This window comes from Helicoverpa zea, chromosome 22 (genome assembly GCF_022581195.2).
Source record: "Helicoverpa zea isolate HzStark_Cry1AcR chromosome 22, ilHelZeax1.1, whole genome shotgun sequence".
Taxonomy (NCBI): Eukaryota; Metazoa; Arthropoda; class Insecta; order Lepidoptera; family Noctuidae; genus Helicoverpa; species Helicoverpa zea.
The window spans coordinates 7,122,269-7,264,397 of NC_061473.1; the positions used below are offsets into that span (position 1 = coordinate 7,122,269).

At 37.2% G+C, this 142,129-nt stretch overlaps 11 protein-coding genes, 1 long non-coding RNA gene and 3 pseudogenes across 16 annotated transcripts; 6 read left to right on the forward strand and 9 right to left on the reverse strand.

The window, feature by feature from the left end:
- The first annotated feature begins 4,427 nt into the window (after window positions 1–4,427).
- Window positions 4,428–8,662, forward strand: LOC124641451 (annotated as a pseudogene).
- A 6,416-nt stretch (window positions 8,663–15,078) lies between these two features.
- LOC124641290 lies at window positions 15,079–18,684 on the forward strand. Its single transcript, XR_006985659.1, has 2 exons — window positions 15,079–15,564; window positions 18,059–18,684. It is a non-coding gene; the product is annotated as an uncharacterized LOC124641290 (long non-coding RNA).
- LOC124641247 lies at window positions 18,022–24,987 on the reverse strand. 2 transcript variants are annotated; one of them, XM_047179289.1, is made up of 3 exons: window positions 24,426–24,987; window positions 18,435–18,986; window positions 18,022–18,351 (listed from the first exon to the last, which is right to left on the reverse strand). In XM_047179289.1, exons 1-3 carry the CDS (start codon window positions 24,858–24,860, stop codon window positions 18,343–18,345), a joined length of 996 nt encoding a protein of 331 aa, XP_047035245.1. In that variant the 5' UTR covers window positions 24,861–24,987; the 3' UTR covers window positions 18,022–18,342. The 2 variants fall into 2 exon arrangements, with proteins under 2 accessions (XP_047035245.1, XP_047035243.1); XM_047179287.1 differs by having other exon boundaries at window positions 18,022–18,986.
- Window positions 19,693–22,626, forward strand: LOC124641256. Its single transcript, XM_047179297.1, has 2 exons — window positions 19,693–20,076; window positions 21,553–22,626. Exons 1-2 carry the CDS (start codon window positions 19,935–19,937, stop codon window positions 22,542–22,544), a joined length of 1,134 nt encoding a protein of 377 aa, XP_047035253.1. The 5' UTR covers window positions 19,693–19,934; the 3' UTR covers window positions 22,545–22,626.
- Window positions 20,577–23,028, reverse strand: LOC124641261 (protein ALP1-like). The gene is made up of 2 exons (XM_047179304.1): window positions 22,617–23,028; window positions 20,577–21,466 (listed from the first exon to the last, which is right to left on the reverse strand). Exons 1-2 carry the CDS (start codon window positions 22,919–22,921, stop codon window positions 20,605–20,607), a joined length of 1,167 nt encoding a protein of 388 aa, XP_047035260.1. The 5' UTR covers window positions 22,922–23,028; the 3' UTR covers window positions 20,577–20,604.
- A 22,019-nt stretch (window positions 24,988–47,006) lies between the features above and the next one.
- Window positions 47,007–48,712, reverse strand: LOC124641244. Its single transcript, XM_047179285.1, has one exon. It carries the CDS (start codon window positions 48,492–48,494, stop codon window positions 47,058–47,060), a length of 1,437 nt encoding a protein of 478 aa, XP_047035241.1. The 5' UTR covers window positions 48,495–48,712; the 3' UTR covers window positions 47,007–47,057.
- A 9,477-nt stretch (window positions 48,713–58,189) lies between these two features.
- Window positions 58,190–61,665, reverse strand: LOC124641277. The gene is made up of 2 exons (XM_047179325.1): window positions 61,585–61,665; window positions 58,190–59,054 (listed from the first exon to the last, which is right to left on the reverse strand). Exon 2 carries the CDS (start codon window positions 58,987–58,989, stop codon window positions 58,396–58,398), a length of 594 nt encoding a protein of 197 aa, XP_047035281.1. The 5' UTR covers window positions 58,990–59,054; window positions 61,585–61,665; the 3' UTR covers window positions 58,190–58,395.
- Window positions 61,666–70,262: 8,597 nt separating this feature from the next.
- On the reverse strand, window positions 70,263–73,255 carry LOC124641281. The gene is made up of 3 exons (XM_047179334.1): window positions 73,141–73,255; window positions 72,395–72,605; window positions 70,263–70,713 (listed from the first exon to the last, which is right to left on the reverse strand). The coding sequence occupies exons 1-3, from the start codon at window positions 73,253–73,255 to the stop codon at window positions 70,263–70,265; spliced, it is 777 nt and encodes a 258-aa protein (XP_047035290.1).
- Window positions 73,256–74,767: 1,512 nt separating this feature from the next.
- LOC124641283 lies at window positions 74,768–76,634 on the reverse strand (annotated as a pseudogene).
- Window positions 76,635–79,384: 2,750 nt separating this feature from the next.
- On the reverse strand, window positions 79,385–81,633 carry LOC124641452. The gene is made up of 2 exons (XM_047179518.1): window positions 80,890–81,633; window positions 79,385–79,767 (listed from the first exon to the last, which is right to left on the reverse strand). The coding sequence occupies exons 1-2, from the start codon at window positions 81,020–81,022 to the stop codon at window positions 79,385–79,387; spliced, it is 516 nt and encodes a 171-aa protein (XP_047035474.1). The 5' UTR covers window positions 81,023–81,633.
- LOC124641265 lies at window positions 79,717–80,897 on the forward strand. Its single transcript, XM_047179308.1, has 2 exons — window positions 79,717–79,852; window positions 79,921–80,897. The coding sequence occupies exons 1-2, from the start codon at window positions 79,818–79,820 to the stop codon at window positions 80,825–80,827; spliced, it is 942 nt and encodes a 313-aa protein (XP_047035264.1). The 5' UTR covers window positions 79,717–79,817; the 3' UTR covers window positions 80,828–80,897.
- Window positions 81,634–83,616: 1,983 nt separating the features above from the next.
- Window positions 83,617–91,694, forward strand: LOC124641276. Its single transcript, XM_047179324.1, has 4 exons — window positions 83,617–83,767; window positions 89,305–89,523; window positions 89,692–89,947; window positions 90,293–91,694. The coding sequence occupies exons 2-4, from the start codon at window positions 89,332–89,334 to the stop codon at window positions 90,472–90,474; spliced, it is 630 nt and encodes a 209-aa protein (XP_047035280.1). The 5' UTR covers window positions 83,617–83,767; window positions 89,305–89,331; the 3' UTR covers window positions 90,475–91,694.
- LOC124641246 lies at window positions 91,690–93,513 on the reverse strand (annotated as a pseudogene).
- Window positions 93,514–118,250: 24,737 nt separating this feature from the next.
- Window positions 118,251–119,381, forward strand: LOC124641280. Of its 3 annotated transcripts, none has more exons than XM_047179333.1 (5): window positions 118,251–118,520; window positions 118,609–118,703; window positions 118,814–118,909; window positions 119,132–119,198; window positions 119,274–119,381. In XM_047179333.1, exons 1-5 carry the CDS (start codon window positions 118,471–118,473, stop codon window positions 119,290–119,292), a joined length of 327 nt encoding a protein of 108 aa, XP_047035289.1. In that variant the 5' UTR covers window positions 118,251–118,470; the 3' UTR covers window positions 119,293–119,381. The 3 variants fall into 3 exon arrangements, with proteins under 3 accessions (XP_047035289.1, XP_047035285.1, XP_047035288.1); XM_047179329.1 differs by having other exon boundaries at window positions 118,257–118,520; window positions 118,609–118,684; XM_047179332.1 differs by lacking the exon at window positions 119,132–119,198 and having other exon boundaries at window positions 118,257–118,520; window positions 118,609–118,684.
- Window positions 119,382–128,903: 9,522 nt separating this feature from the next.
- LOC124641242 (piggyBac transposable element-derived protein 3-like) lies at window positions 128,904–135,617 on the reverse strand. 2 transcript variants are annotated; one of them, XM_047179283.1, is made up of 3 exons: window positions 135,140–135,617; window positions 132,992–134,925; window positions 128,904–129,032 (listed from the first exon to the last, which is right to left on the reverse strand). In XM_047179283.1, exon 2 carries the CDS (start codon window positions 134,915–134,917, stop codon window positions 133,058–133,060), a length of 1,860 nt encoding a protein of 619 aa, XP_047035239.1. In that variant the 5' UTR covers window positions 134,918–134,925; window positions 135,140–135,617; the 3' UTR covers window positions 128,904–129,032; window positions 132,992–133,057. The 2 variants fall into 2 exon arrangements, with proteins under 2 accessions (XP_047035239.1, XP_047035238.1); XM_047179282.1 differs by lacking the exon at window positions 135,140–135,617 and having other exon boundaries at window positions 132,992–135,117.
- Between the last annotated feature and the right edge of the window lie 6,512 nt (window positions 135,618–142,129).

A 142,129-nucleotide genomic window follows, 5' to 3' on the forward strand; every position in this document is an offset into this window, starting at 1 on the left:
TCAGCAGGCGCATAGGGTAGGATAGTTTCACTTACTCATGGTAAGGCTGACCCCACATTAGGCGTGCGCGATCCTCGGGCGTGTGAGTAGCGCGGGCGTCGCGAGCGCGCTGCGTGAACGTCGCGTTTTGCTGCCCTGCGGCATGTGTGAAGAGTGCAAGCGACGCGCTCGCGGCGAGCACGCGGCGCTCGAGTTGCGTTCTTACCCCTTCGCCTGCTATCCCCGCCGCCCGCTAAACGCCTTAGCAGTTAAACGTCAAGGAGAGTGGCGCGTGCGCGCCGCGAGCGCGCTGCAAATGCCGCAGGGCAGCAAAACGCGACGCTCACGCAACGCGCTTGCGACGCACGCGCGGCGCCCGCGCTACTCACACGCCCGAGGATCGCGCACGCCTAATGTGGGGGAGGCCTAAGCCGGGACTCCACCGAAATGTTTGCATTAGTTCACGAATAGGCAAAATGTACGTATCTGTGAGAGTCCACTTCATGTGTTCGTACTTGAAACCTGTAGTTTTGCCAAGATTTTCAGAATGTACGCTCGCAATTTGTCATTTCTTGGTGGAGCCAGCAAATCAAAAGAAATATAAGTGTTGTATACTGTGCGTCACTACCGCACACCGGGAAAATTTCGCTCTTGCGGAGGACGTTTATATACCATATTTTGTGTCACACGTAAACAGGACGACAGTAAGTATCCACCGAAACACTTTCAAAGATCTGATGAACGAACAAATCAGACCTGACTTGGTCACCTGGGGCCAATCAGAGCTCTATGAAGCGATAATAGGTACGCTTTGGCTCCTACTGTTATTGTGGTTTCTTAAAATTTATTCACCTCATTCAACGATGAATGTAATTCTGACGGTACTATTAAGAACACTTGCTTAGCGCAGAAGCTGACGTTGGCAGGTCAACTCTTTTGACTTCTCGAATAGGATACCATTGGTTTTTGTGCAATGCACACCTGCAATGCATTCTGGATTAGGATAGGATATAGGTGGATAGGATTTGCAACAGAGAACAATTCTGTCTTTGTGATTAAATGACATCAAACGTAGTTTTATATAAAAGGTGTTTTTTAGGGTTTTTAGACTTGGCTCGGGTCTTACTGAGACTGTTCGTAATCGTGAACAGTGTATTTGCGATCAGAAGTTGAAAGTAAGCATGTCTCTGGTATGCGGCGCGTAATTTGTACGTTTTCAGACGCATAAAGCATTTTACGTGTGTATGGTATTAAATAGAGAGAGCTCCCATTTCTTATCTGCACTTTGTATCTGGGCTTGTTTTTAAAGCTACAGAATCCTACATTACCTTCCTCACGCTTCGCAGCGCTTGCGAGAGATAGATCCTCATTTCTTCTAGTATTAAGTTTACATATTTTGCATCAGAAAAAATAATTAAGGTCTACTTAATACTACTCACTCAAAGTAATTTGTTTTAAGGCCACCACATTAGTGGAAGATAAGCTAAACTATGTTTATGAAAAAATCCTGATATGAACTCCATCTGTAACTTTAAATGATAATTAATTGTTCCACTAAAGTCATCATTTTTGACATAATGTTCAAAAAATAATTTAGATGGCACCGTTTTAAATTTGGCTGAGAACTATTAATTTTCTTTTCATCAAGGTAATAATTATAGTTGGATTTTGATGTGGCACGGCAAAGTGACAAACACTATTGAAATGTCTATCGAAAAATTACACTACGTGTTAAAATATGGTGAATTACGGAAAATACACAACTCCATCTGTTGAAATAATAATCCTCTATAAAGAATGTATGGTAATATTGTCATTTACCACCTCGCGCCTTTGACAAATTTGATTTATTTTATTTACCACAGATGGAGCTACTTTAACCTTGGCTAAACAAAATTTTCATATTTTTTTTTTCTTCCGAAGTTACTTATAAAGGTGTGATTTTCTGTGTAAAGATTAATAATAGGCCGATCAACTAATATAAGTACAACATTCAAATGTACAGTTTTGACAAATAGATTGCGTGTCGTAATATTTTACATCTTGAATTCACAAAATTAATCATATCTTTTGATAGAGTGAATCGATTTCGATGAAACAAAAACTAAGTAATACCCCAAGTTACGTAGAATTTTTGTATATAAGCATTGTCTGCATTTAATTCGTAGATTTTACGTGAATCCCGAACAAACAAACAGATAAACAGACAAACAGACAAAAATGACAAAAATGATGGAAATGGGTTCTGTTAGTTATCCTTCAACATGCTGGCTATTTTTTTTGTCAGTTTCTTCAATGTACAAAAATTACTTTTCTACAGATTTATTATATGTATAGATATACATCATAGATATTTATCGAGACGATGCACCACCCCCGCAGGATTGGAGCGATATAATATTACAGAGCCAAACATAACACTGTTACGAGGGCGGATACAGTCACGCCACGTCAGGTCAAGAACCTATTACACATACATAATGTATGGAGAAGAAGCTGCAGGATTGGATTCCATACGGCATTATTATTGTAGCTGTGTAACCCTTTCACCTGCTTCGACCAGATATTGTCGTCCCATCAAGTTCGTGTTTGCCAAGGAAACCGTGAATGTTATAACAACGGAGGTGAATAAAATTAAGGAACAAGTAACTTCACTCTCACCTACTAAAATTATTGTAAACGACATTGAGGTCTTGGTTAAGCCAACATTGATATTTTGCATGATTGATGGCAAAATATGTAATGCCGTAGCATCATGTGCTTCTACACAGACTTGCTATTTATGTGGTGCAAAGCCAAAGGACATGAATAATGTAAGCCGCATCTTAGAAAAGCCGGTAAATAGCAATCATCTTTCTTTGGGCCGATCACCTCTACATTCATGGATTCGATTTTTTGAATGCATATTGCACATTTCGTATCGACTTGATATAAAATCGTGGCAGGCTCGAGGAGCTGAGAATAAAAAAAAAGTTGCCGAGAAAAAGAAACAAATACAAGAAAAGTTCAGGGGTGAGTTGGGCTTATTAGTAGATATGCCTAAACAACAAACTGGAAATACCAATGATGGTAACACAGCGCGTAAGTTCTTCAGAAATTCTGAAAAGTCAGCTGTAATAACAGGTGTTAATGTTGAGCAATAGTTGAGTTAATATTAAGCGCTTCCATGTCATCTTAGAATGCATAAATAGCGGATTTCACATTTATATTTTATATAATTTGTTAAGCAAACGAGAGACATATATAAAAGACTACTCATGGTACCCGATGCCCGTTAGCGTCCACAAAATACTCTTTCACGGAAAAGACATAATTACTTCTTGTGTCCTTCCAATCGGCCAACTTTCGGAAGAAGCACAAGAGGCTAGAAATAAGGACAACAGAAAATTTAGGGAACTTTTTACGCAAAAAACTTCAAGAGTGGACACGAACACAGACTTAATAAATCGATAATTAATAACATCAGACCCCTACATTGCAAGCTTACGTGCTGCTCCCAAAACTAGACGTAGCCAAATGAATCCTGAAGTCTGTGATTTTTTTTTTATTTATATTGTCAGGTGCAAGTGTTGAAAGATATAACCAACTGTTATTCTGAGCCAAAACCAACCTCTAAAAAATCAATACTTGAACCTCTACCTGGGACTTCACATGTGTTGCTTGAAGAAAATAAAGTGCTGAGTGAAATTAACACTCCTCAGATACCAACAAATGTAAGGCAAAATAAAACTCCAAAAAAATATCTGTTGTCAAAATGCAGAAAACATTTAAAACATATTTGCCAATTAAGAAATAGAATAAAAAAAATGAAAAATAAGGTTATCCTGAAAGAAATAAGTAAAATCGAGTCAGTTGATAAACTAATGAAAAAATTGACTCTTACATTTTCCTTGTTGCTGCAAGGCACAGATAAAACCTTAAAAAAAAACAAAGGAAGAAAAAATAACAGCGCTGAGACTATACAAAAGATCACCAACTTGTTATAGACTGATGAGAAGATTGTTTTGTCTACCAGCTCAATCTACTTTAAATTGTCTTTTGAGCAAACTCTCCTTCGAAGTAGGAGTCAATAAATGTATTTTCACTGTATTAAAAAAAACAGTAGAACTTCAAAGTGCATTTGACAATGAATACATTCTCATGTTTGATGAAATGTCAATTAAAAAAAATATAATGTATAACCGAAGGACAGACACATTAGAAGGATTCCAAGACCATGGCTTTCAAGGCAGATCGCCACAATTAGCAACACGTGCTCTAGTGTTCGTGATAGCTGGCATTAGAAGAAAGATTAAGCAGCCTGTGGCTTACTACTTATCCAGCGAGTATGTAACAGCAGACCGTCTAGCAGTATTGATAGAAGAGGTAATGTTATTGTTGTATATGTGAGTGTACAACACCTGTGTGTGTTGGCGCGCGTGCGACAGAGACGTTCGTTCAATAAATCAGTATGTCACTGACTCGCCGTTTGAATACACGTACGTGTCTCCCTGCTCCGTCATACCTAACAGTGGCGACGAGGACAAAATAAACATATTAAAAAATGTTTGCTAACGGAGGGTTTGGTTCAATAACCAACTTTGACCACCTGACTAACGACTGGGACACCTACAAGGCACGGCTCACTCAATGGTTTATTGTTAACGATATAAATGATACGTCTGACAAAGCGAAGGTAAAACGCAAGGCAATATTATTAAGTGTTTTGAGTGAGTCCAGCTACAAACTAGCGAGTGACCTGGCGTTGCCGCAGAAGATCGAGGCGGTGGAATATGATAGTATCATCACTTTGCTGGACCGCCATTTCACCCCTAAACGGCTTGGTTTCGCGGAGCGATACCACTTTTATTCAGCCACGCAGCGCCCAGGTGAGAGTCATACTCAGTGGGCAGCGAGGATAAGAGGATTGGCGGCACATTGCGGTTTCAAGAATTTGGAAGAGGCCCTTCTCGACAAATTTGTGATGGGAATGGCAGCGGGTCACGAACGTGAAAAGTTGTTCGCGAAGGATCTGCAGGAACTGACGCTGGGGAAGGCCGTAGAGTTGGCTGAAAACGTGTGCGCAGCGCGCAAAGCAGCAACTACCACGCAATTGTTGAGCGGAAGCGCCGGGGCGAGCCACGCGGTCGCCGCCGCGGCCACCGGCAGCGCGGGGCCTGAAGGCGTGTTCAGTATCTCCAAGAATGAAAAGTGCAGTGTGTGCGGGTATACCAATCATAAGGTCAATCAGTGCCGTTTTAAAAGTTACAAGTGCAAAAAGTGTAACCGCAAAGGTCATTTAAGTAGAATGTGTGCGTCTAACTCAAAAGTAAATTACGTCACGGAAGATAATGTGGATGTCGGAGACGATGGTAAGTTGGCGGTACTTAACATTAAATGCGTAAAAGGTAGACCAATGTCAGAATTCGTGAACGTAAATGGTGTATTTTTGGAGTTTGAGATAGATAGTGGTTCAGCCGTTAACGTAATATCAGACAATACCTACCGATCGTATTTCAAGGAATTGCCATTGACCGACACTGATAACAATTTATTTAGTTACACGGGAAGTAAAATGAAAACTTTAGGATTTATTCATTTAAACGTGTCGTATACAGATAGCATACATGATCTAAAGTTCTACGTAGTGTGTGGCGGCGGCCCGCCGCTCCTAGGTCGGGAATTTCTACATACATTTAACATAGAATTTGCCCCGGCGACGCCCGTTAATTACATGAATAAATCACAGAATCAGACAATTACTGATATTATTTCGCAGTTCCCAAAATTATTTTCAAATAGATTAGGTTGTTTCAATAAAAATAAAGTATCTTTAAAATTAAAACCAGACGCGAAGCCGATATTTTTTAAAGCAAGACCTGTCGCTTTCGCCATAAGGGAAAAGATCGATGCGGAGCTCAATCGTCTTGTAGATCTTGGTATATTAGAACCTGTAGAATATTCGGAATGTGCCTCTCCCATAGTGCCAGTATTAAAGAAAGATGGCGGTGTTAGGATCTGTGCAGATTACTCTGTAACTATTAATAAGCAATTAATTATCGAAAAATACCCGTTACCATCTATCGATGAATTATTTTCTAGACTACACGGTGGTGAGCAGTTCACCAAACTTGACCTTTCACGAGCTTACAACCAATTTCTACTGACAGAGGACTCACAGGCCCTAACATGTATCAACACGCATCGCGGTCTTTTCAAATACACTAGGTTAGTGTTTGGTCTGGCGAGTGCTCCAGCAATTTTTCAACGGGCAATGGAATGTGTACTTGCCGGACTTGATGGGGTAATAATATTTTTAGATGATATCTTAATAACAGGGAGTAATGTTAACGAGCACATAAACAGGTTAACTTTAGTGTTGAAACGCTTGGAGGATGCAGGGTTAACTGTTCAGCAGGATAAATGCGAATATTTCAAAAACGAAATTTGCTACCTCGGTCATATTATTGATAAAAATGGTATTCGCAAATCACCAGATAAAGTTCAGGCTATTTTAAAAGCTCAAACGCCGACGAATAGTACGCAGTTACAATCATTTTTAGGTCTAGTTAATTACTATAGGAGTTTCGTACCAAACGCGTCGTCGGTTCTGAGCTCATTGTATGAATTATTACATAAAAATAAAAAATGGGAGTGGACTCCAGTTCACGACGAGGCGTTCAAACAAATCAAGGAACTACTGGGTTCCGATCAGCTGTTAGCGCATTTTGATCCGAACGCTAAATTGTTGCTCACTGTAGATGCATCGCCGCAAGGGTTAGGTGCCATTTTATCTCAGCGATCACGTGCTGACGACCGCGAGAGGCCTATCGCATTTGCTTCAAGGACGCTCACAGCAGCGGAAAAAAATTATTCACAGTTGCAGAAAGAGGCAACGGCAATAATTTATGGTGTAAGAAAGTTTCACCAGTACCTATATGGTCGTACTACACCATTCATACTACGTACGGACCATAAACCATTGATAACAATTTTTGGCCCGCATCGTGGCATCCCTGAGGTATCAGCTAATAGGTTACAACGCTACGCGTTATTTTCGGTGATAACAGTGCAGATTTTTTATCACGAGCGTCGTTAATGAATGAGAATCGGTCGCGGGACGAAGCGCGGGGGGAGGATCGAGACTGTGACGAGCGCGCTGCCTACGTTAATTTTGTCATTGAAGGAAGTTTACCCATCACCTTATGTGAATTACAACGTGAGACTGCCCGCGACGAGATTTTAAAAAAAGTTAAGAATTATGTGTTGAAAGGATGGCCACGCAAAATTCATGACCCCGAATTGCGACCATATTTTGATGTTAGGTTTCAATTGGCGTTAGAAAATGAATGCTTAATGCGTGGTCAAAAGGTAGTCATTCCTCATTCACAGAGAGAAAATATACGGAGAATTACACGGTTCACACTTCGGGGTAGTAAAAATGAAGGCAATCGCGCGCGAAAGATTGTGGTTTCCGGGAATCGACGCGGCGCTCGAGCGGTTGGCAGCCGCGTGTAGCGTGTGCGCGCAACTGCGACCCGCGCCTCCCCGCGCGCCTCCCTCGCCGTGGCCGTATACGCCGCATGCATTCTATAGAATTCATTTGGATTTTCTTGGACCGTTTCATAACCAGATGTTTTTAGTTATAGTTGATGCATTTTCCAAGTGGGTCGAATGTTACACTGTTAGTACAACATCATATGGATCAAAAACCGTCATAAGTAAATTATGTGATTTTATGTCTAGAACAGGGGTGCCGCACACGTTGGTGACGGACAATGACACTTCCTTCACGTCTAGGGAGTTTGTAAATTTTTGCAATATAAACGGTATTCAACATGTATTATCGCCGGCATATCATCCGTCAAGTAACGGCCAAGCCGAAAGTTCCGTAAAAATAATAAAGAAAGGTTTAAAAACCATAATTTTGCAAGGTAACACTAAAATACCTCTTCAAGAAAAAATTGCTAAGTTTTTATTTGATTATAGAAACTCCAAAAATAGTACCACAGGTAAATCTCCGGCGGAAGTGTTGTATGGTCGACCTTTGCGTTCACGTTTGGACTTGATTAATCCCTTGCAAGTCGCTTCGACATCCACTGATCTTTCGTTGACCATAAGGAAAAATCAGTCCTTACAGAGTAATCATAAGGGAGGAAGGAAAAGACCAAAATTTAAGATAAATGGGGTTGTTTGGATTAAGCGATTTTTAGGAAACGACAAATATTGTTGGGTTCAAGGCATAATTAAGGAAGAGATTGGGAATGTCATGTATTCGGTGTATATATCGGAACTAAACTGCAGGGTTATTCGACACATCGACCAGATCAGACGGTTTCGAGCTGAAGGCGATGATGAGGTACCAAACAAAACAAATGATTGGCACTCGGACATAGAAACAGACGACAGCAGCTTATTGCCGCAGCCGGAACCAACAGGCGCATCGGGAGAGACTATAGTTCCCGTAGGCCCACAATCACCAACATCTGCGGAAGAGGCTCATATTGGAGAAAGGGAAGGTACTAGTGTTGTGCCATTAGCCTCACAGTCGCAGTCTACACCAGATCATCCTAGATTAATGAATCTCGACCCACCAGCACCACCTGACACAGTGGAAAGTAGTGAGAATGTTTTAGAACCTGACCAGCAAAAGCAAAGATCCAAACGCCGCGTTAGGCCTGTTAATTATAAGCCATTTTTTTGATTAAGGGATTTTGTGGGAAAGGGATTGTTGTATATGTGAGTGTACAACACCTGTGTGTGTTGGCGCGCGTGCGACAGAGATGTTCGTTCAATAAATCAGTATGTCACTGACTCGCCGTTTGAATACACGTACGTGTCTCCCTGCTCCGTCATACCTAACAGTTATCAAAGCAATCCAAAATATATAATTTTACAGCTACATATATAAAACACAGAACTCTATTCTACTGTTATCTTTCTCAAGTACTGTGCACACTGAAATATTATAATTAATATTTAGAAAAAGTAATTTGTAATATATAACGTTAAAGAATTCTTTTAGATACTGAATTTTATTTTATTTTTTCAGATAGTACGTGAATGTCGTGAGGCGGGTCTTAGCATAGCGGCAACGGCTTGCGACATGGATGGGGTAAATCGACGAGCTTTATCCATCTTAGGTGCCACTTGTGAAAAGCCCTCCATTACTATTGATGATATAGACATTATCACTATGTATGACCCGCCTCATCTGCTAAAGTGTTTCAGAAAGAAGATGGATCAAAATTGCCCCACGTCCTATAACAATGTGACGTATCTCAAAAAAAAGATAAAAATGTTTAAAAAAATATGGCATACTCTCCAATTCATTTTTTTTACACCTTCATACGAAAAAAATGCTTTAAAAATTGTTCAGGCGCTGTTATGAAAACGTCGTTCATAGAACTATTAATGGACTATTTTATTAAATTAATTTTTTGTTTGATAGAGTATACCTCACAGGTGGTCCCATAATCATCAGGTCAGGATCTGATGATGGAAACCCTGAGAAATTCAGGGCAACTTTTGAAAGTTGTAGGCATGCGAAGAATAAAAACTTGACTATAAGGTGTATGTCTTATAACAATATGCAACAGTGAAGATTTGGAGCTGACCTGATGATGGAAACGAAAGAAGGTCGAGGGAACTCGACAACTGAATATGTGAACTACCTCGTGTTTGGGCTTGTATTATTTGTATTGAATAGACCTTTGCAACAGTGAAGATTTGGATCTGATCTGATGATGGAGACCAGAGAAGAGCGAGGGAACTCGACAACTGAATATGTGAACTACCTCGTGTTTGGGCTTATATTATTCGTATTGATGAGAACTTTCCATTTATGCGGATAGTGACAACTGTGCTTGTCACTGAAAAGCCAAAAATAGGAAGAAGTCGGTGGGGATATAAACTTAGGTACATCCATTAGACACCGACTTCTGAGGTAGTTTACATATTTTGTTGTCGAGTCCCCCCGACCTTCTCTGGTCTTCATCATCGGATCAGCTCCAAACCTTCACTGTTGCAAAGGTCTATTCAATACAAATAATATAAGCCCAAACACGAGGTAGTTCACATATTCAGTTGTCGAGTTCCCTCGACCTTCTTTCGTTTCCATCATCAGGTCAGCTCCAAATCTTCACTGTTGCATATTGTTATAAGACATACACCTTATAGTCAAGTTTTTATTCTTCGCATGCCTACAACTTTCAAAAGTTGCCCTGAATTTCTCAGGGTTTCCATCATCAGATCCTGACCTGATGATTATGGGACCACCTGTGAGGTATACTCTATCAAACAAAAAAACAATTTAATAAAATAGTCCAATAATAGTTCTATGAACGACGTTTTCATAACAGCGCCTGAACAATTTTTAAAGCATTTTTTTCGTATGAAGGTGTAAAAAAAATGAATTGGAGAGTATGCCATATTTTTTTTAACATTTTTATCTTTTTTTTGAGATACGTCACATTGTTATAGGACGTGGGGCAATTTTGTATGGATTGTGATCCGTCTTCTTTATTTCTGAAATACAATATCCAGTGCACTACAGAAATAACATCAAAGAACAAAAGTGGAATAGGTAAGAACTAAGAATATTATAAGAAGTGTTCACATTATAATGATAAATATCTACACATTTCATTTCCTTATAAAATGAACTAGTTTATTTTAGGTGTTGCAAAATGGAGCCATATAAAAACTTTTTATGGTCTGGACAATCAGAACCCCAATTTTGTATTTGCTCCAGGTTTAAAATTAGAACACCTCAATCCAAACAGCAAGAAAAATATGAAGGTGAAATTGGCGGCACAAACCTTGAGCCATACAGTTGCTGCTGGGATGATGGCAAAAATTTCAGAAGGTATAGAAATAATGTTTTAATAATTTTATTTCAATCTATCAACAAAACGCTGTTTTTTTTAATTTTAATATTCATTAATCAATAAAGACATTGTTTGAATACATTTTTACTTCCATTTTCAGGCGTACTGACTTCAGAAGCAGCTGTAACTGCAGGTCTAATAGCTAAAATGGACATGCTATTTGAATCTGTCAACAGCGACTCCTCAGATTTGCGCCGCGCCGTGGGAAAATACATGCGACAAATTTTAAACAAACCACACCTCATCTCCAGTTATTTAAAGAAATGAAATTATTTTTTTAATTCATTAAAATTCATAGGCTGCACACGCACACCACTTTCAAAAGAAGGATGGGTGTGGACTCTGAACGCAGTCGAACTTTTGTGGAATAAACTCCGTGATAAACATGCAAATATTCAAAGTCTTGCCACCCGCAGACTACAGCGGAGTAATTGCGGTGTAAATTACAACCCTACAGCTGGACAATTTGTTGCAGCCTTAAAAACTTCTGTCTTGAGCAACCTAGCTTACCTAAGCACTGGAAACTGCGAAAGCGATTACTGTGAAAGTATAATTGATATTTATAAAGATTTATTGACCAAATCCACAAATATATGCACAAATGATGCAATATCGACAACATTACAGAATATTTCATACTCCTCAAATTTTTCTGAAGAAATTGAAAATATATGTAATGCTGAATCAACAAATGGTAAAGCTCAGGCATGTGCATAATGTTTGTGGATTTTTAATAAAAAGACTTGATAGTACCTGCACATAAGCTGTCTTAACATTTTATTAACTAGCGAAAATTGGTCAGTAGAACTTTTATTTATTCAATTTAAAGAATACAATTCAGAAAAGCAGAGCTTAAATTATCCTCACATTAATATAATTAATTATGTGAAATCCCGTGCATCGGTGGCAAACCGAATGTTTAAGGATATGGGACACCAAAAGCATGGGCTTAAAATAGTAAAAGAAAATTTTGGAAACAGTCAACCATGAGTTTTTAAAAGCTTGTCCAGCACAGTGTTTTGTATTTTGTTAAAGTTTGTAGTCATTGTACAATTATAATTGATGTTCAGTCAATCACAGTTTGTGCTGCGAAGTGCAACCACGATGTTTCTTAAAATTATCATGTTTCATCACGCGAGCATATGGGCTACCGCCGATTTATATATAGGGATACCTATATTATGAACATAATAATATTTCTTCTTCGGATCAGCTAAGAGTTGGATACAATGTGATTATTATTTTTAATTTAATCTAATACATAAACAGTCGGCTGCTAGAACGATATTTAAAGTTAATGCTTCATTAAAGTTATCGCCGTCTTGTTTTACTTCTAGAATACTGAATACAGTTAATAGAGCATGAACTTTAAAGATCGTTCCTGAAAACTGACCGTAAGGAAAAATATCTTCGTTTAGTCTTGACAAGAATACCTACCTATTGTACGTCTTTTCGGTGCTAATAGAGATTGCGATTCTTCCTCATTTAATGTTGCATGTCATTTGATTTCTAAAAAATAAATGATGTTTAAAATTGTTTCTCTTTTTATAGTTGCACATGACTACTATATATAGCGCCGTGCTAACGTCACGGTCAGCACTTAAACGCTTAGTTTTGTTTTTGGATGGTCACACATCTCACATATCACATGTGCTGCAGGACTGTTGTGCATGAATTCAGAATTCAAAATAGTTCTTTACAAAATCAGTGCGTTTAAGCTTGGCATAACTGTGCATCAAAAACAAACTATTGTAAACTGTTGGCAAATTTAAAGCATACAGAAGACAATCATATATCCACATCACATGTAGAAAAATTTAAACATGATTTCGAGGCTAGATTGTCACCAACGTTAAAAAGTTTTAAAGATTCGGGAGGCCAATGGATGGGAGATCCAACTTATAAAAAGTTATTCGAATTTTGGAAAAAAATTAGCCCCGAAAACGCCATAAATCAAGAAGTTTTCTGCAATTATCAACACAATAATAATTTTGTGAAGGAAACGCCAGATATATCTGAAGCTATCCTAAATTTTGATATAATTGCTGAGAGTAATGAGCAAGGTTCGGAAGTGTTGGGGGAAGAAGCATCCAACTTATCCTTATTTATTGTAAAACCTCTACCCTCGTCGCCTACTGTATACTTATTGACAGTGGCGTGCCTAGGGTTTCAAAACAACGCATGTCCAATAAAATACACTACGGTTGTTAAATTTCCTCAGATAACTGGCGTGATATAGATGTCTCAATTCGTTGTTTACCAAAATTACTGAAAGAAACCATTGCACACAGGTGTTTATGGGAATTTGCGTGCCTTTTAATGGCGCTAGATACGTTATTTAAATCATTATAACCAGATTTATCCCAAACGGAATTTTTCATTGGAAAAAAATATGCAGCACCAACAATACAACTTATTACTGTGCAAGCATCCAACAATCCAACTAGTTTTATACACTGATCTATAAAATTTTCGTTTATATAACTAGTCTGAGAAATACACAGATCTGGCGTCGGTTTTAATGAAGAAATTAACTGTTTTTTCTGAGCAATGTTTAAAATTTTTAACTTATCTTCGCCAATCAAAACTTGGGCGCATTTTAAATCTTCACAAGGTACAATTGCCTCCATTGTAAGACCAAAACAATGATTTCACTGAGAAAACCTAAGAATATACACAAAAAATTGTAAACAGAAACAACTTTTCCACTCAAACAAATGAAACTAACTAAAGTGAAGTGAATTGCGCTCGGCTGTCAAAAACTTAACCAGATTGCAGTGTTGTCATTTACGAATTTTAAAAATCTAGCCAGAATGATATCGCGTTTTTGTTAATTTTTACGATATTTAATGGACTTAAATATTTAATAGACTATTTGACTAAAAAAAATCTAATGAATCTGTCACATCTCACACAAATAAATATAAAATAGCTAAAACGACAATACTGCAGCATTGACAAGCTCACGACTCACGCCAACGTCATACGCATGCACGGCTTTAATTTGCCATACTGAGCGATTTGTAGACTCGCGCAGCCGCGAACTCGTATACGGCACATCGCTATAGGTGCGAAAGTGATGGAGATAGTATTTGAAAGCCCGGTTAAAGCCGGCGCGAGTAAGCTATATTTAGATGATATAATTGATACAAATGCGCGTGTGTGTGTGTTGTGTCACTGTGTGGGTGGCGTAGAATAGGTAGATTCTTTTGTGTTGTCTCGATGAAACATGTCAATTCGTCATTAAATGTACCGGCGTGTTGGCAATCCAATGAAGAACGAGGGGTGCTGTCGCATATTGGCAAAGGGCCACGTTTAATTATTGTACATGCTGGTGGACAAGCCGGATTTATCGATGGAGCTCTTTTAATTTTTAATCAAAAAGCAAAACCGGAGATTATCATAGCGATATGAATTTTGTAAACTTCAGCAAATGGACTAAAGAAAAGCTATTGCCAAATCTGCCAAGGTCAGTTATAGTTATGGATAATGCCGCATACCACTCGGTACAAGACGAGAAAAAGCCTACAATGACATCCACAAAAGCCATCATGCAGACCTGGCTGCAAAGACACAATGTTGAATTTGATACGTCTTTAAGAAAATGTGATTTATTGAATTTAATTAAACAACACGCGACAGAAAATATTTACAAAAAGAGTTAAGTTACTGAATGCGAAAGAAAAAAAAATGAACAAACGGAGAAATGTGATGATTATTATTTTTTTATGAGTCTCGTGCCACAAACCCTCAAGTCCTAGCATGTTTGCATGCCAATGAGTGGGGTGAAACAGCACCGCACAAGTGGTCACAAGATTTCGAGGGGGTTGCATTACTGAAGAACTTTGAATTCAATAATCGTATAGATACAATATAATTTCAGATAAAGCCATTATCCCGAGCCGGTCAGAATGGATACATGAATACGACGCCAAAGCCTTCAGGACTCTACATGGTCATATGCGGTCAGTGGGTCGTCTTAGGGGCGCTTATCAACAATTTATTACAAATTAAATTTTGTGTAGAAATACTTTAAAAATACTTCAATTTTCAAATGATACATTGGGAAAAAATATACCCTCAACAACTTTTTTTTTTTGTTTCTCTACCTAATAGGTACATAATTTACCTAAATCTTGATCAAATAATACAGAATACTCTTTTCCTAATAATTAGCTTTAGAATCTTCAACTCTGTATTAATGTTAATAGCCGCGTACCCACCTAGCGCACAGGCTCGCGCGGCAGCCTCGCGAGCCAAATGCCTCGGCTGGTGTGGACGTGCCTCGGCCTGCCTCGGGCGCGCGTTTGCTCGACCGAGCACGGCTCGGCCCCGAGCCATCTGTTGTCGGTAAACTTAACGCGCTCAAAGGTGCCTCAGTGAGCGCTGTGCGTTAGGTGGGGACGGATGTGTTTTGGCTCGCGCGCGAAGCTGCTTCAAGTTTTGTCTCTTGCCGTGTTTGTCTTCTGTTATTTTGATATCATGGGCAGTCAGGAGGAGTCCATTCGCTTAATACAACTGTACAGCACGTACAATGCGCTTTGGGACCCCAAAGATCCAAAATATTTAAACAAAAATCAGCGGGAAGACAGTTGGCGGCAAATATCTGCTCAAATTAATATGCCTGTCAAGGAAGTGAAAAACAAAATGGTGTCCTTGTGTGGTTCTTATCGTCGAGAGAAAAGCAGGGAGAAAAAAAGTCGTATAGCAGGTTCAGGTATGCATTTTTATACTTAAAAATATGAACTTACAAATTATTTGATAAAATAATTACTTGTTATATATTACTAGCTTTTGCCCGCGACTTCGTTCGCGTCGAATAGTGACTGAATTGATTGAAATAAAATTTATTCCGGACATACAGCGCCATCTATTGGTCAAGAATCGGCACTCTTGACCAATAGATGGCGCTGTATGTCCGGAATAAATTTTATTTTATTTTTGTAATAAAAACTATCCTATGTCCTTTCTCAAGTTCCAAACTATGTCTGTACCAAATTTCACACAAATCGGTTCAGTAGTTTAGGCGTGAAGCAAAGACAGACAGACAGAGTTACTTTCGCATTTATAATATTAGTTTGGAAGTTTGGATTTAAAGGACAATGCCAGGGTCTGGGCTCATAGTTTGCCCAGCAGTGGGAGTAGTTCCAGAGGGTTCCTTAGTGCACTCTGAACACGTAATGCAAATATTTTTGAAATCGCTCCCTGGGGTCCCGAGGAAAACCAGTTCAAATATTCTCCATGAAGAGTCACTTGACAAGGCCTGAGCCATTTGCCTAGTAGTAGGAGTGTTTGGAATTGGTTCTTTACTTCACTCTTAACACGAAATTAAAATATTTTTGAAATCGGTCCCAGGGGTCCCGAGAAAAACCGGTTCAAATGTTCTCCTTAGATATTCACTTAACAAAGTCTTTGGCATTTGCCCAGTAGTGGGAGTGGTCAAAATAGGTTCTTTACTACACTCTTAACATGAAATCCAAATATTTTTGAAATCGGTCCCTGGGGTCCGGAGAAAAACCGGTTCTAATATTCCACATGAACTGTCGCTTTACAACGCCTATGTCATTTGCCCAGTAGTGGGAGTGATTGAAATAGGTTCCTTACTTCACTCTTAACATGAAATTAAAATATTTTTAAAATCGGTCCCAGGGGTCCTGAGAAAAACCGGTTCAAATGTTCTCCTTAGATAGTCACTTAACAAAGTCTTTGGCATTTGCCCAGTAGTGGGAGTGATTGAAATAGGTTCCTTACTTCACTCTTAACATGAAATTAAAATATTTTTATAATCGGTCCCAGGGGTCCCGAGAAAAACCGGTTCAAATGTTCTCCTTAGATAGTCACTTAACAAAGTCTTTGGCATTTGCCCAGTAGTGGGAGTGATTGAAATAGGTTCCTTACTTCACTCTTAACATGAAATTAAAATATTTTTATAATCGGTCCCAGGGGTCCCGAGAAAAACCGGTTCAAATGTTCTCCTTAGATAGTCACTTAACAAAGTCTTTGGCATTTGCCCAGTAGTGGGAGTGGTTAAAGTAAATTCTTTACTTCACTTTTAACATGAAATTAAAATATTTTTGAAATCGGTCCCTGGGGTCCGGGTGAAAAACCGGTTCTTATATTCCACATGAACAATCGCTTCACAAAGCCTGTGCCATTTGCCCAGTAGTGGGAGTGATTGAAATAGATTCTTTACTTCACTCTAAACATGAAATCAAAATATTTTTGAAATCGGTCCCAGGGGTCCCGAGAGATTAATCTGATAAGACTTTTCTGCCAAATAAGTCTTAGGATCTCGCTGTCAGGATCCAGTGCTGGAAAATGTTGGAATGGGTTTTTTTTACTGTGATTTTCAAATAAATTCTAAAAGCGTTGGATTCTAATAAGAACTGACAATGATTTTCTGAAAAAAAAAGGCAATTACCGCAATATTTTTGAATTTACGGTTTAAATCTACAAGGTGCCTGCGCAATAAGCTATCTTCTAGAAAAATCTTATCAAGAGGAATAAAATAAGCTCGAACATGAGGTAGTTAGTAGATACCGTTGAGGAGTTCCCTCGTCTCTCTGTCGTCTCCATTGTCAGGTCAGATCTTAACCTTTACAGTTTTGTGGTGTCTGACACATATACCCGAATGACAAGGTTTTACTCGATATGTGTCTACAATTTTTCGAGAGTCGCTCCCGATTTTTTTAGAGGTTCCATCACCAGACCCTGGGCCGGATGACAAATGAACCATTGAGGAAGTAAGCCCTTACAAACAATAAAATAATTGTTGAAATCGATTGGTAAACGACGGAGTTATGCACGTACAAACGTAAAAAGAATACAAATGAATTAAGAACCTCCTCCATTTTTGGAAGTCGGTTAACAAAAAGTAGTCGTGTACAATACCTCGTATTTGTCAATGAATATAATTCATTTCAATTAAGGTAACAAAAGTGGAATAGTTAAGAGTTCGTAAGCTTATTTTTATGTAATATTGAATAAGAGTCAAACCAGTTTTTCTCAGGACTCCCGGGATAGATTTCGAAATGCTTTGGTCTGGGACCTAATATAAGCCTATGGAACATAATACACTATGCAGTTACTGTGGGCAACACTTGAGCCCAACTTCCATACAAAGATTAGCATTGTCCTTTAAGGAAATGTATTTATACAATTAAAATATTTTAAATTTTGGAAATATAAATTTTATTTTTGTTCTGTTTCAGGCGCTGCAGATGTTTATAATTCAAAGTGGTTTGGATATCCTTATTTCCATTTTCTTAAGGATAAAAATGAAACTGGTGACACTCGGGAAACGATGCCGACTGTAAGAATTTTTAACTATGCATAATGATTTTGAAATGGTATAGAACCATTAGTTATAAAATGTTCTGCCAAGTGCAACCGTATTTCTTTTGCGTTATTAGAACTACGCCTTGGACACGCTGCAATTGGTGCGAATGTAACTTCATTTATTTCATTTCTCCATTGGCCAGGAATCATTGCGCCATCAAGTTCTCTGTCAAACAATTCCGGTGAAATAAGATTAGTTGAAGTATTTTTTCGGATGTAGTTGTACAAATATACAGCTGCTAAGACTACCTTTGTTGCTTTATTTGGCTCTAGTAAGATAGGTTTTCTAAAAACGCGAAATATGGCACTTAATATTCCAAATGCATTCTCAACGACACGCCGAGCTCGGCTAAGGCGATAATTAAATATTCTTTCTTTAGAACCATTTTCTGGGTTGCCCTCAAATGGTTTCATGGTATATTCGTTGAGTGCAAAGGCTTTATCAGATAAAATAAAATAAGGAACTTTTGTTACATATGGTATTTCCAATATCTTCTCTTTAGGCACGTTCAATTCTTTCTTTTCTAGCTTTTTATACAACGTTGTGTTTTTAAAAACACCACCATCAGAGATTCGCCCTTTGCTACCAACATTTACATACAAAAAATTGTAGCTAGCATCAACTAATCCAAAAAGCACGATGCTTGGAAATTGTTTGTAATTATCATAATCAGTGCCACTGTTAATCGGTGCCTGCAACATAACATGTTTTCCATCCATCGCTCCAATAGCGTGGGGAAAATTCCATTTATTTTCAAATTCATTTGATATAGCAAGCCACTCTTCTTCTGTAGATGGGATCTGTAAAAAAATTATAGAGTACTCAGCATGACAGGACCCTCCGCTGTTTGAAAGTATTCAGACTAAACGTATTTGGCCCCTATGAGTGGTTGTATTGGGTACTATACACCACTCCATATTTGGCCTCTTTTAGTGGTAGTCCGAAGACGTTCAAGCAATGGAGAATCCTTCTAGAAAAATATTTAAGATATCGCTACTAAGGTACTTGAAAGTATTAAATACTACGGACGTTTAACTTTAGCTTCCAATCGGATTAAACGTAGGGTCCTGCCAAATTATATACACATTCACACTGCACCACAAATTGATCTATTAATTAAAATTATGTTTTCAGGAGGCAATACCGGAATCTTCACAAACTTCTGACGTAGAGAGACACACAGAGACTGAAAACGCTCCGACCAAGTCGCAATTGCCGGAGGCTAGCATCGAGGAAGCGCCACCACCACAACTACAAGACCTAGCCTCGGAAGCTAGCATGCCTTCACCATCAGAACCTGCTCGTAAAAAAAAACGACATAATCCAAAGAAAACGCAGCCACAGGAAGATTCGGCAGATATCATGCTCGCAGAAGCCCTTGAATGCTTGCAAAAGTCTTCGATCGACATCACCGATCCATACTCTTCATTTGGAAGACACATAGCCAACGAGCTAAGAAAATATGATCCGCACACATTAGCGTATGTTATGCCTTTAGCACACTGACGCCGCGAACCGCGATAGCGAAACTGCGGTAAGTCTGTCCCACACTTCGAAACGTATCGCGTTATGTTACATCTCGCTCTATCGCCTATGACTTCCTATAATTGCATCTTAGTTTGTGTGGTATCGTTGTACCTCGCGATACTTGTTTCACACGGACGCCGCTGTACCGCCATTTTAGTTTCGCCGCTGGGAGAGAAACGACGCGATTTGTCTTTTTCGACAGAATATCGCGACGATACAAGATGACGGAGGTAGAAACTGAAAGAATTATTAATGAAATTCGAGGTTATCCCGAATTATACCTTATGGGACATCCTGATTACAAGAATTCGTATAAAAAAGAAGTGGCGTGGCGAAAAATCGAGGGAAGTACCGGCTTGGATGGTGAGTTGAATTTAACCTAAAGTGCCCGGTAAACGATCAAACGTGTTTGTCAAATTTTACGTGTTTATCAATTTTTTTGAGAGTGTGCGGCTGTGTTTGAAGTGTTTGTCAAACAATCTACGTTGATCTACGTGTTTGAAGCGTTTAATGAAAATCATTTTGTTCCTTGGTTTGATCGTGTACGCGGTTGTTTGAAGAAAACGTAAAGTTTGACAAACAAGTTTGAACGTTTACCTGGCCCTTAACTGCGGTTTAATACAAATTAATGCAAAGTTACGCGTTCAAGAAAGAAAAAAAATTAAATAAATGGTTATTAAGATGTAGGGGCAGATAGGATGTTTTCATCCCTACCGACCCCATACAACTTTCGGTAGGGTGGATGAGCATGAAATTAGGTATTTTGAATTCTGACGGACTCCTCATAAGGACTCCTTACTGGGTCAGAGCCATGGGGTCCGTTTGGAATAATCTTAAAGGATGTTTTAAAAAATGTAGATGTGTACAATGCATTCCATTTAATTACAGAAACTAGCTTTTAAAATAATTCACAAAATTTTGTCTAACATCAAACGCTTCATTATTTGCCCTATGTCTGTTTGGTTGTATGGATACAAATGCTCCCAAAGGATTAGTAGAATTTTGGTTTTCATACACATAGGCACTTTCCATATCTTGTAAATAATTGTGTAGACATGCTGCTGCTTTGACGACTTTTACGGTATTGTTTATATCAGTTTCAAAGGGTCTCAAAAATATACGAAACTTCTGGGCCAATATTCCGAATGCACATTCCACGACAACTCTAGCTCTACTTAATGCACGATTAAATTTTTTTTTATCAGGATCATTTATTATTGATTCTCTAGTAAACGGTCTCATTAGAAAAGTTTCCAATCTAAAACCTCCATCGCCGATGAACACGTGTGGTGTAGGGTTTTCACAACCTGGTAAAGGTTTAGATGCAGGCAATTCCATTTTCCTTCCTTTTACAAGTTTGTAGAGTGTTGAATTTTCAAAAATTGTACTATCTGAATCCTTGCCATATGATCCAACATCTATATAAATGAACTTATAATGTGCATCAACTAGCGCCAGAAGAACGATAGAAAATTTATTTTTGTAGCAATAAAACATCGATCCACTGTTAGGTGGAGACTTGATAGTTATATGTTTTCCATCAATACTCCCAAGGCAGTTTGGAAAGCCCCATATTGTATAAAATCCTTCTGATATTTGCTCCCATGTCTGTAGAGTTGGTACTGGAATGTATATTGGCTGCAATACTTTCCAAATAGCTTCACAAACTTCAGAAACTATACTTGAAACGGTGCTTATACCCATTCGGTATGAAGATGAAATAGTAGTAAAAGTATCGCCCGTAGCCAAAAATCTGAAAAATGAAATACAGAATGTATTACGCTGTGTGAGATTTGTTAAATCTGCATAATCTACATGTGTCTCCTAATTTTGTTTCAGTGAAATCACTAAAAGCAAAATGGAAAAATCTGCGTGATACTTACAAGAAGTACAAACAGTCTCAACTAACATTTAGTGGGCAAGCTGCAAAGAAATATGCTAATTGGGTGTGGGCTGAACACATGAGTTATGTGGATTCTACAACAAATTTACGATCTACTGAGAGCACTTTAAATACTAGCCCTCCAAAACTGCAAGCAGCGGAAAATAATAAGATTGAAAATTTACTTCAAAATCCAACGGATATAGAAGAACGAGTAGAACCTATAATCGGAAATGAGACACAACAAGAAGCACAGGATGATGGGTCAGTAAGCAATATTTCAGAGACAGGAAGCGATCTATATCGAAGAAGAAGACGCCGAAACTTAGATCCATCCGATAAAATTATTAATTATTTAGAAAAGAGGAAGATTGCAAAATCATCTACTCCAAATACAGGTCAAAATCTAGTTAATGTATTGTGTGACAGGCTTGATATGACATTTTTAGGTTTTGCTGACAGTGTCAAGAAACTTTCTTTGAACAACCAAGCCATTATTAAATTACAAGTCATGAAATTAATAACCGAGTATGAATTAAAAGAAATAACAAGTGACAATAGACCAAACTCTAGCAACAGTACCTATGTTTCGACTCCAGAAAGTATTACTCTCGATGATCTTAGCAATCACAGCAATCGTAACGTCCGTCAACCATCCACATCAGGCGTCAACTATCATAATACACTTTCAAACACGCAAAGCCAAACAGAAAATCGTGACCTCAATCAGCCGTCCACATCAGGTGTCAACACCCATAATAATATACGAACACCTAATATCATCATTTTACAATCATCTGAAATCAGTGATCAACACACATCACAAATCATAACTGATGAAAAAAGTACTCAAAAGTACATCATGATTCAACCATCAGACCAAAGAAATGATAATAAGGAAAATAATTACTTGAGTGCTCAAAGTTGTTTTGCTAATTGGAACGAGTAATGAAACATGTGTGCGAATTATCTACTACATACTAATCTAAATTGTATTTTTTTAATAAATAAATAAACTTACCTTAAACATATTGCCAATCTTTCCTTTGAGGATATACTTTCCCTGAAGTTTGTATTTTTCTTCTGGATATATGGCTGAAGTTGGTTGTGCAAGTAATCAAAAGTTTCAGGCGACATTCTAAAATAAGTGAAAAAACGATCACTATGCTGCTGTAGTTCTTTGCATAATTTATTTTCTCCAAGCTTCTTTCTTTTTTGATTAATTTCATGAACCCATATTCTTCGTCTTTTTCTTAATGTCGATACAAGAAGTAATAGTTCTTCTTCTTCAGATTCAGAAAGAAACCAGTCTGACTCAAACGACATGTTGCACTAAAATGAATAGGAAAATGCGATACTGAAATGCGGTGTGAAAACGACCGCTTAAATTTCGCTTGTTTACCGCTTTTTCCTGTTCGCTATCGCGGTTTACGGCGTCAGTGTGCTAACGCCGCACATAGGGGTATTTTGCATTTTTAGCCGGGCGAAACTAGTAAAAACAAACTTTCACATAAAATAAAAAAAATCTACTTGTTAGCCAGCCAGGTAACTACTGAACGAAATCTGAGCTTTTTTGGACTCCTACCCACACGCCAGCTACCCACAAATCTGTCAGAACTTGATCGTTGTCACATGCACTCACGTCAGTTACTGACTACATTAAAAACGTGCCGTGTTTGATACCTCAGAGTTTTTTTATTGTGAGTTAGATAACCAAAACTACTATGGATTATCGTAATACAGGTAAGAACAGTTTTATTTGTTATGATTTACTAATGGTTACGTGTATTTTTAAGATTCAAAATCAATTTTTGAAGTTCAACATTTTTAAACGTTTTTTTGTATGAATTCTACTATTCTCAGGGATTAAAGTTGTCCTTCCGAGTGTTTCCGGGTAACGATTTCTGTTGTAACGTATTACAAAATCTGTCAAGTGATAGATATTACACACATTGGGTGCTACTTTTTGCTACTTTCGACAAAACTTAGACTTTTCTGCTGATGTTAGCTAAAAACCATTAACCATTATTTTCAAGCAAAGTAGCAAAAAGTAGCACCCAATGTGTGTAATATCTATCACCTGACAGATTTTGTAATACGTTACAACAGAAATCGTTACCCGGAAACACTCGGAAGGATAACTTTAATCCCTGAGAATAGTAGAATTCATACAAAAAAACGTTAAAAACTGTTGAACTTCAAAAATTGATTTTGTATCTTAAAATTACACGTAAACATTAGTAAATCATAACAAATAAAACTGTTCTTACCTGTATTATGATAATCCATAGTAGTTTTGGCTATCTAACTCACAATAAAAAACTCTGAGGTATCAAACACGGCACGTTTTTAATGCAGTCAGTAACTGATGTGAGTGCATGTGACAACGATCAAGTTCTGACAGATTTGTGGGTAGCTGGCGTGTGGGCAGGAGTCCAAAAAAGCTCAGATTTCGTTCAGTAGTTACCTGGCTGGCTAACAAGTAGAATTTTTTTCTTTTATGTGAAAGTTTGTTTTTACTAGTTTCGCCCGGCTAAAAGTGCAAAATACCCCTATGTGCGCCGTTAAGAACGCTATCAATAATATAATTTTTGAAGCCGATATAGGGAAATACGCGCAACAACAAATTAATACAGGATACTATACACAGCAGTACAGTAATTCCTCTACAATGGACTCATCTGGCACTTCATCATCAGCATCACATACCGCTACGTCTTCTCATGCCATTACACCATCACCAGATGCCAATGTTGGATTCGAAACTATCACTGAATTGTAATTAAAATAAACAATTGAATTTTAAATTTGTCAAATTATTTTTATTTACCTTTACATAATCACTTAAGGCTTCAATAATAGCGTCACAAACTTCTGGAACTATTCTTGAGATACTCTGCTTCGATACTCGAAATAAATATTGCAAGCTGCTATAAGAATCTCCGGTTGCTAAAAATCTTAAAGTTATTAAAACTCGTTCCTTCACAGTGATTGCTTCTCTGTATTTTGTATCGCACTTTTTGATTTTATCAGACAACAATGAGCACAAATTTTCGAACTCTCGTACGGACATTCGTGTAAAATTATGTACAGTCTGATCATATACTAAATCTCCAAGTAATCTATTTCCATATTGGTGGCGAAGCTCATAAATTTTTCTAATCCAGAAGCGTCTAGGTTTTTTCTTGATACGTGACTGTTTTCGTTTCTTTAAACAATAAGCAGCTAGGAAAATAGCTGCAGCTGAAAATACACGACTGTCCATTACGAATACTCTCGGACTTATGATGGCTCAGCCTGCCTCGCGAGGCGGCCTCGTGTAAATTGAACAAAACTACTGAGGCTGCCGAGGGAGCCATCGCTCGCGATCCGGACACCGAGGCTGCCGCGCGAGCCTGTGCGCTAGGTCAGTACGCGGCTAATTACATTTCTCCTATCCTTTGTTTATAAACTTTACTTCTGACTTTCTTTTTCTTCCTTCACTTAGCTGTCTCTTCTCACATTCCAGGGTGCCTCAGGGTTAGCTATTCATCATGGTTACCCGTAGAGCTGCATTTGAGGAAAAGTTGAGGGCTACGTTGAAAGAATTGAAAACTAGCAAAAACCTGTGTAAACAGCTGCTACAAGAACGGGATGATAGCGAGGTAGAAGTTAAGGTTATTGTAGACAAGAACACTGAACTTAAGAACCAGTTGGCTGAATTACATATAGAACATATGGATTTACTCGACCAAAATCAACACCTATATCAACTTGTGTCAAACATGCAAGAGTGCAGTGACACACATGAACTGGCATTAAGAAGGATCTCTGAGCTGGAACATGAGCTAAGCAGAGCCCACAACACCATCACACAGTTGGAGTCTGCAAAGTCCAGTGAACGGTCTGCGAACACCTGCAGCCTGTACGATGAGCTTGTTGGTAGTGCGTCCGGTTCTTGTAATCAGCCAATGATAACAATTGACTTGACCAATGATACTTTAGTACAGAATAAAATTACAAGTAATACTCACAGCAAAATTAAAAAAATATTTAAAAATAAATAAGGTTGTCAAAAAACTTAAGAAAACTTTGAGAAAGTACACAGTTTTTAAATCTAATAACATAATAATATTAAGAAGACAGAACATTAATTTAATTAAGGATTTAAATAATTGTGAACATGATTGTAAACATGTGGGGTGGAATAACTGACCCGCAGCTTGTACTGCATGAAATGCCACCAAGGCTGAATGGTGCTGAGTATTTGCATTTTTTACAAAATAATTTGAACCAAATACTGAACGAAGCTGAGATTCCTGAAGATAGAATGGCAAAAATGTGGTTGCAACAAGACGGCGCCCCGCCTCATTACGATAGAGTAGTTCGAGGACATTTGAACGAGCGCTTCCCTAACCGGTGGATTGGTCGAGGTGGACCTATTACATGGCCACCCCGGTCGTCCGACCTTAACCCCATAGACTTTGTTTGGGGCTATTTTAAAGAAATGGTGTATCAAGGAGAGAATAACACCGAACAAGAACTACTACAAAAACTCGAGTTTGCTAAGTTACAGATTCAAAATAACAGAGGTGCATTCCACCGATTACGCGCGAATTTTATTAGGCGGTGCAGATGGTGCATTATGGTCAGAGATAGGAACTTTGAACATTTAGGGTAAAAAATTGAATTTAATTAAAATTGCTAAGGCATAATTGTTGTTTTTATTTCATGATGGCTTCTAAAATTACTACGTAGAATGTATTGTAATAGGTATAAGATAAATTAGTTCTAAGAATAATATTGTAACATGACCCTAATATGATATAATTTTATATATGGTAACTGAGGTTGTAATAGTACCTAAGTATAAACATCTGGAACCTGAAGCCTAACCTACATACCGTAGGGGGCAACAACCTATGACCTCATCTATGTACCAGTACTATGACATCATCCCTGTAAACCCTAGTGATTATAAAATTCCAGTGTGGTTTCGAGACCAGCAAATATCAGAAACATGTAAAAATCTGGTTGATTCTATGCCAAAACGCGTTGCAGAAGTCATTAAAGCCAAAGGAGGACATATTTCTTACTAACCCCATTCAAATTATATTCTCTTTTTTAAATTTCTTTGTTTTAACGAATAAATACTAATTTTTAAAAATTTTAACACGTGTTCACATTAATTCGCACACTACTGTATGTATAAACAAAACCTCAAATTACATGTTTCAAAGTGATACTTACTCATTGCATAAGTATAGAAATCTACTGAAACCATTTTTGATTGTATCATGCGATGGTTACATTGTTGACTGTTTTGGTCCATACAAGGCCACCACATCGGATGCTGAGATCATGACATCTCTATTTAGAAATGAAAATTCTCCTCTCACATTGTATCCTCCAACCGAATGACATTTTTATTTTAGATAGGGGTTTCACAGACTATCAGCCTGTTAGAAGACTGTAATTACAGAGCATACATGCCAGACTCCCTTTTAGAAGGTGAACACCAACTCACCACAGAGCAAGAAAATAGAAGTAGATGTGTTACAATTTGTAGGTGGGTGGTAGAGGTTGTTAATGGTTATTTTAAATTATTACAGCAACATTATTTTAATAAGACTGTTCCGCATATGATGCAAGATTTTCATAGCAGCCAGTCTTCTGAACAGGTTTGGTGTTCGTCTGAAAAATAAAGCTTTGCAAGCTGTCAAGGATTGAGCAAGAAATTGGCAGCAAAGACTTATCAAGTCTCGCGGGCTACTCTGCAATATAGGATCAAGAACCCTGAGCATCAGTTACGTCCAGGCCCTCCTACTATTTTGACGGAAAAGGAAGAAAAAGACCTCGAAGACTGGATTTTATTGAGTTGCCGAAAAGGTTTCCCAAAACGCAAAGATGACGTAATCAGTAGTGTAGCTAACTTTCTGAAAAATAGTAAAAGGGCCAGCGTTTTTAAGAACGGCGAAAAATGGCATAATTTGTTTCTTCAACGTTATCCAAACGTTTCTGTACGCACACCTGAGGCAGTCACTGCTGCAAGTGCTGCTGCGTTAGAAAATGACGTGAGAGCCTGGTTTAATCACATTCAAACTTATCTTAAAGAAAACGATTTATTTGAGGTACTTTCAGATTTATCCCGGGTATTTAACGGCGATGAAACAAATTTTCTTCTTTGTCCTAAAACAGGAGTCGTATTAGCCCCTGGTGAAGCGTCAATGTCTTTATTCAATGAAAATATTTATTCAATAATAAACTAAATACATAAGTTATTTTTCCCGCAACTTAAAACTTTATTTCGATCATTTTCATATTTATAATAACCCAATTGAGTCTCTGGTGATGATATCCGAACGACAATACTAGCTACCGCAGCGCCCATAGGTTCGTATCGAGTGTTCTAGAAGATACTCACATCAAGCTAGCAGTTGCGTCTGGCCACCGCCAAGGACGGACGTAGTACTTCTCCCGCCGCCATTCGCAGTGTCGAATACACACCGCTCCGCGTCATTATTTCCCTCTATGTGATTTCCTGAAGATTCTCGTGTAATAATTGAACCTGCTGCTAGAAGACATTGTGGACTTATAGTGCAGTGCTGATTTCACGAGTTTTAACCAGTCCACCGGTGGATGAACATAGATTTAGCTCGCCGGCCGGCAGCCCTTACCGCGACCACGCGTCCTGGAACGAGACATCTTCACATCTCGCTGGTTCTAAGTGAGGTCCCTGGATTCACAAGGTACGTGGGCTTTATTGCTGTAAATAGTTGTAGTGGGTATTGGTGTCTAAAGGGATATCATCAGCAGGGATTTAATTGAAATACGATTTGGGTTTCACCGCCATATTGTTTTTCCCGCATTCGATTTTCACGATTTGAAATCACCGCTCCCGCATCCCGCATTTCTCTTTTCTTTCTTCATTCAACCTTTTAAATTCTTCCCAACTAAATTAATTAATTTTATTATTTTTCCCTGATGATGCTATTTACCCGCCTCATCAGCCCATAAAGGCGAAAGAAACGTCTACGAAGTAGACAATGCCCGGGCTAAAACTTCCTTGACGGTAATGTTCACATTTTCTGCTAATGGAGATCTCACACCTCCAATGGTAATATTTCCGAATAAACGGTTATCAGCTGAAATTACGTCCCAAGTCCCATCAGAGTGGGGTATACGATTGAATGACAATGGGTGGATGAAAGCCGAAGTGTTTCATGATTACATTAAAACTATACTGTACCCACACTTGGTTGAAAAAGGAACTCAATTCCCTGTAATATTGTTTGTCGACGGTCATAAAACCCGCCGATTCGCCGCAGGAGTGGTATACCTGTGTACGCTGGTGTAAAACAAATGATCGACACTATGAAGTTGTGGAAATAACCCAAAATGATATCTTGGATTTTAAGTCTACTCTTAGTCTTCACAAATGGGTAAAAAATGAGAAGGGGGAAAAGGTTTCATGTTTCTCTTTCTACCCACTTCTTGTTTTGTTTTATTTTTCTTATTGTGTATCTTTGTGGTGTCTTTTTGTTTGTCTGAATAAATGTTTTATCTATCTATCTATCTAAGAAATATTTCTGATTCAGAGGCTGATCAAAAAATTTATGTCTGTGGGTGGGCCTTGACAAAGTGTCTATAAAAAGTTGTCAAAGGATGTAAAAATTGTAGAAGCAAGCCACTTGGCAACTCGGATATTGAAATCTACAGATATATACGTGCCAAAGAATATTGCCCAAATAAGAAGTGGCTTTGCTATCCCTGCGAATGCCTAGTAGCTTGTTATCAGGAAATTCAAGAAATATGTGTATCATTTTTGAATAACGATTGCCACAAAAAGAATATCAAAGAAAGAATTAAAGCCTTATTTGACATTTTCACAAATTTCGTTTTTCTAGATTGTGAAATCCACAAAGAAAATATTAAAAAATGTTTTGTAGATACATCTGTTAATATCATTATTTATAGTTGGTGCAGGTCTATCAATAGAATATTAGGCTGGATATGCCAGTCTATTGCAACACAAATGAAATTGCGAGAAACTGGCGAAGTCGAAGCATCAAAAATCGTAAAGGTCCTTACCAGAAGCCCCGGAAAGCAAAAAAATATGCAGCAGCGGTAAAAGAACAAACAGCTAAACAAGAAAAAGAAGTTTCAACGAAATTGGCACATCTTCGTTCCTTGTTTATGTTTGTTGAAGCTGGGCTTACCCAGGCCCAATACGAGGTGGTCCGAGACACGAATCCGGGCTTTTAAAGGCGTTCAATACAAAATTAAATTTGAAAATGAGACTGATTCCGATGCCAACATTTTTCAAAGTTCTGTCGTACTACTCCAACTAGTGTATGGAACGGAAAGAAAAATTATATGGCAAAACCCAACTCCGTCATCACCACGATATTGCAGACCAATACGCATACGATTTGTGAAAGAAAATACTGACGTGACTAATGAGGAAATCGAGTACGTAGAAAATCAAATAAAAGAACTAAGCAAGACTAAGATTGATGATATATCCGTCAAACATAAAATAGTTTTCACCATGGTGGATGGCAAAGTATGTAACGCAGCAACCATGAGATGTTACATATGAAGCGCCACATCCTCTGATTTCAACGACCTTACAAAAGAAAGGCCCTGCAATACAGAAAACATGCGATTTGGTCTATCTTTGCTGCACGCTCGAATAAGATTTTTCGAGAGCATATTGCATGTAGCTTATAAATTGCCAGCCATGAAGTGGAGGGCTCGCCTGACTGCCGAAGAGAAGAAACTAGTGGAGACCCGAAAAAAAGCAATCCAAACCAAGTTTCGTGAACAACTAGGATTATTAGTAGATATACCAAAGGCCGAAAATCAATCTCAGTGGCGTGCACTTGGAGAGGCCTATGTCCAGCAGTGGACTGCGATAGGCTGATGATGATGATGATGATGATACCAAAGGCTAATTTTGGAAACACGAATGACGGGAATACCAGCAGGCGATTTTTCGATGAATACGAGAAATCTGCAGAAATACCTGGGATTGACCAGAATTTAATCTACCGATTAAAAGTCATCCTAGACACCATGTGCTGCGGGATAAAAATTAACATCCAAAAATTTGAAATTTACTGCAAAGAAACTGCTGAATTGTACGTTTCTTTGTCAAGTTTCACCCAATGTCGCCGACATTACATAAAGTGTTGAGTCATGGGGCAGCCGTGATAAAGGAGGCGATTCTGCCAATCGGGCAACTGTCTGAAGAAGCTGCAGAAGCTCGCAATAAGCACATCCGAGCGTTTCGGCTAAACTACGCCCGAAAATTTTCAAGAGTAGCCTGCAACACTGACGTTTTAAATAGGTTGCTCTTGACATCAGACTCCTTGCTGACGGGAATGAGAAATGCTAAACATAAAAGAAAGAGCCCTCTTTCAGCGGATGTCATGAATCTTTTGGAGGAAAATGATATTTGCAATATTAGTATTGAAAATGACTGAAGATGATGATAATTAGAAATAAAATTTGTTAAAAATAGTGTATGTCTTTTTTTTATTTTATTATTCCTCTAAATAGAACGAAATACTTTAATAATACTATAAAATGCAAAAAAAAATTTTGTCCGACTTTTGGAGCCAAATACTTCTGTGCGACGCTTACATAAAAATAAAAGAATATGCCAATAAAAATGGTTGAGCTATCCAAGTAAACAATTAGAAAATTGCTTCTCTGCACTTCAAAATATCACCACCATTAATGAAAAAAGATTTTTAAAAAATAAATATCAAGAAAATCATAATAAAAATAGCTGATTTATTAGTTGATTTTCCATTCGATTGTGAAAGTCATAAAGATAAATTAAAACAATATTTTTGTAATAATACTTTTGAGTTTGAGCTTGCATGCATCCCTAATTCCTTCCATTTCCCTCTCCTAGTTCCTAAAACTACCAATCACCAAGCGAGACGTGGCGCCACCGTCAATGAAAAAATTCTTTCGCGCGAGTGCCAAAACACGAGACCGCCATAACGGTCGTAAAATTAAATCAAAAAACTATGTCTAAACTGCAATAAACTTTTCAAACTAATCAACAACCCCTGCAGGGAGTTACTGGGCGCCCATCAAACTATAATTAACCTGTGTACCAGTGATCTGTGTACTGTGTGAATGGATCAAGCAGCAGCAACAGGCGGAATTTTGTAAGTACCTACTTATGCCCGGTTTCTGAGGGCCACTTAACGAGAGTTTATCTATCCGTTAGCGTTATTGGTTCGATAACTCACCGAACGCTAAGATAAACTCTGTTTAAACTGAGTTTAACTTAACTGCCCATATTTGGCCGTTTATCTTAACTTTGTACCATATGTGAAACGTGTAGTTCAGTGCTAATAAGTGTATTTTGACATAATTTGGAAGTAATAAGTTAAGTGTGTTAACAAACAATAACAATTCGCGCGCGGCACGAGCCAGCGGTCGCGACGCACCCTTTCTCTCTCCCATAAGTGTCTCGCTCCGTCCTTGTCGCACAGTACGCCAGGGAAACAAAATGTTTTGCGATTCCTGCAATAACGCAATTTCGGATGGTGATCTAATTGAATGCATTGCTTGTAAGACTGGATACCACCGTGCTTGTTTAAACACGATGGAGAAGCATTTAGAGAAGGGTTATAAGTGCGGTTCCTGCGCGAATGTTACCCATCGCTTGCGGGTAACTGATGATACTCCAGTGAGAGGAATGTTTACGGGTACCGGAATTACGAATGTAAAGAAAGCCAACCGTGAGGAAATTGGCATACAGTTAATAAAGGACAATTCATCATCAAAATTATCTGATAATATTGATAGTAGAATGGAAAGTATAATGGAAATGGTTAAAGGAGTTATTTCTAATAAATTCAAAATATTGGAAGCAAATTTGTTACAAGAAATTCAGACGAGTGTAACCAACTTAGCATTAGAAAATAGTAGATTAAACCAGGAATTAATCGTTGCAAATAAGAAGTGCATTAGTCTAGAAGAAGAAATTAAAATGTTAAAAACAGTAAATCAGGGTCAAGTAAAGGAAAAAGCAATCGCCAAGCCCATTCATCAACAACCCTCGGGCAAGGTATCATCTAAGATGTCTCCGAGCGTCAGCACATCGGTTTTCAAGCAGTCAAACCCGGCGCCCGCACAGGCCGCGGACGCGCGCGCGCCCTCCCCCGCCCCGCCTGCTCGCGAGCCGTCGCCGTCGCAACCGAGCGCTAGCTATGCGGCCGTGGCCAGTGTGGCCACTAATACAGCGGGCACGCGCGACAGTACGGACCTATCTGAGTGGACTGAAGTGAGAGCCAAGAAAAGAATCACCCCAATAAACCGAGGTGGTAATACACTTATTGGAACTTTGAAAGCTGTAGAACGCAAGAGGTTTCTTCACGTGTGGAGACTAGAAAAAAGCACTACTGAAGAGAGTTTAAAAGAATTTGTCAAGAATATATTGGGAAATGATGCGGACATTGTAGTCCAAAAAGTAAAGTCTAAAGTAGAAAGGAATTATGCTTCTTTTAAAGTAGGAGTAACTGAAAGAAACTATGATAAGATATGTAATCCGGAAGTATGGCCTTTAGATATTGAGTATAGTGAATGGATTTGGTTTCGTGGCACAGCCCAAACAACATCACACAAGCCACAAAACCTGTAAATATTTCAATATATTATACCAAAATGTAAGGGGACTGAGAACAAAAACATTAAATTTTTTGTCCCTACTTGAGTCATCGGGTTCGGATATATTTGCCATCACGGAAACTGGATGCAGTGAATCCATGCACAATGCGGAAATATGTCTACCCGGGTACCCTATACTTAGATGTGATCGAGCGGACGGGCGCAAACAAGGCGGTGTCCTTTTAGTGGCCACACCGCGGTTCGAGTTGAGGCAAGTACCTATGCCGCGCGATGTAAATGTAAACAAACACCAATTTGAATTGATTTGTGCTACTGTTCATTTACAAAATAGATTTTTATTTACTTGTTGTGTTGTATACATACCGCCAAAGACTGAAGAAAATGAATATTTGTTAATGTTTAGTCTATTGGAAAAAGTTTGTATAAAGTATAGAGGTAATGTAATAATATTAGGCGATTTCAACTTATTCTCATGTAATAATAATGTTCTTAATTATTTTGAATACTTCGTGGCTTTTTGTGAGGTCATTCAGTGTAACTCAGTACCTAATTGTAACGGTAGGCAGTTGGACCTAGTGTTGAGCGGGCGCGGGGGGGTGTCGGTGCGCGCGGCGGACGAGGGCTTGCAGCCCGTGGACGCGTATCACCCGCCGCTCGACGTATCTATCGGCGCGGCCGCGGACACGCATCAAATACAAAATCATAATATATATTTTAAGCAGTGGAACTTTAATAAAGCAGATTTTTTTCAAATGTATAGTTTATTAAATGATAGACTGGAGTGACTTATACGCTTTAAATGATCTTGATTTAGCATTAAATTTTTTCTATAAGAATGTAGAAGAAGTATTTGATTCGTGCGTACCTCTCAAAAAGAAACAGTTAAAAAATAACAATAGGTACACGTATCCAGTATGGTATACATCCGATATTATTAGTAGTATTCAATTAAAATACAATCTGCATAAGAAGTATAAGGCAAGTAAATCAGTTACCGATTACGAGGCGTTTTCTTTGTGCCGAGCGAGAGTAAAGACTGAAACAAAGTTGGCTCATGATCGTTATCGTGACCGAGTGCAGAACCATCTAGCCAAAGACCCAAAGGCTTTTTGGAATTATGTGAGATCCAAAAAAGGGACTTCTAATAAATATAAGTTAGTTAAAGACGGGTTAGTTCTCACTGACAAAGAATGCGCCGAAGAGTTTGCACAATTTTTCCACTCAGTATATAGCCCCAAGCCTGCCACGTTAGACGTAAATGCAGCCAGTGCCACGGCCTCACAGTGTGCAGCACGAGCGCAACTCGACCGTTTAGACAAAGCTGCGGTGTACCGCTCGCTCGCCCGTTTACCATCTAAGCGCTCCGTGGGACCGGACGGCATACCACCATTCATTCTGAGGGACTGTCGCGACGTATTCTGTGAACCACTGTTACACATCTTTAATATTTGTATCTCGTCTTCGACCTTTCCAGAGAGGTGGAAACTTACGCGCGTCGTGCCAGTCCCAAAAGGAAGTGGCGGAACAGAGGCGAGCGATTATAGACCTGTTGCTGTCCTGTCTTCTCCTGCCAAAGTATTTGAAGCAGCTGTGCATAGTTCCCTCTATGACCAGGTTAAGGCTCACTTGTCTAACGCTCAGCATGGCTTTTGTCCGGGACGTGGAACCACAGGAAACTTGCTCCATCTTATGTCAACATTAGTACCAGCGGTGGATGCTGGTTTGCAAGTAGACGTCGCGTATCTTGACTTCAGGAAGGCGTTCGACACAGTCGATAATGATGTCTTGCTCTCGAAGTTAGCTGGCAAGGGTTGCACGCCACATACGTTGAGGTTCTTTGCCAGTTACTTGCGGGACAGGCGTCAGTTTGTCGACTGTGGAGGATGCCTTTCTGAGCCATATTATACGAGATCAGGCGTTAGTCAGGGCAGCAACTTGGGTCCCTTTCTTTTCATATTAATGATTGACGATTTACCAGCAGTAGTCCAAGAATCATCTTGTTTGCTTTTTGCCGATGATCTAAAATTATTCCGTGTGATGAAAGACACTACTGACCATAATGTTCTCCAGGAAGATTTAGACAGAGTTGTTAAATGGAGCCATGATAACAGACTTTATTTCAATGTCTCCAAATGTTCAGTAATGTCTTTCACTCGTGCGCGTAGTCCACACCACCACTGTTATAAGTTAGAGGGTGAAACTTTGGAGAGAGTGATGGAGGTTAGAGACCTTGGTGTCTATTTTGCGGCCGATTTAAAATTCAGAAGTCATATTATTAAAGTCAGTAAGAAAGCATTTAGAAATTTGGGATTTATCTTGAGACAAGCTAATGACTTTAATAATATGGGGGCTCTCAAGGCTTTGTATGACGCCTTGGTTAGATCTCACCTCGAGTACTGTGCAGTAATATGGGGACCAAGTGAAGCCAATTACAAATTCATGGTTGAGAGGATACAAAATAAATTCACCCGATTTTTGTATTTAAAAATATACAAGGTATACCCCGGCTATCCTCTACTATACCCAACATTATTTGTGTTGGGTATGGTGGGATACTTCAAACTGGAGACTAGGCGGGAAGTGGCACTGGCTGTTTATTTATTTAAAGTATTGCGAGGTAAATTATTTAACTCCACAATTCTTATGGAGCTACGCATGTGCGTGCCGGATGGGTATGTGAGTAGGCGGCGGCGGCCGCAGCTGCTGGCGGTGCCGAGCGCGCGCACCAACCTGCTGCAGCGAGCGCCACTGACGCGCGCCTTGCGCACGCTCAACGCAGTGTCGAGTAGGGTCGATTTGTTTACTTGTTCGCTGAATGAGTTCACAAGAGCCACCTATAGTATTGTTAGTATTTAAAATTTTAGTAGTGGTATTATTTTTGTGATATTATGTTTAGTTTTCGTATGTATAATGTAAATTTGAAATTTAGATAATGTAACTAATTTTGTCGTATTAGGCTAAGTGCCTGTAATTAAATTAGCTGTGTTTTTGATAAATAAATAAATAAATAAAATAACTTTGTTTGACGTTTACCTGTCAAAAAATGCCACTTTTTAGGTCACTTTCGTCGTGTCGAGTCTGTTTTAGAAGCCAGTGAACCCAATTATTATGAATGCCTACTTATAAAAATACAAATAATGAATATAGATAATATGGATACAAGAATACAAGCAGCTCATCTGAATCGGATTTCGAAGTGCTTGAATTAATTTCTAATACATCAGTGCCACGGAATATAAGGGACAGGAGAAATCCTTTCGAAATCTTTACCAACGTAGAATTTGAAAAGAGATATCGTTTTGATAAAAACACCGTAATACATCTGAATGAATTCATCAGCCCTACTCTAGCTCCTGTTTCACTCCGGAAGTGCACATTGTCTGTGTTGGAACAACTTTTTATTGCGTTACGGTTTTACGCTACAGGGACGTTCCAAATTGTTGTTGGTGAAGACATTAATGTGCACAAAACCACTGTGTCAAGAGTGGTATACAAAGTAAGTAAGGCAATAGCAAAGCTTGCAAGAACCTATATTACGATGCCAACAACTTCGAGAGAACTGCGGGAAGTAAAGGCAGAATTTTATTGTTTGGCCAGATTTCCAAATGTAATCGGTTGCATAGATGGAACGCATATACCTATACAATCTCCTGGAGGCGATCAAGCAGAGCTATTTAGGAATAGAAAAGGATACTTCTCCATAAATGTGCAAGTTGTGTGTGATGCTAAGTTATTAATAAGGGATATAGATGCACGATGGCACGGATCAGCACATGCCAGTACGGTATATCACAACTCATTCTTGCGAGCCCGCCTTGACAATAATGAGATAGGTGGCCACCTCCTGGGAGATAGTGCTTACCCTTGTGGTAGGTATATAATGACACCAATATTAAACCCAACTACAAACGCAGAAAAGCTATATAATGAAGCCCAAATTAAGACAAGAAATACTGTGGAAAGGATATTTGATGTGTGGAAGATTACCTTGCCTTTCTCAGAAACTCAGGATTAAATTAGAGCACACCTTAACTGTGGTAATGGCGACAGCTGTATTACACAACATAGCTAAGGAGCAAAATGATACAGTTTTTATTGATTCTTCTCCTGAAGAAGTTAAATTCAAAGAATTATAGGAGCTTATGCTATTGATCGCAAACTTTTTTAGATGTGTGTACGTATCTATAAAACTTATATAACTATGAGTTGACAAAGTGGCATGACAAGTGAAAGATGCACAATAAAAATAAACATCTACCGGTCCACGACCATAAAAAAAATGACAGTTTTAAAAGAATATAAATAGTTCCACAAATCAAAGGAGGTAGGCGCAAAAGCAAAGTAAAAGCTAGCCAAAGTCGTGTAGCGCGAAAACGACGACGCGAATATCTTTAATTTTGGCTAAAATATTGTACTAAATCTAATATGGTGTGGTTTTTTTGTTTCAGCATTCTTTGCTGGCATTCATCATCTTAATGGGATACATATTCTTTCAAAATCTGCTACAACTTTTAGTAAGTATTCTATGTCCCACATTTACTGAAAGGAGTGAGGAACAATATACTCACAAAAGATTATAAATATAACAATTTTTGAAAATTGCGAAAAGTACATAAAACGGGATTACTTCAAGCAAGTCTACGAAGCTGATAAATACGGTGGAGAATTAAAATGTCTCTTGAAACTCACAGACGATGATATTTATGTCGACAAAATAAGAAAAATGAAAGTGAAGCCAGCCAAAATTTTTAGACTACAGGGCATCTCGCGGCAAGAGGTGATATTCCAAGAGAATGACAGAATCTAGTTCAATTTACCAAACTAATGAACAATGTATTCGATTCTTTAAATTAAAATACCTTTCATGTGCCTGATGGCAAAATATACAAAATTTGTGTACGACGATCCAGTAAACACCATGATTTGTGGAAGAATGCCATTAAAACTCTAAAAACAGTAACATTTATGAAACAATTAAGGACGAAATAGTAAAATCCGTTTTAGTGAAACAAAAGCAATACCATCAATAAATACTTTAGTCGCACAATTGAAGGAATGCAACAAATGATGCTGTGCTAACTCGCAATTTCAACCAGGACCCATGAGAAAGGTAATTTACAAGAAACTTAAGAATGTTGCACCTACTCATATTCTTAATTATGATGAAACTAACCAATCTGATTACCCCGGTAATGCTAAATGCATTTTCAGGAGAGGTACAAAAGAATACTGAACAGCTCTAAGAGTTCTGTTTCAATTACGTTTTTCATGACTGTAACTTTGACATTTTTCAAACAGCATCAATAATTTTAAGAAAACGGTACTTTTTCATAATGTAGTGTTAATTTCAATTTTATTTAATTTTAAGTAAATTATTTGTATTTTTTATTTCAATTTTATTCTGACTTAGATAAATGAAATCAATATTATGCAATTTAACTCAATCAATTTAATTTAATGCATGTTGTTATAATTCTAATTTACCTATTCATTACAATTTAAACAACTCGTTTTTTGTCATTTATTTATTTTCAAACATATAATTTACATTTTTAAATATTAAATATAAAAATAAAAAACATTTAAAAATATAAAAAATAGGTTGCCACCGATATCGGGCACAGGGTCCAAGGTACCGGTGGTTAGGGTCCCAGAGACAGAAACCTCCTCACAATACGTGCCGTATCAAGGAGTACTGCCTTCTGAATCAGTCCCTTGATCCAGCCGCCCAACGAGAGCCTCCTGAGGTGTTCGTCGAGGCTCTTGGCTATTAAACCATTGGCCGTAACGACAAAAGTGCGCGTGCGCTAAGTCGAGATACTTTATTTTAAACAACTTATTATTATATTGTGAGAATCTTTTGCAATGTTGTGCTTACCTTTAATTTAGATACATGCAATGCTATCTTATATGTGAATGATGGATTACCATGAATGTGTCTGTATTTAGTTGGTTTGCCTTAAATAAATAAATAAATGTTTACCGTGACAGCTATTGGTGATTGCCTACCAACATATGTTGTTTATAAATCTTCTAATGTGTATTCTTAATGGGTTAATGGAGGTCCACTGGGTACTCGCTTCAACTGCATACAGTCAGGTAGACTGATTGCGACTGATGAATTTTTCACTATGTTAGTCATAAAGATTAATAATTACGCGTCTAAGTTATTATTGAATGTAAAAGCAGAATGAGGCTATGGAAAGACGACTGTTCCAGAAATTAAAACATTTTTTGGCATTTTTTTTCATATGGGAACTATCAAACTTAACTGAGTTACAGACTACTGGAAAAAACATCCATTGTTTAATTTAGCAGCTTTTTCAAAATACATGAGCAGAAACAGATTTTTGTTAATTATGAGATCATTAAATTTTGAAGACGACTTGTCCGATAATATGCTGTCAAAAATAAATAGTTTAATTCACTTTTTTAACCAGCGAATAGAAGAAATTTATTACCCGTCTAAATATCTGGCCATAGATGAGTCAATGGTTCTGTTTCGTGGTCGTATCATATTTCGTCAATATCTCAAGGGCAAAAAGCATCCCTACTGTATAAAACTATAATTATTTTACACAACTCTTCTCTGCTAATTTGCCATTTCGGTAAAACAAAATATCCTCTAGCCTATTCAAACTTTGAGTTTAAATACCATGACATATACACATATTAATGGTAGCTGAAACTGGAAAGACAAAACATATGCATTTAGACTTATAAAGGCCCAGTTTTGATTGCCTCTTAATTTTCAATTTCTACAGGGAACTAGCTTATTATTTATTAAGTTTGGGTTAAAATGAATAAAGTAAAATTAATTTAAGAAGTCCTTCTTGTTATAATAATTCAGCCAATGCAATAAAGAGGTGCAGAGGAATATATCTGATGTTTTTTGCAAATGCCTCTACATTACCTTTTTGTCTAAACTCTAAAGTAATAGATCTTTCAACTTTCATAATATATATTGTTGACGCCTACCATGTACAGCTCAAAAGACTTTGTAGGGTTTAGTTATTCTTCTAAGATTAGTAATACATATGTGTTTTGTTGTCATGTTTTTGCCATCCCTTTTTTGTATGCCATTACCATACCACACCATGTAAAATACAATTAAAATTTTATTATAGATAAGAAACGAAGAGAAATGTTTTATTTATATCAAGACCAAATATATATGTTACCGGCAATCTGTATAATCCGGTATTGTATACAATACCTAGGCAATGTATAGAATACCTAAAACGTGTAGGTAATGTATGAAATATTATTTATTTTATACTTTTCCTAGGTATTGTATACAATACCGAAGGCGCAGCCGGTAATGTATGTAAAAGACAAGTGCAGGGAAGGATCGTGCGGGCAGGATCGTGTTGCGACTTGTTTAGAGTACCTAGCGAAATATCTTACTTGCTTGTATTTCATTCTGCTGCGTGCGACGCTGGCGGGAGGACGCGCGTAGCATGTAATGAGTTCATTGAGTAATCCTTACGATACTTTTGTTACTTTTCGTTAGTGAATTTATTTCATTAAAAATGACAGCCGATCAACGAATATCTGAGATGAGAGAAAGGTTTTGTTCACAATTGCGAATTAAAAGACACGCAGCAAGTACTAAAAATCGCACATTTATTGACGATCAACGGTATCAACAATTATTAGAAGAAATAAAAAATGCGAAAACAGCCGAAAAGAAGTCACCCCGGGATTACTGGTTATTGAAGCATTATGATTTTATAACTGTTGGTCAAAAACATAAGTTGATATTTCCTGTGAATACACCGAATACCAATATTATATACTACGTCACTGATAGTGAATTATTCCAAGTACTTCACGACGCACATCAGAGTATCGGCCATGGCGGACGAGACCGAATGCTGAAGGAGCTTTCTACACGATACAAGAATATAACTCGCCACGATGTTGAACTATATCTGCAACTTTGCGAACCGTGCCAGCAAAAACAAAGAGGAATAAAAAAAGGGATCGTCGTCAAGCCCATACTTTCATCTGAATTTAATTCTCGCTGTCAAGTAGATTTGATTGACTATCAGTCTCATCCAGACCGGGAATATAAATTTGTTATGGTATATCAGGATCACCTGACGAAGTTTGTAATTTTAAGAGCACTGAAAACAAAACGCGCGGAGGAAGTAGCGTACAATTTACTGGATATTTTTACACTGATTGGTGCACCAGCAATCCTACAATCAGACAACGGTAGAGAATTTTCAAACCAAATTGTAAGCAGTCTTAAAACATACTGGCCAACCTTAAAAATTGTGCATGGCAAGCCTAGACATTCCCAAAGTCAGGGGAGTGTCGAAAGAGCGAACCAGGACATCGAAAACATGCTAACAACTTGGATGCAAGATAATGATAGCGAACGTTGGAGTGATAGTCTGCGATTTGTCCAACTCATGAAGAATAGAGCGTTTCATTCAGGTATAAAAAGAACACCTTATGAAGCTCTTTTTGGATCTAAAATAAAAGTCGGTATATCTTTGCCTCTCGTTGATACTTACAACCTAGAAAGTGAAGAGGATTTAGAAAATGTAATTAATTCATCACCAAGTATACCCATTGCTTCAGAATCTTCAGGACCTGTAATAGTAGATCCAGCTGGGGCACAAAATCAACCTCTACAGGCTCAACACCAACAAAGCCCTGCCATCGAAAGTGCTGAGATCCATAATGAAGCTTTAAATGTTCAAAGTGCGCATGATGAACACATGACTATACCAAGTAACGAGATTTCTGATAAGCCTGCGAATGTTGAAGATGTTCCTTCTGAGGTAAATGATCAACCGTTAAATGATCTGAGTTTTAGAGAGTTAAGTACTCCACTCGTGTGCTGCGTTTGTTCCGAAGAGACAACAGGTGCTCATTCGTGTAGAATGTGCAATAGACCTATTCATGCTATTTGTGCTGCTCCGGAAAAAAATATGGCTGAAGGCTGTGGTTCTAAAGTTGTTTGCCCTTTATGTGCAAAAAACGCTTTAGCTGTAGAAAACCGCATCAGTTCCAAAGATAATTTGACAGAGCAAGCTCAGAAAATGCTTAAAACTTCTGAAAAAAAATTCCCCCCAGTAGCGTTGGGTACCACTGTAAGAATCCCTGTTCCGGAAGTCGACAGAGGTCGCGGTGATGCTCGCAATATACTAGCTGTAGTCCTACAGAAAACAGATGACGAACTTTATCAACTAGGCACAAAGCAAGGCGTTGTTAAGACATTGTATTCAAGACAGCAGTTTACAGTTTGTCATCAAGAATTACTTAAAAAAGAAGACGTACCTAATCTAGAAACGACACTCCGTACAGTTGCGACTCAGCAATCTACGGGGACAGGTCAGGGATTTGTCAAATGTAGTTGCAAAAAACACTGCGATACTAAAAAGTGTTCTTGTCTTAAAAGTAAGATTTTATGCACTTCGAAATGTCATAATAGTTCCTCATGTAAGAACAAATAGTTTTTTAACTTAATTTTTATTAGGCAGAAGACCTACTTATTATGTTTACAGAATTGTTTTGTTTCTTAGTTTTTTATGCTTATTACGTACAAAATGTCATGTAAGAACAAATAGTTTTTTAACTTAATTTTTATTAGGCAGAAGACCTACTTATTATGTTTACAGAATTGTTTTGTTTCTTAGTTTTTTATGCTTATTACGTACAAAATGTCATGATAGTTCCTCATGTAAGAACAAATAGTTTTTTAACTTAATTTTTATTAGGCAGAAGACCTACTTATTATGTTTACAGAATTGTTTTGTTTCTTAGTTTTTTATGCTTATTACGTACAAAATGTCATGATAGTTCCTCATGTAAGAATAAAGATTTTAAGAATAAAGATTTTTTTTATACTTAATTTTGATTAGACATTAGACCTATCTATCCTTGTATAGGGCCTAGTAGGTAAGTTAAGATTAAATAAATCTTTTGTAGTAATTCTTAATTCTTCTGAAGAACAATTATTTTAAGGAGCACTTTAATTGTTAATTTTAATAAAGTTGATTTTAAGTAATGGAACATGTTTTATTTGCACGTCATTTTATAGGTAGGCCTGTCAAAATTGATAAATATAGACCAAAATCGATTTATTTTACACATTGCCGATGCACCATCAGGTAATCTATACAATCCCTAGGAATTATATACATTATCTAGGTAAAGTATCTAATGAACAATAATATCCATAATATTTCATACATTGCCTGGACGCCCCAGGTATTATATACATTGCCTGGGTATTGTATAGAATACTTGAATTATACAGATTGCCGGTAACATATACATATATATATATTCTCTGATCAGAACAGAGGTCTTTTTCAAGGTTATTTAATTACTGAGAACATAAGCACAACAACAACGAGTAGGTACAACAACTCCACCCTAAGACAACCCACTGACTGTATATTCTCACTTTTATTTCTCTAAGGCTAGCTAAGACAGACGACCACTGACCAAGATTCATCAAGCTTTTTGTCAGGTAAAAAATTTTATCACTTTCACCTCTTGTCAAGACTTTGAAACCACGTTTTATTAACTTTTCGAAAACAACAGAATTTAACTTTTTGAGATATAGCGAAACGAACCTTAAGACGACCCACTGACCAACAAAACGTTATAAAATCAACATTGACCAGCAAGTCACACAAACAGACTGAGATGAGAAGCTTGTTTGGAGCGAGGAGGCACCATCACTACAGCTATTTATACTTAGCGAATTCAATAATGAACTGTAGGTACGCCTCAGGCAACCACCTCAAATGAACACCTCGAAATAAACGTCCATCCGAAATTCCGAACCGAAACGAAATCAAATCATGAATTCAACAATCACACTCCATGGCATGGATACATGGATTTTGTGGCATTTTTATGGTATAATGGTACTAAATCAAGATTAACGATTAACAAGCACAAATACATAAATTATTAACTAACATTTATCAATAATAAATGAAATTGCTGGTCTGTGTTGAAAGTTCTACTGAACATCTGAATGAATGAATGAATATTTCCTGCACCAGCCAGAGACAATTTTAAAATACGTTACTTGTGCCGCCCCCAGACTTTTGTTCGGACGCGGCCGTGGAGTGGAATTAATATTATAGCAGGAACAGGTTATACACGATCGTATACATGGTTTCTTCTTTTCTTCGTAGCTTTTTCACATCCTCTCTTTTTTATGGTTTCGTAAAAAAGTACCCAGCTGTCTAAACATAATCCGTCTTACCACAAAAACTTTTTAACGTCAGTTTAAGACTTGTCTAAAAATATGTCAAATTATGACGTTGACATATGGTTCATTTTGCAGCCACATTTTTTTTAGACAAGTGTAAAACAGGTGTTTAAGTTTTTGTAGTAAGGCCATAAGTGTATAAGTAGACCAAATATACAAAGTGTATCGTACCTAATCACATTGAATATGTTAATATTCTGGTCATGTCGATCATGCTGCTCAGCATAAAGAAAAAAATTAAATACACAAAAAAAAAAAAAAAATCTAACAAAGTAAATAGAATAAAAATGTGCGAGAATTAGAACACCATATAAGAGTCAGTCATTCACTACAAACAACGGAAATTCTCCCTTGAAAACTGACAGCTGTCAACTGGTCAAAATATTCGACACTCCCAACTTTATGATGTTGACTGCTTTGTTGGTCTAGTGGTCGCAAGCGCGGCTGCTGTGCTCGAGGTCTCGGGTTCGATTCCCGGGTCGGGCCGAAATAGTTTTGTGGGTTTTCTTAAAAACTTTCACAAAGCAGCCCGTAGTCTGGAAGTTGGTGATTGATTCATCCGTGCATCGGAGAGCACGTAAATGTCGGTCCTGCGCCTGATCTCTTTCCGGTCGTGTCGGATTGCCGTCCCATCGGGTTATGAGAGTGAAGGAATAGGGAGTGCACCTGAGTCTGCACAAATGCTCGTGCACTATAATATATGTCCTGCGCAGTTGGCAGATCTCCTTAAATGGGAACAGCCACCGCCGTGGCCGAAATTGGCCGTGGACGCCATTACATATGATGTTGTAAATTATGAAAACGAAAAATGTCTCCTGTGGGTTTGGCCACAAGAGTCACTGAATGGATTAGGTTATTTTTCTACAACTCGCCATTGAATATCATAATATATCATAAAGTATAAGTGATTAGGTACGAATCATATTAAATAAATCCTATCACTTATACTTTACACACCCGACTGTAGGTCTTGGCATCGGGTGTTGGTCTTTGTTATTATTTTTTGATACGCAAGATGCACGTGGGGTATCGGGGCTTCACATTGGGTTTCATGATGTGGTTCCGGCTTTATGGATCTTCACATAGTAATCTGTGGTCACATGAATGACACCAATATCAAAATGACATTAGCTTTAGCTTTTTTGTTTGTTAATGTCATCGAAATAGGAAAATGTATTCATTCTCAAATTATTCATAGATAGAGGGAAGTGATAATATGTCGCATGTATTAAACAGTGTAAAATTGGAACTGCAACCCTGTATATAAAAATATTGTTCTTTGATGCAATAAGTGGAAAAAATCTGTCTTTCTAAAAAATCATTTAAATTAGTTCGGCTTGTTATGTTGTCAAAAGGTATTGTTTGTACGTTTCTAACCTTACTTTCGAGTCCTTCGATCATGCATCTTTATAAAGTGTTCAGTTTTGTATTTCATGATAGCTTAAATAGAAAATGGGATGTGTATGAAGTTCAATGATATCAATCGAAGCTCTAGAAAAATGGAAGGAGTCCTGAAAGTAGCGTGGAATATATCGATTTCTTCGATTTAAAAGTGATAAACTAATGATTTGATGAATGACTGAGTACTTAAAAGCACACCGTTGAGTTTTGTGAACAAAGCGTTTTTAAGGGGCTTGTATTGTTTTTTGCTGTCATGCCTTTTAAATTCAATCATGATCTTCTCGATAGATTGATCGAGTTAGTAGCATTTTCTTGAAATTTTCGATTTAAAATAGTCAACGTTGGTCTTATTTTTGGAGTTTATTTGAATTTATGTTTATAATAGTACTTGGTGAATGGATATGGGCAAATGGGTAGTTCTATCTCAAACATGATTACCTATGTTCAAATATATCTCTTTAAATCATTTACAAGTCATTGTTCCAGATATTCGTGTCAACTACTAGCCCCGCACGTTGATATTGCGATGGAACCTTGTCACAATAACAGCTGTATGACGTCATCCGTCGCACAAAAGTACAGCTAACAAAAAATATGGTAATACAAAGTAAATAAGCTAGGGTTATAGGTTTATTTGTATTTTGTTATTTTATTAATACAATCTAAAGTGTAAACTCTTTATACCTACTCACCCATATTCTGACAAATAAACTTTCATCTATATATATAAAAAGAGAAAATGACTGACTGATATATCCACTGAGACAGAAATGACAGACAATGTAATCTAAGAATACCGAGACGGCTGTTTATGATCATATTAAGTATATGTATTTCTTAGAAATTTCGGCACCATAAAAGATTAGTTTTGTATGCTGCTTACCAAAAAAAATTATTACACCCACAAGTACACAATTATGTTGTTGGTGTGTAAATATGAAAATATTTCTAAATGTCTGGGTTATGTAGTAAAGTAACTACGTTATAAGGAGGAGATCTCCAATAAATTGTTGGTCTTTTAAGAGACATACAAATACTTGAACCGAGCGGGAATCGAACCCGAGTCCACTGCGTAGCAGTCGTGTTTTAATTACTAAATCTCTCAGCTTATAAATAAAACCAGGTTTGTATGTAAAAAATCAATGTTTATTAAATTCAATACAATCTTAGCCTATTTCTTCAATCACTCATATCGTCTTCCAAACCAGAACTACTTTCTGTGTCAGTTGTTTCAGATTCACTGTCGTCTGCCGTATTTATGATAAATAACTCGTCAGTTATTCTGTCTTTGTGCCAATATTCCTCTTCAAGCCTTTTCACGTGATTTACTTCCTTTCGCCAGTCGTCTGGAGTTATTGATGCCAACGCCTCCAATGTCAGAGCTTCAATTCTACTTTCTAACTGCTCCACATTCTTTTCTGATACCCTCATTTTGACGAGGTTCCAGATGTACTCAATGGGGTTGAGGTCACAGTTGTAGGGTGGCAATCTAACGACCTCATGGCCATTGTCAGCTAATAACTTGTCGATTTTATAATTTTTCGGCGGTTTATGCTGTTTAATTAATAGATATAGTTCTGGTTTTGTACTATAGCTGGGAAATTCGATGTTGTGAGCTTGTAGCCACTCAACCATCACCTGTTTTCTATTATTCATATTTGGTGGCTTATTCTCTTCCTTACTGTGATAAGGGGCGTTGTCCATCACAATTATCGAGTTGCGCGGTATGTTGGGTAGTAATTTCTCTGTAAGCCACTTTGTAAAATTCTCCGCATTCATTTGATCGTGATAATCCCCTGTTTTAGTGTCTGCCTTAAACATTAAAAGGGCATTGTCAACAAAGCCAGTTTCACTTCCCGCGTGAACTATTATCCATCGGCGGCCGGGGCTGTCGTTCCGTCTCACTCCAACATCGGTTGCTGTTTGCCAACATTTTTTTACTGTGTAGTGTGCGTGTATCCATGTTTCGTCGAGATAAATAACGGGTCTTTTGTTATCATCAAGCGAGTCATTTTCTTTCATACGGCGTAAATATTTAGCCCTCCACGCTTGAATTTGGGGTCTTTCAATTAGAGCCAGTCTTTTTTGGTAGCATCGTTTAAATTGGTATCCTAAGTCATTTTTAATTATTTTTCTCAATGTAGTTTCACTACCAGTATAATTAAGGTCTACTTTTGCAGCCGCCAAGATTTTGCGCATTGTAGGTATTTCTTTCCTCACCGTATACATTGAATGAATAATATTTCTTAATGCTGTTAGTGAAAATCCGTCGAAATATTCCTTCCTTTGTCGTTTTGCTTTGGTAGGAGTTCTCATTTTGCTGCCACTTGCTGTTGCTGACTCATGCTCTCGTCGTAATTTCGTCACGGTATTTTTTGCAACGCCTGTAGCACAAGCCACACGTTCCGTGACTTTTGCAGGATTTTGCAAAATATTCAAAATGTCCATTACCAGTTGCTTCGGCATTAAAATGTCCTCAGTAGTGTCCGAAGCACTTTTTAAGGCACGGTTTATATTTTGAAGAACTAACTTAGAGTCCTCTTTTTCTTTTACGAAATAATTGTCCACTTTAATTATTATTTCACGAGCACGACTGTTAATTAATTTCTTACTCATTTTAACGGGTAACAGGTAACAAAATTAAACAACAAACTCAACAAAAAAACTCAACAACAACAATAAAACAGAATAACAAAAACAAAAAGCTATAACAAGTAGGTAGGTATTCGAAGCGCGTAAGCACGTAAGCACGGGCTGACCTTGCGAACGGTACTGACGCTTCGACTACGTCACCAAGATGGCCGCCGATCGCAATATCAACTTGCGGGGCTAGTACTTGAATTTTTTTTTTGTTTTGTTCTTGTTGATTTTTAATTGGTGTATATATCTATCTATCTATTTATTTCTGGGTTGCTATAAAAGGGATCAAAGTTCCAAAATAATTCAATGTCTGAATGGGGGGCTATTCTCATGAGGATGGCTGTGGCTAAAAATGAAGTTCATTTATGTCTACATCTTCACAAAATTTGTTTTTTTTTTTGGGAAAAGTTCTGCAGTAAGTCGCCTTGTTCTTGGATCAACTATGCAGGTACACAGAAATATGACAATACCATAACAACAAACAAAATCTACAACATACCAAAAAATTGCATCACTTTTCGTGATTTCAACATTATTTACAAAAATGTTTCAGCTGGGTCAAAAATGCACACACTCAACCACATCACTAGATCCTTACACCTTGGATGGTTACATCTGGTTATATTCTTTATGGTTATTTTCATTATAAATTGTTTGGGATTGTTTTTCTTTGTTTGTTGTTGCGTTATCGTTTTCAATTATGAACCCTATCAAGATTTTGCTTTCACAGTCCTGGTGGTCATAGTCGTCACTTTCATCTTCGCTGTCGCTGTTCATACCGACACTGATGATGAAGTCCTCTATTTAATTCTCCCTACCTAGATCGCGATTCCAGTATTCTTCTTCGACTCTTTTGATGTGGTTTACTTGTTTCTTCCAGTCGTCTCGCGCAATTGAAGCTATGGCCTCTTTTGTGAACTCCTCAATTTTGTTTTCGTGTTGCTCCACATTTTTATCTGCGACCCGTTGTTTTATTAAATTCCAAACGTGTTCTATCGGGTTCCGTTGTAAGGAGGGAGTCCGAGGACTTCATGACCATGTTCACGCAGTAGTTCGTTCACCAAATACTTTTTCTCTGGGCGATGCTTTTTTAGCTGCATGAGCAGCTCTACTTTAGTCCAGTCTTCTTCAAATGAGACACCGTGCTCCTGCATCCATATCTTTATGTCCGCTTTGCGGGTTGCAGTCGTTGGCGCTTTATCCAACTGCATACCTACTGTGGTAGGATGCATTATCCATTACGAGAATGGAGTTTTCTGGCAGATTTGGTATTAGTTTTTCTTTTAAATATTTCGTAAAATTATTACTATCCATCTCGTTCACCTTTTTTTAATTTAGCTTTAAATAATATTCCCGCACCCTCCACAAACCCATCCTCTGAGCCAGCATGAACCATCACCCACCTTTGTCCGGGACTATCATTTTTGCGAACACCTTTATCGGTGGATGACTGCCAGCACTTGCTGACAGTATAATGGGCATGGATCCACGACTCATCCATATACTTATACAACTTTCATTTTTTCCGCACCCGTGGCATCATTTTGTCGGAGGCGGCGGCGTAAATATTTAACGCTTTTATGTTATCGCGTTCTATGAGCACCATTCGGTTCTGGCAGCATTTTTTTAATTTTAATCGGAGCTTTTCTTTTAAAATCTTTCTTAATGTCGTTTTGGAGCCTTTATAGTTTAAATCAGCACTTGCTGACGCCAGAATCTTGTTCAGCGTAAGTACCTCCTTTCGAGCGTCGTATATTGAGGCAATTTTTTTTATAATGGCACAAATATCGAAGCTGTTCATGCGGACACGCGTATTATTTTTGCCTTGCCCTTACTCGGCGTGCGGATCTTGGTGTTGGTTTTTTCTGCAAGTTAACCTGAAATAAGAGTAAATATTACTGTTACTGTCAGTTATCGTTATAGAGTATTTTACTTATGAACAAACGAAACACACTTATTACAGTTTCTGGTAAGAGAGAGTTGTCAGCACAGGTACTGTACCTGTGTATACCAGTGTTGCCATTAGACAAAAACTAAATTATGGTGGAATTACATTGTTATATTTTATACTTAATATTTTTAACTCCCCCCTCAATGTAATTGCACCAATTAAACTAGTTAACAAAAACATATGCATATCTTACTGCATTTTAAGTACAATACCTAAATAAAATATTCAGTAAACAAAAATTGTATTTAACAATTATACCATCTGTGTATGGTCTTCCCCACATTTTCCTAAGAAACGAGTTATCAATTCTCTACTTAAAGATTTTGTTTACATATCTGCAGGTCGATCACTTGTTTTGATGTATTTTAGACACAACTTTCTATTTTTAATTAATTCTTTTATAAAGTGATAGTGAATATCAACATGTTTCAATCTTTTGATAGTGTCAGTACGGGCAACTGGTATAGCAGATTGATTATCACAATAGATATGTACTGGACAGACATTATTTATATTAAAATCATTTAACAAATTAACCAGCCAGCAGGCTTCACTGGCTGCTGTAATAATGGCAACATATTCAGACACCGTAGAAGACAGACTAACAGACACCTGTTTAAGTCGACACAACCCGTCAGACAAATCATCATATTATTCAAAAAGATGTTGAATCAATTGAAGAGAATTTTTATTTATGCATTTAAACCTCAACACCGGACAAAACATTGTCGTCATTATCGTCCTCAACCTCTTCGGACTCACACTCACTATCACTTTCGCTGTCACTGTCGCTATTCAACCCGACTTGTATAATGAAATCTTCGATTTCTCTTTCTCTTACCACCTCTCTCGTCCAATATTCATTTTCTAATCTCTTGACGTGGTTGGTTTCCTTCTTCCAATCCTCAGCTGTTATGGAGGATATGGCTTGCTTTGTCAATCCTTCTATATTTTTTTCTAGCTAATCTACATTTTTTTCGGCCACTCTCTGTTTCACGAGATTCCACAAATACTCGATAGGGTTTAAATCGCAGTTGTATTGTATGGTGGTAATCTTAGAGTTTCGTGGCCGTGATCAGCTAGCAATTTACCTATTGCGTAGTCTTTTTCTGGCCTGTGTCTTTTTACCAATCGTCAATGCCATATAATGCTACTAGTACAAGTTTACAATGAGCTTCATGTCCTCTTCCAACTGCACATTCGCAATGTGTTTCTTCTATGGAACCACAAGCAATCCTTACTTTTATCAACCACATAAAAAATCTTCTTCATTGATGCCATGCATTGACATTTGATGTATGTAAAACCACCAGCTCTGACTGCACGAGCTGTGAGTAAATATTGTAATTTAGCCAAAGGTTGACGATCTATTTTTCCGAACACTGAGCGTACTATGCCAGTGCATACTCAAACGGCCCACACGGAACTGAAAATTATTTATTTACAAAAAAAATATTATTATACAAAATTATTTATGTGTGTGAATCATTTAATCCCCGTAAGTCGTAAAACTCTTTCGATTCCGATGTATTGCAATCCGACAGATCCATTGTAAACTGTTGTAAATAATTGGCGCAAGAACTGCTAGATGGCTGGGGCTCCAATTGTTTTTTTAGGCTTGTTTGATGGCGGCGCAATCATACCTAGTTCTTTGGGGTGTTTCTCTTGTTATTTGTGATCGAGGCTCTTTGCGATGGAAAAGATAGTGAGTTTGTGAAGTAGGAGACCAAACTTATCTTGTCGACATCCCCTTTAATCAATTTGTCTGTCGCACACAACAAAGCCGCTGTTGCAATGCCTATTTGTTGTTGGAGATCCTGAACCCGCTTGTCACGTGCCTTCATAGCGTCATTCAGTAGTTCTTCTAGCTCTTTATTAAGTTTTGGTGCATCTAAAAGCTTGAGGTTAGAAGGTACTAGGTACTTTTTCACTAGCTTATCCTTGGTTTCTTGTTTAAGGCCATTTATAATTATACCTTCAACCCTCTTTACCAACTCCAATTGAATACCAGGCCCATATTCTTTTTCACTGGATAAGGCCTGCCCTAAGGCTTTTATTATTGTGTCATCCAATCCAATCCTTCTGTTGAAGGGTCTTTATCTTGTGTGTTGATCACACATTCAGCACCTAAAAATAGACCAAACCCTGTTTGATTTTGTTAGTACTTAGCTACCAGCTGTAGATAACCTAACCATAATGCCAACACCTACCAGCTGTGTGAAATTGGTAACAAACAATGAGCTATTTATATTCCATCCAAGCTTCAAGTTGTCACGTTTAGCGTGTGGACGGTTTAGATTTTAAATTAAACCCCACATTGTGAACATAAAAATTTATTTCCAAGGTCGCGATTCGAATGCCCGTCAGCAAAATTAATTTTGTTATATGGAGGTAAAGCGCGCTAGCACTGTCCTGGCTTCACGTGGAGAGATGTCCGGTGATGACGCTCAGCCGAGGAGGCGCTTCAGGGTGGACGACCCGCAGATGGTGATGCAGTATGGTAGAGGGTAATCGGTGCACGGTGCCTCTCGGTGCCTGTCGACGTTCGGCCAACGGATCAGCCGTGGCCCGGAGTTTAAGCCGAACTTTGAACCCGAACTTTGGACCCTGGAATTTACATCCATTCAAATAAATGTCCATTTCTGATTGTCCTCCTCTGACTGTGTTTGCCGCGGAAGCAGGAAGCAGAAGCTCAGTGCGCTTAAGGCGAATGTGTGCAAATTCACAGTCAGAATCGGAGTTTACAGAGAACAGCTGAAATGTAATTTTTATATAAAATGTATAAAACATATAAAAAATAAGATGCAGGGATAAGCAAATGAAAAGAATAACCCTGACTGCTTATGATGATGAAAAAGGCTACAAATGATGCGACAATGTGCAAAGCAAGAAAAGATGAAATCTGCAAGTCATTTGCCAACGGTCACCCAATAGGTGGGTGGTAGCAATTACACGAATTGTTCAACACTTACCCAATACGGGGAGATGCACTGATTCTACAATATAGAGAATAAGTTAAACGAAATTTGAAAAATATGTTTTCAAAATTATAAAATAAAACCGTTAAGACCACGATTAACGTCACGCACTAAGGACTGGCAAAAGTGAGTGCTTGTAAGGAGCGCGTGAACGTGTGTCTTCCGTGATGATATTTTAAAAATGGTCGAGTCGCTAAAGCAGCTAACCAACCTCACGGTACACGCCCGTGAATGAGTAGCGAACGAATCCGATTTGCATTGGTACAGCAGTCCAGGTAAAAGAATCGAAACCATATCACAATGACGTGAAGTCCAATTTGGTTTAACTTGCCGTTGCACCGATACAGATAATGACTACGTACTGTTTGTTTTTAAGTTTTGATTAAGTTACAATTTTTTATTTCTAGACCCAAGTTGTTATAATAAATATGAATTTAAAAATACGTTAATCAGTTTAGTAAAAGAAATAAATAATACTTAATTAACGAAACAAATAATTGTACGCGTTTCTAAACGCAACCGTAGGTAGACATTACATTTATTTATTTATTTTTCTACCCACCTTATATTAATATTTTGATTAAAAACAAAAGGCAAGTATTTTAAAACGTTGACATTAACGTACAACGTTACAAAGTTTAGTTTCATAAATATAATATTAGATTTTGAATTACTATCGTCATGCCTATTCGGCTGGTCTAGCGCGAGACAATGTGTCACTCACGCCACCACGCGACGAATACCGGTAACTCGATAACCGAGTGCGATCAGCTTTTGCTCTCTCAGTGCTGCATGATGCGTTCTCTTTTTTTTATTGTTTTATTTCGGTTGTTTTGCTGATTTTATTCGATACCAAGTATTTTTGTTTCGATACCGAGTATGTATCGCAAAATTGATTCGATACAATAAATACTTTGTATCGGGTACCTACTCGTATTTCGTATTCGGATTATCCCTACGCGCAGTTTGTTCATGAAATCGCTCTTCCGACCTAGTTCCTTCGCGAAATACACAAGACTTTATCTCCTATGAAAGCATAAATACAATACCACCCTAAAAACACTAAATGTATGTAAACGCATCACGCATGTATGTACTTTCGCATCTGATATATTTTATCAGTTTCTGTCTTTTGTGACTATTTCTGCAAGTCGGTCGAAGATCTTTGTAGTTTAGTTTTTACGCTTTGTAGCGTTTTGTAGAATAGATCTAAAAAACTTCTCATTGCCATCAATAGTGTATGCATGGTCACATGTGTAAATCAGTACAAAGAATAGTTTTAAGACATTTTTGTACTGTTTTAAACATACTTTTGAGTATTCAACTCTTCCGCTACCAGGACAAGAGCATTTGGTTAGGCCCGGTATCCACCAAAGCGGAGAGGAGAGGAGACGAGAGGAGATGTGCCGTGAAGCTGGCAGGTTATTTCCACCAAAGCGGAGAAGAGATGCGTTGCGGAGAGATGTGAGCTGTGTGTAGCTCTGTCTACGAAAGCAGCCAGTCAATCGAATGACGTTTCGGGACGTGCGAGGCGCGCGGAGAAGGCAGCGGGGTCAGCGCAGCCCGGCCGCCCGACTAGACACTTCTCCACTCTGCCGCGCCGCTTGCTCGCTCGCTGCACAAAATTCTATAGGAAAATGAGACATCTCTTCTCCTCTCCGCTTGACCCATTTCCACCAAAGCTAAGCGGAGAAGAGATGTGGAAATAACTAAATCGGATTGGTTTATTCAAACACATCTCCTCTCGTCTCCTCTCCTCTCCGCTTTGGTGGATACCGGGCCTTAGAAATTCGCTGGTAAAAAATACATAGTTGATATGCGCAGTTTTAAGGTTATTTCTGGTTAGCATACGATTACTATATTTAATTATTCTTCTTTCATTTTGCCGTCGTTTAATATTGCCTCTAAATTGGATAGTTCTTCGGAAGTGTGTACGAGTTTTAAACAAAATGTAGTATTCTCTTGTGTTTTCTTCAAGCTGGTTATCATCAAGTTTTTACCCTATGCATGCCTACAAATTTCGAGAGTTGCCCTCGATTTCTTAGGGTTTCCATGATCAGATCCTGACGACTATGGGACCACCTGGGAAGCATACCTCATCAAACAAAAGAGAATTTTGAAAATTGTTCCTGGCGTCTTTGAGTGAATATGCATAAAAAATAAAAAGAACCCGACGAATTGGCTCTGGTGCTTGAGCTTGGCACCTTTGGCAATCATCGCATTGGCTGCAAAGCTCTTAAGCAACAGTTTGTGGTACTGGTAGAGGAACTGCAGCATATTTGGAATACTAGTTTGTTTTTTAATGATACATTTAAAGAGAAACGGGATGGCTCAATGAAAAAGACAATAAAATATTGAAAAATTATTAAACTTTAATAATAAAAACAATCAAACATAACTAACACCAGAAAACTAATTAAAATGCCTATCAAACTAAAAAACTCCAAAATAAAGAAACCAAACTCCAAAGAGATTTGACTTAGGGTGCAGGTCATCTTCCGAGCCTTTTTCCCAATCATGTTGGGGTCGGCTTCCAGTCTAACCGGATTCAGCTGAGTACCAGTGCTTTACAAGAAGCGACTGCCTATCTGACCTCCTCAACCCAGTTGCCCGGGCAACCCGATACCCCTTGGTTAGACTGGTGTCAGACTTACTGGCTTCTGACTACCTGTAACGACTGCCAAGGATGATCAATGACAGCCGGGACCTACAGTTTAACGCGTGCCATCCGAAACACAGCCAATGGTGTCTAAGATATACTTAGAAAGTACATACAAACTTAGAAAAGTTGCATTGGTACTTGCCTGACCTGGGATCGAACCCGCGCCCTCATACTTGAGAGGTTGGTCCTTTACCCACTAGGCCACCACGACTCTGTGTGTGCAGGTAATTTGGTATATAGTATTCCGTTATAGTTAAGTCCGCCATTGTACTATTTGCGCAAAAAGTAGGTATTATAAATAAATATTTCAAATAATATTCACATTTGTTTTTTGAAAATTTTTAACTCTTCCTTAGAAAATAATAGATTTCTTATCTTAGTAACAGTTTTATAGTGTTTAGATCTTAAGGTAATCAGTCTTTTTTAAACAAAATAAACTAAATTAACATCTAATTAAGTATACATATACATGTAGCTATTTTCACAAAAAAATTACTCTATCTTTTTTTTGTGCAGGTTACTTAAAAATGTCTACATTTATCTAGCTATCCAAAAAGGTACAAAAGTCAGCATAAAAATGCAAATTCTTAAATAAAAATGATACTAACAAACGTTCCTACGTTGTCTAATCCAATCCTAATGATAAAATTAATTAGTAATGATTTGCTAATCAAATCCTACCTCTATTTCTAACACAGAGTCTAATTCTACGTCGCAGACCAGTCTTGACCACCTTACTTGTCAATTGGGCACTTATTTGATTTGCCGCATCAATATTTTTTTCTTGCAAGATATCTATGGTTGGTATAGGATGGCCATCTTGTACACAATTGTTTTCATATGGCCCCACACATAAAAATCAATTGGTGTCAAATCCGAGGTTCTTGTTGCGGGCCATAGTACGGGACTTCCTCTTCCTATCCATTATTCTGATGATTTTGATCACCTCTTCGATAGTGCTCAGGGCAGCCATCGTGTTGAAACCACATGTTTCTTCTTACAGTAAGGTAAGTCCTCCATAAGCAATAATAGTTCGTTCGTTGAAAATGTTCATAAAACTCGCCATTTAAATTATCTATACTTATCTCCCATAGAACAAACGGATTTTTTTTTGTCCGTTTTATAAATCGGTACGGAACTTGCTTCTTTAATTGTTTTTCTCTTATCTTGTCAACATATTGATCGGATGTTAACGCAAATGTAGTTCGCTCAATTTGGCGCCTTCCTTGTCGTTTGGGAAAATCGGGCAACTTTTGTTTCAATAATTCTGTACTTACATTAAATATATTTCCAAAATAACTATCAGGTGATTAGTGATCGATACTGATGCCAAAAATGCAATCAGTAAAATTTTTGTCTGTCTGTCTGTCTGTATGTTCGATATAGAAACAAAAACTACTCGATTTTAATGAAACTTGGCACAAATATTCTTCATACTCCTGTGCAGGTTATAGAATTTTTCATCACGCTACGTTTAATAGGAGCAGAGCAGTGAAGAGAAATGTTGGGAAAACGGGAAAAGTTACTCCATTTTTTAAGCTTCCGTCGCGTGTGCAGCCTTAATGGTTAAAGCTATATAGAAACCACGTATGGCGGAAATGTTCTCCTTTAAATTATATGAAAAATATCCCACGACAGTATATGTCTATCTTTTATGATTGACTCACAATAACACGTAACTTCCGATTGCTAAGCAGTTCAGAGCCTTCTGATTATATTTGTCTACTCTGACGTTTATAACACTTTCACTCATCCCAATAGGCTAGGTAAGCATAGATTTAGATAATTGGATAGGCTGGTGATTATTATTTCTTCCTCTCTTTGCATTGTAATATAAATGAAAGTCCTTGATCTTGGGTTACTTGAGTTTTATTTCACAACACACAATTATAATAGTTCACTGCACCACAGTTACATAGTCGAAAATACCAAGGATATGGAAAATGACAGATGACAGATCATAGCGGAAGTTATTATATTAGTGACATACTAATTAGTAATACTAATTAGTGATGTTACAACATCCCCCCTGTTAAGTTTAAATTAACCCTCGACAAACAATAGACTTAAGACTATGGACTGACTTGACAAAAATTGACTTTATTATACATAGTTATGATAGACAAAGGTTTTTACTTAATTATGACTTAATTTAGATTACAATTATATACTTAATCTATTTCTTCTATTAGCCTACGAGAAGGCTTTACAAATCGACCTGAACGTGTGACAATTTGACTACTTGAGGATTGAGATGAGAGTTCTTGAGGTCCAGCCTTCTGACTGTCACCATCCTCTCTCCCCTGCGACGATCAGTGTTCTTGCCAGTTCTCGCATCTTCTGATATGTCAGATCAGGTTCCTGGAGTAGTCTCTGACGTACATGTGCTAAATCCATATGCAGATTTGCAATGAAAATATCCCTGATGAGCGATTCCCTGAGTGTTCCAAATTCACAATCTTGGCTTTTGTTCTCCAGATCTGCTAGGAATCCTTCGATCGACTCGGATTTCTGTTGCTTTCTGGTGAAGAACATGTGACGGCACATGGTTATGTTCCTTCTGGGCTCAAAAAAAATCTGAAATTTGGACTTGACTTCGGCAAGCGTGGTCTTCTCAATGGTGAGGTTGAAAGTATTGAATATATTTAAGCCCTTTTCACCTATGAGATGCAACAAGATAGCTATCTTGCGCTTTTCGGGTGCCTTATCCAAACCCGTGGCCAACAGATACAGCTCCAACTGCTGCCACCAGCGTTTCCACGCCTCCGCATTATTATTTGTGGAATCTGACGAAATTTGCAGTGATTTTATTTTGCTGTTAAGGCCTTGGACGCCATTATGGTCGCCCACGCCGCATGGCTCGGAACTCGACTGGTCCATTTTCGCGACCGACTGTCTTCCAGACTTCGACTTTTTTGACTTGAGTTCTTCTTGACTTCTGACACCATGTAATATAAATGAAAGTCCTTGATCTTGGGTTACTTGAGTTTTATCCAACATTTCCTTATACATAGACTGTGGTACTATCAATTTTGAACCTTTGAACAACAAATCTTTTACGACATGAATTTCAGCTTGTATATTCCAATATGGTTTGACTAATTGACTGACTTTACTTTTACTTTTTGGCCAACCTTCATAATAATATTTCTTTAACAATTGCAAACTTTCATCTTTATTAGTATGTTGTGACAATTTTGTGCTGTAAGTCTTTAGTGACTGCTAAATTTGAATACATTAAATTGACATGACAAGTTATTTCTGACTCATTTTCTGGTATATAATAATCTTTTAAGGCAGCTCTAGATAAGGTATCAGATATAAACATTTGTTTACCTGGGACATGTATGACTTTCAAGTCATACTTTTGTAAAGTTAACATCATTCGCTGTAACCTAGCTGGTACATCATGTAATGGTTTATCAAATAAGTAGACTAATGGTTTATGATCTGTATGAACTGTGACTCTATGACCATATACATACTGATGAAATTTTTCACAACCAAATTGAATTGCAAGCAATTCTTTCTCAATTTGAGCATACCTAGACTGAGTTGTGGTTAATGTTTTTGAACTATAAGCAATGGGTTTATTATTTTGTAAAATGACTGCTCCCAATGCTGACTTAGACGAATCTGCTGACAAGACTAATGGAATATTGGGGTTATAGTGAGCTAAAACCGGTGATTTTGTAATTTCATCTATTAAACTCTTAAGACATTTATTATGATTTTCATCCCAAGACCAGACTGCATCTTTTTTCAAAAGATTTCTTAAAATTTGAGTTTTTTCTGACAAATTGCTAATAAAGGGACCTAAATAATTGGTCATACCTAATATTCTTTGCAATTCTTTGACATTTTGTGGTGTAGGCATATTGACAATTGCTTTTACTTTTTCTTGGTCAACCCTTGCACCATCTTTACTAAAGACATAACCTAAAAAACAGACTTCAGAAACTAGAAATTTACATTTGGACTTGTTAAATTTTAAATTAACTTGACGAGCTCTTTGCATTACTTTATGTAATCTCTCATTATGTATAGACTCACTTGGACCATAGACTAGAATGTCATCGATGAATATCAAGACTCCTTCTAAATCACCAAACAAATTCATCATAACTCTTTGAAATATTTCTGATGATGCATTTATGCCAAAAGGTAATCTTAAATATTTATATCTGCCAAATGGTGTTTAAAAGGTACATAAATTAGAACTATATTCATCTAATCTTAACATCCAAAAACCTGAAAATGCATCCAAATGAGAAAAACAAGCAGCTCCTACTAATTGAGATCTTATCTCATCAATTGACTTTATTGGATAAATTTCCCTTATGATATTCTTATTCAAATTTCTAGGATCTAAACAAATTCGTAACTGACCTGAACTTTTGACCGTAATTACTATGCTATTCACCCATTCTGTAGGCTTAGTGACTTTTTCAATGACTTGCATGCTCTCCATGCGATCCAACTCCTCGCGTAGCTTTCCAAGCATCGCAAATGGTACTCTCCTGGGAGGATCCACGCATGGTACTGCATCAGGTTTGAGTTTCAGGTGACAGACAGGAGGTAGACAGCCAAGACCCTGAAAAACATCATTATATTGTGTTAGAATTTGTTGACAAAAATTTTGTTTAGATACTGAAAAAACTCTTTCAATTATTCCTAACCTTTCACAAGTAGGAAGACCTAGGACATTGGGACATACTAAATTTGCGACTATGAACACTATATTTTCACTGACAGTGTTATTATTTAATATTAAATTGCATTTAATATTGACTTTTCCCATAATGGGTATTGACTTGCCACAAAATCCTGTGACATTTATGTGACATTTGACAAGTGACATTTGACTTTGTTGACGTTTTAAAGAAACAAAAGTTTGTTTTGACATTATGTTAAGATCAGCTCCTGAATCAATGATACAATTAAATTGTGAATGACCTACTTTAACATTTATGTTCCAAGACTGTTTACTATTGTTAATGTTATGTTTATGTTTTGACTCGACTGTATTGACTTGACTAAATGATGATGTGACTTGTTGACTGTGATATGGTGATGTGACTGTTGTGATTGTGTGAGGTGATTCCTCAGACATGTGTCTGTACTCATCATTGAGATACACACTTTGACTATCACAACTTTTATTTGAATTATGACAATATGACTTGAGAATTGATTTCTCTGACTGGTGACTGCTTTCATCACCGAGGTACTTTTCAGACCTCTCAGACATGACATTATCACCATTATCATCTTTGAAATATGACTTGAGAATTAATTTCTCAGACTGACAATATGAGTCTCGGTGAGATCTCTCAGGAATGACACCAATGTCATCACCGGAATCATTCCCTGACTGTGACTGACTATGTATGTATGTAAATTGTGGTGGTGGAGACTGTGTGCTTGCTGACTTGACCTCTTTGAGGGCGTGGGTTCGAATCCCACTTCTGACACCATGTAATATAAATGAAAGTCCTTGATCTTGGGTTACTTGAGTTTTATTTCACAACACACAATTATAATAGTTCACTGCACCACAGTTACATAGTCGAAAATACCAAGGATATGGAAAATGACAGATGACAGATCATAGCGGAAGTTATTATATTAGTGACATACTAATTAGTAATACTAATTAGTGATGTTACAACATGCATAAAGTCCAAATCTAACGCGGACGAAGTCGCTGGCAGAAGCTAGTCGGGCATAAAGTATGGTCCAATTAAATACTTGTCGATAATGCCCATCCACACATTTAAACTGAACCTCCACTGAGAGCCTTTTACTCGCTTTTTATTCGGGTTTCCTTCTTCTTTCGTTGCCCAGTAGTGAGCGTTATGGTAATTGGTTGTACCGTCCTTGTCAAATTTGGACTCGTCAGTCCATTTTTTTGACATTGAGGATTTTCAATATCGGAGTTCAACATAAATCGACAAAAATCCAATCTTCTCAATGGTTCTGCACACATTATTACCATGATGCACTATTTAAAGTGGAATTTAACAATTCATGTGTTTGGATTGTGTTTTTAATTAGTAGGTAGAAATTGGTGCAGAAGACTCCAGTCGGCAGTTCAACCCTGATCTTCAACGGGGAAGACAACTGCAACGGGCGCTTGCTTGTTGAGAAGTTGTGGAGGGAACAAAATGCTTGATTTTTTTTTATAATATAAAACAACGAACATCAATCCATTGGTTTATATGACTCTTTCTTTTCTTACCCGGATCTTGCTTAAGGGTCCTTTTTCTGCTGACTGTGTAGTTATTGGGTGTTTCTGGTTCAGATGCTGATGCTGATATCGAAGAATTTACACTTGGAATGTCACAAGGTTCTTGAACATCGTTGTCACAAAATTGTTCGGTTGGGCTTATTGAGCAAACAAAATCTTGAATAGGATTTTTACACTTAGAATGTCACAAGGTTCTTGAACATCGTTGGTATAAGATTGTTCGGTTTGGCTTATTGGGCAATCAAAATCTTGAATAGAGTTAGGAGATGGAACCGGAGTACATTCATTACTATTAAAAAATAACGATATCAGAATCATTATGAACAATATTTCCATCAACTGCATCATTTTCATTGTAAATGTCATTTAAATATCTCCACTCCTCGTCGGTGAATTGACACTGCATTAGAGATTCTGAAAATACAAAAAAAAAAACAAATTAATACAACATAATATCGAAAATGCAGGGCTATTACACTGTCGTAGTAAAGTATAGAAAGTGGTACATTCGATAGTCATAGCAGAAAAAAGTATCGGATGTACCACTTTCGATACTTTTTCTACTTGTTCATTTTTTTTTTCCTGTGAATATAATTAGCGGCGGAGCTTTTTCACCAAGCACAGGTGTATTAGTTTTCCTTGGAGAGGCGATAGCTCTTGTAGACGTGTAGCCTCGACGACCGACAACATTCGATTTACTCGGGTCCTTGCTGAAGCTGGTTTCATCAAGATTTCAAATATGTGATGGTTTATCACGTAAGCCCAGTTCGTCAATAGTTTTCTCTAATAAATCAAAGTAACGATTTTGCTACTGACATTGTAAAGGCATGTTGTGTCCTACACAATTTTGTCGCAGATCAGGATGGCTTTCGGCAAAAGGATAAATTGGCAATAACTGATGATGAATTTCACTCATTACAACCTCAAGATGAAGAGATGACAGCAGCAAATGTCATTAGGGACGAATTTGCTAGCTATTTTATGAGCAACAGAGGGTCTTTACAATGGCAGTTACAGAAGATATGATCATTATAAAAACACTCCAGCGGTTTCACCCGCATCTTTGGTTACTGCTCCGCTCCCGTGTGTCTTAGCGTGATGGGTTATAGCCTATAGCCTTCCTCGATAAATGGGCTAACACTGAAAGAATTTTTCAAATCGAACCAGTAGTTCCTGAGATTAGCGCGTTCAGACAAACAAACCAACTTTATAATATTAGTATAGATTAAATAATTACTTACCTATCTAGTTCTTTACATCAGGAGCAAAATTATCATAGTCTAGAAATAAAATTTTGGCAATTTGCTCCCATGCTTCTATTTTCATTGTTTTATTTTAAAAGTGTTCCCGTTCTTGAACTAATGTAATTAGGTAGTCTATATCAATAACATCTGGGTTGGCACTCATTTTTTAAAACCTCAATCACAATAAAGAAAAATACTTAGAAAGAAATCGAAGCGAGCGAGCGTGTCCTTCCTTGTGACGCAAAACAACTGAGCGGTGCTGCTCCGACGTCGCAACGCATTCACCCCTCCCCGCCTCGTCTTGGTGGTTGCAAGTCCGGTGCGGCGCCGGAGCGCATCGTGTGACATGCCGTAGATATTTCTATGTAAGACGACGCAGCGACACCGCTCCGGCGCCACACCGCCGCCGCAACGCATCGTGTGCTCTAATATTGTTATTTTATTTTAGTTTCAAAGTTTATATTAGTTTATTTAGTCATGATGTTTTTGTTAGTCTGTATGGGTTTTAATTGCCTGAAATAAAGAATATTTAATTTAATTTTAATATTATAAATATAAAGGTTACTGAGTTTTTCAAAAAGACAAACAGTTGGAACCGTAAGGTAAGGTAAGGTAAGTCGTGGTGGCCTAGTGGGTAAAGGACCAACCTCAAGTACGAGGGCGCGGGTTCGATCCCAGGTCAGGCAAGTACCAATGCAACTTTTCTAAGTTTGTATGTACTTTCTAAGTATATCTTAGACACCATTGGCTGTGTTTCGGATGGCACGTTAAACTGTAGGTCCCGGCTGTCATTGAACATCCTTGGCAGTCGTTACGGGTAGTCAGAAGCCAGTAAGTCTGACACCAGTCTAACCAAGGGGTATCGGGTTGCCCGGGTTACTGGGTTGAGGAGGTCAGATAGGCAGTCGCTTCTTGTAAAGCACTGGTACTCAGCTGAATCCGGTTAGACTGGAAGCCGACCCCAACATGATTGGGAAAAGGCTCGGAGGATGAAACAGTTGGAACCGATTGAGATCGAATTTGGCATGAACTTATGTGGTGCTTTATGGACAAAGGCTACCTACCCTTTATCAAAGTGATGAAAGTAGAGAACACTTAGAAAATAAGCTTCATGGATATTTAAAAAAAGGGTTAATTGTGTAAAACATGTATTAACTACAGCTATTTGACTAATAACTAAAAGAAAAAAATAAATATACATAAAAAAAAACAAAAACTAATGAGAACATTCAAAGTTACATTCATAATAATGATTTATTTTACTAAACTAAAGGCAATAAAAAATTATATGTAAAAAATAATATAGAGATCAATCACAAAAATAATCAACAATATTTACATTAATAATTCAATCACTATCAGAATCAATAATAATTCTTCTATTTCTTCTATGTACCCGAAAATGTAGAAATAGATTAATGAAAACAAAGTAAGTAAAATAACAAGTTATGATTAGGCCTGAGTAGACTTTTAAATTTTATACACACAACATGCAACTTACCCGTTGTGAACGTCGTCTCGTATGTGTGGATACTGGTTGCTCTAGCTAGCACTATAGCGAATAGGCTCACTAAGCTTTGCCGCAAGGATTTCTATGGCTGCAGCAAGCCTATTCGTAACATTTGCAATAGCCACCTCAATGTTTTGCAGCATTTCGGTGGCAGAGCGTAGCGAGTATTGCTCTTCAGGTTAAAAAAAAAAAAACACAAATTTCCCTAAATGTATATTACTACACATAGTCTAGTCAGCAGATAACAGTGTTACTGATGATAACTCACCAGCATCCACTTCTTGACGACGCCGACGACGTCGCCGCGGAGCTGTTTCTTCTGACTGCTGCGTAGCCTGAGAGCTTGCAGGCTCTGTTGGTACAGGCATAGAGCTTGCAGGCTCTGGCGGTACAGGCATAGAGCTAGCAGGTTCTATCTGTACAGGCATAGAGCTTGCAGTCTCTGTCTCAATGGGCACCTCATCAACATATTCATCGAATATATCGATGGTATTATAAGAGGCCCCTGAATTTAAGCGCTCAACCTCCATTTCCATGAATCTGAAATAATAGTATGTCTAAAGGTTATGATTTTTTTTTAAGATAAAATTAATTATTAACAGGAATTAAATTACCCTAGATTGAGCACCGGTACTTCATCAGTTCTGTGGAAAAATTTGACAATTTATTAACCATTAATAAATCCCAATATTGTAGCGAGAAAGATTTAATTCTTGGTTCAATCTCGGTCAGTACACCATTTAATTAAGGAAAGAAGCTAAACAGAAAAGCCATACAACTCGCACACCATTTACACCATCATGATATGATGCAGAGCCACTATCACCAGCATTTTCAATTGGCTGTTAATGAAAAAACAAAACTTTTTTTTTTGTTTTGCACTGCCCAAAACAAAAAAGAAAAACACATGCAAGCATACAAAATTCAGTTTTAGAAGTACACTTTAGAAGAACATAGTGTGCATTATTTGGCCACCTAAATATTTTGCAGCATATCGGTGGCAGTGCGTAGTGAAGATTCCTCTTCTAGTTCTAAAAAAAAAAAACAAATTTCCCTAAATGTATATTACTACACATAGTCTAGTCAGCAGATAACAGTGTTACTGATCATAACTCACCAGCATCCACTTCTTGACGCCGCCGACGACGACGTCGCCGCGGAGCAGTTTGTTCTGGCTGCTGCGTAGCCTGAGAGCTTGCAGGCTCTGTTGGTACAGGCATAGAGCTTGCAGTCTCTGTCTCACCTCAACATATTCATCGAATATATCGATGGTACTATAAGAGGCCCCTGAATTTAAGCGCTCAACCTCCATTTCAATGAATCTGAAATAATAGTATGTGTAAAGGTTATGAATTTTTTTTTAAGATAAAATTAATTATTACCAGGAATTAAATTACCCCAGATTGAGCACCGGTACTTCATCAGTTCTGTGGAAAAATTTGACAAATTATTAACCATTAATAAATCCCAATATTGTAGCGAGTTAGATTTAATTCTTAGTTCAATCTCGGTCAGTACACCATTTGCACCATCATGATATGATGCAGAGCCACTATCACCAGCATTTTCAATTGGCTGTTAATGAAAAAACAAATATATTTTTTTGTTTTGCACTGCACAAAACAAAAAAGAAAAACACGTGCAAGCATACAAAAATCAGTTTTAGAAGTAGACTTTAGAAGAACATAGTGCATTATTTGGTATTGGTTAATTCAAAAGCTTTGTGATCACGTTACGACTGCATTTTAAATAGAATGTGTGTTATACTTAATAATTATTATTATGTACCTGAACTTGTTAAAGTTTTATGAAATGAAGAAACTTACAATAAAGGGGTTGTGCCAAACTCCTGCTATGGGTTCACCACATCTCGTCCCAAAATACAGTACAGCCTCTCCTGAATTGGAGTCAAGTCAGTTATTTCGGCAAACCCTCCACCTAGCAAAATATAAAAGAGTAATACAAGCTGTTGATTTGCATCCGTGCCATAGTCAAGGACGTAATTATACTAATGATTCTCAACCCAAATCAACAAAAAATCGGCAGGAAAATTTTTGATTTTAATTTTTTTTCGGAAATCCGTCAATGTTATCTAGCCGTATTTAAACTTGGCGCGTGTGTTACTGGCCTTAAAACCGTGCTGCGCCCTCACACAAACCCAAACAGAAAGCATACGTAACGATCATTCATAAATTTCATTCATAAAATTGGATTACTTCTGAAATGCTACGACATTACAATGACAAAAAAAGCCGTGCGTATTAGCTATTTCCCGTCTACTGTAATTACAATCGATTATTTACGTATTTCATGTCCTCCTCCTGACGTATGGCACAAATGCAAATCAACACCTTGTATAATGACAAAACTACTGTTTTTGCTTCGATATGCTCAGGAGAGGAGAAATGACGCACGACGACTGTGGCGTTACTTATTTAGTTTAATCGTTGTATAAAAACTTATTTTCAATGTTAATAAAACAAATATGGAATGTAAATGAACATGAGTCGTAGTTCTGTCGTGGGTCTGTCTGTGTTGCGCGCGTGCGTGCCCGTCGAGCGCACGGCAAAATGACCGGGTCGAGCGCCGGAGCGCGGCGCGATGGCGTTGGTCGCCCCTCTCCGCCGCGCGCATGCGCTCCCGCTGGGTGCTGATGCGGTGATGTTGGCCCGCCCCGGGCCCGCTGTGACGTCGAAACCGGAACAAGTACAGTTGTATTAATTGTATTAATGCCTCACCTTTAGCAGCGGGTGGCGGCGCGCGGTGGTGGAAGTTCGGTTCGTTTCGATGCTTTGGTATGGAATGCGGTGTTGGTAGCGGCGTACGAACGATGCGCACCAGTCAAACAGACCCCGTGGATCATGCGTCTTCATTGGTGTTGAGTTATATTATATGATTGTTAAACAATAAATACAAGAACAAAAAAAAATGTATCAAAGAGATGTTGCCAGATCAGACATTGCATTCGTAAACAAAGACAACACAACGCTGATCTAGTGCCGTGCGATCTACCCGCGCGCTTGTTACGAGACCGGGTCTGCGTTGCCAAGCCACTTCCAACACCACTGTCGCGTCGCCCAGCCACGCATCCCGCTGACTACGACACATAATAGTGAATAAAATGCCAAAACTACGAAACAAAAAATATTAACTTACCAAATTATTAGCCAAAAGTTCAAAATTTATTTCTCCTTGATTTTGACTAGGCAGGACAACTGTCTCTCGAGGCTCAACCACAACTGTATCTTGAATATTTCTCAGAATTTTCTTCCATTGCAGATAATTCATCATCAGCAAGCTGGTATGTCTGAATATTGTTTCTTTTCAACGTGCACTTCATTAATTTCCAGTCTTTACTGGTATAGCGGGTAGGTTGGCTAATGCGTCAATAAACAATAAAAAGTTTTTGCACTCGACAAGAAAGTTTATTAGCACACGGAAGAATAGTTTACACGCAAGAGTTTCACAATAGACAGAAGGAGCAAACAGTTTAAAGCGTAGGCAGTGATCACAAGGGCTAAGCACTAGGTAATCTAGATTGCGCGTAAGGTGGAGCGAGGAGCGACCGACACAGCGCTCGCGTCCGTAGCTTTGGTAGACTGGCGGGCCGCCGCGGCGCGAACTGTCGCGCTCACGCAGCCACGGAGTGGGGACATAAGACACAAAGGATCGAGACGGCGGCCGGCCGGTTTACTTGCCACAATGAATACATTATATAGAAAGGTTAAGTCTGAACAACATTTAGAAATGAACAATCACAATTAGGTGAAATTAAATACTATTAACAAATCTAGTATCATGAGAAGAATACATTCATTAATAATTATATATATATCAAGAAACAATAAAAAACAGTGAAAAATAAATATACATGAACATAGTCACACACAATAAAGAAATCGACGGGTCCCAAGAACAAAGTCCTATCTTCAATATTGTCTAGTTGCAGTGCGAACCAATAAAGTTACGTGAATGAATAAGTTGCAAAAAAAATAAATATTGTAGAAAATTATGGTGAAAGGTATTTGTTTATTTAATTTACTTGTTTTTGCTTGCTAATATTTTATTTTAAATATGTATTTTATTTAAAATTTCGTTCTTATGTAATGATGTGAGTTTGTTTTTTGGAATAAAGTAAGACTTAACCACACATGCGACTTTGTTTTATGAAATCTGTATAAAATAAAAAGTTGTATGTGTACTTGAGATGGTGTACATTGGTATTTGTCTACAGAATAATGTCTTATGTTGGAAATGTCCAAACCTATGTTATCTCTAAATGTAGGTAGTAAGAAAGAAAACTATTTTATATTTGATATGATCACTTACGGTATTTATTACTCAAATCGAATCACAGTTTTGCTTGGAAATATGTTTTCCAGATATGTATTTAAAAATATGTTGTTTAAACTCAAATGCAAAAGAAAATTAACAAAATTCTAAACAATTCAAAATAGTAGGTACTCATAATCAATTATAAATTTTTGACATAATCTTAATCTAGATAAATGTCATCATCATTCCCCTGCCCTTATCCCAATTTCTTATTTGGGGTCGGCGCAGCATGCCTTCCTCTTCCATACTTCTCTGTCTGACGTCATCTCGCTAATGACATTCTTTCTAGCCATATCGTCTTTCACACAATCCATCCATCGCTTCTTTGGTCGTCCTCTTCCTTTATATCCATCCACATAATCTAGATAAATGTATCAAAAATTAATAACATTCAGTAGAAATCTGACAATTACCTTAATATCTAAAACTAAAACAAGTGAGTATGTAATTAATGCCTGTAAATCACTTTAAAAAAAAACTAACAGCCTTCAAAAAACATCTCCAACAAACAGTTAAAAAAATACTTTGCAAAAGGTCAAAGACTTGTAGCAAACTAAATGTTCCTTTACGGTTAAACATTAAACCGTATAACATTATAAAACTATCACAACATATAACAAAATTGTTCTCTATTTCTGTATTTTATTCAATGCTTAGTAATCAGTGTAATCACAAAATCGGGTATCTTTATTTCACTTCTACTAATATAAGTAATCAACATCTGGATATTATTAATTTAATATAGTTTTAATCAGTCTTATTAAATTTAACCAGACTCTGTCTCTCGAATAAAAGAAAATATAAAATAAAAGTATTATTCATTACTTTCATCACTTAAGTCGTCATTTGCATTGTTAGATTTGTAGGGTAAAGATCTAAAAAATATTGCATTAGTGGCATTTATAACACCTGTTCTGCACATGCTCTCCAAATCATTATATTTATCTTTTGTTAACTTAAGTGGTGAAGAATAAGCACGCTCTAAGACAGGCAATACAGATGAGTTTCTAGTATCGTTTCGTAAAACTAAGCATTCATAAGATTCTGCATTTAAATCATACTTGATGTACAATTTATTTGGTTCAGCGTTGTCAACGAAAACTTCTTTAACTTTAGTCCACAATATTTTTTGTTTTCTTAAATTTTTGTTCCATAGTTTGTCACTTACATGGGTCTTAAAGTTAAAGAAGTTTTCCTGTATCATATTTTTAACTAAATATGGTTCTCCTTCTGTTTTTGCCCATCGCACAAGCAGGCGCCATTCATCAGGTGTATATATCGTTTTGGAATGAGACGAACGCTCTATGACGGCGTGAACACTATCTCCCTCGTTTTGGGTATGTCCCTTCTCTAGAAAACGATGTGTAATAGAAACCTTGTATTTTTTTGCTGCAAATAAATATACAGAAAACAAATCTATTCCGATTTTGGCCCGCACAATTATCGGACCAGAAACGAAATTCTTTTGTGCCTTCTGTACAATTATCTTTTATGAAATCTAATAAACAGCTTCCCACTTCATTAGCTCCTCGTTTAGCTACTGTTTCATCCCACATATAGCACACTGCTTTCTTTTGTCCCATATTAAAAACTGTAAAGTTAAAGGCAGATAATTTTCTTTTGTAATAAAATATACTTATTTGGCCGTGGGGACAAGTCAATACTTTCTGGAAATCAAAAACTGCTGTCACAATGGACCCTTGAGACTCTATAGCATCATGTTTGTCTTTTTGTTTCATGGTACGTGCCGTTTTCTTTGCGTCCATATGTACTTTATGGTTTTGTATTTCTTCATTTGTAGGTGTCCGATTATTTGTAAAAGCATGACAAACTTCACACTGGTCCTTTTTCGGTATATGAAAACCAAGATTAAAATTTTTATTCACTATTTCCCTATACTGGCGTACAGTCGTTGCTTTTGATCCGTATATGTTTTGATCGAACCATTCGTTATACAGTTTAAACATTCGGCTTATGCTGAGACTACCATCTAGATATAATTTGGTCGAGTCCTTTCTAATAAAGTGGGACTCAATGGGAACAAATGAATTTACATGATCACACACACTCTTTATCATGTCATTATTAATTATGGATTTGTGATGGTCGTGTTTGCCTCGGAGGTCTTCCTCAAAATGTGCCACACCATCATATTTTTTAAATGTGGTTTTGATTATACTTTCACTAACAGCTAGTGTTTTCAAGAACATAGTCTTGCAGACGTTTATAATAGTCGCATCGGCATTTAAAGATTTAATTGGCAAGAAATACTTGAGTGTAAACTGACGGTTGTTAGGAGTACTGCGATTTAAACATCTATATTTAGGAGCTTTTTTTACATATTTTGCAACAAATCCCCATTGTTTTTCGGCACTCCCAAGTTTCCAAAACCTATTGAAGCAATCTAGTCTTTGGTCTTCAGAAATTTTTTCAGCACATTTAAACCGACAACTGCAAGGTTTTCCCATAACTTTATCCTCAACGAATTTGCCTCTTTTTGACACATAGCTTTTACCGAGATTTTTTAAATATTTTCGTTTTACGTCAGACCAATTGTCCTTATTAACTAATCGTTTTCTTGATCTTCTCTTTTTTTGTTGTGATGATGTCAAAGTCGAAACACTAGTACTTACAGATTGAACAGAATCTATCCAAGAACTATGGTCCGGACAAAAATGATCATCACACTTCCTGTGTACATTTATTGGAGAGGGCATTGGTGTAGCTAGTGTGATATGTGAAGTAGAAGGAGTGGCAACAGCTGGTTCTTCAAATTCTTCTAGATATAACGCTGGTGAATTATTAAAACTAGAGGTTACCTCTATATTCAATGGAGTAAGTATTTCTTCTGGATACGAATCTTGTGAAAAAAGTACAGGTGCTGGTGTTGCCACTTGATGACAGGTATTAGAAATTGTATTTTCAGTAGTTTCATGCTGCTTTTCAGATACTGTTGTATTGGTGTTAGAGGGTGAAACTACTTGCTGACATGTGGTATGAATATGATTTTCGGTAGCTTCAAGTTGTAGTTCTGGTACATCTGTATGGATAGTCTCATCAAATACGGCATGATATACTTCTGCCATTTCGACGATAATGTTTTGGGCATCGGACGGTAGCGGGGAGCTAGTATTGCTGTCACGTTCAATTGCAGATTCTGTAATAAAGTCAAATAAAAAACAATATAGCTACTGAATTTTAATTCCTTATTTGAGTACTCGCCTATCACTAGTAAAAATAAATCATTTTAATTAAAAGAAGATTATTAAATGGTGTATGTTTGATTAGAAAAAAGTCTCATGTAAAAGTTTTTACAAAGAACAAAATCTCGTTATCACATAAGACTACATTTTTATGGTAAGTTTCCGTAGAACAACATCCTATCTGCACATACGTTTGAAAATTTTAGAAGAACTTTGGCTGAACAAAATCGTATGTGAAAATAATGTCGTAAAAATAAATATAACAAAATTAAATGTTATTGTGTAGTTTTTCTTAATAATGAAATTATTAGAACAAATTATACATAAAAAAAACTTTTTAGATTATTAACGTAGAACAACATACTTTTATCACACACGACGGTAATTCTAATAATTTTCGATTTTTTCTTAAAACATTTAGCTTTGTATACAAAATCACTCAGCCAACTTTAAAATACGTGTAACTTGAAAAATAAAACAATTACTTACCAAGATTATTCCTTTCTTCATTGTTATTTCTGTACGTAGTGGGATCAGAACAATTATTTTCATTAATTTGTAGCGCTAAATTCAAAATTCTTTTCTTTCTTGACAATGCAGACATCGCAAAAAATACTCTGTGACACTGTATTTACACCTTATAGCATTAATTTGACTCACAATTAAAAACTTGTTTGAATCTCCAAAATCGACCGCCACTGAGGAGTACAAAATCGTGACTGACGCTACAACGCGATGCGCTTAGTGCTTACCGCGGCGAACAAGCTCTTACATGTCGATGCGTGTTTGTTCGTAGAACTATTTCTCAGATAAGGCAATGTTCGATTCGTTATTTCATAAAGTAAAAACACTATTTAAAAAATAATTACACTACCATATAGCTACTATGATACTTAATACATTTGATCAAAAAACTAAAAATCGACTTATATTTACATAAGTTTTTGTTCTTGGGACCCGTCGAAATATAATATGAAGTGTGGATAAAAATAAAATCGGCATGCGCCACACTGGGTTTGGATTGGTCATCTTTCATTAATTTAAACAGAGTCGTTTTAGGCGGCCACCACAATTTTCCTTTGTCTTCCCAGAAAGAAGGTACAATAACCAGACTTTTTCTACCTCTCTATTGTCTCCACTATTTTGTATGTCATTTTTGGCTTTTTCGGTAAGGTACCTAACCTTAATCACTGAAAATATAAAAGCAACAGGTAATTAACGGCAAAAAGAAACAACATTCGCAGTATATTTATATATACCTAAATACACTGAGAAAATGTAAAAGAATGGTCCTTTTTATAAACTAATTAACTACGCAATAAATACCTAAAGACGAATAACGAACGATAAGTTCGACCAACTCTGTGAGTTTCGCAACTAAGTCGGTTTGGTTTAGGTTCCCGTGGCGGAGAGAGGGGAATGTGCAGATGGCGTCTACGTAAAGAAAAACTGCTCGCGCATTTTACTACTCACATTCTCATAAATATCGTTCATATATCGCAGATAGAATAATAGTTGTTGCAAGAGACCATTTGATTGATCATTCACGGGCAAATCATCTTATGTATAATTTTGCAACTCATTCTAATAGTATCTAGTAGAAACGATAGCTATAATAAATTGTTAGTTATAAAATTCAGAAAGACTTCTATCGTGAGTTGTGTTGGTCCTCAAAATTCGTGAAGTCATCAGTGAAAAGTAGTTTTGTACAATTTTATCACATAATACAATTTTATTTTTTATTGCTAACTGTAGTTGGTACGTCTTCATAATATGCATTTTCTATTAATGTTTAATAGGCACATAATTACATAATTGTCGCTTCAACGGTTCGACAACGAATTGCTATATCCTACTTATATTATAAATGTGAAAGTTTGTGAAAATGTATGGATGTATGTTTGTTATTCAATCACGCGAAAACGGCTGGACAGATTTGATTGAAATTTGGTATGTAGATAGGTGATACCCTGGATTAACACATAGGCTACTTTTTATCAACACACCACGCGGGCGAAGCCGCTGGCGGAAGCTAGTATGCTATACGTCTTGTATTACGTATAAGCTTGATTTCGAGTCGAAGATTATTTCGATTTATTTCCTGCTGCATCCAGCGTCTATGGCATTTTCCATAAGCCCGGTAAAGGAATAACAGTAGCCCTAACCCGATCACTAGGGCGATGATTGTAAGTATAATATTTGCAGTACTCAAATTGAAACGTATTTCTTCCACAGTCGCTTGGTTAGAGCCTCCAGCTGCATTCTGGGTCAAAATTAGCTCTTCGTGAGACTGAGATGAAAGTTTCCCGAATATTTAGCACGAATATGCCTCACGTCAATCACATTTAAAATTACAGTATTCATATTGGTCGCACTTTGTATTAGATTCACTAAATTGTTTTGCATTCTTTGTCCATAATTGGCACGGTGTGGTCGCCTTGTACGGTAGGAAGAGACAGTAAATGAAACCACGGACTGCAGAGTATATACTGAGTTTATTAAAATAAAGAAGTGGCATATAAAGTGTCTAGGATGACAAAGATTAGTATAATAATGTAGAGGGGACCTTACAGTAGCCCGGTGGCCTGGCAGTACCCATGATAGTTTTATTTATAACAGCAGTTCAATTAAGCGAAGACTGAATACTGGTGTGTTAAAAGGGATAATTTTAGGGGACAGCGGGTACGCAGTCAGCAATGTGCTACTTTCACCATTTTAATCACCAAATTCAACTGCACAAGAAAACTACAACAGAAGCCAAATAAAAATCAGGAATACTGTATAAAGATGCTTTGGCATTTGAAAAAGGTTTCCTTGTCTCCAACTTGGCATGGGTATTAAGATGGATACAGTTGTGGCTGATATTATGTGCTTATGCGACACTGCATAATATTTCTTTACTGATTGATGATTTGGTTCCAATGAACTGGGAATATCATCATGTTTGTGGGATCATGTTGTCCTGATGAATGAAGTAAAAATCTCTAGATTAAGAGTAATTCTTTTTTAATCCTTTAATCCTTTTTTAATCCTTTAGAACAAGGGGCTAATCATAGTAAAAGTGGCCAAATAAGTAGTACATAGTTTATTTGGCAATAGATTTTTTCAGTTCTTCTAATTCTATTTTAGCTTTTTCTAATAAACAGTTGCTCCTCTCTTCCTCCAACAATGCCGCCCTTTTTTTATCTGTTCAACTTCTGACTGCAAAGCAAAAAGTAAACATATAAATTAACATCGCTTTAAATTAAAATATAATTTAAAGTATAAACTTTGATATTGAAATTACAAAATACCTGCATTTTTAATATTTGCATTTCTTAAGAATACGACAGCTTCCCGACGAATATAGTCTACAGGTCTACGCCCTTGATCTGTGGTTTGGATTGATGATATATTTTTGTTTTCACTGTTATCTTCTTCCTCCTGCGTTCTCATAAAACATAATTTAAATATATTTTTAGTATAAACTAAACAGACAAGTTAAAACAATATTGTATTATATGATACATTTTAGAGCTCCTGTGCTATTTTGTTCGTGGGTTTCTATTGGGGGGGGGGGGAGGTATTCGCTAATTTCATTTAATTCTTCAAGAAATATATTTTCGGTACGAGTTCGAGGATATTAATACTAATCTCTTCAACCATGCTAATTATGGCCCATGTTGTGGCGATAGAGGAGGTACACATGGTCCACCTTAATAAATTACCTCGTTCTGTAGCTCGTGCTTTTCCTGTAAGAGCTTTCATGTTATCCCAAGCCCTTTTTAAAGTTATAGTTTCAAGCTAAAATATAAAGTCAACAAAAATTACCATAAATCATTCACAATTGATTACTTATTAATAATAGTGGCCTCCTACCTAGTGTAAATGGGCATCACAATTGAACTTCTGTGTCTCTTATCTGCCTGTTTCTTGGCGACTGACATGCAATCTGTTATTTTAGATTCCTCGATTGGTCTCTTTAAACTAATTGGGCTAATAAAGCTTTTCCGTCGGCTGTGAAATTAGCCACACGTTTGCGTTACACTCTTGTTCCTGAAGACTCCTAAAATGAAACAAACACAACTTAATTTCTTCAAATACATGCTATGTGCGGCTACTAATGTACATAGAAACTTACCATGATATGTTAAGATAAATCTATTTATTTCAGAGCTTATCACACTTTTCTTAGAAACAATTTCAGCGAGTCTTACAAGTAAAGGAGCAACGTCGTATGGTAACACATCGCTGAATTTAGCAATGATATTTGTAATGACCATTACCAGTAGTTCTGATAAGTTTTCATTTGGCAATGTATGAGTTCTATTTAGTCCACAACCATTGGGTAGAGATGATGTCGGTTCTCGAATTAGTTCGTGATGAACATGACGATCATGACCCTCCGGAATTCAGGGAATTTGAACCCCCAAACTCGTTTGACTCCCAAACTCGGAAGTCATCTTACCGCGGGGAATTTGAACTATTTTACGGTAAGACATCTTTTGAGGGGTGGAACTAGGAGTTGAGTATGGAGATGGATGGGTTCTGTACTGGCTGAGGTGGAGTTTGCTCAAACAGGGTTTTTGGAACGTCAGAGTAGGCCCGTCTTATTGAAGGTTCCTGCGCAAAGGCTTCCATATATGATACACTTTGCTCAGACATGATTTTTAAATGCGCTTTTACCTGTCAAATTCAGGACAGGACGGGTCAGTAGCTTGATGGCTTTCTGTACACAGGAGGCATCTGACACGGTCAGGGGAAATGTTACAGTAATGAGGCGTGTGTTCGAACAACGCTGTATGTAGCAATTTGTCATTTGGAAAATTATTGTTGCAAAATAATTACATATTATAATTATTAGGAACTTGAACATACAATATGAGTAATAAAACTTCTAGAAACTTAACAGTAATAATTTTAAACAACATTTTAAATCTTACTCAGTAGAACAAGCTGTATGACACATCAACACATGACATACAGCATTGTTCAAGTAAGCTCTGACATCAAAAGAAGGTTTATAATGAGCTCTGCTAAAACTAAAAGTAGTAATAAAACATCTATTAATTAGTAGGTAAATTAATATAAAACTCAGCACAAGATGTGCGAAGATATTGTGTCATCAAGCAAATCTTTCTTTTTTCTCTTTTGTTATAGGCAAGATTCTTTTATATAGACTCAGGGGGAACCTGCAAATTATTCATTGCCCTTTGTTTTTTAAATATGTCATGACGAATCCACGACCTTAAACTGTTATGACTTTCTCGCACATATACACCCATTGGATCAACCTTAGTCAGCTTAAGCCATGCCACTTACTTGGGTTATTTTAAGGGTGTTTTTTTGTAAGTTTGTCTCTAGATGGGATAAATCTTTGAAATCTTTTTATTCTAGCTCATTAATAAGAAATGGTTTACTGAGCCTTGCCTCTCCTATGACATATTTCCAGTCTGTTGGCAAAAATACATCATGTCTAACTTTCTTTCTACGTTCTATTAAAGCAAAATCCTTATCGCAGAGTAAGAATGAGTGCCCAGAACATAGAAACTTTTGATCCACCTCTGTAAAATATTGTTGTTTCACTAAATATGCATACAATGTCAATATACGCCAGTTGTTATTTTGACCAACAGAACGGCCTGACCTAACAATAAGTTTCCGCTCTTGGCGTCTAAAAGCGGCTTAAAATTATCCAGGATATGTTTCAAAATACATGAAGCAATCTCTGCAGATCCTCTTTTTGCAATCGTCTCATTCCACAAGTTCATTACTGAATACCGTTGGCCAACATTGTTTATGCCAAGGTTATAACACGACAACTGCCTTTGATAAAACACACTTGAATGTGTTAATGTTGGACAAAAAAGAACTTGTTGAAGATCAACACATATTGTGATAACATTAGGGTTATTGGCAGCCCTATCTGTGTCTTCTGCAAGATGTTCATAAGCTTGATCACTCACACATGTGGTGAATTAGGCTGCGTTTCCACCAGAGATGTGCGAGGATGCATAGCGAGGGATGTGTTTGTAAAGAACCAATAGGATCGCTTCATTTACCTTGCCTCGGTCAGCACAGCTCTGGTGGAAACGGCTCAGCGGAGCTAGATTTTTGCGCATACAAAACAAGCGCGGGATGTGTGCGAGGGATGTGTACGAGGGAAGTGTGCGAGGAATGTGTGTTGAGAAAGATGTGTTGCGAGGTTTGCGCATACTGTACCAGCCAGTCCATAGACGGAGTTTGTTGGAAGTAGAAGTGCGCAAAATAGATAATAATATGGATAATTGGAAAAAGAAAATACTTTTATATTTAACAATTTGTGATGAAGAAATGGAAGCAGAAGATACGGAGTTTATTAGTTCTATAATTTTGAGCAATACAAGAACACACAGGTTTTGGATACGTAACCATATTAAATATCATCGATTACATGGAGAATTCTTTACCTTTTTTCATACGGCTGATGATGAAATATTCGAAAATTCTTATCGAGTATCTAGAAGTAACTTTTATGAGTTACACAATTTGATTGAGAACATTATCAAGAAAGAAGACACTCACTACAGAGAATGCATCAGCACCAAGGAAAAATTGGCGGTATGTTTAAAGTAAGTAAAATAGTTTTCGCCATTGAAAGAAAAAAATGATCAGTATCATCGCAGTCCGTTGGTTTTAAAAGTTCTCTTAATTCTTGCCTTTCTTTTCGAAAATCTTCTTGATTTTTCATATGTTTTTGTATTAAAATTGATAATTAATCGCCTTTTTTCTTCTTTGATGATGACGGGGTGACCGAATCTGTTGAAATGCCTGAAGTTGAGGCTATTTCGTAAAGATTGTTGGGATTGTCAGCTTGATTTGGTGTATGTTCAGTGCTCTGCGAAGAGTCATCTTGGTTTAATGAATATTGAGTGCTTTGCGAAGAGTCATTTTCATTATTTGGTGACGAAATATCCTCTTTATAACTTGACTCTCTATCTCTGTTGGCCATGTACGGTAAAAGAAATTCCATCAATTTTTGGTATTTCCATTCACGTGTTTTGGTTGTAGCCTGTCCGCTTTTTTTAGATTTCTGCCTCTTTAGCGCGTCCCGATGGCTATCCCGTAGTTGTTTCCAACGATACTTAGCGCTTTTCACTGAAATAATAGAAAATTATGATTAGGAATATAACATTTTTATACCAAGCATGTTGTCTTACAGATCGCAAAAAATCAGTAACAGGTAAAGAGTACTTTTTTATTTGTTAATTATTTTTCTTACTATTATTATAAACATTCCTTTTTTTGCAGGTATTTATCCACGGGCTCGTCGTTCACACGATTGGCAGAAAATTTTAGGATTGGAGTAGCAAGTGTGTCGAGAATTGTGGCAGAAGTTTGTAATGCTCTTTGGCTTGTTTTACAACCTCTTGTTATTCCAAAACCTACCAAAGACGACTGGAAGCGAATAGCAAAGGATTTTCAAGAGCTATGGCAGTTTAAAAATTGTTTGGGGGCTCTAGACGGTAAACATGTTTATATAATGTGTCCTGCAAACACTGGGTCCTCTTTTTTTAATTACAAACAAAGATTTTCTATAGTGCTTATGTGCTTAGCTGACGCTAGGAGAAAGATTATAATGGTTGATGTGGGATCCATGGGAAGATTTAGTGATGCTGGAATATTTGATGATAGTGTTTTTGGAAAATATTTGAAAGAAAAAAGATTGAATCTTCCAGAACCTGAACCATTATATGAAGGAGGTGAACCAGTACCATTTGTATTCATTGGAGATGAGGCTTTTCCTTTGATGGAAAATTTCATGCGCCCATATCCGCGGGACCAGTTAGACCAACAGAAACGTATATTTAACTATAGACTTTCGAGGGCACGTCGCATTGTAGAAGCTACATTCGGTGTATTGGCACGAAAGTGGTATGTGTATCGTAAAGACTTTGAATGCAGAGTGGAAACGGTTGACAAAATCGTAAAAGCCACATGTGTAATGCATAATTTTTTAATTGAAAGACAAAGTAATTATTTGGATTGCATTGATAACACAAATACAAGTACTCTTGTATCGGTTCCTAGCATTTCCGTCGTCGTGTCAAGTGATAGTTATGATGTAAGAGAGAAATACTGCTCTTATTTCAATAATCAAGGAAAAGTGTCATGGCAAGATACTCGTATTTCGTCACGAATTCATCGCACACAATAAATACCCAAATATTGTAACTTGTATTTTAATATACCTGATTTTAATACATGATTATTACTTACCATCTTTATATTGTATTTCTTTGACTATTTCCTCCCACGCAGCGTCCTTAGTTTCATTACATTTGTAAAATGACAAAGAAGTGTTCCACAAACACGGAAACTTTTGAACGGCATCAATTAATTTTTCGTCCATTATGCCACGCAACCGTACGACATGCGTACGACTACAAGCGCTTACGACAGCAAAGTGAGACGTGAGCGCAGCGCGGTGAGCGGCAGGCAGGCGTTCGCGTTACTCCGCTCCCACTACACCGCACCCCCGTCGACACATTTCACAGCTTCGCAACGCATCCTCGCGCCACACATTAATGCGCATTTTCACAGCTCCGCTACACATCCTCGTAGGCACATTATCATCGCACAGCTTTGGTGGAAACACCCACACATTTTCACAGCACAGCTAGACATCCTCGCACGACACACTTCCATCGCACATCTCTGGTGGAAACGCAGCCTTAAGCTTTATCTTTCCCATTTATCTCTTTTGGATCTTCCCCGTCGTCGTCGTCATCTGAATCCTGAACGCCTCCAATGGCGTCTACAGGTTGTTCAGCTTGCTCTTCTGCGGCAAGTCGTCTCGTGCGCGCTCCTCTTCGTCCGCGCCCTCTGCCGCGCCCTCGCGCCACTGGCGCTTGAGCTTGAGCGTGGGGTTGAGCTCCTCCCGGCTGCGCTGGCCGCGCCGCTGGCGCTGGCTGCGCTGGTGGATTGGGTAGAACGCCTGGTGGCATCCTAAAATCTTTATGTCGATCTTCTGTGACCACGATGTCTGACAAAACGCGATTGACCGAGACTGCGGGCGCGATCTTCGTCTCGTATTCCCTATGTGTTCGGTCATCGATTAAGCCAAAATGGCCGTCTGGTCCTGGCTCTGTGGCGGCGAGGTAATGTTCTACACCGGTGACATCCTTAAAGTCTCCCATCCCTACCAGGTAGGTGGCTGCTCCTGCCCCTAACTGTATGTCATAGCCCTCCACGAAGTGGATGAGTCGGTCCTGGTCGTGAGACGCTTCGCCTCGTCGCTTCGCCATCAAAGCGATGCGATACCACCAAAGTACATGGTGGAAGTAAGCGAATGCGCTTTGCGGGACCTCCTTTACGACATACTTGTCGCAATCCCCTATAGCAGCGTACTCACGCTAAACTAGCGCGACATAACCTGCTGCATCAGCATTGAAGATTCTGATACCCTCGACGCTCGATAGCCCACGCTCTCCCTCGTTGACGAAGGCCTGTTGCCATAGTGGATCATTCGTAAGCGGTGTTGGTGTCGTTGATAGAAACTTTGGCTTAGGTAGCTCCCTCGACTGGAGTTCTGGCTTCTTGCGGAGAAAGGGTTTCTTCTTCTTCTGGGCGGACAAATCCGCGGGTGGTGGTTGATTGGATGATTGCGGCGCCTCCATGTCTTCGCACCTTTACTAAGATAAACTTAAAAGTTAAACTTTAAAGACTCTGGTGAGAAGGGCATCATTAGCATTGGTATGCAATCCTTCTAAGACAGTGGTTCTTAACCGGTGGTCCGCGGACCACTGGTGGTCCCTGGAGACATTCCAAGTGGTCCGCGAAGCTTTGCTTCGCGTCGTTGCTATACGTTATCTAACTTTATTTTTACCGACTTCTCTATGTGAGCAGGGGTTTTCGCATGGACGATTTCTTGCATTTGTCAACAAACAAAAAGTTAAGTACGTTTTGGCTACATTTTACGTAATATTTATTTGAGTCTGAAAAAAAAATTGCGCTCGCTTCACTCGCGCATTTGGAAACTACGTAAGCCTATGTTTGTCTTTCTTTACATTTGCTTACCTACAAAAGAATAGAGAAGAATTCTGAAATTAGTAAAGCGAATGCAGACACAAAAATCTCATTAAATTAAAATCTGTAACTAATTTTTATCGACTTATCTACACAGGCTCCATGTTCGATAGCGGCTCTACGTTTGACAATGCTTCCCCTCCATCTGGAAACCGGTCTGATGACGTCGTACTTTCGTACCGTTCATCAGCATCAGATTCTTCATGGAAGTCCAAAGCAGTCACAGGAGTTCCTCCCTCATTCACCGCATCTGAAGATTGAGAAACATTTGGATTCGAATTTTCAATAATAACATTATCAGAATCATTATTATTTAATAAATTGTTATTTTTATTTAGATTGTCATAATAAATAATATTAAATTTATCACAGCTCTTTATCTGGTTCAAGTACATAAAATTAATTTTCTATGAATGCCACACTACGAGACAATATTATTTTTCTTGGACTAGATGGCTCCGACAACCTATACCCCTTGCATGTCTCGCTATAACCAACAAATATAGCCATTCGTGCCTTGGAATCCAATTTCACACGCCTCTGAGATGGAATTAGGTAATATGCCACACAGCCAAAAACCTTGAGATGTGACAGGTTCACAGGTGAACCAGACCACAGTTCCTCAGGCAAACAACCCCCTAAGGCTACCGAGGGTGATCTATTTTTGAGATAAATGGCAGTCATTACTGCCTCTCCCCAGTAGCGGTTGTCAAGTTTAGACTCTGCCAGCATACATCTAACCTTATCCATCAGAGTGCGATTCAGGCGCTCACTGACGCCATTTTGTTGTGGGCAGTAAGGAACTGTACTTTGGTGAACAATGCCTTCCTTTTTCAAATACTGCAAGAATGGGCAAGACGACAATTTTTGAAAATGTGTTTTAAAATATTCTTAACTATCTACTATTTCTAAAAAATATAATATTTCTGTAATTTATTAAATAATAATTGAAAAAAATTAAATTTTAATGAAATGTTAATTTATTCGCGCCAAAACGCAGTCACCGACGTTGACATTTGCTGTGACGTCAATCCTTAGCAAACTTGTAAACATTAGAGTCGAGTAACAAATGGGATTCTCGCCACAGAGTGTCTTTGGTTAGCACGTGTGCCTAGAATTTTCAGCCGTTTTAAGTGTTTTGGTGAACTTTTGTGACTTAGTTTTGTGTTTGTGTGTTGTCCTTGTGTTTGTCTCCAGTGGTGTACTGTTATTTCGGTAACTTACTAGTTGTTTATAAGCATAATGGATCAAAATAAACCTCCCGATCCTGATCCTCCCGACATCTCTGCATATGCTCCTCTTTCCCCCAACTATCCGCTATCCCAACTCGCTGATGTTGCTTGCAGCATCGCGGACTCCCAGACCCCATCAACCTCGTATACCAGGAAACGCTCCGGAGATGATGCTAACATTAGCGTGTCAACCCCGCCATCCAAACAACAAAGGAACCTAGTTGGCCGCAGCAGGTACTCAGCTACTGATAAGGCACCTTTTATCGTTCATGTCTCTCGATTGGAGCCCCAGCCTAACGCCGGTACCTCTCTACACCCTGTTACTTTCGGAATATTCCTACAAAAACATAATATTACTAACGTTGTCCGTGATGGTGTTAAAAAAGTTGGTAGGAACCGTGTGTCTGTAGAGTTTAAATCCCCTCAGGATGCAAACTCATTTATTATCAACAGCATTTTACATAAGAACTGCTATGTTGCCTCAATCCCCACTTTTAATATAACTAGGATGGGAGTTGTGACTGGTGTTCCCACAGATTTAAATGAAGAGGAAGCCCAAAAATACTTACAGGTCCCTTCAGGTTGTGGTGAAATCCTGAAAGTTCGTCGCATAAGCAGGAAAGTAGTTATAGATGGAGTAACTGAATTCAAGGCAACAGAGACATGTGTACTTACCTTTGATGGCCAAGTATTGCCTCAAAGAGTTTTTTGCTGTTACACTTCCCTTCCAGTTCAGCAATATGTTTATCCCACCATCCAGTGCCGTAAGTGCTGCAGGTTTGGTCATGTGGAACTAGTGTGTCGGTCCAAGCCTCGCTGCAGTAAGTGCGGCCATGATCACCCTGGTGATGGTTGCAGCACTTCTGAGGCGGAGGCATTCTGTGTGCTCTGCTCAGGGAATCATTTTGCAAATAGCAAGTCATGCCCGGAGTTGGGTAGACAGAAGGCCATTAAGACGGTTATGGCTGAGAAGTCCCTTTCATATGCTGAAGCTAGCAAATCTGTCCCACTTGCTTCTCGCAATTATGCGAATGCTGCAAAAGCAGTTCCCGCCCCCACTCAGTCATACCGCAAAACTGTTTTCCTTAAGCCAAGGACCCATGCCCCTCTATCTCCCTCTTATGATAAAGCTGCCCATCAGCAGATTATTAACTCCCCTGCACCTTCACAGCCTGATGGCTGCGCTCTGAATAACCCATTCATTGATAGTAATGTTTCCTCAATAATAGATATACTTATTAAACTTCTATCTACAATCCTATCCACCAATAATACCCAATTACCGTCCAACGTTGCCTACCAATTAACTAACCTTTTATCAAATATTAGAAATGGCGCCTCGCCAAGTATTCCTTCAATGGAATGTGAGGAGCGTGTGGCATAAAAAGCACGACCTCATATTCCTCCTCAACAAATTCAAGCCTCTGGCTTGCTCTGTAGCTGAGACTTGGCTCACCCCGAGTCTCAGTTTTAATATACCACTATTTAATATTCTCAGATGTGACAGATCTGATGGCTATGGAGGGTCGGCTCTCCTTGTTAATAATCGTGTCCCCCTCTCCACCTTGTCCCTTCCGGTTCTGGATGGTGATATGAATATAGTTGCGTGTAGAATTGAGGGTATCACTGTTTTATCGGTGTATATTTCCCATCCTCAGCGTAGGTTTTTAACCACCATTAGGGACATTTTGAATAGCATAGTAGGACCTGTGCTCGTCATGGGTGACTTCAACTGTCACCACTTTAGATGGGGCTCCAATCGTTGTGATTCGTTTGGGGAAGGTTTAGTAGAAATCTTGGATGATTTAGACCTTTGCATCTTAAATGATGGTAGCCCTACTCGTAGATCCCTTCCAGGACAGCAAAAGAGTTGTGTAGACCTCACATTCTGTTCAGTTGAGTTGGCGGCATCAATTCATTGGGAATGTACTACTCTGACGCATGGTAGCGACCATTTCCCCATTGTTGTAACTTTAATTAATAAAACTTATTTAGAGAAAACTTCTCCTCCACTATTGAAGTACAACTTGTCCAAACCTGATTGGTCGAAGTTTGCATCTTTACTGGAGGGGAAAATTAGTACGCTTCCAAATTTAAATTCAAGTTTCCAAGATTCTTCTGGTCACTGCCATGCTAAGAGCTGCTACGATGGCTTTATCTCGGCCATTACCTCAAGCGCAGACTCTACCTTTCCGTTGCGCAACTGTGCCAGAAATAAAATCCCGTCACCCCCGTGGTGGGATCAAGAATGCACATCGGTTATTAAAGAAAGAAAAGAGGCCGAAAAACAGTACAATGATGCGATGAATAGCGTCAATCTTATACGGTACAGACGAGTGTTAGCTCAATCTCGACGGCTTCTTCGCAAGAAGAAACGTCGCGGTTGGGTTAAGTTTTGCACTTCTCTATCCCCTTCCACTCCTATTTCAGCAGTTTGGAAGAGCATTAATCGTTTCAGGCGAGGCTGCTCCCCATCTATCCCTTCCCCTATCTCGAGACAAACTGCTGAATCCTTTTTCGACAAAATTGCTCCAGCCTATGTTCCTTCTTCCTCAGAACTTCTGCTCCCGTCTGTAAATATTTTGGACGATCCTATGAATGAACCATTTTCGTTGGAGGAACTTGATGCGGTGTTACGTCATGTTAGGGATTCCGCCCCAGGCATAGACGGCATACCGTACTCATTTGCAGTTCATTTTGGTTTTGAAGCAAAAAAGTATTTTTTAGGAATATTAAATTATTGTTATCAATTTGGTTGGGTTCCCGAACAGTGGAAAGCTCAGATAGTAATTCCCCTTTTGAAGCCCGGCAAGACTGCTGATGATCCGAATGGCCTTAGACCAATTGCTTTGTCCTCAGTGTTGGCCAAGATATTGGAACATTTAATTAAAAATAGACTTGAGTGGTTGGTGGAGTCTAGGGATTTACTGCCGAGCCATCAGTTTGGCTTTAGAAAGGGGCTTAGCACCATGGACAGTGTGGCAATTTTGGTTACTGATATCCGTACAGCCTTTTCCAAAAATGAATCTGCTGTAGCCACTTTCCTTGACATCTCTTCCGCATACGACAGCGTCCTTCTTCCAGTTCTCAGGCAAAAATTGCAACAGCTGAGGATTCCGGGTAAGATGGTACAATGTATATGCGCACTCCTCATGTCTCGCTCTTTGATGCTCAGAGTGCAGGGGGAGGTATTTGAGGTGAGACAGACGTGGAAGGGCCTTCCCCAAGGCTCAGTTCTGAGCCCACTACTATACAACCTGTATACAGCAGACATTGGCTCCTGCCTTAATTGTGACTGCCACCTTCTACAATACGCGGACGACCTAGTGTTGTATGTAGTAAATTCATCTATTGCGGACGCTGCCTCATCTCTCTGTCTCTCCCTGGACTCTCTGCACACATGGCTTTTGAACCATGGTCTCACGTTATCCGCCCCAAAAAGCTCGGTAGTGATTTTTTCCCGAAAACTACTGATCCCTCAGGTCTCAGTTAACATTCAAGGACAAGATATTCCCATAAATAATAAAACAAAATTTTTAGGCGTTTTCTTAGATTCAAAATTATCCGGGATTCACCACTTTAACTATTTGATCCAAAGATGCGAAAGAGCAATCTCCATCTTAAAAGCTCTCGCTGGTGTCTGGTGGGGGGCCCATCCCTTCACTATGAAACTGGTCTACAATGCCTTAGTCCGCAGTATCCTGGACTATGGGTCACACTTGGTGATTCCAAGCAACAAAGGTGCCTTGGCCGGTTTAGATAGGATTCAATCTCAATGCCTTCGAATCATCTCAGGTTGCATGAAGTCGTCGCCTATTAACGCCTTGCAGGTCGAATGCGCGGAACCTCCTCTAGCCCTGAGACGTCAGTACCTTGCTTCCCGTTTCCTATCCAGGGTTATTCCCAAGTCGTCCCACCCCCTCATCCCAAAACTCAGAGAGCTTGACACTCTTTGTCACAGCTCCAAATATTGGGAACACAAAGAAATCCCCCTATTCCTAAAAGCATACCGGTTTTTTCAAAATTTAGAATCCCCCATTGCTCCATATCCCAGACTTCCTCTATTTAATTACCCCTATGAAGTACTTTGCTTCACCCCTAAAATATTCTATATCATTGGCATATCCAAAAACTCCCCATCGGCAAATTCGGCCTTTAATGCGGTTTTGGGTGAACGATGGATTGGGTTTCAAAAGTTCTTCACGGATGCTTCCAAATCAAATGGTGGCTGTACTGGAGCCGCGGTTTACTATCAGAACTCTAAAATAATTTTGAAATTCAAATGTCCGAAGGAGTCTTCTGTATTTACAGGCGAGTGTGTGGCACTATTGGAAGCTTGTCGTTTTATAGAGTCCCATGAGATTAGCTATGGAGTTATCTTTACTGACTCCCTTAGCTGTCTCCAAGCCCTATCCCAGAATCCCTTTAGAACTAAACTCCATTTTCCTATTGTCCTGGATATTAAAAAGTCCCTTTTCTCCTGCACTAGGCAAGAGAAAGAAGTTCACTTAGTCTGGATTCCTAGCCATTGCGGTATAGCGGGCAATGAATGTGCCGATGCATTGGCCAAAGATGCGTGTTCATCTGAGTCTGCTGACCTTGTACACTTCTCCCTTCAAGGGCATGACCTGCTAAACCTCCCTAAATTGAGTCTTGAGACCTCGTGGCAGGAATGCTGGAACATCTCCAGCAAAAAGAAGGGTAGCTCTTATTTCGCCATTCAACCGGTTGTAAAACCAAAACCGTGGTTTTCAAAATTTAAAAAATACCCTAAAAGGGTAATTTCAGTCCTGTGCAGAATACGGTTAGGTCACTGTTGTACACCGGTCTTTCTGCGCAAAATTCGGGTGCAGGATTCATCCCTCTGCGAGTGTGGACTGGATGAGGGTACCCTGGACCATATATTTTTTGACTGTCCTAACAACTCATCCTTTGATTTATATGGTCGTCTCCAAAAACTTAAAATTCCTCTCCCTACTAATTTCCGTTCCCTCTTATCCCACTCCTGTCCAGAACTGCTCCAGATGCTGTTGATGTTTATACATCAAAACAATATTAAATTATAAACTGTGGCCTATATTTAGGCCTCAGTTTGTATGGTTGTGGTATATGTATGTTATGTGTTACTAACATTTTCTTGTTATTTTTATATATGTAAATGTATTTCTGTTTGTTTCAGTGCCGTCCTACTAACACATTAAGTTACACAAGATCGGCCACAGCTCCGTCTTAAATCAATATATAATTATTATTTTTATTTATTTTTTCATTAAAAGCACTACTTGCTTGTCATCCCACTTGTCATTGGCAGAATCGTCGAATTGACATCGACACGGATTGCCATATCCAAAAATAGAATAGAATAGAGTAACAAATAAAACATATTAAATATTATTTTAATATGAATTCTAAAGGATATAAGTGGTGTGCGGTCCCGCAGTGCACTAATACGTCAATAAAAACCCCTAACAAAGTGTTTATTTACGTGCCAAACGATAAAACGATGCGATATAAGTGGCTAACTCTTGCACGGCGAGATCCTAAAGCTGTTCGTCTTGATACATCTATTTATTTCTGCGTAGATCATTTTGACGTAAGTTTTAACGTTATTCCTTATATTCATAATATTCTGCGACATTGTTTTACAAACTAAACATTAATTACAAGGTATTCGGTATTAAATCTAACCTCGAAATGTATAGAGCTTGTTTATCGACTTTATATTCACGATTGATTATTGATTACTTTATTCATTTTCCAGTTGCCACATGATATGGATAATTATATGGAATATCACATAATGGGTTCTGTGTCGAAAATTCGAATGAAACCAGGGTGTATACCCACTAAATTTGAATGCCAAGCAGATAGGAGAAAACGAGCATCTGATATGACCGAACGACCATATACTGTAAAAAAGCAAAGACAGGAATTAATTCAAGATTCTATAAAAGATCTGGAAGATAAAAGTATTGTAAATAAAGCTATAGAGTTTGGAGAGACATCATCAAGTTCAGGTACCAATCAATTTTGAATGTATGGTTCTTTGTAATGTATAAGCATAACAACAACTAAAAGAACTAGAAGTAAAAAACCTGTATAAAATGTAAATCATTAAAGTTTATATTCTGTTTATGTAAATTGTATCGCATGTTAATAGTAGTACCTAATTTTTAATTATAATAAACAATATGGGTACTAATACTTTATGTGTGAGGTACTAAATGTGTGTAATAATATCTCATTATATATGTGTATCTCATTATGGAACACCTTTAAAATCAAATAATTTCTTTGAGTTTTAATTATGGGGTTATAATTATAAGTTACAATAAATATTAATTTATGTGTTTGCTTTTCAGCTGTGCATGGAAATGCAGAAAGTATTACACAAGAGAAAAATAAGTCTGCAAATAAATCCATCCAAGTTTACATCACACACAAATTCAGGAGCAAAGCCGTTCAAACTCAAGTTAATTTTGTAAACCAGATGACATCGCCATCGCCAACCGGATCGCCAATCTGTCTCTACATCGCCATTTAAGATAACAAGATCAGTTTTCTAATCAAACCAACTGCAAGCACATCAAACATAAATAAATGTTCAAGAAAAATGTTTGTCTCTGAAAACCGCTCTGATAGTGATATTTCGTACACACCCTCCATTACTCATGGAGAATCATCACCAACTATATCTGTTCAAACAAAATCATGTTCAGATTGCAGTGAGTTGAAACAAGATGATAAACAAAAAGAGTCAACTCAAATGCTGCAATGCACAATACTTAAAATTAACAGAAATCCCCGTCTTTATATTGGTGTACCTAAAGACTGTTATTATTTAATAGATTTAATTGAAAAAAATACAAACATTACTCCAGTTCATTTACTCATGTGTTTGAAAAAGATTAGGCTAAATAACTCATTCAAAGAGCTTGCAGATGATTTTTCCCTAACACCAGGTTATGCTAGTAAGATATTTTTAAAAAATATTCCTTTGTTGGCTAGTGTAATGCGTACTTTCTTGGTAAAATTAGATAAATTTAAAATAAAAAATAATTTACCAATGGCATTAAGGCATAAATATAATCAAGTAAGTTGTATCATCGACTGTTTAGAGATAGAAATACAAAAGCCGTCAAAAGCTTTAAATCAATCTCTCTCCTGGTCGGAATATAAAAAAGCAAACACTATCAAATATCTTGTGTCATGCACCCCAAATGGTCTGGTGAATTACATATCACCTGGGTATGGAGGAAGAGTAACAGACACATGTCTAGTGGAAACATGTGATTTTTTTTAATGTTTGGAACCAGGCATGTGTGTAATGGCTGATAGAGGGTTTAAGCATGTTGAAACATATTTATTGAAACATGGTGTAAAATTAATGCGACCTCCTAGTGTTCTAACAGGGGCTAAACTCTCAAAAACTGAGGTGAGGGAAACTAAACAAATTGCCAGTTTAAGAATACATGTGGAGAGAGTGATTCGTCGCTTAAGAGAATTTCGCATATTGAAACCACATGCATGTGTAAATTACAGTCTTGTTAAAGTTCTGGATGACATTATAACTATTGCCTGTGGGTTAATAAATTTGCACGATTCTTTAGTTAAGTAACCTATGATTATAACCATTAAGAGTGATTACACCCCTAGCGGGACGTCAGTGCAGGACCCATCACCTCCCAAATTAGAACCTATGATTATTTAACCTCTTTTTGTATGATCATAATTAAATAGGAAAAAATAAAAGCACTAATTAACTTTGTTTGTTTTATTTACATATTATGACTAACTAAACAACACTTTGGTACAATAGTGGGTACACATTATGCTTCCATGAATGGACTAAGGCTAAAACAAATTCTGAAACATATTTGTCATCATATTGCACACAAATTATATTTACATTTTTATTTATGTTATAATTGCAATCTGCAACACAGAAGTAGCCTTGTTGACGACCAGACAAATACATTTGCAACTGCACCTGTGCATAATATTTTTTGGTTGGTTTCCCATTATTAACATAATTTTTGAGAGTCTTAGTACTTATCGGACATTTAATTTCTATTATACTCTCGTCACAGACCCATCTGGTGATCCAGCTGTCATGGGATATTTTTTGCTGATGAACAGGCCACATTTATTTATTGTTTTTCTGAGTTTAGATGAAACTGTTTCCCTGACTTCATCCTCCAACATTCTGCCACGTTTCATTGCATGTTTGTCTGGGATTCTTCCACCCATTATCTGAGCAATCAAGGTTCCATCATTGGTATTACATCTGGTGAATTCATATGCTCGTGAAGCAGTAATCCTACCATACCTTAGTTCATACCAAACACTACTTTTATTTTGTTGTCTTGTTTTTTCTTCAATAAGTTTAACATCTGCATCGGTTAATACAAGCTTTTCCAAGGATATGTCACAGGATTTTTCCTTATATTTTAATATTAGTTTGTGCATGGAGAATGTAATCACTTTATCAGGCACATAATCTTCCTGAAGTTTGATCAATTCACAATTGTGAAGTTGCCTTTTCCTCCCTTCCTCGATAAACTTGTCTAATACTACACTATTTGATGGCAAGCTAGGCTTAGCATCAGATAAATCTTTTGCTGTCATGTATTTTATGGTAGTCCCAACTTTTGATAGCTTGGATTTCATCCAGTAGCATTCAACTGATGTAACAGATGGTTCTTCACTCCTGCGATGCACCCACATAAGAAAAGCCACGGCATGTTTGCAGCCTCCTTGTGATGCAACACAGTCGTGGCAATCCACCGAAACAACTGTCTCATTGACTTCGTCAACTACTAATGTTACTCCATATAACTTTCCATGGACCTTGTGTTCTGGACAGATTTTTGACTTCACCACGCACAGATTGCCATCGCGTTTTAACTGGACATAACTTATGGCATCATCACCGTACGACGGCCTGGAAGACCTATAACAAAAAAATAGGTGTGTAAATATAGAGTTACATACTTAATCGTAGATTACATACACAAAACATATTCTCATAACGAAAACATAACCTCAATACTTAATATATCAAGTGATATTTTACAAAATATCTTCTAAATTTATAAAAAATTCATACAGTAATAATAGTACTTACGCTGCAGTTTTCACGTTTCTGAATTCTGCTGAACAGAAATCTTTGTTTGACGCCAGGAACTCTCCCAACATTAACAAATCCCCTCGAGGCAAATTAGAACTGTTTGCCTTAGTAAATCCTTGTTCCATGGCTTAATTAGTAAAGCAAATTTAAGTAAGTAAGCAAAAGACCGATATAGATCTTATGATACTACTTTTAGTCAATTTAAACACTGATAAAACTCAAGAGATAGTCGAAACTCGAAATAAATTCGGTGACAGTGACAGTATTTACTAAGGGCTGACGTAACACTCTGTGATTGGCGTTTTAAAAAACATGGCGGATGGCAGTATTTTGTAATTTTATTTTCTCAAATAAAATAATAATCTCGTCTTAAATCTTAAAATGGAGACATTTTCCACCATACATACACAATATTTTATCAGATAAACACAATATTTTAATGATTCCGTCTTACTGTCGTCTTGCCCATTTAGTATTGAAATATTCACCACCATTATCAGTTCTTAATATTTTAACACGCAACCCTAACTGATTCTCCACATGTGATTTGAAAGTAATAAAATGGTTGATTACCTCTGATTTTTCCTTCATGAGGAATCCATATGTTTTTCGGGTGTAGTCATCAGTGAAGGTGACGATATATCTCGCCCCTCCCCAGCTTGGCTCCGGCATAGGTCCACAGACATCGTAGTGCACCAACTGCAGCGGTTCAGATGCTCGGTGTGCTTGTCCAGTAGGAAAAGATGCGGACATCTTCCCCTCAAGGCATGCAACACAATTTTTCATGCTTTCTTCATCATCCTGAAAATTGACACCACATGCACTTTCCCGTAACTGTTTCATACCTTTAGTACATAAATGCCCCAGACGTCTGTGCCATAACTCTGCCGGTAGATCAGCTGCAACTGCGGCTCTTGGTGTTTCCTGGCTATCCAGGAACAAAGAGTGCTCCTTCTGCGAGATCAATCGGACTTCACACCTACATTCACACATAACTTATATAAACCATCCACACACGCAACACATGCATTCGGAGTGCCAGTGGTTTCACATTGTTTGTAAATGTTTCATCCTTTCTTATTAAATAGAACAGAGTATCCTTTATGTACTAGTTTTGAAACTGAAATCAAATTACTAGATAACTTAGGAAAAATAAAGCATCAGACAAAGTTAGTGGACTCACCTGATTACACATTGATAGTTTTATTGATCCAACTACTTTGCTAGTTATTGTTTCATTATTGGCAACCCTAATGGAGGTTTTACAAGGTTTTGTTTCCTCAAAACAACTGCCATTATTGACCATATGATTACTAGTACCACTGTCTAAGTAAAAGTCCTTTGTACTAGGTACAGATAAAAATGCTGAAACCATATTTGATTTGTCCACACTTGCTGTAACTTTCTTTTCACGTTTCAATTTAAAGCATCGATTCTTCACATGTCCTTTCTTCCCACAACAAGCACACACAACATTTGAGGTCTTCTTATTTTTAGGACACATAAGCTGTTCCATTGGTTGGCCCACATACAGGCGACACTCGTCTGGAATATTCTTGAAGAAGTCAGGCCTTCACAAATTCACTGGACAGGACGCTGCTTGCATTCACTGCAGATATACTCGAGACCACAGTATCATATTCAGACGATAAACCACTCAAAAGAATTTCGGCAACCTCGGCATCTTCTATGCTTTTTCCAATGTCTGAGAGTTGCTGTACAAGTGTGGTTACCTCTTCGATGTATGAAGTCATTGTCTCAAAATCTGCAAGTTGTATTCTGTGCAGTTTCCTTAGGAGCAGCACACGCCTAAATAGGCCCTTGTCCTCAAAAGTATCTTTCAATTTGTTCCAAGCTTCCTTCGCAGTTTTTGTGTTTCTAACATACTGGTACAAGCACGGCTTCAATGCAAGATAGATACGAGCCAAAGCACGCTGTTGATTACCTGGATCCGTGTCCTTGCCAGTTACTGCATCCCATAGTCCTTCCAGAATCAATATGTGCTCCATTGTGAACTTCCATGTGTGGAAATTAGCAGGGCCATCAAGTCGCTCCATCATACCTGATGGGACCACGTGACCCGGCCTGGCCGGAACAGAAGCTCCACTTGGATTTGACATGTTGTGCTTGGTGGGCGATGGGCCGGGCGCAAAACAAAATCTATTAATATGATATTAGTGCTAGCTGGTGTTGTAAAGACGGCCTCAGCCTCACGCTCAAGGTGACACGCGAACACGTTGTCACATTCCCCACGCGCTGAGCACATGACCTGATGGGGATACGCAGAGTAGTGGAGTGAGCGGAGGCGAGCACGAACAACAGAAAACACCAAGCACTAGTTTGCAACAACATGTATTATCATAATAAACGTTTACAAACTACATCATCCATTAATTGATATAAAATATGATGAAATTGATATAAAAGGAAAGGGAAGAGGCTCGGTGACAGATGTCAGTGACGTCAAAAATATAGTGTTGTCAATACACAAAAATAATGTTTAAGGTATACATAGTTAAAGATCAAACCACAGATAACATTCTCAATATCTCCCACTTATATGTGCTTGTGCGACACTGCATAATATTTCTTTATGGTTGATGATTTGGTTCCAATGAACTGCGAATCTCATCATATTGAGAATGATCATGTCGTCCTGATGAGTGTAGTAAAAATCTCTAAATTAAGAGTAATTCTTTTTTAATATTTGCATTTCCTTTCTGTCTTAAGAATACGACAGCTTCCCGACGAATATAGGTCTACGCCCTTGATCTGTGGTTTGGATTGATGATATATTTTTGTTAACACTGTTATCTAAAACATCTTCTTCCTCCTGCCCTGTTCCCATAAAACATAATTTAAATATATTTTTAGTATAAAGTGAACAGAAAAGTTAAAACAATAATTATTATATGATACATTTTAGAGAACCTGTGCTATTTTGTTCGTTTTCTATTGGGGGGGCGGTCGTTCATCATCATCATCTCAGCCATAAGACGTCCACTGCTGAACGTAGGCCTTCCCCTTTGATCTCCACAGATACCTGTTGGAAGCGACTTGCATCCAGGGGGTCGTTAATTTCATTTAATTCTTCAAGAAATATATTTTCGGTACAATTAATAGCATGCAATGCCGCGCCATCACTATCCATAGAATTACTTATTTCAGTGATCACCACAGGTGCAGCCTAATGAATAAAAATTGAGAATTAGAAGCGAGTGGTTACCGAGGTATTCAGAGGATATTAATACCAACCTCTTCAACCATGCTAATTATGGCCCCATGTTGTGGCGACAGAGGAGGTACACATGGTCCACCTTATAAATTACCTCGTTCTGTAGCTCGTGCTTTTCTTGTTAGAGCTTTCATGTAGTTAATTTATCTTTGATATTACATAAGTAGGAATATCTTGAAATCAATAACAGAAAGTTTTTGTACAGGCAAACTTAATTCCTTTTAACATTCTTATACATTATTGTCGTTACTGCTAGCAATGTCTACCTTTACAACGGTACACTCGCACACCATCGCGTTATCTGTCCACGCTCCGCGCACCGACAGCGTCTCGCAGCGGCCGCGCAGCCCCGCTCGGGTAGTCCAGCGCTTATCAGCGAGAAAAAGATTAATGTTTTTTTTTCGCCTAAAGACATTCGTATGCAGCCAACGTTGAACTGGCATTATCTGATACAGCAGCACGAATTTTTGTAAGTGGAATATTCCATTTTTTTCAAAATATCCAGCAGGTTTTCCGATATGTATTCAGTTGTATGTCGCTCACTTACGACCGCACCGCGATTTTTTTTAATTTTAGATAGCTCCGCCCACTACACTTTGCGCGTCTATCGCGTCGCGCAAGCTATACTCTTCATTCAATGTGTAAAATTTGAATTTCGCGCCAATTACACACGCCGAGGTCAGCGCGGTCAGGAGAACCGAACAGGGAAGATAAGGAGCCGCAACTTACATTTTTTATTTTTTGATCGGATTTTTTTTTGTTGATGATGATTGATTGTTTGAATGATTTGTAATGAAAACTTTTTATGAAGAGTAATATGATAATTTGGACGTGTATGGTTGTGTGTATGTATGTGTGGTGTGTCGTGAATGTGTGTTTGTATATCCAGAACGGATGAATCGATATGTATTTAGGTTTCTTTGTTTGCAATGAAAATTAATCGGGAGTGTTCCAGGCTTTATTTGGTAAATATCGGCCCAAGATGGCCGCCGCCACAAAATGGCGAATAACATATTTTTTTTACAATTCCTTCAATATGGGTATCAAATGAAAGGGCTTGACTTGTAGAATCATGTATTATATTAAAATCCAAGATAGCCACCGCCAGAAAATGCTGAATTGCATTGTTTTTTTATAGCTCTCTCAACATGGCGACTGCAAGCAAGCAATACCTCCTATCTGACATTTTTGTTTCATAAAACTTGTATCTACCAAAAAGGTTTAAGGTAGCTTAAGATTCAAAATAAAAACAAAAAACTTTATTAATCAATACTATGCGTAAATAAAGAAAACTTGGATTTTCAGTATCTCATTATACCTACCTCGGAATATGGATTTTATTAAGTTTTAGTGTTCCCCTTTAAAATCCACCCGGAGTCACATAGTAGGTATTGCTTGCTTGCCGTCGAATTGGGTATCAAATGAAAGGGTTTGACCAGTGTTAAATAATTTATACTAATATTATAAAGAGGGAAGATTTGATTGTTTGTTTGTGTGGATTGTATAGGCTCTGAAACTGCTTAACTGATTCGAAGGATGCTTTCACAATTAGAGATTGACACTATCCCCAGTGAATGTAGGCCATATTTTATCCGGGTACAGGAAGAAGTTCCCTGGGAATGCGGCTGAAATCGCGTGAAACACGACATCCTCATCCTCCGAGCCTTTTTCCCAAACTATGTTGGGGTCGGCTTCCAGTCTAACCGGATGTAGCTGAGTACCAGTGCTTTACAAGAAGTGACTGCCTATCTGACCTTCTCAACCCAGTTACCCCGGCAACCCGATACCCTTTGGTTAGACTGGTGTCAGACTTACTGGCTTCTGACTACCCGTAACGACTGCCAAGGATGTTCGATGACAGCCGGGACCTACAGTTTAAAGTGCCATCCAAAACACAGTCAATGGTGTCTAAGATATACTTAGAAAGTACATACAAACCTAGAAAAGTTGCATTGGTACTTGCCTGACCTGGGATCGAACCCGCGCCCTCATACTTGAGAGGTTGGTCCTTTACCCCACTAGGCCACCACGACTTTTAACGAAATGTTAATAATAATATAATGTAAAAAATATTAAAATTGACTTAATTTGTATTTCAGAAATTACGTTGATGAGCTCCTTGGTCATTGGTCCTCGATCAATTACATTTTCTTTATTTTTACTGACATTTACTTAATCAGGTTTTCAAATCGGTAGCTTTCGAGTGTGACGCGGGTCTACCAATTCTGGTAGGAGACAGTCAAAATAAAAAGAAATTAATTTTGGCTCCATCTTATCCGTCCTAAATTCTTCTACCATTTCATCATCAAATTTCATCTTTTAAAATTTCTTCTACCTTTTTCTGATTGTCTCCATACCATACTGCCTATATGCATTTTGGTACATCACAAACATGCATCTGTCCCTGGACTTGTATATACCAGTCGGACATCTTATTTATTGCGATCTCCCCTGTTTTTTTTATTTATCCTCCAGAAATGCATTTTGCCTTGACTTGGCTGCCTCAATGCCGATTTTGAAAGGAATTACAGGACATTTTATTTCTACCAGGGTGTTATTTTCTATAATACCATCTGGTGTTGCTCCTAAAAATGGATGTGTTTTTGTCGATGTATAGTCCATACGGGTCTATAGTCACATTCAATAATTTCGATAGTTGTTCTAGAGAGCAACCTTCTCATGTGTTCGGCCATTGTTTATTGACGCTACGTGTCTAATGTCTGGTTTGTACAGCATATTTTTAACAGTATTGGCACAACTATTTGTTCTTTTCCTTTCAACAATTTTTCTGAAGACTGAACTTAACTTACGAATTTTGGTGTTGATTGATTGCATCAAGAATATATTTAGGTTCCCTGATATCCATTTGCCTATCTAACCGAGAATCAAGGATTTCAGGCAGTAAGCAATCAAAATAAAAAGCTTTCAATTTTTCTTCCATTTTACACCAAAATTCTTTATTCTTCCTCAATTTAGTTCAACCTTCATGTCTACTTCAGTCCAAACGGCAAATATACATGTTTTTCTTTGTGTAATGTGAAGTTGTCCTTGTGCTTGGAAGTACTAATCATGATTTTTGTTTAGATTGATATTACCTTCTTTTCTCTTTTCCAAAAAATAATTTTCTTTTCTCTTATGCCATCGTCAACACTCATGTCTGGCTGAATAAGGACACTTAATTTCCACAATTTTGTCCTCTTCTACACTACCATTCGGACTTGCTCCTAAAAATGGTAAACCTTTGTCTATAAATAAACCACAACTTCGTATGGGCTTTCCAAGATATAGTTCTAATTGTTCACGCGCAAGGTGTTCATTGTTTTGACCGTGTTTTATTGATTTCACGTGATCTAAATTTTTTTCAGTCACGATACTTTTGACCAAAGGGCCGCATTTTATAAGCCCTCGTTTGCACACTTTCCCGAAAACAGACGTACATTTCTGCAATAAATAGGTTATTTGTAAAGTTTATTGAAAAAAAACGTCGTTGCCGTCGAAAGTACTTCTTAACTTAGAAAAACCCATATATGATATATATAATTATTATTTATTATTTTATGGAATATATCATTAATTTGTATTATATTGTAACATTTCAGATGTAAATTATGGGTGGAAGCTTGTAGAAGACCGGATTTACTTGAAAGGTCTGTCGAAAGTTTAAAACATACATATATTTGCAGTTTTCATTTTGAGAATGGTATATACGGGAAAAAATCCTTGAAGAAAACAGCTATACCAACGTTGCTTTTACCAACTAAAGATTTCGTCCATATACAGACCGATCATAAAGTCATAAGTAACGTAAAATTAGGCCTACACAATAAACCCAGGTATTTAAAACGAAAAATTACTCAGAGACCACGAAAGAGCGGGTAATTCATCACAAATTTCCCAATAGACCAGCACTAGAAAGTACATAGTTGTGGACTGTAGTTCTCAGACACCAACACGACTGACTGATCATACTCCCCGAAAAAAGAGACTCAGAAAACAATTATTCAAAACAAGTAAAAGGTTGAAAACTATTAATGAAAAACAGAAAGATGTTAGTGAAGAACAATTTTTGAAAGCTTGTGATCAATTTTTATCCCCTAAATTAAGCGCGATTGTAAAGGCGCAACTGTATTTAATGGTGCTCCCACATTGCCGTTAGAAAATGTTTAATAACGTTAGTAAACATTTGTTAGCAAACATTTAATCACAAATAAATTTTCATGTTAGAAAATGTTTAGTAATGTTAGTAAACATTTTATAACAAAACAAATTATAACAAAATAAAACATGTGTTATCTTTTGTTTGTAAACATTTTATAAGGGTGATGGCGGGATAGGCGGTGCGGTGCGGTGGGGGTTAGAGTACGCAGGTCGCTGCGCGTGGTGTCTCGCTTGTCAGTCCCTTTGTGTCAGCGTGCATCGCTGTGCGTGTTTTCATGTTAGAAAATGTTTAGTAATGTTAGTAAACATTTTATAACAAAACAAATTATAACAAAATAAAACATGTGTTATCTTTTGTTTGTAAACATTTTATAAGGGTGATGGCGGGATAGGCGGTGCGGTGCGGTGGGGGTTAGAGTACGCAGGTCGCTGCGCGTGGTGTCTCGCTCGTCAGTCCCTTTGTGTCAGCGTGCATCGCTGTGCGTGTTTCAAGAAATTTGTTCAACGAAAATATTGAATACAAGTAACCAAACGCATTTCGAGTAGCTTCCCCCGCACGCCACCTCAGTCGTCGTTGATATTCATACGAGTCTGCACGTATACATAGTAAAATTACGTTTTGAAGTAAATTGATTTTAGTTTGTCAACGAATTCCGTCATTAAACTATTGGAAATATTGTTGGTAAGTATATTTTACTTTATTTTAATGATAAATGAACATGGATAATATTGAATTTGTATTAATTATGAAGAACAGTGTTACATTGTAGGTTTGCGTTTGCTTGGACAGGAACGTGTTTCAACTTGTTTCGTCATTTATCGTAACATCATTCATCGTCAATTTGTAGATGAGGTGAATGATTTCTTTTGAGGAAAATGTCATTTTTGTTACGTTCAATGACGCTATATAGAGGTTAATGATTTAGGTGTAATAAATTAGGCATTTCAAGAGCAATATACACTTCTGGACACATCTATTGGCCCACCTTGTATTTTCAGTTTCGTTTGGTCCTAGCTAAATTTTTATATTAGGTCGAGCAAAAGGTTTTTATGCAGTTTTGAACCTTGCACATTCACAATTTCATTCAATAGTCTTTTTTTGAATTTCGAATACAGAATTTAAAGAAACAAGAGACAATTTGGAGCCTGCTTGTTGATATCAAACAATCGATTACTAAGAAAACTTGGTTTTATTGGTTTACTTGGATTTAATTCTTGAAAAAGTGATTGATATCTTTGGTTTTGCAACAAACATTACTTATTCTTAACATTAAGGTGAGGTTCTCTCAATAATTTATGGATACTTCACCTGAAGTCGCCGCCCAAGCTGTGGCACTTATTCAGGGCGGACACAGCCATAGAAACGTGAGTGCTCAACCTAATTTAAGTCGATCTGCGGTCCGAAATGTTTATCGGAGGTACCTAGAGACTGGCGGTTTTGTTCGTCGCCAAGGAAGGCCACGATCTCGGATCACAACTGAAAGGCAGGATCGATTCATCGTGACGACCAGCTTGAGAAATCGTCACCTTACCTCCATTGAGATACAAAAACAACTTCGCGACTTCCACGGAGTATCTGTGAGCGCTCGAACTGTTCGGAGAAGGTTAAAAGAACGCGATATGGTACCACACAAGCCAGCTAATGGGCCCAAACTATCGCGAGCCCACCGAACAGCGCGCCTTCATTTCGCACGCAGTCATTTAAATTGGACACAGCAAGATTGGAGCCGTGTACTCTTTTCTGATGAGTCTAAAATTGTGTTATCTGGCAATGATGGAAGGAAGAAGGTCTACCGACGTAAGGGAGAGCGTTTCGCACAATGCTGCTTTGAAGAGAGGGTTGCTTATGGCGGTGGCTCAAAGACTGTCTGGGGCGGTATATCGGCGAGCGGTAAAACTCAACTTGAGGTTGTTACAAGACCACGGCTGCCAATATTAAATGCTGAAAGGTACATTCGTAAGTGCTTAGGACCTCACGTGATACCATACGCGGACTATGTGGGCCCAAATTTCCTTTTTATGCATGATAATGCAAGAGCCCATGCGGCCGGCATCGTCAGGGAATATCTTCGGGATGTGAATATCACAGTTATGGACTGGCCAGCCAGAAGCCCAGATATGAACCCCATTGAGCACATGTGGGACTAGCTAAAAAGACGTGTTAGGGCTCGTCAGCCAGTTGCCCAGACGATGCAGGAGTTGAAAACTGCCATAGAAGAGGAATGGGAGATGATCCCTCAAAACTTCATAAAGCGGTTGATAAACTCTATGCCTAATCGTATGAGAGATGTGGTAGATGCCCATGGAGGCAACACGCGTTATTAAATTAAACCTTTATTTGATAAAACATGTTTTTTATTCAAAAATCAATTGCCATTAACGAGGCACATATCCGACTTGTTAGGCGTAGCTCCATGTCGTATGGTATTCTGAATTCAAATTTAAAACAATACGATCCAAAAAGAAGGTAAAATGTATCAGTTTTAAAACTGCATCATCAGTTTTTGTTCAATCTAGCAATCATATTTCGGTAGGGGCCATCAAAACCTAAACTCTAAGGTGGGCCAATAGATGTGTCCAGAACTGTATATTTATATAATTAGGTTCTTCTAAATTTTATTACTGGACAATAGAACATTTAGATGTAAATTAATAGTTTTAAACTAACTTGTTTACTCTATTTCATTACTCAGATGAGACAGCTATGGCTAAAACGAAAGCAGAACGTTTAGCTCAGCAAAGGCTATGCAAAAGACGCAAGTATTTAGAAATAAAAAATGACCCCGAACTATATGCCTTAGAAAAAGAAAAACAACGAGCCAAATACAAGAAACGTAAAGAAGAAAAGAAACACCGTCACAGAAAAAAGTCCACGTCAACAAAGAAAATTGCGTAAGTAGTGGAAGGAAAATTCTAAGAAATATAGACAGCGACAAAAAGAAGCGCCATCAGAGTTTCCAAATGTAGTTAATGTTCAAGCAGATGAAATTTCTGAAGAACCGTAAAATGGGGTGAATAGAAATCGCGGGGTGTATAGAAACAAATCTGAGAGTTTGATTATGGTCGTTCTAGTTGCTCTATAGTCTGTTAAAATATCTTTATTCCCACTATTAATAAAACTGCAACATTTTTCCTTTATTCTGGCAACACTAAAATTTACGTCAAGTCTAATGACATAAAGAAAAAAGCTGTTGAAGTGAACGTCTGCGTACAGTGTTTATTGACCGTGTAAAACTTAAAAAAAAAAACAAGTTCTTCACTGTTATCTCGGAGTCAATTTGCATACTTGGATAGTTAAGTTTCTCATCTATTAGGAATAAAAAGGTTAGTATCAATATCCCATCATTTTATTCTTATTTTTTAGTAAAATCGAGACTTAGTATTTTTTTACAAAATTCGAGGTGAATAGAACCGAGTCAGGGGTGATAAGAAACGCCTTTAGGGTCAATAGAAACGAAGAAAGGGGTGAATAGATATGAGTGAGGGGTTAATAGCAACGAGAAAGAGGTTAATAGAAACATGATTTTTAGGGTTGTCAATCGAGCATTTTTTCATTAGGTATGACAGTTTTCTTTTAAAAAAATTGTTAAAATATTTTTCTGTGACACTTTAATTTGAAATTTAGATTTTTTTATTTTCAACGGTTTTGGTCAATTTAATTTAACATTTTCTGGATTTCTGAGATAAATATTAAAGACCGTATAAGGGTATATTTGCGATTAGCCTCATTCCAAAAATGCCCTAATTGTGGGTACATTTGCAGAAAGACTTACTCTTAAAAATACATATTCTCGATATGCCCCATTTTTATTATAATGTTCGTTAATAAATTTAAATATAAGCTATTCTAAATTCTACTTTACTTTTACTTGTTTAATTTTAACTGGTACGCGTAAGTGACGGTAGCGAAGATTAGCATTTTGTGTTCGAATCTTATTTAATTCACATAAGGTGAATTACATCATTTCTTGTACTTAATTATCCTTATATTTCTTCATGATTATTTTAAACAGATACGCCACATCGCGCCGTAAACATCATGCCGAGGGTATACAAGCCAGATCCTCGTGGCAAGAGATATAAAAGGTATAGCAAGGAACTCATCGAGCAGGCTCTTCGTGAGTATAACGAGGGGAGCAATTCCTTGAGCAACGTTGCCGAAAAATATCAAATTAATAAATCTGTCCTCTATAGACACAGTATTAAAAATGTGAAGACACAAGGAGGCCAGACAGTGCTATCAAAAGAGACTGAACTAGCATTTATAAAATACATTAACGTATGTGCCGAATGGGGATATCCTATGGAACTGTTTGATTTAAGGATTTTAGTAAAAAATTATTTAGATAAATTAGGGGTTACAGAAAAAAGATTTAAAAATAACCTACCTGGGCCGGATTTCGCTAGAAGTTTTCTGAAAAGGCACAGCAATATAATAAGTCAGAGGGTTTCACAGAATATTAAAAGAAATCGAGCCGCAGTCTCTCCAGATGTTATTAAAGAGTATTTTGAACAATTAAAAAATTCTATTAGTGATGTTCCGATCGAAAATATTGTCAGAAGTCAATATTGGCAGAAAAAAGATCATTACTAAGAGAGGAACAAAATACCCCGAAAGGGTGATGAATTCTTCAAAAGCTGCAGTATCAATTATGATGGCGTGTACGGCTGCGAAGAAATCTTACCCCCATATGTAGTTTATAAGGCTCAGAACTTATTCGATACTTGGATACAATCTGGCCCAAAAGGAGCCCGTTATAATAGAAGTCAATCTGGCTGGTTTGATTGTACCATATTTGAGGATTGGGTAACCAGTATGATAATTCCGTTCTTTGAAAATAAACCCGGTAAAAAATGTTTGATAGGTGATAACTTATCATCCCACCTATCAATTGATTTAATAAGAAAATGCTACGAAAAGGATATACATTTTATTTTCTTACCAGCCAATTCTACGCATATTACGCAACCACTCGATGTTGCGTTCTTCCGACCGATGAAAATAGCATGGAGAAACATAATTTTACAGTGGAAGAAAACTGATGGTCGAAATCAATCTTCGATTCCTAAAGGTTGTTTTCCCAAATTACTTAGTAAATTAATGGAAAATTTAAAAGAAAATGGCTCAGCAAATGTTATTTCTGGCTTTAGAAAAACAGGGATAAATCCCTTTGATCCCTCTGCGGTTTTAAAAAAATTGCCTGATTGGGACAATCAAGCTGAACAGCCCGAAATCGTTGATGAGACAATCTTGGACTATTTAAAAGAAATGCGATACGGGACGAATAATACAGGGTGTTTGGCGCATGGACCGACAAAAATTTTTGGGGGATTCGTGAGGCCATGTACTAGTTTTCACTCATAGACCCAATGTCCTATATGTCACTGTATTCGAGATACGATTTTTTTTGTTTGTTTTTAAAAATTACCGGAACTATCACCTTTAAAACGCTATAACTTTTCAGTCTGTTGTCGAATTTACACCAAATCACTTTCATTGCGTTCTCTGATGTATTATTATTCCAAATAAAACATAAATTCATAGCACTAGATGGAAAAAAAATACTTGTTGAGCTTCCAAACTCTTAAAAATGAAAAAACGTATGAAAAATGTCAAATTCAAAATTAATTATAAAAAAAAGTAAAAGCTTTTATGAACTTCGTTTAATAAAAAAAAATTGCCTACCTAATACCCTTTCCAACGATATGCCACATGGGTGTGAAATCATTAATAATGTCGTCAAAATCAGAGCAGGAACGAACACGCACTCTAACGTCTCTAACAACGAACCCGTTTGATAGAACAATGGTAAGCAGGTAATTGGCAGGTAAACTGCCTGTCTCTTTCTTACGCATGAAAAATATCTCTTGTCTTTGTCTATCATTGGGTTGGAGTTTGTTATGTGATCCTTGTTTAGTCGAGATTTGACTATCTCTGCTATCGGAAGTGTCCGTGTATTTCACGTTTTCCTATTTCGTTGTTTTTTGTTAAAGTTTGTTTTTGTTAAGTTTTGTTTGTTGAACTTTTCTGTTAAACTGTTGGTGTATTCACCGTGCTTGTTACAATGCCTAACTTCAGCAACGAAGAGTATGCTGACATGTTGTTGGCATATGGCAGCGCTAATTGTAACGCTCGTGAAGCGCGTAGAATTTACCAGCAGCGTTATCCTAACCGGCGTATACCACACCACGAGACGTTTGCTACAACCTATCGACGTCTGAGGGAGACTGGAAACATAAATTTCCAAGAGCCTCGCGTTAATGTGAGGCAACATAATGTTGTAATTGATGAAAGCATTTTGCAAGCTTTTGATGAGGATCCAACGACAAGTATTCGAGTTGTAGCTGAAAGACTTCACTTGTCGGTTTGGAAAGTTTGGTCAGTTCTTCGGGAAAATGGAAAGCATGCGTATCACTACACTTCTGTTCAAGGTACGTTAAGTACTTAATTTATTTTATCAGGCGAAATCGTAAAACTAAATTTTGAACCAGTTATCTTCGACCTTATTGTGCTGAAATTTTGCACCCAAAAAACTTGTATTTTAAAATGGTTTTAACCATACACTTATTTTAAACGTTTACAAATATCCTTGTAGCTTTACTGGTTCGTTTTTCAAATAAATACCTAGTAACTTTTATTTTTTCTAATTTTATCTTTTAAATTTATGTTAGTTTTTGCCATTCAAAAAGTGAATTTTTACCAGTCTTTAATGGATTGTTCTAGGTCTCATAGATGATGATCACAGGAGACGGCTCGATTTTTGCCGATTTATGATGCATACGGACGTAGATGATACAAATTTTTTAAAAAGAATTTTGTGGACTGATGAATCCAATTTTAATCACGAGGGAATTGTGAATCTCCACAACCTTCACCATTGGGCGCAAAAAAGACAAAATCCCCGCAAGAAAAGACAAAGTTCCTTTCAAACTAAGTTTAGTGTAAACGTTTGGGCGGGGGTTATTGGAAGACACCTGATCGGTCCACATTTCTTACCAGAGCGCCTGACCGGAGAAAATTATTTGAATTTTTTACTCGAAGATTTACCTGAATTGGTATTACCAGTATTAGATGGAGAACCAATTATTTTCCAAAATGATGGCTGTCCAGCACATTACCAGCGAGACGTGCGAGAACATTTGGACAACTGTTTTCCAAATTCATGGATCGGAAGAGGCGGCCCAATTCCTTGGCCTGCACGTTCACCAGACCTGACGCCCTTGGATTTTTATGTCTGGGGCCGTGCAAAAGAAATTGTGTATGCGACTGAAGTACCCACAAGAGAAATTTTAATCGAAAGAATAAATTGCGCCTTTGAAATTATGAAAGCAGAAATGCGACTGAGGACGACGACTGTAGAAATTAGAAAAAGATGCCGTGCATGCATTCGCAACAGAGGCAGTCATTTTGAACATAATTTATAACTTAAATTTAATTAAAACATTTTAAAACATTTTTGTGTTTTCATTACCCTGGCACTGGTTAATGTGTACCTTTAGGTTTGTGACGACATTATTAATGATTTCACACCCATGTGGCATATCGTTGGAAAGGGTATTAAGTAGGCATTTTTTTTTTATTAAATGAAGTTCATAAAAGCTTTTACTTTTTTTTATAATTAATTTTGAATTTGACATTTTTCATACGTTTTTTCATTTTTAAGACTTTGGAAGCTCAACAAGTATTTTTTTTCCATCTAGTGCTATGAATTTATGTTTTATTTGGAATAATAATACATCAGAGAACGCAATGAAAGTGATTTGGTGTAAATTCGACAACAGACTGAAAAGTTATAGCGTTTTAAAGGTGATAGTTCCGGTAATTTTTAAAAACAAACAAAAAAAATCGTATCTCGAATACAGTGACATATAGGACATTGGGTCTATGAGTGAAAACTAGTACATGGCCTCACGAATCCCCCAAAAAATTGTGTCGGTCCATGCGCCAAACACCCTGTATAGTTGAACCCAAAAAAAAAGAAAAAGCTTCAGGTTCAGGCAGGAAAAAGTGTGTTATTATCGAGCGATGAAGACCATATTGAGACGACTGACCCGGAATACATACTTTCTTTAATCCTAAAAGAAAAAAAAAAGCAGAGAAATGAAAAAATATTGGATGGAGTCACTAAAGGGAAGGGCAAAGGAAAAAAAACAAAATCTAATATAAAAAACGATTGCAAAGAAAATGATCCACCTGAACGTGAAAATCAGCTTGATAATGCAGTTCCAAGTTGTTCGTACAACATCAGTCCTTACGATGTAAACAATATGCCTGTTATTTTTGAAGACGATCTGGATGGCATCGGGCAAATTGAAACAATTGTTGAAAATGAAGAGAATGCGCCAGTTCCAAAAGAAAAGAAGAAACAGAAAAATGAAAAAAGTATGGATGGAGTAAGTAACAAAGGGAAGGGTAAAGGAAAAAATACGAAAACTTATAATAAAACCGATTGCAAAGAAAATGATCCGCCTAAACATGAAAATCAGCAAGTTGATCATACAGTTGCATGTTGTTCGTACAACATCAGTCCTTACGACGTAAATAATATGCCTGTTATTTTTGAAGACGACCTGGATGTCATAGAGCAAATTGAAACCATTGTAAAGAACAATGAGAATGAGAATAATTGGGTTGGCTTCAGTATCGTTTGGCAGGCGGACGGGGCTAAAAGTGGTTAAATCTGGTAGAGGGTGGGTCTCCGATTATAACGCTACCACTCTTGTTACAAGGTAATGGATATTTTTCGAGAAATTTACAAAAAATGTTTCTAACCTCAAATCAGATAAAACGCGTAATGTCAACGTTATTCGGTAAAACGGAACGTTAAAATGGGCGATCGACAACCGAATGTGTTTTAGTATATCGTCTGTGGTGTACAAATCCGTGAAAAGGAACGCAAAAAATAAATAAATGTCTCTGGTTTTTGCGTTAAGTGTCATTTGTGATTAGCTGTCATTAGTGTCATTCCGTATCTCTTCGAGTTGCGTGAATGTACTATGATGTTATTTCAAATAACATCTTATTCCTCTTAGTATGCACGAGCGAGCGAAGCGAGCTCGCGACTTAGGGCACCCCCGACTCGGATAGGTTAGGTTCGAAGGGGATGGCGGGGTCTGCAAGACCGTCGACTTTGCCTTTGTTCGTATTGATTAGAAGTACTTGCACTTAATTTTCCGACCGTAGTGGGTGATTATAGTGTTTTGAGGTTAGGTTACAAATATCTATTTTTCTCAAAAATTATGCGTCACCTTGTAACGGGAGTGGTACCAGAGGATAGGGGTGGAGCCCCCCACCACCCTCCCCCCCTTTTCCTCCCCCTCCGTCTGCCAAACGATACTAAATTTTTACCAAAGCATTTAATTGTTTATGTTAGAATTTGGATCATACTTTTAAATACCTATTGTTATTATTTTATTTTACTTGTTCTATCTAGCTCTCTAGGATGATTTTATTTCTGGATTAGGCAAATACTTTGGCTAAAACCGTTGAAACAATATATAATACAAGGTAAATGATACAGACAAAAAAGATTTATAATCTTTTGTAATGTTGCTAATGCTATCTTATGATTATAATTACAAAAATTAAACTCTTCAATTATTATTGATCGTTATTTACTGAAAAACAAATTAGTATTTACATAAGTACAATAAAAGTTGATTTTGACAACCCTAACGTCTCTGTCGTATCTTTTGACCCCAGTTACAAGGTAAATAGAAACCGTCTACTTTTTCCTATTTCACGAATAATTCTCAAATTTATGCATGATTAAAGAATAACTATTTGATAAATTAAAACGAGACTCGCAATTTGACAATTCTTTGATAACAGCTGTCATACAAAATATGTAACAAAATCAGTGTAGAAGTTGAAAGTTGTGTCTATTCACCCCATTTTACGGAAACCGATTTTACAAAAGACCCTATCGGTTTATTTACAAAAGAAGACGTACAAAAAGCAGAAAGGAAGATAAGATATCACGAATTGAAGAAGAGAATTAAATTGGTAAATATTATAAAGAACCTGCGGAAAATTAATAAAAATCAAAGAATGAAAATTTTAAGGCTAAAAGCAAATCTCAATAACAAGAGTGACATATCAAAAAACCAGAATGATGATAGCAACCTAGAGATAACGAAAGAGAAGACGTGTATAAATAAGAATCGTTTTAGAGCTATTTCCCTTTTGAGGTCCAAAAAGAACACAAAATTTCGCTTGCTTCGCCAACAAGTGTTAGAATCAATCGAAAATTTTTACAACAATGACGATGTAAGTACTATTGCTGCTGGCAAGAAAGAATTTATAACAAAAAACAAGAGGAGGATGCAGAAACGGTACCTTACAGCCTACTGAAAGTTTTACACAAAAAATTACTATCAGAAGCAAATATTAAAGTAAGTTATTCATTTTTCACGAAACATCGCCCGTTTTGGGTACTTTATCCTAAACCTTCAGGCAGGGAGACATGTTTGTGTTCTCAACATACGAATATAGAATTATTAATTAAAGCTTTGTATAATGCATCCATTATAAGCGAAAATAACTCGCATGAATTAGTATCCCATTTATGTTGTGAACCCAGGAACGCAAAATGTTTACTAAGAGAGTGCATTGCTTGTCGAGATAAGAATATTAACTACAAAGAGTTTTCGAATGATTCCAAACTGATTTATTTTAACTGGAAAAAAGCAACCAAAGAGGTAGTGACGAAAAAGGGACTTAAAAAGAATCAAGTAGTAACGGTCAAGGAACGAATAATTACAAAACCACTAACAGCAATAAAAGAATTAGAAATGTTGATAAGTCCATTTTTCGTACATATTCATAATATTGAAGTCCAATATACTACAATGAAGAACTTAAAGGAAAATTTAACAGCATCAGAAGCCGTTATTCACGAAAGTATGCTGAGGAAGTTCAATCGTTTCATTTTGGAGGAAGCAGACAACAGGTTACTTTGCATACCTCAGTCATTTACACTCATAACTTTTCTTTAGGAGCATTACGACCAATATCTGTATGCACTATTAGTAGTTGTGTTCGTCATGATGTGGCTGCTATTTGGGCGCATTTAATTCCTCTGATAAAACAAGCTTTAGAAATCAATCCTTTTATTACAACAATACATTTCTTGTCGGACTCGCCCATTTCACAGTACCGAAACAAATTCATGTTTTATGTTATATCACAGCTTCGAAATGATTTTGAATACATTTCTAAAATTACTTGGAATTATACAGAGGCAGGGCATGGAAAGGGTGCACCTGACGGTGTTGGAGCCGTTTTGAAGAGAACTGCCGATAAAATGGTTCACTATGGACGAGATATTGGTGATTTTGACTCATTTTGTGAAGTATTAAAAGACAACGTTGAAAATATAAATATTATTATTGTAAAAGAGGATTCTATTAAAGAAAGAGAAACTCTACTTCCAAAAAAGCTTAAGGCTTTCAAAGGAACCTTTTCCGTTCACCAAGTTCTTTGGGATTTGTTCTCTACGAAACTTACTTTAAGAAAAGTAAGCTGTTTTTTATGTGGTTTTGATGAGCGTTGCATTCATGGCAAGCACCTTGGATTCTATGACATTATGCAAAACTGTAATACTGAAAATAATTATAAAGAATCGGAAAATGTAATGATGTTATCCGCAAGTAAAAGAAGTGTGAATAAAAATGAAAGAATTGTCATATTACAAGATTTAACTTTTAAGGATCAAAATGATACAAACTTGCATTATGCAAACCAACCATCTACGTCTAAATCAACACAGCATTTCTTTAGACAAAACATGTAAAAAAATATGAGTTTACTGAATTTCGATTGAAGGCTGATCGCTTTATTTTGTAGAGGCCACTTTTTATTTAAACAAATTAAGATTTTTTTTTTATTTTATTGTAAGTTACGTATTAGAAATTGCAATGTGAATCATTAAGGTGGTGAGTGGTAGACCGCGAAATCTAAATTTTCTTATGTGTATTTGCACTTTGCAGGTTAGGACTTTTGAGCCGCGACTATAATAGGTACGTATTTATGGAATTATAATCATTAGAACATCTTTCACCGAGTCCCTCGGCTTCATTTGAAACCAGTTCTTCGGATAACTCCAGGACACATACTCGTACCAGCGCAAGAACACAGAGTCCGTCTAATTTATCGGAATCAAGCCAAGATTCGACCCAATTATTAAACGATTTGTTAGAATCAATCAAAAATTAAAAAATACATGTTTGGTTTGTTAATTATTTAAAAAAATATTAGTAAGGTAAGGTAGGTACCTACCTAAAGTATGATTAGATTAGATCATATTAAAAGTAAATAAAAAAAAATTAAAAATGTTGTTTGACTTACCTGTATGTATTCCTTTAAAACCTCATTGAGAGCCTCGCACACTTCTGGTACGATAATAGATATCACTTGGTCTGACAACTTGAACACATTTCCAAGACTTTTATAACTGCTCCATGCCACACAGCGTCTGCTAGGCGACAACGCATTCACCAAGCCATCTTTTTATATAATAAAATAAACAAAAAGCTTAATATTAATCCTCTCACAATCCATGAAACAAAGCAAAAAGTTAGAACATGGCTGCTCACACTTGATTATAATAAAACCGAAAATCTACTGCAGCGGACGTAAAGCATACTATGGTTCAATATTTCAACATCTCGATTCAAAACACTTAAAATCACATACACACACTCTCTTACACATCACTCACCCTCTAACACATATTCACTCAAACATCCCCATAAATCTCACACATCACACAAGCCTTACTACAAACATTTAGCACAATTTAATTAGGATCCGTGTCTAAAAAACTTAATTTATTTTTAAACTTGTTAATGATTATAATTTAATTTAATGATTTTAAGTTCAATATTATTAATGTATAATTCTAAAATCTTCTGTAATCTAACGGGTAACTAGTGATATTCGAACAATGTGCAATTAAAACTTTATTTATTGTTATTATTATTTATTGTAATTTATAAATCTAATTCTGACTATTGCATAAAAAAAGCACCATGTATTTAGGAAGAAGAAACTGACTCCTGAAATACAGGTATTATATATCTAGCTCAGGTGTCAGGGCTTCACAAATATTGTAAAACAGTTATGCAAATAAAGAATTTTATTTATTTATTTATTTATAACTGCTACCAGTTGCCAAAAATCTTAACGTTACCGCAAGTCTTTCCGTCACACTTACAGATTTTCTAAATGTAGTGTCTCGTTTGCCTATTTTTGCCCCAATTAAATTTTGTAGATATTCAAATTCGGAACTGTTCATTCTTATAAAATCTTTTAAGCAACCGTCAATACCCAAATCCTTGAGATAGTCTGTGGCACTATATTTTCCTCTAGCTTTTAGCGTTTGGCGCATCCAATAAGAGCGCTTTTCCCTTCTTTTTTAAACAAAAAATAAAAGCTATTCCAATGAGCAAATCTTCTTCCATTTTCGTGTAGACGTCCTCGGCCCTCAGAAGGCGAAACCAAACTGCGAGCCAATACTAGATGTTATAAAATGTTTAAACATTTTCCATCAATGTAGGAGCACTTATAACATGTAACAGTTTCTAACAAAGTGCAACAATTGTTAACATTTGTTAGACCATGTTGTTGTGTGTAATGTTGTGTGTAATGTGGGAGCACCATAAAACCACACTGTAAAAACAATAGATACAGTAGAGAATTTAAATTGTTTTGCTTAAATATGTATTACACAAGCCCACTCGCTTATCGATTTTTATCAAAGACAATTTGTTTGCCATATAAATCAACTTTAGCTATGATGTACCTTCCTATGACAACTAAGCTCAACCATCAAATGTGGGACGTTTTAACAGCTACAATCAAGCATATGTCACCGTCTCAAAAAGAATGTGTGCTTTGTATGGATGAGATAAGTCTAAAGTTAAACTTATTTTATAACACTAACGGCCAGTTTCTTCATCAAAAGTTAAAGTTAAAGTAATGTCTAAAGTAAAAGTAACGGTCAAATTCATTTTTTCAAGGCTAAAGTGACAGCAAAACTAATAGAAAAATTGAATTTGACCGTTACTTTAACTTTAGACATTACTTTGACTTTTACTTTAGCTTTAACTTTTGATGAAGAAACTGTCTGTAAGGAAGGCAAAATATTAGGCTTACATGAAGTAGATGGGCAGCAGAAACCGGTTGCTGCAGAATATGCTTTTACCTTAATGCTTCGAGGTATCACATCAAACTGGAAACAACCTATAGGCTTTTCTTTTATTTCCAGTAGTAAAATAGATGATCAATTAAAAACATGGATAATTGTTACAGCCAAACGTCTTCTACAGCTTGGATTTAAAGTACGAGCCTTCGAGTCAGATCCAGGATCAGATTTTTTGGCGTTTTCAAAAACATTAGGGGTTTCTAAAGAAAGCTCATGCTTTGAGATTGATGGCCACAAAATATATTACATATTTGATGTGCCTCACCTTATTAAATGCGTTCGAAATAATTTATTGAATTATAATTATGAGTTTGAAAACAAAATTGCTCGGTGGGAGGATATAAAAAACATGTATGAGCAAGACAAAGTGAAAGACATGCGATCAGCTCCTCGTCTAACCGATTCGCATATACCACCAAACAGATTTGACTGATCTGTAGAGAGAAACGCGTGTTGAACCTTATGTTGCCTTGTTGAATCGGTACAGAAATGAAGGAATATTGGATCGAATTGTGACATGTGATGAAAAGTGGGATTCTTTATGATAACCGTAAACGAAAAATGCAAAGGCTGACCCCAGGTCAAACGCCACAACAGTGTCCTAAAGCAAAACTTACCAATAAAAAGGTAATGGTAACTGTTTGGTGGTCTCAGCATGGTGTCATTCACTATAGTTTTCTTCGATCTGGTCAAGCAATAATTGCTCCATGACAACGTGAGACCTCATACAGCACGAGAACCCATTTTGACTCTTCAGGAACTGCAGTTGGAAACCATTCGTCATCCTCCGTATCGCCAGACCTTGCTCCAACGGACTACCATTTTTTTGGACAATTATCTGCGTGACAAGAAGTTTTCTTCCCAAGAGGCAGTTCAAAATGCTTTCACATAGTTTGTGCAGCCTAGATCCTTAGATTTCTATCGCAAAGGCATAAATGACCTTCCTATTAGATGGCAGAAGTGATGGGTAATTTTCCGAAAATTTGAAAAATATCTTTTTATCGAAATTATTAGTTTAAATGAAATAGTTTATAAAATATAGTTCATAATAAGTTGAAATTCAAAGGATTTAATGGCTTTATATGTTGTTTAAAAAAAAACATATGTGCAAAGTTATCTTTTTTGTAAAATATAGAATCCTTACACTACCTTGTATATACATACTTGAAGTTGTAATGTTTGTTAAGAAAAACATGCACTATTTTAGTAAATTAAAAAGTAAAAGGCATAATTTTCATATAAGTCTACCACAAAACAAAACAGCGCTACTCTATAAAAGTATCTTTTGCATGGCACCTCGGATCTATAACCACTTGCCAAGATCAACATGTTTAAGAGTTTAAGAGTTATTGTCAAAGGCGTGTATAGCGTAAGAGAATTTTTATAAATTATAGAATTAGAATAATAATTAGAACTATATAATTTGCCTTTTTTCTGTTTTCTGTTTTGTATCTAATAGTTTAATTTTGCAAGCCTTATATTGGTAGGATATGGTCAACGCTCCTTTTGTAAAATAAAATAAGATCTACATGTATGTACCCATATTCGCAAAATAAATAAATTTGAATTTGAATATTTTAATACAGATTTAAGGTCAATGGTTTATTTTACACATCAAACTAATATTATAAATGCGAAAGTAACTCTGTCTGTCTGTCTGTATGTCTGTCTGTCTGTCTGTCTGTCTTTTCTTCACGCCTAAACTACTGAACCGATTTGTGTGAAATTTGGTACAGACACAGTTTGAAACTTGAGAAAGGACATAGGATAGTTTTTATTACAAAAAAAAATAAAAATAAAATTATTCCGGACATATAGCGGTCAAATCAAAATCTGCTGGTAGTCACTATTCCACGCGAACGAAGTTGCGGGCAAAAGCTAGTAAACATATATAATTACGTCACTCGTGATTAATCTGAATCCAAATCTGAATCATGATCATCATAAAAGAATTCGTCATCAACATTTTGTACATTATCTGCATCTACAAACAGTAAATCTTCAGTTGGTGGATTGATATCGTCCTCTTGATTATTGTGAATATACAAATAATCATTATTTCTATTTTCCATATTCCAGTTATAAGCAATAAAAGCCATTTTTTCAGCTCGCTCCGTCAGCAGTCTATTACGCTTCTTTGTGTGAATTCCACTTATTGTACTTAAAGAACGTTCACATACGGCAGACGTTACAGGAGCCGTGAAGATAACATGCCTTGTCACCAAGAAAGGGGGGTGACATTATTTACTGGCGACAACACAAATCTTTGACTCCAAAAGTTAGATTTTGTTTAAAAATCGGAAACTTCCGCCGTACCCATCCACATCTTCCTCAGATTCTGTTCCTTTTAACGACTTGTAAACGTCCAGACAATATTTAGGGATAAGATGGAACACTGATGTTAAGTCGTCCAATTTTGCCTGTGCAATTTCTTTGCCGTCCGGCAGTTAATGTAATCTTCGGCAGTGTATATTCTTTCATGGAATTTTAAATGGTATTCTATCTTGGAGAAATCGGTATCGTTCGGTAAGAATGTGTGGCCGGACTCTAGGTATTTGAATGTGATGGTTTGGAGACTAGGATGTGAGTTTAGTAAGGCCTTAAGCATTAAAACTATTTTAATGTTACGGTTTTGTCCCCCGCAACAGTCACTCCATAGTGCCAGCTCTTCAAGTCTTGGGTCCATATTATGTTTTATATGTATCGTAAATAATGCATTATTTGCGAAGGTGTTTTATATAAATACGATAATAGGGGTTCATAACAAGTATTTCATTTAAAACAAAATTGCCCTTTACATCAGTCGATTTAAATGAGTACCGTAAAACGGGGTCACATTGATTAATTTTATTTTTAATTTAAAATGGTCGCTACGCTTGCAATCTATATTAATAATTTCGTCAAAGGGTACGGTAGACTCGATCGAAACCTTATATGAATAACAAAACATAAAAAAATATTAATTTTGAGTCGACAACATATATCCGCAAAATTCGGATTATGGAGAATTTCGTTAAATTTCAATTGCACTGACAAGCAAACCACAGTCGCCATGTTGGGTAGTTAATAAACGTTGCTTAGATACGCATCGCCAACGTTTAGTGAATCTTATCAAAAAATACTTTTCGTCAGTCGTTGACGTTTCGCGAAAATATTGTTTTTGACACTTTTTTATGATATACTTTTTGTTATGTGTTTTTTCTTTAAACCTAATGGTACGTTCACACGCGCGCGTTCAAATCGACATTCAACGGGCACAGTCACGTTCACGAGCGTGTAAACGGTACGCCCGAGCCCGTGAACGCGCCCGTGCCCGTGAACGCCGCGAATCGGTCGAGTGTCGGTTTTTTGGCAAAGTTCAAAGGATGAATGTGCGGGCGCCCGGCGACTGTTTACACGCGCGCGGGCAGTCAGTCTCTCCTGCGCTTTCGTGACGATTAAACGTTCTAAGAAAGTCGCTACGATCGAAGATAACAACATGGCGGAATGGTTAACGTCGTTCATCATTTTGATTATTTTTCCAATAAAAATAAGTTAAGCCAAAGGCTATGACAGCAACAACACCGAGATCCTCGCTGCTCGCCATTCTTGCACTGACTGACACGACGGCGCGCGTGTGAACAGCTTGAATGTCCGCCTGCCCGCGACGGGCTGCACGCCGCGCAGCCCGCCAGGCAGCCCGCCGGGTTGCGCGGCGCGCGTGTGAACGTAGCATAAGATTGGCCGATTGCGATAAAAACCATAGAAAGAAGAATAATAACCATAACCTCAAAGTCGAAGTTTTAGTTCAAATGTCATTTAGTTGTTCAAATGTCATTGTCATTTACTTTGTTTGGATTACACACATCATGCCGAAAATCGTAAGTATTTCATAAAATGTTTCGTTGGTCGTGTCTCTGTCTTCGTTTAGTCTTTTGTTTGATGATACCTATATCATTTTGTTAACAGCCGAATCTCCGTGCATTTGGTAAACATTGTCACAATTGTGGAAAGTGGATGGAGCGAAGGGCTCTTCGTAAAGATGGTGTGTAGTATTTTAGTAGGTATGTAGGCAGGTTGTGTTTTTAAGTGAATTTTGTTTTGTTTTCTTCTTAAAGTGTGGATTGTGAGCCTTCTGCATTTAAAAATAAAATAAGTACTTATTTACTTCCAGTGACATGCAATTTTTGTAATGGCAAAATATTTGCAAGAGATGGCAAACAAAAGCAAATGTGCAGTCGATGTGTGGAATGCGACAACATTATACTCGGTAAGCGGCTCAATATTTTTTCTCTATAATTCGACAAATAATAATAAATGACCACACGCATAGCCTGTGTTGAGGTGTCATGAACACATACAGAAACAGACACGATTTTTTCACCGTTTTTCTCGATAATGAAATAAACCCCTTCATGCGCAAGTTCCACTTGAACTTGGCTGGCTCTTATTATACAATAGACATTATTAATTGTATAATATATTTTTGCAGATAATTTCAATTATTGCGAGTGCTGTGGCTGTAAAATGAAAAATAATACTTATTACCAGATAGAGATGTGAGGATATACCTACATACATTCACAACAGTTATTATTATTTGAATATTTATCTAATATATTTTCTCCTTTAAGGTCGATAACGAAGAGTTGAATGTTAGAACTTATAAAAATATTATTTACAACTCATTTCGAGAAGCTGCTCAAGCAAGAGGGCTCCTTTTTGACGATCAAGAATGGGAAAGATGTTTGAATGAAGCAATTGATTTTAAACTTCCTCGGCAATTATTTCGAGTTCGAAGATTCGATGATGTAAAAATTCAAATTATCAATACCACTGAACAAGGCTTGAAAGGTGATAAATATTTATCGAAAAATGTTATATATAGAGAAATTTTGTGATAATCAACCTCTGATGTATAATAGAGAATATTTTTTTATAAGTACCTTTGCCAAATTCTCGGATAAGTACTCATTGTAAAATTACAATTTACATACTTCCTAATATTATTCTTGATTTAGCCAATTTGGATAAAGAACCACAATTTCATATTTTATTTTTAAAATTAGTAAGTACTTATCTACCTGTCAAAGTAAAGAAAAAGACTGAGTGCTTAAAACAAAGAGGTTTACACAGAGTAAACCTTAAAAATTATCCGTCTTACCACAAAAACTTTTTAACGTCAGTTTAAGACTTGTCTAAAAAAATGTCAAATTATGACGTTGACATATGGTTCATTTTGGTGCCACATTTTTTTTAGACAAGTGTAAAACAGTGGTTAAAGTTTTTGTAGTAAGGCCATATATGTTTTGTTAATTTGTGTTAGTTTATTTTGAATGTTAATTTGAAATAAAAATAATTTGTGTAAAAACTTTTGCAGTTTTTATTTATTATATTTATTAAACATAACTAGACATCGGATTATATGCACTATCAAAATGCCAAAATATGCATGCAAATATGCACTAAAAAAGAGCGAAATATGCACAAAATATGCACAATTAAAAAACCACTATTAGAATTAACTTTTATTTTCAGAACATATATTTAAATATACATAGAGGTACTATTAGTTGTAATTCTTGTGACAATATACAATTACATATTTTTCAAGGTTTTCTGCCGCAAATTTGTGACGTTTGTCACTTAAAATTAATTTATAGGCTGAAAATGACCTTTCGACGTCAACTGACGTTACCGGACAGAACTTGAAATTTGGCGCCATTTCTGCCGAGATATACTCTTTGGCGAAAGCGCACTGAGGAGAGCGTACTAATTATTATTATACTCTTTGGCGTAGTACAACACGTCTATCACGTATAAATACTGAAATATGCACTATCAATGAAAAAGTACCAAAATATGCAATAACGCTAAAATAATAGCATAATATGCATTTGCATATGCAAACATGCAAATGCATATAATCCGATGTCTAAACATAACGAACGAAGCTATACGAATCTATGCCTTGATTATTCCTTTAATATTCCTTGAGACCCGATGACTACAGAAATTTCTACCTACATTTTGCAACTAGACGTGTATTATGAGTCAAATTTCACCCGAGCGAAGCCGGGTTTTCCACTAGTTTCAACTATAAAATTGTAAAAAAAAAATCCCCTTCTGTGACTCAAACTTTGCTAAAATAAATTGTTCTGTTGTAGGAATCTGTGTGAAACCGCTTAAAGTATTTTTAGCATGATTCGTCGCTATATTTTCAGTATCTGAATTGCAATCAGTCACATTATGATTGTTGTCATCTTGACTAGTTTGATAGCTTGTGGATGGCTCACTGATAACAGGAACATTCAATGTGTGTTCGACCTCAACTACTGTTGAATCTACTGTTGAGATACTTTTGCCTGGCTCAATTTGCAGTCTTGTTCTTTTTGTTGGTGGCTGTGATTCATGGGAATTAATGAACCTTTGTTCTCTTAAAAACTCTGTCAAGGATTTTTGGACAACAGTTTTCATTTCAGGTGAAGGTGACTGAGAGGGCAATTTTTTCAAAACCCTGTGTCTATCCAAACGAACGATACCCTTTGTTTTAAAAATGGTTATCAAATTTCTTTTCACAGCTGACAAGTCATCGTCATTATTTTTTGGTGGTTTTTGGTCCATATTCATTATTGCCTTTTTCAACAGGTGTGAGAAGGACTCTTTAGGTATAAATTGTGTAGTTCGTAAATTGGCTTTTTTCCAGTCTTCAAGTGTTTGTCTCCATGCTATCTTAAACGGACAGAAAAAGCCAACGTCAAGCGGCTGGGTTAAATTTTATTTATTTATTTGTTTACATCAGGCAACTAGGGCCCATAGAAAATACAATACATACATAATTTTATATCACAATACTTATAAACTAATACATACAAAATAACAATAATCAACAGAATGTCTAGGTGTTGACACGAGTAGGCGGGCTCGTGTTGCACTGCGTGGTGTCGCGTAACCTCCCGCGGAATCGCCGGAACACGACACCCTTCGGCCAAAACTGTTCTTGAAACGTGTCAAGATGCTGAGTCGGCACATGTACGACAAACGATTTAAAGATCGTGTTGTGCCTCGGCTCTAACTTCTCGACCCTCGTTGTTCTTCACTCGTATGTACTCCACGATGAATATTGAATAGTTTATAATAATGACTTGAATAGTTGATAACTGACACAAAGAAAAAATACAAAGCACAAAATCAGCAGAAGGAGATAATAAATATATTCTACTAAGTTGATCAGCAAAGCCTCGGTGAGACGGATTGGGGCCATTTTTGATTATAGCCTGATACCGCTGAAGTAAAGCCTGTATTTACTAGGTTACGATAATTTCAGTTAGTTATCTGATAGTTAATGCTATCTGCCAGATAAAGACTGCTTATTTTTTTTGCTAGATACAGCTATACGTTTGATTGCGTGCACCATGATATACTCATCAGGAAACTTCACCACTATGGTATCAAAAATAAAGCTCTTGACCTTCTGACTTCTTATTTGCATAATAGAATTCAGAGGGTGGATGTCAACGGTAAGAGGTCTTCTGGATCCACGGTCACCATGGGGGTTCCACAGGGTTCAATTCTAGGCCCTTTTTTGTTCCTTATTTATATTAATGACCTTCCTTATCACATAAGGGATAATCACAAGATTGTGTTGTTTGCCGATGATACTTCACTCGTTTTTAAAATCAAGCGCCAACTCGACAATTTTGACGAAGTTAACAATGCACTCTCTAAGGTTGTTCATTGGTTTAATGTCAATAATCTTCTTTTAAATGAGTCTAAAACGAAGTTAATTAAATTCTCAACGCCAAACGTAAGGCAGTTACCAACCAATGTACAACTAAATGGAGTAGAGTTGAAGCCTGTTGAGTCAACGGTATTTCTTGGTTTGACCGTTGATTCCAAACTCCAATGGGGCCCATATATTGTTAAACTGTCAGGAAGGCTTAGTTCAGCCGCCTATGCTATTAAAAAGATCCGACTAATCACCGATGTGGACACAGCCAGAATAGTTTATTTTAGTTACTTTCATAGTTCAATGACGTATGGGATCCTCCTTTGGGGAAACTGTGCAGATGTTGAGACTATATTTATTTTACAGAAAAGAGCTGTTCGAGCCATTTATAATCTGGGTCCAAAAGTTTCTCTCAGAGAGAAATTCAAAGAAATAAATATTCTGACTGTTGCCTCTCAATATATTTTTGAAAATTTAATGTACGTTCGTAAAAACATTTCTAACTTTGTTCAAATATCTGATGTTCATAGCATAAATACTAGGAATAAACATAATCTTGCTGTACATGCTACTCGCCTCCACAGAGTAAGCAACTCGTTCATGGGTCAATGTATACGCTTTTACAATAAACTTCCCAAAGCGGTTCGTGATTTACCTATTAAGAAATTTAAAAATCATATAAAATCCAAACTTTTGAAAAAAGGTTATTACAAAATATCTGATTATTTAAATGATAAAGAAGCTTGGGAATGAGCTGCTCGCTTAGTGAGTGATATCTTTTCAAATGCCTGTGTATTGTTCTTTTGACATTTAAATATTATTATCATCAGATAACATTTTATTAATGACATTTTTTTTTGACATTTATATATTATAATTGTATTTTTTTTTATTATTTATTATTATTGTGAATGTGAGTATCGTGTATGCGAGCAACATTATATATTCTTATAACATAAATACTGTCTGGCGGGTTTGAGTATTTTTGAATGGCCTACGCAAATGTTCTGCAGATCTGGTATCGTCGTGTGACAGGTCGTTGAGCTCCCTAAGATATGGTTGAGCTACACGACGACTGATACATGCGTGCCGTCTGTTGGGACTGGTCAGCTCCAGCCTGATGTGGCTCTTTCCTCAAAAGGCCATTCCAGACCGCGTACATGGTGACACTCACACCTAATATTATTTGATTTATAACATGTTTGGACTTTAAAAGAGACTATGACCCTTGAATTTGTTTCGGCATTTCTTCTCAGGGATCAGTCATTAGGAAATGCCGACCTCAGCGTTCTTAAAAATGACGTGTAAAAGTGATTTTATGTCCAACTTGCAAAATAAACGATTTCATTTCATTTCATTTCATTTCATTTCATATACGATACAGAAGAAGCCAAGTTATAGTATAGTTCCTGATAGTCTATCAGACACTTTATCAGTAACCGATGAAACAGGTCATAAGTATCGTCCAGTTAACCGCTTAAGTACAATTTGAAAAGAAGGACTGGAAAGTTTGAGCGAATCAGAATACCTAATAGGTAAGACTCTAACCTATTAGGTATGCTGATTCGCTAATAATGCTCTAACCGTTAGAGCATTTAATAACACGATCTCCTCGACCTTCGTGGAGTGATGTAAGCGCGAGACATACAACTGCGTCGTATCGGACGCATCAGCGCATCAGCATATTCGGACCCGTCAATGCAGTTCCGTATTGATTTCGGCGAGATGGCTTCTTCTTTTTCTTCCTCTCCACCTTGATGAAACCATCTGCATCAGCCGTCCCTTTGCTTGGTTCAAGATGAACGATGCCCTGGGTTACTTCGGGGAGACTGGATTCCCACAGTAGCCTTAGGTTGCTGTTGAACGGGATAGTTTTTACGGCAGCCGAGTAAACACGTTTAGGCTTCGAGGTGCTTGCATTCATCGGCGTCTCGACGACAGAAGACGCGGGGGCGGGGGACAGTTTAGCATCGCTGATACATGGCGTGTGTTGTCGCTGTTGGCAGGCGCGTGTGACCTACTTACACAGTTTCGTAATTCTGCTACTTCACTGCGTAGATCACTGATGGTAGATTGCGATGCTTCCAGCTTCAACTGCAGCTCGACCAGGCTACACCTCATACTCGTAATGTCCTTTAATAACCTGGTGACGTCGACGTGGTCAAACGTGACCGGGGGCAGCTTGCGCAACTTTGCTTTTGAATTCATTGATGGGGGTAAAAGCATTACAGATCTTTATACCGACTATCAAACATAATGCTTGAAAGATGGTGTTGAAGCTGCTAAAATTCATACCTACAGGAGAGTATTCAATGTAGATTACAACATCGGCGTTCACTCACCTAAAAAAGACCAGTGCGAACTATGCACCAGCTTTAAAAATGCTGTTAATAAAATAAAAGAGTTAAAGACCAGATACGACCAACACCAGCTTGAAAAAGAATTATGTCGTCGGGAAAAATCAAACGACAAAACAATAGTTCAGGAAAACTACATTGTTGCCTGTTATGACCTCCAAGCAGTACTGCCTCTTTCGAAAGGAGATGTGTCTACTTTATATACCAAATGTAAGCTCAATGTTTGTAATTTTACAATAAGTGAATTAGCAAAAGACTATTGTGATTGTTTTGTTTGGAGCGAGGTCGAGGCATTAAGAGGAGCTAACGAAATAGCAACATGTGTCTGGAGATACCTGACAAAGAAGGCGTCAGAAATAAATGATAATAACTTGCAAATCATATTTTATTCTGATAATTGCTGTGGCCATCAAAAGAACAAGTTTATGTTTTCTATGTATGTACGATCATCAGCAGAAGTGCCTGCTCACTTAAAAATTTTTTCGCTTAAATCTTGCGACGCACAGTAGATCGACGCCATACAAGCGTTGGGACATAGGATATTTAAATATCCAAATGTCAATTTTTGAAAAACGAGTTATGCCATCGTATTTGTCTTCTTATTAGCTGTTAAAAATGTTACTAGCATTTTCTGATTGGACTCTTACATCGAGAGCTATAGCGCAAAATGTGATTTAAATGTATGGGAAGTGACTTAAAAACTGATGTATCTCGAGATTCCCTTCGCCTTTCGACTTGATTTTTTTATATGGTAATAAGACATATATTTGGCACATTTTCTTCAAACAAACATGGTGCGATAAATGTGCCCGTTTTAAGATACAAGTATAGACCGATTTTTGCAATATCATCTACATATTTATTTATAAGTTTCACATATTTTATCTCTGAATCTCACTTCAGTGGTGACTCACTGATATGGTCAGGCCATAACTCATTGGTGCACCGATAATATAATCTCTGGAAATAATTATATACTACTAATGAGGTAATTTGTTAATTTTTGGTAATTTGTTATTACCTAAATTTTAATGAGGTGATTAGCTATTTTTTTGGAAAATTAGCTAATTACTTATAAAAGACCTTTTTATTGTTTACAATAAGAACTCGAATCGATTTTTAACATACCTACCCTCATAAGTGCCAATTTTGGAAACCATATAAATAGGCGCATGGTTGACTGAAATTAAATTAAATAAAAGCAGTCGTTTTTTATGAAAAACAAAAAAATATTTTATTGTCACGCTTAGTTACTAAAAAAATAATAAATTACAAATAATAAAATATGTAAAAACATCAAAATATACCTACAATTCTATTACTAAGATATTTATTGAAGTACTTAACTACAATTTACTAATAACTAATTTCATAATGATAAAGTAAGGACAAAATTTTAAATTGGTTGACACTAATATTTAGACATGATAAAAACAGTAAAAACAAATATTCAATATAACAAACAAAACGAAGAACAGCATCATAAAGCATCATAAAAATCAATAGTCTAAAAGAAAGTGTTAGTCACAGAAAATATCATCATCAGATTCTATTTCAGATTCTTCAGAATCGCTATCAGATATTAAATTCATAACGTCACAAAATTCTACTTGATTTTCTTCTGTGACTATCATTTCATAAACTTCTTTAAACATATTTCTCTTTACGTTACGATCCAATTTTGGTCGTATGGTTGTCAAAAAAGGATCTGAAGTGAGAAGCAGGTTATGAAGTACATCTTCATTACAATTAATACTACTACTTTTTCTCGAGTGAGACTCTCTAAATTTACGAAAATCTTTGTTTCTCGCTTCAGATGCTTCTTCTGACAAAAAACCGATTGGCACTATAGACAAATGCTCAATTATATGAGCTCCATGAATAAGCAACTTATGAATACTCACAGGCATATAATACCATGGATAAAGATTGGTAAACATTTTTGCAGTATCTATACAGAATTCATTAAATTTGTTTACAATAATTTTTTCACCAGAAGAAATACATTGTAGGATCACACCAAGTCTTTGCACTAAAGCAACGTCTAGTCCAGTTATATCAGCAGTTTTGGCTGGATCTTGAAAGAACCTTCTAGCTGAGTTTCCGTTGTTTGTCGTCCCACTGCCTTGTTTTACAACGTCTAATAATAAACCAGTTTCTTTTCTGAATCTGTCTTGAATGTTCTTTTTTCTTTCATCTACAGATTTTTTGGCATCGTCTCCTCTTGATTGCCAAGATTTAATGTCTAATCTATATGCTATATGAAGCAAACATTCCATGGCACGGATCCATGCATGAAGACTGCTTAATCCATATTTATACATATCTTCGTCCACTGGTTTTTTCTGAACCAATTCTATATTGTTCATTTCCTTCGGACGCGCCTTACACAAATCGCAAACTGCTGTAGAAGTGCCAGAGATATAGGATGCCACTTTTCCATCTATCATTGTCAAGAGCAATTTATGCTTGATAGTTGCATTTTCACATTTCGTTGGATTTAAACTTTCTATTTCTGTTTCTATATTAGTCATTTCGTTTTTAACATTAAACTCCGTTTCTTTCATGAACTTCCACATAATGGGTCGGCAGAAAGACGTTGATGAAGGCCGTTGGTTTTGCCAAATAATACATCCATCTTGAGTTGTGAGCTTCAATGGCACAAGACTCGCCATGAACACGCTTTATAGTTCTTGATTTGAACAATCCGACTTTTGTTGATGTACACTTTGATTTGAGGCTCCATCAAACCCCCATTTGCTTATTAGCAGGAGTTCATCTTTGTCAAGACTTATGTCCAAACACTGAATAAGTCTATTTACAGTTAAATCTAACAGAGTTTGAAGTTTAATCTTAACAGAAGTTTCTGTTATTGTTACAGCACTGTTGTCAGGGTAGCACTTTTTCTTCTCTTCTTGAAGTTTATAATAACTAGGGTATTTACAAATTCCTTCCTTTTCACTGAAATCTCTTAGTGTTATGTATCGAAACTTTGATAGTCTTAAAGTGACATATAATGCCAAAGCTTTTTGGGATGATATTTCTTTCATTTCTCCAAATTGAATAAACTGCTTTACTTTAGAGACTTGCTCTGGATTTTCTAAAAGGTACTGCAGGATTTCAGCCACATCTTTTTTTCCAGATGATTTGAGGCTCGTTTGAGCAGAGAAGACGATTTCTTCCGTGCTATAGGAGCTGCAACTCGATTCTGTGCGTCTTCTTTTTTGTTTGTTCGATAATTCTTCAAAAGGTTTGCGGCTTTCTATCGAAGTAGATGTAGATGCGTCGGAAACCCGACATTCCGGATTCATCACAACATTTGTGAAAGAATCGGATGTTGTCGCTGTTGGTTCTTCAGATGCCTCGTCTATTTCTTCTTCGGGTATAATAACATTCTCTTTCCAATTTTCTGGCCATTTGATATCTGCTTGCAACCAGGAGGATACTTCCGCATAAATGCTTCTTGATTTCTTGAAGATTTCATCCATTTAGCATAGATCCGATAACAAAATCTACGACACCATTCTTTAAGTTCTTTTTCAACTGCGTCTCTTAACTGAAAATCACTATTGGTTTTCAGAGACGTAAATAATTGATTATAGTCCCGAATATCACCACCTTCACGTAGAGAAATGTAAAGGTCGAGGTAAGTACCGAAACCGTGAAAAGACATAATGACAACACTCGGATGAGGATGAAATTACAACTAATGCTCTTCAAGTAATGCACCTATTTATATGGTTTCCAAAATTGGCACTAATGAGGGTAGGTATGTTAAAAATCGATTCGAGTTCTTATTGTAAACAATAAAAAGGTCTTTTATAAGTAATTAGCTAATTTTTCAAAAAAATAGCTAATCACCTCATTAAAATTTAGGTAATAACAAATTACCAAAAATTAACAAATTATCTCATTAGTAGTATATAATTATTTCCAGAGATTATATTATCGGTGCACCAATGAGTTATGGCCTGACCATATCAGTGAGTCACCACTGAAGTGAGATTCAGAGATAAAATATGTGAAACTTATAAATAAATATGTAGATGATATTGCAAAAATCGGTCTATACTTGTATCTTAAAACGGGCACATTTATCGCACCATGTTTGTTTGAAGAAAATGTGCCAAATATATGTCTTATTACCATATAAAAAAATCAAGTCGAAAGACTTTAGACTTTATTATCATAATAAGGTAGGTAAAAGGAAACACACAGATTTTTTTCAGATTTTTATTGTACCTAGAAGTACTAATTCCAATACCTAGACTTATAAGTACCATCAGGAACTTCGAGTTAGCACAATGCATAGAGCAACACAGGCCACCGGCGGACCGGAGGGGAGTAGCCATACACAGGCGTTCCCCTCTGTCAAAGTACAAGTCCAAATGGTCCTATGCGTACAATAAAACTAGTTGCAACTAAACTATTCGCTAGACTAAATCTAGTTGCGTGAGTGAATCGACGTCGTCGTAAAAAATGCCGAATTGTTCTGTTTTTTGCTGCAAAAAGAGATCTGCCACGTCAAATTTACAAAAAGATGGCGTTACCTTTCATATGTAAGTAATTTTTAATTACGTTATTGCTATTTACTTCTTATAAACTTAAAAACTGCAATATTATCAATCGTGTTGTTTCGGATTTGTTTACCAACTAAGGCCGTGCGTCTTCATACAAAACGCGGATCGGTCGAGCGACAGATCCGAGTCTTTTTCCTAGAATTCGCTGTCACCGAGCGAGTGTTGTTGCCGGTTTGTTTGTAGATAGTTATCGATGAAAATGAGAAAGGTCAAGTCAAATCGGAGAAAGTTTTGAGATTAGGTTTTCTGATTTAAATAAAAATTACTGAGTGAGAACGTCAACTACATATAATGTGTTTTTATTTATATATTGCAGGTTTCCTAAAGATCCAAATTTAAGAAATATATGGAAGACATTTTCTCATAACAGACCAACCTGGATTCCCACAAGAAATAGTGTCATTTGCTCAAATCATTTTAAGACCTCTGACTTTCAAGTGTTGGCGAACAATAGGAGGAGATTAGTCGATGGCGCCAAACCAACCGCCAACTGTATTTGTTCCGTAAGTTTTTATTTTATTCATGTGCAAGGTCATAGATAATATAATACTAGCTTAGGTAAACGAATAGTACATTCCACATGATGTACCTCGTTGACGTTAGTCATAGTGGTGAAATGAAGCCTACATTTTTAAACTTAATCTAATTTTCCAGAATCATCGACAATCATTAAATATACCAGATGAGAGGTTATCATCTAATGGGCCCATTAATGACACTCGGACTATTCCTAATTCATTGACATCACCGTGTAGATCGTCAACTCCTCAAAATGTGAGTTGTTTTTAAATCGTTTATTGTAGAATCGCATATTGATAAATTTGTCATTCCTTCTATTTTACTGTTGAGATTAAGTAAATTATGTAAAGATATGATAAGAGATAATTATTTATTCATTTGTTTTCAGACTCAGTCAAAGGAAACATCTAAAAAATCTGCTTCAATTCCCACTACTGCACTTACACCAAGAAAAAGAAAAATGCAGCAACAATTAGATTGTCAGAAAAAAAAAATTAAAAGGCTACAAGCTAAAAATCTTTTCTTAAAGAAAAAAGTTGCTGGGCTAGAAGAAATTCTTCAGAGTTTAGATGAAAAAGCTTTGATAGATAAAGAGGAAAGGATGGTCCTGGAAAAAATAGGCGTTGAAGAAGCAGAGCTTATTAAGCGTCAATTAAAGAAATGTAAAAGTGGAAAGCTCTCACGAGCCAAGTATTCACCAGAACTGAGGTGTTTTGCTCTAACTCTCAACTTTTATTCCCCCAAAGCTTACAAGTATGTTCGTAAAACGTTTGGGACGTGTTTACCTGCTCCGCGTACTTTAACTAAATGGTATAGTAATATTGATGGACGGCCCGGTTTTACCAAAGAAGCCTTGGCGGCCTTAAAATATAAAGCCGATGCCAATCCACATAGTAAAATTTACTGTACTTTAGTTTTCGATGAAATGAAAATAAAGACACAATCACATGACAATCCAAGTGGTGACAGACGATTCGGATATATTGATTATGGTTTCGATTTAATAACTGATAATACAGATGAAGCTACAGATGTCCTAGTTTTTCTATTAGTAGGCATTAATACTCCATGGAAAGTCCCAATCGGATATTTTTTAGTTAAAGGTACAAGTGCTAAGTTAAAAGCTCAACTTGTAACTAAAGCGTTTGAATTAGTACATGAAACCGGAATAGAAATAAAAGCGTTAACGTGTGACGGCGCAAAAGCAAATTTAGCGATGGCTACGGAACTGGGTTGCTGCTTAGTTGCAAATAAATTGCAAACTACTATATTAGATCCCACAACGGGGCAACGAGTTCACTTTTTTTTAGATCCAAGTCACATGTTAAAATTAATTAGAAACACTTTTTGTGACTACAAATGTTTTTACGATGATAATGAAAATAAAATTCAATGGTTATTTGTGGAAGCATTACATAAAATACAGGAAGAAGAATTATTTTACATGGCTAACAAATTAAAAGCAAATCACATTTATTACAAAACAAAAATAATGAATGTTCGCCTTGCAGCACAATTGTTCAGCGGAAGTGTTGCTGATGCGCTTTTGTTTTGTGAAAAAGAATTACATTTATCGGAGTTTAATGGATCAACTGCAACTGCGAAGTTTATTTCACTGATAAACGACGTTTTTGATATATTGGATTCCCGGTCACGTCAAACTGGTTATAAAAGAGCATTAAACCATGAAAACTTTGAGAAAGCTTTTCGAAAAATGGATGAAGCTCAAAAGCTTTTGTTGAGCTTATCAGCCCATGTAAAGAAACGCAACGGGGAGTCGCATAAAATTAAATTAGTAGATTCTCCTCGATACACGGGTTTTTTAGGATTTTTGATCTGCATTGAGAGTACCAAATCTATCTTTCGAGATTTAATACAAAACCAACAAAATGGCCTCAAATATATGCCACTACATAGGATAAGCCAAGATCACCTCGAACTATTTTTTTCCATAGTAAGGAGTCATGGTGGTTATTGCGATAATCCCTCAAGCTCCCAGTTTGAAGCAATTTATAAAAAAAATTCTTGTTAATACAGAATTAACACAAACGGGAAACGGAACGAACTGCATTCCATTGGAAAAAATTACGATACTGAATTGCACATCTGCACTAGAAAAAATTAATGCTTCAACAGTACGACAATACAATAGCAATGACGCTACTGACGAACACAATTTTGATAATTTTACTGACGATTTAATTGATGAGATTGAAGCTCTAACTTTTTTATCCCCTTTTGCGGAAAAAGTTGTGGAGTACATAGCGGGATATGTTATTTTCTCAACAAAAAAAAAAATTAAATGCAATACGTGCATTAAAGGTTTGCTTGGGCCGATTGATGAAAAAAGTTTAATTCACCAGAAAAGCAAAGGAAAGTTACTGTATGCCTCAAAAGAAGTTATACTTTTATGCCGGATTTGTGAAAAAGACATAAGAAGACATTTAAGTGACGACAATAAACCTACACGATCTTGTACCACACATGAAGTTGTGACACGTTCCTTAAAACAATTTATTGGCAAAGACTTGTTTCCCTCAATCAGTTACCATTCACACGAAAACGATTTTACAAATCATAACTTGGAATTAGCAAGATTAATAATGCAAAAATATGCTGATACAAGAATTTCTTTCTTAATGAAAAAAACAAACCCCCAAAAATGTATTCGTCATATTTATAGAAAATTAATCCATTTTAAAAACCAGTGATAGTTCCGTATCAGTATCTTATCAGTAGTTTTTAAAAAGGATTAGTTTTATGTTATTAAAAAAAAATGGTAATTTTATTTGTTATATGTGATTTGATTATACATAATAAATAAAGTCAATAATAATATCTGCCTTTGAATTTAAAGCTAATTTCCCTAACCGAGTTTTTGAATTTATCGATAATGCGTATCGACAGTTGTACAGCTATGGGTGTAAGGACTTGTTAGTGTAGTTGCGTCATATTATTATACTATTATGACACGGATTGTTTAAATGTGTGTGTGAAATTGTTAGTGTATTTTTCAATTGTCAGAGTGTGCGTTTCGTAGTGACATAGAATGTTTTTGTGTGAGAATTTGAGAATGTGTGATTTCCCCCCGCAAAAAATGACAGACAGTTTTGTATCGGTAAAAAACGCAATGGCTACTCCCCTCCGTGTTGCTCTATGGCACAATGTTAGGAACTTTGATAGAGAAACTACAAAAGTAATGAGATCCAATATTGACTTATTTTACTAACATATTAATTAAATTGATAGGTTTTTTCATTAAAGATTAATCTCGTGATATTCAACTTTTTCTTCTCATTGACACACAAAAACACGTTGCAATGTGAACATTTACTATGAGGTTTCGACTGAATCTTCTTCAAACTACAAACTTCACACCTTCCCCTGTTCTCTACGAATGTAGGCCAATGGATGCCTCTGTTACCCAGGCGTACGTCTTTTATAGTGGAATAGTCAGATTTGCGCCTTTTGGAAGGACCGCTTTGCGCAGTATTATCAGAAGAAGTCTTCCTTTTCTGACCTACATCCTTCATTGTCATCAAGCCTTGAGAAACAGACCGTCGAAAATCTTTTACGGTAGTCTGCTCCATTATTAGTCCATAAATGACATATGCATTGACAAATGCGATATCCAGAAGACCCCAAAACAACCTGTGCCACCATTTCGGTGATTTGCGATCTATACAGTATAGGGCTCTCAAACGATCCGCAGTATCTACGCCGCCCATGTAAGTATTGTAATCTTTGACAGCAACTGGACATGTTACAGCAGACTTGGATCCATTTTTTTCTTTACGTGACACAGTTACCTCTTCATTGCCATGAAAATTAGATACTAAATGAACTATTTTGTTATCCTTCCATTTAAAATATCCAATGTCTAAATTTGAAAATCGATGGTCACTGTCGCCCCTTTTCATTTGAGAATCACCGAGCATATTTCCAGCCAGTCCTTTTCTATTACTTCGGATAGTTCCACATGCATAGGTGTTTTCCGTTTTCAATTTTTCAAGTAAAGCAACCGACGAAAAAAAATTATCAAAGTAAACAATCTTCCCTTTACCCCAATCTTGTTCCGTCAACTCCAAAACTACTTTCTCTCCCAAGCCATAGCCGGTAAATTTTGAGTTCAGTTCTTCGTCTTTTCCTTGGTAAATTTGAAACTTTTTTATATAGCCTCTCTGATCAGCAAGACACCATAGCTTGTACCCCCTTTTTATGGGCTTCATGGGAAGATACTGTTTCAAGACAGACCTACCCTTGAATTTAATCATTGATTCATCTACACTGAGTTCGCGAGTACCATGATAAACCTCTTGAAATTTTTTATTGAGTCCATCAATCATTGGTCTAATTTTATATAACTTGTCTTTACAGTCTCGTGGCATTTGGGAGTTATCATTGCAATGCAGATGAGATAAAATTATAGCAAATCTGTCTCTTGCCATTGATTTGCAAACAAGTGCATTGTTGAGATCAGGTTGCGAAGAGTAATGGTCTCTCCAGGCCGGACGAGTATTATAACCCATAAAAAAATTCATACCTATGAATGTTAGGAGTTCCACCCTTTTTAGGTTCAATATCTTACCTTTCTGAGTAGCATAATGATTACTTTGGTATATGATATTGTCAATAATATCTTCAATCAGTACTAAAAATACATCAGTCGGTGTAGCACAGTGAGCAAAATAGTCTTCTACTACTCCAGTAGCTGCAGAGTATTCCGGTAAAATTGTATTTAGATCCCTCTTTTTCCATTTACGGTTTGGTTCGGGTAATCGCTGGTTAGTTCTGTGTGAAGACGTATTTGCAGACTGACAGAGTTCAGGCTGAACACTAGGTCCAGGTATAGATGTGGGTACCTGATTTATAGGGTCCTCTAAAATATCTTCATTTGACGGCGAAGATGGTGAAACTTCGGCTAACACACTGTCTAGAGCTCGTTCGAAAATCTCATCAAAGCCTCTTGGTGAAGGTAGTTGAAGATTTTCCTCTTCGTCATCGGACACTCCTGCATTAGACTCTTCGTCGCATTCGGGAAGATCTTCTAATAATAGGGCTTCAATAAGAGCAGAATTGTTTTTAATATCCATCTCGATGGCTAAAACAATAAGAATATAAATCAGAACAATGATAAAAATACATACAGAAAAGTAAATTCATTTATGATAATATGATACCTGACGGTACTTTTAAGTCCGCTTCGATTTTTAGCAAATATTCAATATAATAAACTAGTAATACATTATAACAGCTTTTATAAATGTTATCAGTGATATAAACAACGTAAAAAGTAAAAAACATGTAGCACTTACCTATGATATTCTATTTTTTTAAAAATTCCAATTACACTGTACTGCGTAGTGTCCAAATGTTCGACAAGTTGTAACTTGCTCTTCAAATTCTGTGGCTACTTCACGCGGTAATTCAAATAACGCGCTGTGATTGGCTTACGGAAACGGTACTCTAAAGGATCGTCAGTTTTAGTTTGCATAAAATATTTTCGTACTTAATGTATTAGACGAAAAATGTGGAGGTACTTCTAAGTACCGTAAGGAGGGAAAGGGTTAAAGTGACATATAATGCCAAAGCTTTTTGGGATGATATTTCTTTCATTTCTCCAAATTGAATAAACTGCTTTACTTTAGAGACTTGCTCTGGATTTTCTAAAAGGTACTGCAGGATTTCAGCCACATCTTTTTTTCCAGATGATTTGAGGCTCGTTTGAGCAGAGAAGACGATTTCTTCCGTGCTATAGGAGCTGCAACTCGATTCTGTGCGTCTTCTTTTTTGTTTGTTTGATAATTCTTCAAAAGGTTTGCGGCTTTCTATCGAAGTAGATGTAGATGCGTCGGAAACCCGACATTCCGGATTCATCACAACATTTGTGAAAGAATCGGATGTTGTCGCTGTTGGTTCTTCAGATGCCTCGTCTATTTCTTCTTCGGGTATAATAACATTCTCTTTCCAATTTTCTGGCCATTTGATATCTGCTTGCAACCACGAGGATACTTCCGCATAAATGCTTCTTGATTTCTTGAAGATTTCATCCATTTAGCATAGATCCGATAACAAAATCTACGACACCATTCTTTAAGTTCTTTTTCAACTGCGTCTCTTAACTGAAAATCACTATTGGTTTTCAGAGACGTAAATAATTGATTATAGTCCCGAATATCACCACCTTCACGTAGAGAAATGTAAAGGTCGAGGTAAGTACCGAAACCGTGAAAAGACATAATGACAACACTCGGATGAGGATGAAATTACAACTAATGCTCTTCAAGTAATGCACCTATTTATATGGTTTCCAAAATTGGCACTAATGAGGGTAGGTATGTTAAAAATCGATTCGAGTTCTTATTGTAAACAATAAAAAGGTCTTTTATAAGTAATTAGCTAATTTTTCAAAAAAATAGCTAATCACCTCATTAAAATTTAGGTAATAACAAATTACCAAAAATTAACAAATTATCTCATTAGTAGTATATAATTATTTCCAGAGATTATATTATCGGTGCACCAATGAGTTATGGCCTGACCATATCAGTGAGTCACCACTGAAGTGAGATTCAGAGATAAAATATGTGAAACTTATAAATAAATATGTAGATGATATTGCAAAAATCGGTCTATACTTGTATCTTAAAACGGGCACATTTATCGCACCATGTTTGTTTGAAGAAAATGTGCCAAATATATGTCTATTACCATATAAAAAATCAAGTCGAAAGGCGAAGGGAATCTCGAGATACATCAGTTTTTAAGTCACTTCCCATACATTTAAATCACATTTTGCGCTATAGCTCTCGATGTAAGAGTCCAATCAGAAAATGCTAGTAACATTTTTAACAGCTAATAAGAAGACAAATACGATGGCATAACTCGTTTTTCAAAAATTGACATTTGGATATTTAAATATCCTATGTCCCAACGCTTGTATGGCGTCGATCTACTGTGCGACGGCGCAAAACCACGCCCCCTAAGAGGGTTGCGCCTATTAGGAGAGAGTTAATGTAATTAGTTGCAAACTGCCCTGCGCAGCTTAGTGACGTGTTTTATGATTTTTGTGGATTTTACGGACGAACTCTTTGAACTTGGCGTGCTTACTGGACCTTTTGAATTTCGACTTTCGCTCTGTTTTCTGGACCCTTGATTGCCTAAACGTTGACCTGTGCGTGAATACTGGATTCTGACTAGTGCTGGAACATTTTTGTGTTAAAATGTCTTCCAGAAATCTCCTACATGAAGAGCGTAACCAGATAATAGTGTTACATGAACAAGGATTTAATATTAGTCAAATTGCTGACCAACTGCACATGAGCGTAAGTACTACATAAATAATTTTGATAATAATTATTGTGATAAATTTTTCTTGTTTCAAAATACGAAACCTTTTATTCATCGTTATAACGAAAGTTGACTTATATTCATATTCATTTATTTGTATTGCATAATGTGTGTAACAGGTGGTATACAAGGCTTAAAACTACAGTACAATTATGGACCCTGTTAGGGCACAGCAACATATATAGTTTAAAATAACATAGTAATTAAAAAAAATAAGTACAACAAATTCCATTATAGTTCGGCCATTCAGAGAATGCGTTCCTGACACGTCGCGATTGAACTGACGACGTAACTTTGCAATGGCGTTGCAGTTACGATAAAAATATTTTTGCTGGTTGTTTACCGTTTTAACAATTGAGGAGCATTAAAACAACATTATTATATCAATAATCAATGAATGTAGTTACGTCGTCAGTTCAATCGCGACGTGTCAGGAACGCATTCTCTGAATGGCCGAACTATAACGTGAATCCATCGATATATGTATATAAAGAATAGGCATTAATATTCATACTTAGGCTTCATAACTTTGTGAGTTTAATATTTCAAATTTTGAATTTATCAATAAGATAATTTTCGCAAGCCACTTTAAATTGCTATTGGTGTTATTGCAGAGTTATAATAATACTAAGATAATGATTACTAAAATGTATTCGAAATATGTGATATGAAGTGATTTGCTAGCTACATATTTGAATTACTTCCTATAAAACTAATATTTTTTAAACAATTGGAACCAAGTAAACTGATCATAAAATGTAACATTTTCAAATTTTTAAGTAGTCTTCGTCATTGGGGACATGATTTTGATGACCTTACGGCGGCGGTTTAACGATTAATTCACAATGCATTTGAACTCACATTTGCAAAGCACGGCTTAGAAACAGGTTCAAAATATACATAATTATATCTATGTTTGTATCTACTTGCTTTGTTGTGATGCACCAACTCTGTAGGCCTACTTTCTCGCTCACACACGCACTATCTGTTTCATGGTCTCCATTGTTGCGAACGCTAATTTAGACCATATGGCAGCGGTTTAATGATTGATTCGCAATGACTCATTATGCAAAGAACGGCTTAGTCACAAGTTTATTGCTTTATTGTGATGCGCCGACTCGGTTAACTCGGTATGGCTACTTTCTGACTGATATATGCGCTGTCTATTTCAATTTGAAGAAGAAAAATATTGTTTAATTTTTTTATGTTGTCAGAAAAAATTGTTTACCTGACTATCAGATAAGGGTTATGTTTTTCGCGCGTCTTGTTTCGTAAATTTCTTGTATTACTTACCTGTATTTCGTAAAGCTATATTTAATCGGGAACGAGGAGTAGGTAGGCAGTTCCCCGGGATGCGGGTGGAACCACGTGAAACAGCCTACTTTGGTATAAAATGAACGGCTTTGAGGAAACGATTTTTACGATGGAAATACTTAACTGAGATTATTACGTTCGAGGCACTTAGAGCAAAGCGCAGCGCAGAGCATTTTTTGTTTGGTTGTATTGTAATAAGACTAGACCGCCCGGCGCTGGCGGCCGGCCAAGCGCACGCGCCGCCCGCCCGCGTTCTCATGTTTTTGGAAATACTTACCTACCTACTTACCTACATATGTAGTTTATTTTAAAGCATATAGGTATACCTATATGATAATGTTAACATCAGGATAGGATCACACGACATCATTCGCACGAATAATATACACCTCAAAGTAATTTTGATTTCTTTGTTTAACTTCGCAAAAACACTGTTTTGAAGATTTAGGTATCAGGTTTATAAACTAAATAAACAAACAGCAACAAAAAATTACAACGATATATTTATTCATCATAAAATACCGTATAGGAATAGAAAATTCTTTTAAATATGATAAAAACACAAATAAAGAACTAAGCAATCATTAAAAACACAACTTCTGAGGAATGCGCAAGCGTTGCCCGCTAAATTCAAATTTTCACTATACCACTTTTGTTCTGGTTACGTAAGAGGTGTGTTCCGAAAATGTGACAATCATGCTGGCCAGTGCCCGTGACGTCATGAGTCTGATGCCATATTGTAGTAGTGTGTCACTTAGTGAGAAGTGTCAGTTTGACGTGTTAGCAGTATTTCAAACACCAAACCTGATTTAATTAGTAGTATTTTTTCTAACAAGGCCGCTAATAATGTGATTATTTTCTGCTTTTAGAGAAATACCGTCCGGCTGTGGATCAGACGCTATGAAGCGGAGGGTTCCTTGGAACATAGACCACGAGTAGGACGAACTCGTGTCCTTACAGAGGATAACGTCCAACGTATGGTAGACATCTACCAAGAAGAAAACGCCTTCACGCCGACGAGAGTGTTCGCTGAAGAATATGACGTGTCAACGGACACCATTCGCCGTGCATTACACAGGTCGGGAGTGCACCACCGTAAACCGGCACGAAAAATTGTGCTCACCGAAGAGCAAAAACTTGCGCGAGTGCGATTTGCACGAGAGCACAGGGATGCGAATTTCGCAAATGCTGTATTTGCTGACGAAAAGTGTTTTCGGTCAAGTCAGCATGGCCGTAAACACTTGTGGCGCATTGTGAATACGCGCTATGAACCGCGAAATGTCGTGGCAAACAATGAATCGGGCAGAATTTGCCTAAACATGTGGGGCTGGATGAGTGCAGATGGTCCCGGAGAACTGGTGCACTTTCCAGGGCGAGCAAATGGCCTAAATTATAGAGACTTGAGGATACGTTGGTGCCAACGGTGCGCACGGTGTATCCGAGAGCAGAGCTACCGGAATTCCTCTTCATTCAGGATAATTGTCCCATACACCAGGCACGCATTGTGCAGGACTGGTCGGCGAACCAACCAGAAATAAAAACCCTGCGGTGGCCATCTCGATCCCCTGACCTCAACCCCATTGAAAATTTGTGGGGTATAATGGTCCAAAGGTGGGATAATAGAAGGGAGAGAACCCAACTAGAACTACTAAACCACTGTCAAGAAGCTTGGGAGTCAATTCGAGGAACGGACTTGTGTGATAATTTAGTAAAATCAATAAGGTCGAGGTGCGACGCAGTCATTGACGCAGGAGGCGCAATGACGAAATATTAATGAAATATTAATAATCCATATTAATTATCTTATTTATAATATATATTAAGCAGTTTATATTTAGTTAATATTAATAAGTAATCCCACCCAAAACAAAAATGTGAAAGGTTGGTATAAAGGACAATGGGCACAAATATATGGGACCTGGTATACCCCACCAATAGCGATGTCATACATATCATTGGAAAGGCCTTTTTATGTAGAACAACATTTACTATGACAGCTTTGCTGAAATTTTTGTCCGTTCTGAGATATAAAAACTGTGCAAAAGTTAAATGTAGAAGCGGCTTACGAAATTCGTTGGCCGCGCGCGACTGTCGCGGGCCTCGGTGCCATACATTTTCTCCAGAATCCGTGCTGCCAGATTTGGTCCAACCCTTATGCAACCAAATGACCATGTTTGCCTCTGCAATAATCGATCGAATTTACATAGCGTCTTCTCCCATCCCGGGTGTTGTAAAGCAGTGTGATACGAATTTATTAAGCTCCATTGAAATGACTTCGGCACCACAATAGCTTCATAATTGCCGAATCGTGAGTCGGTAAGACGTTTCTTGAGTACGCCATCCACCAGGACATAGTTCTCTACACCATCAATAAGTAAGCGTAAGTCACTATCTCGTCTCTGCTCTACCTGAACCCATTCCGTATTTCTGGTCAAAGTATTGATTGTACTCTCCATATTTGGGTTTCTACTAAAGAAATCGGCATGATGAAGATTCTGACCCTTACGATATTCTATTTCGAAATCATAATTTTGGAGAAACGCCCACCAGCGATGAATTCGTGGAAGTAAATCTTTCTTGAATTTGGACGCTTTAAGCGCATTGCAGTCAGTGATGACCTTAAACTTCCTCCCGTACAGGTATTGACGAAAATGTTTGATTGCTTTTACCACCGCCAAAGTTTCAAGTTCGTAGGAGTGGTATCGACTCTCTACTTCAGTGGTACGCAGGCTCATGTAGGCCACTGGATGATGTCGCCCGTTAACTATCTGCACCAACACCGCCCCGTAGCCGATGCTGCTGGCGTGGGTGTACAGTTCCATAGGAGCGTCTTCCTGGAATATCAAAAGGGTAGGCGCAGTAGACAAGTGTTGGATGACATAATTCCTAGCCAGATCATGCCGTATTCCATTCCCATTTTGCGTCCTTTTTAGTTAACTCGTATAGTGGTGTCATAACACGAGAAAAGTTTGGTATAAAGCGTCTAAAATACCCCGCTAACCCGTTAAATTGCCGTACTTGTTTAACAGTTGTGGGAATGGGGGCTTTCGTTAGGGCCTGTATTTTCGTCGGGCTAGGACTAACTTGTCCGTCTGATATGATATTACCTAGGTACTCAATAGAACGCTTAAAGAAGGCCGTCTTCTCCACATTGATTGAAAACCCTGCTTCCTGAAGAGTCATGAGTATTCTCTCAATGCGTGACAAACCCTCTGAAAAGTCCTTACACTTTGTGAGTACGTCATCTACGTATACTTGACATATAGGATTAGGCCCGTAAAGTAGAGGCCCCAGAGCTCTATTTATACATCTTTGGTATACAGAAACAGCGTTACTTAAACCAAACGGCATGGCCAAATACTCATAGAGGCCATCGGGCGTTACGAAGGCAGTTTTTTCAATAGAGTTTTTGGACACCGGTATTTGATGAAATCCCGCTGCCATATCAAATGTTGAGTAGTAGAAGCCCCCTGATAGTTGATCGATTTGGTCAGAAATGATAGGTAGAGGGTAATGATCCCTAAGAGTATTTTTATTCAGCTCCCGGTAGTCTACGCACATGCGATTCTGCCCGTTCTTCTTTTTCACCAATATAATGGGACTAGAGAAAGCAGAGGTACTCTCTCTAATGATATTATATT

Bases quoted from the DNA above. Each gene is read 5' to 3' on its own strand.
- LOC124641244 (XM_047179285.1), bottom strand. From the start codon at position 48,494: ATGAGTAAGAAATTAATTAACAGTCGTGCTCGTGAAATAATAATTAAA.
- LOC124641280 (XM_047179329.1), top strand. From the start codon at position 118,290: ATGTCCGCCTGCCCGCGACGGGCTGCACGCCGCGCAGCCCGCCAGGCA. The intron at 118,521-118,608 runs GTAAGTATTTCA...TTTTGTTAACAG, and splicing joins CACACATCATGCCGAAAATC to CCGAATCTCCGTGCATTTGG. The intron at 118,685-118,813 runs GTGTGTAGTATT...ATTTACTTCCAG, and splicing joins AAGGGCTCTTCGTAAAGATG to TGACATGCAATTTTTGTAAT.
- LOC124641256 (XM_047179297.1), top strand. From the start codon at position 19,935: ATGACGGAGGTAGAAACTGAAAGAATTATTAATGAAATTCGAGGTTAT. The intron at 20,077-21,552 runs GTGAGTTGAATT...ATTTTGTTTCAG, and splicing joins GGGAAGTACCGGCTTGGATG to TGAAATCACTAAAAGCAAAA.
- LOC124641452 (XM_047179518.1), bottom strand. From the start codon at position 81,022: ATGGACGAAAAATTAATTGATGCCGTTCAAAAGTTTCCGTGTTTGTGG. The intron at 79,768-80,889 runs GTAAGTAATAAT...CTATTATTTCAG, and splicing joins AGAAATACAATATAAAGATG to TGAAAAGCGCTAAGTATCGT.
- LOC124641281 (XM_047179334.1), bottom strand. From the start codon at position 73,255: ATGTCTGCATTGTCAAGAAAGAAAAGAATTTTGAATTTAGCGCTACAA. The intron at 72,606-73,140 runs GTAAGTAATTGT...ACTTTATTACAG, and splicing joins TGAAGAAAGGAATAATCTTG to AATCTGCAATTGAACGTGAC. The intron at 70,714-72,394 runs TGAAAAGCAGCA...ATATACACCTGA, and splicing joins AACACCAATACAACAGTATC to TGAATGGCGCCTGCTTGTGC.
- LOC124641276 (XM_047179324.1), top strand. From the start codon at position 89,332: ATGAATTCTAAAGGATATAAGTGGTGTGCGGTCCCGCAGTGCACTAAT. The intron at 89,524-89,691 runs GTAAGTTTTAAC...TTCATTTTCCAG, and splicing joins TCTGCGTAGATCATTTTGAC to TTGCCACATGATATGGATAA. The intron at 89,948-90,292 runs GTACCAATCAAT...TTTGCTTTTCAG, and splicing joins AGAGACATCATCAAGTTCAG to CTGTGCATGGAAATGCAGAA.
- LOC124641277 (XM_047179325.1), bottom strand. From the start codon at position 58,989: ATGGACCAGTCGAGTTCCGAGCCATGCGGCGTGGGCGACCATAATGGC.
- LOC124641265 (XM_047179308.1), top strand. From the start codon at position 79,818: ATGTTGTCTTACAGATCGCAAAAAATCAGTAACAG. The intron at 79,853-79,920 runs GTAAAGAGTACT...CTTTTTTTGCAG, and splicing joins TCGCAAAAAATCAGTAACAG to GTATTTATCCACGGGCTCGT.
- LOC124641261 (XM_047179304.1), bottom strand. From the start codon at position 22,921: ATGTCGTTTGAGTCAGACTGGTTTCTTTCTGAATCTGAAGAAGAAGAA. The intron at 21,467-22,616 runs GTAAGTTTATTT...TTCATTTTTCAG, and splicing joins AGATTGGCAATATGTTTAAG to ATTTTTGGCTACGGGCGATA.
- LOC124641242 (XM_047179283.1), bottom strand. From the start codon at position 134,917: ATGGATATTAAAAACAATTCTGCTCTTATTGAAGCCCTATTATTAGAA.
- LOC124641247 (XM_047179287.1), bottom strand. From the start codon at position 24,860: ATGGACAGTCGTGTATTTTCAGCTGCAGCTATTTTCCTAGCTGCTTAT. The intron at 18,987-24,425 runs GTAAATAAAAAT...ATTTTTTTACAG, and splicing joins CCTTAAGTGATTATGTAAAG to ATCCCATCTACAGAAGAAGA.